This window comes from Phyllostomus discolor, chromosome 2, assembly GCF_004126475.2.
Source record: "Phyllostomus discolor isolate MPI-MPIP mPhyDis1 chromosome 2, mPhyDis1.pri.v3, whole genome shotgun sequence".
NCBI lineage: Eukaryota > Metazoa > Chordata > Mammalia > Chiroptera > Phyllostomidae > Phyllostomus > Phyllostomus discolor.
Genome location: NC_040904.2, coordinates 132,081,267 through 132,225,445, shown reverse-complemented (window position 1 = coordinate 132,225,445; position 144,179 = coordinate 132,081,267). Strand labels below are relative to the sequence as shown.

The 144,179-nt window shown below is 39.8% G+C and overlaps 2 protein-coding genes across 6 annotated transcripts; both read right to left on the bottom strand.

Annotated features, from left to right (window-relative positions):
* Positions 1 to 27,335: 27,335 nt before the first annotated feature.
* POC1B (POC1 centriolar protein B) lies at positions 27,336 to 128,850 on the bottom strand. 5 transcript variants are annotated; one of them, XM_028531590.2, is made up of 12 exons: positions 128,504 to 128,794; positions 127,782 to 127,866; positions 103,401 to 103,572; positions 98,805 to 98,984; positions 81,343 to 81,450; positions 81,121 to 81,236; positions 79,946 to 80,079; positions 77,806 to 77,874; positions 76,968 to 77,120; positions 68,697 to 68,777; positions 32,466 to 32,684; positions 27,336 to 28,883 (listed from the first exon to the last, which is right to left on the bottom strand). In XM_028531590.2, exons 1-12 carry the CDS (start codon positions 128,516 to 128,518, stop codon positions 28,779 to 28,781), a joined length of 1,437 nt encoding a protein of 478 aa, XP_028387391.1. In that variant the 5' UTR covers positions 128,519 to 128,794; the 3' UTR covers positions 27,336 to 28,778. The 5 variants fall into 5 exon arrangements, with proteins under 5 accessions (XP_028387391.1, XP_035874486.1, XP_035874485.1 ...); XM_036018594.1 differs by lacking the exons at positions 27,336 to 28,883; positions 32,466 to 32,684 and adding exons at positions 60,266 to 60,346; positions 65,297 to 65,305 and having other exon boundaries at positions 128,504 to 128,838; XM_036018593.1 differs by lacking the exon at positions 32,466 to 32,684 and having other exon boundaries at positions 128,504 to 128,828.
* Positions 122,359 to 127,536, bottom strand: LOC114512650 (polypeptide N-acetylgalactosaminyltransferase 4). Its single transcript, XM_028531587.2, has one exon. The coding sequence runs from the start codon at positions 127,174 to 127,176 to the stop codon at positions 125,440 to 125,442; it is 1,737 nt and encodes a 578-aa protein (XP_028387388.1). The 5' UTR covers positions 127,177 to 127,536; the 3' UTR covers positions 122,359 to 125,439.
* Positions 128,851 to 144,179: the final 15,329 nt, after the last annotated feature.

The following is a 144,179-nucleotide window of genomic DNA, read 5'->3' as shown; positions in this document are numbered from 1 at the left end:
ATATAAGCTCTTCCAGGGAATCACACTTTCTACTTATTTGACCTTCTTCCCTGTCAGCCTGTTATAGTCCCTAGTGTTTTCCAAAGAGTGTGCCACCGTCCTGGGAAACACTACCAACTCACTGGCTGCCTCCTAGGCACTCTGTCCAGCAGTGCTAACTCTGCTCTGCGGCTGTGGAAAGATGTACCATGTGCTCAGCGGCAAGCTGAGACCCAGGAAGACATGCTCTTACTCAAAGCAGGTATACACTGCCTCAATGGAGGAGCCACCCAACTCATCCAACTTACTTGGAAGCTCCATGGTCCCCATCAAACACCACCTCCTTGCTGTTTCCCATTCTTAACCTTTGTGATGATGACATATTTTACATTCAAAAAGCTCTGCAGTGTTATTTCTATTGAGTTCATTGGACAATAAAAAATGTCACTGAGCAAGTATGGAATGAAGTTCTAATTATCTTACAGAGAGAGAAAATAATCATTTTTTAAAATTAACTCCCTTTGAAAATTTATTTTTAGGGAGAGGGCAAGGGAGGGAGAGAGAGAGGGAGAGAAACATCAATGTGCAAGATCAATCAGTTGCCTCTCCTGCTCCCCCAACTACACTCCCAACTGGGAACCTGGCCTGCAAACCAAGCATGTGCCCTGACCAGGAATTGAACTGGTGACCTTTTGGTTTGTGGGACAGCACCCAACCCACTGAACCACATCAGTCAAAGAAATTAACCCCTTTTTTATTGATGTTGTTGCTACCTCAAACCTTGTAAATGCTGAATACTTGATTCATCTGCTTTTATTTAAAGGTGGAAAGTACTTAGTGAGCAAACAGGCCAGGGTCTTGCAAATGTCTGAGAGCTTTGCTGCGTCCCTCAGACTAGACTGAGGCGAGGGAGGTGTGCACTGTTCCGGCCTCCCGTTGGGCCCCTAGGTAAACAGACCTCCACATTCCACAGCTGCCAAATTGCCATCTTTCATGGATGATTAAATCCTCACCCCTTCTCCCACCGCCTGGGGTCAGGGGTGGTGGAAGGAGAGGTGGAACATCAACAACAGGGTAAACTCATTCCAAAAAAGGAAAAAGGGGGCTAAGCAAGTTTTACAGGCTTTGCTGCTTCAAAGCTGTCATTTCAAGGTTATGGCTTTAGAATAACAAGAGACAGCTGTCCACCTGAACCCCCCTTAATGGAAACAGCAGGATCAAGCTTGCCTCTGGAAAGAAGAAAGAAAAATCCGGGAGCACGGAGCCCGGTGAGGAATTGTGATCACTGAACCCAGAGCTTTGGGAACTACCAAATAATGCATGGAAACCTTTGTTTCTGATAGCCCAGCAGCACAGCCTAAATCATATTTAGTGTGAAAATGAAACTAATGGCCTGTTTTAAATCCCCCAACTAGAGTTTCCAAACCCTGATGATACCCCAATAGTCCAACACTCCATGGATGAAATGGTTAAATAAAAGCCACTTCCGAACCCAAGGCCTATGTCACCAAGGGAGAAGGTGAAAAAATATTTCCTAGTCTGGTTAAACTTCACATTTCTAGATCAAATAATCCAGTTCAAACACATTAGAAGAACTTGCACATGAACACTTTGGAAAAGCAAATAATACTTCCAATAGACTTTTGCTCCAAGCCTCAATGTCCTTCTTAGTATATTAGAGATATTAATGTTGAATTCAAAGGGATAGTTGAAAAGATTTCACAAGATAAACCTTGAGCTGGTTGGAGCATCATCCCATGCGCCAAAAGGTTACAGGTTTGATTCCTGGTCTGGGCACGTACTGGAGGCAACCGATGGATGTTTCTCTCTCACATTCTCTCTCTCTCTCTCTCCCCCCCCCCCTTTATTCCTCCCTCTCCCTAAAATCAATAAACATATCTTGGGATGAGGATTAAAAAAAGAGATTTCACAAGATAAGATTTTCATGTCCCTGCAGAGTAGTCACCTAAAGCTGATTCACTTCCTCCTTTTCTCCCACTATTCTGACTTTATTGTTCTTACCATCTTGAAAGTTGATTATATAACCAACACAAGGTACTTCTTTATTCATGTTTTCTCTCCTGGAAGGATCTGAAAACCCATCGAGGACAGGAACTTGTCTGATACGCTTCCTGCAGAGGAATGCATATAGTAGGCATTCAGTGGATACATGTTTCTATACCTGCAATGGAATGCTTCACTACTGCCCAAGTTTTCCTCCCTCTCAATCACATACATGGGATGGCAGGAATGCATAAAATGCTTTCCAATACTTCTATGGCCTTTCCTTACCTTTAAAGATAACAGGCCAACAGAAATGAAATTAGAAGGAGAAAAGCATTCATTAACAAATGTCGCTCTAATTAGAGGACAATGCCTGTTTTTCCCAATCAGGACAGCATTACTGGAGAAATGACCTTCTAAGTTTCTTAAGAACAGTCCCAGCAAAATGTAAAATTGAAGCAATGATCTGGCCGAGAGGGCAGTTTACAGATAACTTCATAACTTCACTGAATCCAGCTCTCTAACCTGTTGCAAAACACCAGCACCCTTGCAGCTGCCTTACTGATACCACCAGGCAGGGGATGTTGGGACAAGCGTGGGTTTCTAATGATAGATAACATCTATAGAAAGCCACAGAAGGTCATTCAAGATTACAAAGTCTTTCATTTCACAATGAGTATGCTAAAACCAGAGAAGTTATGATTTGCCCAAGATCACAAGACTAGAGGTTGAACTAGATAGAAAAATTCATGAGCAATAATTTCTAGTCCACTTCATTTATTCAAAAAGTGTTTATTAAATGCCTAGTATGTGCTTACTATGTTGGAGAAAAGATGAGCATGACATAGTCCTGATACTCAGGGATCATCTAATCTGAGAGAGGATGAGAAATGAGAGAAACTTCAATTCTGGGACGATGTAGGGTAAAGGATGTAAAGGGGACTAGGAGTGCCAGGCAAGGGCTCAAAATTTAAAGAGACACCAAAAACTCAGCAATCAAGATCAAAAAGGCATCTGTATGACAGATTTTTCTTTTTGGCTCATGTTCCAATATGGTTCAGGAGACACTATTATCAATCCTGTCTTTATTTAACATGTTAATGTTTTGTTTATCCTGGATTTTTTTTCCCATTAATTTTGATTAATTAAAACATTGCATTAAAATACTCTTAATCTTGAACGCTGAGTTGTTTTGGTGCTCCCCTATAAAATTCTGTACCTTGGGCAAGGGTCTTACTGTAGTCTCCAGGGGAATCTCACAGAGGTCCCCTGGGGATGGGAAGAAAAGGATGGTCCTTTGTGTGAGGTACGGGGTGTTCAGATTCTGCCTCCAAAAGACTTATAGTTTCCAGAGAGCCTCATAGAGAGGGGTAGGACCTTTTCAGCTATGGTAGCTCTGCCTCAGTCTGTTTTGCTTGTTAGCATTTTGTGTAAGGGTTTATTGTATTCCCGGTTTGGTGGAAAGGGATTCTCAAGTCTAAATACTATTTGAAAAGTCTTACAGCAATGAGAAAAGATTAGATTCAAATATATAAGGCCTTTCACATGCATCACGGGGCTCAAGTGTAGGGGCTGAGAGACAGAGTAAATAGATGAAGCAGGCAAGGCATCAGGGGCTGAAAGGGATGGGACTGCATGGCTGGGTGACCCGCCAAAGCTGGGTTTCAGAGCTCAGCTGTTGGTGTTCCTTCTAAACTCCCCTCTAGAGCTCCATTAGTACACTCATTCAATGGATATATCTGCTCATTTTACTAGACCAGACAACTTGCATCCCCTTCTTTGTCCACCAGAGAGAGGGTCTAAAAGAATATTTTTTAGAAGTTTGATTTATCATGACAGGAAGTCTTCTTTCCTTAGACAAATGCTCAATAGATGGTGAGGGAGAAGGGCAGAGCGAAAGAAAGAAAACATCTTAAAAGTGATTCCTAAAACTGAATTAAGTGTAACCCAGTCAGATCTTTCCAGGAGAGGTCACACTGCACAACTCCAGGGGGCGACTTGTCATTGTAGTCTAGGTAAGTGTCACCCGCTGGAGTCAGCAAAGCACAGTGAGTTGACTGCACAGGAAAACAACAGTTTGTGACAGTTGTCTAAATATCCACTAGGAGATAATAGCTTGACTGTGCATTTGGCTAATTCACGCATTTTAATTCAAATTATTAGGGTCTCTCGGTTTTAACAATCAGGCTTCTTGAATTCTGAAAATTTTTTCTAGCACGAGCATTCAATATTTTTTTGAGGAGAAGCAATTTTCAATCTCTGGACTCTCTACACTTATTAAGGAAGAAGAAGGCGTGTGTGTGCATTGTGACAAGTGATTAATGTGACAGGAATCTGGGAAGATGCTGAAAGCTAAGAAAGACTTCAAGATTGGAGCCAATATTATTATATTGGTTGGATTATATACAAAACAAATCTGATAAGACCAAATTTTGGAGAGCTGGAGATACAAACTGAACTCTTATACACTCCCAGTAAGGTGTAACTTGGTATTTCTGAAACACTTTGTGTGTGAGGGGGTTATGTGTTTAAAATCTAAATTATATGCATATAAAATATTTTAGAGCAGATTTTAAAGCTATGTCTAGAATGATCCCACCATAATATATATGAATATAGGAAAAAGAATGTGAGATTATACACATATAGTGGTTCTCTGGATACTATGGATATGGATAATATTTTTCCAGCTTCATTGAGATATAATTGGCATTTAACGGTGTGCAGGTTTACAATGTACAATGTTTTCTTTAATACATGTATATATTGCAAAATGATTACCACCACAGCTAGAGATAACACCTGTATCACATCATATAATTATCATTTGTTTTTCTGTGGTGAAAACATTTAAAATGTACTCTCTGAGCAACTTCCAAGTATGTGACCCAGTACTGATAACTAGTCACCATGCTGTGCGTCAGGTGCCCAGAACTTACACCTGCAAGTTTGTGCCCTTTGACCAACATCCCCCAATAATCCTACCCCCACCCTCCAGCCCCTAGTAACCACCAACACATTCCTTTTTCTTTTTTCCTTTAAACTCCTCCTTTAAACTTTTCTTTATGCTCTTATAGTTGTCCCAATTTTTCCCCTTTTATCCGAATCCAACCAGCACCCTCTACTCCCTCAGGCAATCCCCACCACTTTGTTTATGCCCATGGGTATGCGTAGGTTCTTTGGCTACTCCATTTCCAATGCTGTACTTTACATCCCCATGGCTGTTCTGTAACAGCCTATTTGTACTTCTTAATCCCCTCACCTCTTCACCCATTCCCCTCTCCACTCCCATCTGGCAACCTTCAAAATGTTCTCTGTATCCAAGATTCTGTCTCTGGTTTTTTGTGTTTTTTTTTTTTTGTTTTTTGCTTAGTTTGTTTTTAAATTCAATTGTTGATAGATATGTATTTACTGTCATTCTATTGTTCATAGTTTTGATCTTCTTTTTCTTAAATAAGTCCCGTTAAAATTTCATATAATAATGGTTTGGTGATGACGAACTCCTTTAGTTTTTTCTTGTCTGGGAAGCTCTTTATCTGCCTTTTGATTCTAAATGTTATCTTTGCTTCGTAGAGCAATCTTGGCAGTAGGTCCCCACTTTTCATGACTTTGAATATTTCTTGCCAATCCTTTCTAGCCTGCAAAATTTCTTTTAAGAAATCAGCTGACAGTTTTATGGAAAGTCCCCTGTAAGTAACTAACTGTTTTTCTCTTGCTGCTTTTAAAATTCTCTCTTTATCTTTAACCTTTGGCATTTTAATTATGATGTGTCTTGGCATTGGCCTCTGTGCCCCCAGCTTGTTTTGGGCTCTCTGTGCTTCCTGGACTTGCAGTCTATTTCCTTTACCAAATTAGGGAAATTTTCTTTCACTATTTTTTCAAATAGATTTCTAATTTCTTGCTCTTTCTTTTGTCCTTCTGACCCCCCTATGATGCAAGTGCTGGTATGCTTGAAGTTGTCCCAGAGGCTCCTTATACTATCCACGTTTTTTTTTGGGGGGGGGGGGATGGATTTCTTCTTCTTCTTGTTCTGCTTGGTTGTTTTCTGTTTTGTTATATTCCTATCATTGTTTTGATTCTCAGCTCCATCCATTCTACTGTTGATTCCCTGTAAATTGTCCTTATTTCAGTTAGGGTTTCCTACATTTCTGATGGTATCTTTTTTATGCTGTTGAGGTCCTCACTAAGTTCCTTTAGCATCCTTATAACCAGTGTTTTTTTGCCTCTCTTTTTAAAATTATTGTTGTTCAAGTACAGTTGTCTCTATTTTCCCCTCACCAGTCCCCTCTACCCCACCCTTCCTACTTCCCACCCTCAATCCTACCCCAATTTGGCTTTGTCCATGTTTCCTTTATACATGTTTCTTGATGACCCATTATCCCTTCCTCCCTCCCCTCTGGTTTGTTCTTTATTTCAATGTTTCTGGTTATATTTTTGCTTGCTTGTTTGTTCTGTTGATTAGGTTCCACTTATAGGTGACATCATACTTGTCTTTTACCACCTGGCTTATTTCAATTAGCACAATACCCTCTAGGTCTATCCATGCTGACACAAAGGCACGAGGCCTTCTTTCTGCTACATAGTATTCCATCATGTAAATGTACCACAGTTATTTGATACACTCATTTACTGATGAACACTTAGGTTGCTTCCAGCACTTGGCTATTATAAATTGTGCTGCTATGAACATTGGGGTGAATAGGTTCTTTTGAATTGGTGTTTCAGGATTCTTTGGGTATCATACCATCAGTGGAATTGCTGGGTCAAAAGGCAGTTCCAATTTTAGTTTTCTGAGGAAATTCCATACTGTTTTCTACAGTGGCTGCACCAGTCTGCATTCCCACCAACATTGCACTAGGGTTCCCTTTTCTCCATAGCCTCGCCAGCACTTGTTGTTTGTTGATTTGTTTATGATGGCCATTCTGACCTGTGTGAAGTTGTATCTCATTGTGGTTTTAATTTGCATCTCTCTGATGGCTAGTGATGCTGAGCATCCTTTCATATGTCTCTGGGCCCTCTGTATGTTCTCCCTTGAGAAGTGTCTGTTCAGGTCCTTTGCCTATTTTTTCATTGGGTTGTTTGTCTTCCTGGAGTGGAGTTGTATGAATTCTTTATATATTTTGGAGATCAAACCCTTGTCCAAGATATCATTTGCAAATATATTTTCCCATACACCTGGTTTCCTTTTCATTGTGCTGATGTTTTCTTTAGCTGTGCAGAAGATTTTTATTTTCATGTAGTCCCATTTGTTTATTCTTTCCTTTATGTCCCTTGCTCTAGGGATATATCCTTTCAACGTATCAGTGAAAATATTGCTGCAAGGAATATCTGAGATTTTCTTCCCTATGTTCTCCTCAAGGACTTTTTTGGTGTCATGACTTATATTTAAGTCTTTTATCCACCTAGAGTTTATTTTTGTATATGGTATAAGTTGGTGGTCAAGTTTGTTTGTTTTGTTTTGTTTTGTTTTGTTTTGCATGTAGCTGTCCAGATATCCCAAAGCCATTTGATGAACAGGCTATTTTTACTCCATTTTATGCTTCTCCCTGCTTCGTTGAATATCAATAGACCATAGAGACTTGGGTTTATTTCTGGGCTCTCTATTCTGTTCCATTAATCTATATGTCTATTCTTATGTCAATGCTAGACTGTTTTGATTACAGTGTCTTTGTAATATAGCTTGATATCAGATATTGTGATCCCTCCTACTTTGTTATTCCTTCTCAAAATTGCTGCAGCTATTGGGAGTCACTTATGGTTCCATATAAATTTTTGAAATGTTTGGTCTATATCTGTGAAATATGTCATTGGTATTTTAATAGGGACTGCATTGAATCTATAAATTGCTTTGGGTAGTATGAACATTTTGATGATGTTAATTATTATAATCCATGAACGTGGTACATGCTTCCATTTATTTGTGTCTTCTTTAATTTCTTTCTTCAGTGTTATGTAGTTATTTAAATACAGGTCTTTTACCTCCTTGGTTAGGTTTATTACTAGGTACTTTATTTTTCTTGTTGCTATAGCAAATGGGATTTTTTTCCTGATTTCTGTTTCTGATATTTCATTGTTGGTGTACAAAAATGTCTTCAATTTCTGAATATTGCCTTTGTATCCCAGTTTTACCAAATTCACTTATTAGATTGAGTAATTTTTTGTGGCATCTACAGGGTTTTCTATGTACACTATCATCAAAAGCAAGCTAGATGAAGCAGAGAATTGAATCAGCGATTCGATTGTCCTCGTACCTGTAGGACAAGGTAGAAACAAATCCCAGAAAGAGCAAGGAAAGGAAAAAAGACTAAAAAATATGAAAAGGGGTTAAGGGAACTGCAGGACAGTATAAAATATAATAATATCTATATAATAGGGATACCAGAAGAAGAGGAGGAGCAAGGGATAGAAAACCTGTATGAAAAAGTAATGATGGAAAACTTCCCTAATTTGATGAGAGAAAAAGTCCCACAAATCCAGGAAGCACAGAGAGTCCCAATCAAGAGGAACCCAAAGAGACCCATACAAGGGAGCCCCAAAATGGCTAGCAGCTGACTTCTCAATGAAAACATTACAAGCCAGAAGGGAATGGCAAGAAATATTCCAAGTAATGAAAAGCAAAGGCCTGCAACCAAGACTTCTACCCAGCAAGGCTCTCATTTAAAATGAAAGGTGAAATAAGGAGTTTCCCAGACAAAAGAAGGCTGAAAGAATACACCTCCACTAAACCAGCACTGCAAGATATGCTCAAAGGACTGCTTCCAGAAGAGGAAGTAAAAGAGTGAGAGAGTGAGGAACACAGGTACAAAGGGGATAAGATGGCAATGAATAAGTACATATCAATAATAACCTTAAATGTAAATGGATTATGTGCTCTAATCAAAAGACATAGGATAGCTGAATGGATAAGAAAACATTACCTGTACAATATGCTGCCTACCAGAAACCCACCTCAGAACAAAAGCCCTACATAGACTGAAAGTGAAGGGTTGGAAAAAAATCCCAAGCAAATAGGAAAAACAGCTGGTGTAGTTTTATCAGACAAAATAGATTTAAAACAGAGGCCATAAAAAGAGACCCAGAAAGACACTTCATAATACTCAAGGGAAGAATCCATCAAGAAGATATACATCGTAAATACATATGCATCCAACATAGGAGCACCCAAATATATAAGGAAAATGTTGGAGTACTTCAAGAAAGATATTGACAGCAACACAATTATAGTAGAGGATTTTAACACCCCACTGTCAAAAATTAATAGATCTTCCAAACAAAACCTCAACAAGGATATTGTGGTATTAAACAATGCCCTAGATCAAATGGACTTTATATATATATAAATTTATATATATAAACTTTAATATAAACTATATATATATATATATATATATATATAACCTTTCATCCCAAGAAGCAAAATATACATCCTTTTCAAATGCACATGGAACACTTTCAAAGACAGACCACATCACAGGACACAAAACAAAGTTCAACAAATTCAAGAAAACTGAAATCATATCAAGCATTTTCTCAGACCACAAGAGTCTGAAACTAGAAACCAACCTCAAAAAAAAAAACCTCAAAAACACTCAAACTCATGGAGATTGAATAGCATGCTATTAAACAATGAATGGGTTAATAATGAGATCAAGAAAGAATCAAAAAGTTTCTGGAAACAAATGTAAATGAACACACAACAGTCCAAAACTTATATTCAGTGTTTTGAACTCTGCATCTGATAGATTGCTTATCTCCACCTTGTCTAGTCCTTTTTCTGGAGTTTTAATGTATTCTTTCATTTGGGCCATGTTTCTTTGTCTCCTCATTTTAGCAGCCCACTGTGTTTGTTTGTATGTATTAGGAGAGCTGCTATGACTTCCTGTATGAGTAGTGTGGCCTAATGTAGTAGGTGCCCTGTGGGGTCCAGTGGCATAGCTTCCCCTATCACCCAAGCTGGGTACTCCAGGTTTGCCTTTCCTATGGGCCAAGCACACCCTCCTTCTGTAGTTGAGCCTTGATTGCTGTTGGCAGTTTAACAAGAGGGGTTTAGTCAGGTCAGTTAGCTGCAAGGACTGGCTGTGACCACTCACCACCAACCTCTATCCTCCATGGAGGATCAGCTTGCAGGGGCAGGGTGGTTGTGTTTTGATGTGGTCTGAAGATGTCCATTGGCTGCATAGGCTCTGAGATTTTCTGGGTGGTGCAGACAAAGATCAGCTACCACTTGTGTTCCGGGTGACCCCAGGGCCACCCAGCATGAGCTACCAAGCAATCTGCAGATGGCTACTACTTGTGCTAGGCTTGAAGGTTCTCCAGAAAAGCCATACTGAATCCAAAGCTGGCTTTTCCTAGTACTGGGCCTGGGGCCACTTAGCCAGATGTACAGAGGCTGGAGTTTCTCTGAGGCTGGTTTTTGCTTGTTTGAGAGGATTTAGGAAGATATAAAGCCTGAGACCAGCCATTCATATGGAAAAGCTACTGTTAACAGCTTGGGTGGGCCATACATTGAGTGGGGAATCACCAGAGTGGAGCAAAAAGTGTTAGCCGTGTTGATGGAGTCTCAGGTATGGCGCCCACCTGCTGGCTTTCTGGCTCTATATGGGGTGGGCTCAGAGGAGGAATAATGACCTCTGCCCACCTTTCGGTCTAGGAGAAAGCTTTGCCCCAGCTCTCGCCCTGATGCCAGACACTTTCTTTCCTTTCTATATGTCATGTCACTGGTGCCTTTCAAACTTCTACCTCAGTGTTGGAACTCAGAAGGACTGAATCTGAATGAGTCCATGTGCAGGCCCTTTAAAAGGCACTTCTTGGGATTCCACTAGTTCCTTTAACTCACTCAAACCCTGCTGGTTTTTACAGCCAGAAGTTAAGGGAGCTTTATCTTCCTGGCACTGGAATCCTGGGCTGGGGGGCCTGGTATGGGGCTGGGACCCCTCACTCCATAGATATTCCTCCTGATTTTTTACCCACCACACATAGGTATGGGACCAGCCCATTCCAAATCTCCATATCTCCACATCTTCTACCAATCTGGTTGGATGTGATTTCTTCAGTTCTGTAGTTGTTGAACTTCCATTCAACTCAATTTCTTATACTTCTGAGTGATGGTTATTCAGTAGTTTAGCTGTAATTTTGATGTGGTTGTGCAAAGAGGGGAGCTGTATTTTTCTATGCCTCCATCTTTAATGGAAGTGCAAGAGAAGCATTTCTCTCAGTGACCCCACTTCCAGTCTCTACCAAAGGCCTGCTGCCCTCCTGTTTCTATCTGATTTTTAGACACCACACATAAGTGAGGTCACAAAAGTAGATGTGTCTCCTTATCTGATTTACTTGTATGTCACTTAGCACAATGCCCTCAGGTCCATCCAGGTCCTCACCAATGGCAGGATTTCCTCCTTTCTTATGGCTGAATAATATCCCATTTTTTAAAATATGCGAATGATTTTTCCCATTTCTCTCCTTTTACTTGTTTAATTTTTTTTGAAAATATTTATTGACACAGTAACCATTTAGTGAACACCTGCCACATGCTGGGGTTGTTCTAGGTGCAGGGGCACAGGAGTAAATGTGAGGCATTTAGATTCTAATGCTGGGATCTAGGTAATAATGGAAGTGCAGATAATGTATAGGGCCATGGAGAAAAATAAAGTGGAATGCTAGGGGTGGAAAGAGGGGATGATTTTTAAAATGTATCTATAAAGGCCTCAGAAGGTGTTATTTAAGCAGACTAGAAGGAAGTGAGAGAGAGAGCCTTTCTGGTGTTTGTGGAGAAAGAGTTCCACAAAGAACAGTAACACGTGCAAAGGCCCTGAGGGGTGGACAGAGCAAACCAAGGGGGAAGAAACAAGATCTGAGGTTAGAAAGGCAAGGGGACAGATTCTGTGAGACCTGATGATCTTTACAAAAGCTTTGCTGTCACTGAGTGAGATGGAAAGCCACTGTCTGATTTTGAGCAGAAGAGTTCTATTATCTGGCACATTTAGTAGAACTCTGGCTGCACTGGGAACAGTCTCCACAGGAGCAAGGGCAGAACAAGGAGACCAGTCAGGGAACTGCTTCTATAATCCAGACAAGATGTTCTGGTGGTTCATATCTCAGTGACGGTGACAGTCATGTGGTGCTTGATATGTTCCAAAAGTGTGGCCAGCAGCATTTGCTCGAGGTTTGGATGGGTAGTCTAAGAGGCAAAGAGAGCTCAAAGAAGATTCCAAGGTTTGTGGCCCAGTTGGAGTTATCAGTGAGGGAGATAGGGGCATCTGTGGGAGGAATAGATTAGGGAGGGAGAAGACGGGGATGCAGTTTGGGACATACTATTTTTGCATTGTGAAGGAGCAGGGGGATCTGGAGTTCAAGGGCAGGTGGAAGAAGGAGTCTGGGGCTGGGGAATTACATTTGGAAGTTTATAAACGTATCTATGGTATTAAGACCGTATGAGGTCACCAGAAGACTAAGTCTAAACAGTGGAGAGGTATCCAAACCCTGCCTCCTGGAACACTCTGGAGTTAAGAATAGAGAGATGAGGAGAAGTCAGCAAGAGATGCTGAAAGGAAGAACCATTAACTCTTGAGTTTCTGCAGCCTAGTGAAAAAAATCTTTCAGGGAAGACAGATTGATGATCTGTTTTAGCTGCTGCTGATTGGTTAGTTAAGATGACACTGAAAGTTGTCCACAGGCTATAGCAACTTGGAGTTCATTGGTGACCTTGAATAGAGTGAACTTGGTGGAGTGTGCAGACATAAGCCTGATTGTGGTGGGTTTAGGAAAAGAATGAAAATAATTAGAAACAGTGAATGAAGACAACATTTTCAGTTCTGTTACAAAGGGCTGACGAGAAATAGATCTGCAGCTGTAAGTGGAAGTGGGACGAAGAGAAGGGTTTGCTTATTTGGTTTTAAAGTAGAAAGAGTAGTAAGATTCCTTTGTGTTCACAGGAAGGAGAAAGGAAAGTGATGGTGCAAGAAGAAGAAAAGGGACTGGCTGGAGCAGCGCCAATGGATAGGCAAGAGGGACTGCGATCCAGTGCCTGGAGGGAGACCAGAGACCTTGCAAGAGAAGGGAAGGCGGGGCTCATGGCCACAGCCATTGAAAAGCGGCAAGAGTGGTGGTGGGGACCCTGGAGTGATCTTCTGGTGGCACCTATCTTCTCACAAAATAGGGAGCAATCCCATCAGTTGAGAGTGAGGAGCCAGAAAGAGCAGGAAGATGAGTCAACTAAGAAAATGTGATAGGATTACCGGGAAGTATTAAGGAGATGAACAGGTATCACGTCAGGATAAGGAGATCAGGAAAGAAAGAAAACGTAAATAGGCATGAACTTTCACTTGGCAACACCACTTCTGGGAATTTTTCTTAAGGAAATGATTAAGGAATTTTGCCAGGATGTTCTCTTGCAAGACTGGTTGTAAGAGCAAGAAGTTAAAAACAATCTAAGCAGCACAATAGCAATTTGGTTAAATTTAATCACTTTATTAATCAGTGCAGCCATTTGAATGTATACATTGATCCTCAAAGCTATTGACCATGTTTAGGAGAAAAAGAAAGTTCCCATGTTTGTAGAAAAATACATGTATTTCTATAACTTAATTTGTATCAATTTATATGTATCTACATTTTTAAAATTGGTAATCCTTGCCAGACTGGATTATGGACCATCAATTCTTTTTGTTGACTTTATTTTCTGATTTTTCTATAATGAACAGAATGAGAAATTCGTAATGACGAAACAACCTGAGAACCTGCTTGATGCTGCCGTACTGAGTGGTTTATGCTGTGAAGTCCAAGGTGTCCTGGAGCCCCCTTTCCCTGCTGCCTCAGCCTCCTCTGAGTTTCCTTACATTTAAAGCAAACTCAGGTGTGGCCACATTCCTACCTAAAATCTCCATCAACTACACCATTACCACTAAAACTACCCCAACTAAAAAGATGTGAGTGATAATTCATTGTAAAAACTTTAACATAGCTAGTTTGTGTGTATAAACATTAACTCTAAATAACACAATAGGTGATCAGTTAGCATACGAAGTGTCTGAATCAAAACTTACATCTTATAGTTGATTACTTAGCATATGGAGTATACTTATATGAATCAACACTTGAAGGTAGTTAATTAGCATAAAAATGTCAGAAACGATGTTTATGGTGAAATTGTGAGTTCACAGTGGTGAGAAGGAACCTTTGACCTTGTTTGGGCAAGCCCACTCAGGCCCTGTCTCTTAGCCCCGGGTCCCTCCACTCCATAAAGGATGCTCTTGCCTGATCCAACTCAAACATCACCCATACTATCCTGCTGTGAGGATGTCAGCGAGTCCACTCCAGATTATGCCTTTCTTATAAGAAGCCAGTTGACAACACAGGGGCAGAGAGGGAGCTGTGCAAAGCCGTGAGTGCTCCTGCCTGCCTGCTTGCTAAAATGTGTGCATACGTTGGGCCAATTTGTACCCACACTTGTTTGGATTGTGATATAGTAAGGGTTTTGGACCACATAATGCCTCCTGGCCTGTTAGAAGTTACCAAAATTTACTAGGAAGAACCTCATAGTCACCTGTTGGCCAGATTGTTTTAGGCCTTTTGCTACAAATACAAGCCTTCACATTTTTTTGATAGGTATAATGGACATTGTCTCAGTAGTATATTAGGTGAGTGTAAAAGCATATTTAGAGAATATTACTACTTTTAGTGATCTGATGTCTATAATTGAAGTTTAAAGCTGTACTACCTATGACAGCTTTAAGATGACCCTCAGCCATCCCTCTTTCAACCTGATTGTTGCCCCAAGCTCCTGTGATATAGGGGTTCTGGCATCCTCCCTTCCCTCCACATCCCCTGGCCCAGGGGATTCTGAATATTCTTTGAAAGACCATCTGCTTTATTTCCACAATGTGACACTTTAAAATGGCAGCACCAAAATTCATGTTTCCTACCCCAAGTTGGCATTTCTCTGATCCATTTACAACTTATGTACTATTCATATTTGGATTGCATTGGATAACTTTGGGGGTTAAAATTGATTCATGCACATGAATGAACGAGTAAGCAATAGAGACATGACCTAGAATAATCCCCTGGTTTGCTATTGCATAAACATGTTTTATAATCTGAGTAACAGCAAACTTGATACTTCCTGAATGTGTTGACCATAACACTCACTTTTCTGTTAGAAGGGAGAAAAAGAAAAACCATGCATTTCTTCTCATTCATAATCAAAGAAATTATTAAACTGAGAAAATCTTGTTGCTACAAGAAAGTGCTGCAATATACTTTCTTGAGCTTTTCTTTTTTTCCTGTATTCTTTTTTTAGTCTTCTGGTGCAGGGCTGAAGCAAAGGCAACTCTCGTACAATCAAATAGTGGCATTTCAAGTTTATGATTTTTAATACACCTGCTTGACTCTGACCAGAGACGAAAATGAACATTGTAATAATGGGACACACTGATGGTATGTGACCTTTGATATGACACACGGAAAGGAACTGAGCACCATTGTCATGGTATTCCTGGCACAACACCTACACTGATCATAAGGAAACATCACACAAACCCCAAATGAGGGAGATTCTACTAAATAACTGGTGTGAAGTCTTCAAAATTACTGAGGTCATGAAAGACAAGGAAAGACTGAAGAAACATTCCAGACTGAAAAAGATTAGAGACATCAAAAGTAAATGAGACATTTTATCCTGGATTGGATCCAGGAACAGAAGACAAAATTTTTTTCTGTGTAATAGGTGAAATTACATGGTGATCTGTATAAATGTCAACTTCCTGCTTGGGGTGCATGAACTGATGTTTCTGTGGGAGAATGTCCTTGTCTTTTAATAAATACACATTCATATTTCTAGTGGCACTGGGGCATCATGTCTTTAGCTCCCAGTGGCTTCAGGAAAATGGATGAGAGATGGAAATAGAAAGACAGATATATCTATATGTAGAGACACATCAAAAGTGGCAAGATGTTAACAATTGGAGAAGCTGGGTAAAAGGTATATGGCAGATCTTTGTATTATTCTTTCAACTTTCTGTAAGTTTGAAATTATTTCAAAATAAAAGTAAAAAACAGAAAGAAATACTAAGGAGCATCTTAAAGCAAGAGTCATCAGGTTACTGATGGTTAAAATGCGAATGTTCACTATCATCCAAAACAAATTACAAATATCGACATGTATTTTTATGCATGATATGTAGTCTCTGCTTTATATATATGTACGTGTGTATAATTTGCCTGGGATCCTGAAGAGCTGCTGAGTTAGAATACGGGAAAGGTCTCCTAGACGCTCCAGGGGTGATTATAGGACACGCACAGCAGCCTGTCACAGCTCTTCTCGGTTCCAGGAGATCTTGGGTAGGTCTGGGAGGGAAGAAATTCTGCTCCCTGCCTTGGTTTCTCTCCCATTCCAGGTCCAGCACCCACAGTCTTCTTGCTCTTGACACTTCACACACTAAGGTGTAAATACCTGATAATGACTCAGCATAGCTGTGTTCCTTCAAACCCTATGAGGCCTCAGAATACAAATGAAAACAAAAACACCTTCTGTTTCTTGGGTTGAATCTACCATAATGCTTCATACAGGAACTCTGTACTGGACATTTATAATATGTATTAGTTTATAAATGGCTTATAAATGGTGTAATTCAGTATTTCTCAAACATTTTTGGCCATGGGCTTCCCCTCCCACTTTTCACACAATGTCCAGTGATAGAATTTCTCCTGGTTCGCTTTCTCTCTAAGGGCACAGAGTGAATCATTTCAGACAATGAAGGGAGACACACCTAAAGGCAAGGGGCCCTCAGGCACTTTGTTTTTCTTACAGCGCTGCCTTCTTGCCTGAGTCAGCTTTGTCCCCAGGGTTCTGTGAGCAGCAATGGGGTCTACTGCTTCTCCCTTTGCAGCCAGGCAGACAGTGGGCTTTATCCATCCTGCTCAGATTGCCCCCAGCCAGCCCCAGACCAGTCCCCAGACGGATGGAAATGGGGTTGCCCTGTTAGCATGGACCAGCGGGAAGGGGTCTCATTCACACATTGTGCCTACACCGTAGGGAGGGACTGGAGTGGATGTTGAGGGTGGGGGGGAATGTCCTCCACAATGTGGAATTTAAGTCCTTAGTGACTTAAGGGCATCACACTGGCTTGAGTGAGCCTTTCCCTACACAGGCCCTCCCAGACAGTCACTCCTGGGGCTAGTCTGTCCTTGGAGCAGGGAAGGGGCCTCCTATGGGTAGTCCCCTCCCCTCTCGTGGGGTGCAGAGGGCAGTGGCAGAGGCACAGGCAACAACTGAGGGACAGAGAAGAAAACTAGAGTGTAGAGTTGCTTTTAAGGTTTGTTTTCTTTTCTTGTTTATTCCTGTGCTTTCCCACCCCTGGATTTTTCTTTCAGCAGCACACCAGGTTTCTGCGAGTCTTTGTCTCTATGAGCAAGCTTACATTCCAGACACTTCTGAAAAAAATATTGAACACAGATTGGTTCCAGTTCTTCTACTGGACGTTGAACTCCAAAAGTTATTTATTTTCTTTAAGCCTTAATCTCAACCTTTTGCCTCATAATCTTGAAGAAAAATCCTTCTCAAGACAGATCTTCATCAAGTGCTCAGAATTGAGCAACATGTCATTATACTTGCGGCAATTTCCAAATAGCATTGGCAAATTCAAGTGTTTGTAAGTAACTTCACGTGGGTCAGCCAGGCCTCCACTAAGAAGACTCCAAAGCTGGCTTAGCGCTGGGGCTTACCTTCAATGAACAGAAATCAATACAGGTGGGATTTCCCTCTTTTCCTGTGAAATCATTAATGTCATAAGCACAGTGCTTTCATATGACAACAACTGGCTTTAAAGGTGGGCCATCACCTATTTCTTGCCCAGAGTGGATGAGAGACAGGTCTAGAGCTCAGGCCGGCTTGCCGTTGGACACCTTGGAGCACGCTCTGCACCTGTCCCAGAGCAGGTGTCCAATCAGGGGTTGCCTCCCTCCCTCCTTCGCTTCTTGCTTCCCCTAAACACTACCCCAGGGGGAAAAAAACCCAAGAAATTACTGAAAATTAATGTAACAAGTTGCCCCCTGGCAACTAGTCACTCTCCTGTTGCCCTGCTGAAATCAGCAGCCATTAGGTTACTGCCTAATTTATTTGATAAATCACTGTGTGATAAGGCATCTCTCTCTCTCTCTCACACACACACCCCCCTCAAATAGCCATAAGAACTGAGAATCTCAGGCTTTCTCCTCATCATCAAGCACTACTCTCTTACATCATCCGAGGAAAGATGAGTTGGACAGTGTTTAGGGTCGCTCTGGTGCACGAGAGACCCCATAAAGACTGCTACTGGCTGTCACATATATGCCTCATGGGAGAGTCAGAGCCTCATGATTCTGGGAGTTTCTTCAGGCTCAAAATTCCTCCCAAGGCCATCTTAGTCCGTGAGTCTGCTCAGGTCCCAGAACACCTTCTCCCTTACCCATTCAGCAGATATAAACCACAGGATCACAGAATCATAGAGTAGAGGATGGTCTCAAATGTTCTATTCTGTATTTTAAGCTACAAATTCCTGCCAAGTAGTAAGCTAGCCTCCCCAAAACATCTGTAGGAACAAGCTACCCTCTACTTCTAAAAGAAGACCATTTTGCTTTCAGATAGTACTAATTGTTTGAAAGTTTTCATTAGGTCTAGTTAAAGTCTGCCTTTCTACAGTTTCTACCTCCTTCTACTTTTAGAATAACATAAAGAATGTCCAGCGCTCCTATGCAGTAGACTTTCAAATAGCCAGAGTCAGCTAGTTCCTACAGAGAAAACTTATGGTTGAGCAGGTAGACCTGCCATGTCCACCATTCCCAGCTGAGAGGAGCAACATACTTCCTTGAGCCTGAGTGGCCCTGTGACTGCACCATCCTGGTCAACCTGTGGGCTGCTCTGTGACCTGTGAGTGGGCCTTGCACAAATGTTTGTCTGCTAGGGATGATGGTAATTAAATTCATCAGTGAGATCCTTTCAATCAATACTTGCACTAGGAAAATGGGGCAAGGTCAGTTAGTAACATTTACAGAGCAGATATGGCAGGGAGGTTGTGTCACAGATGAAACACCAGGATCAAAGGCCTGCTGCTGGGGGCACGGGACAGCAACCAGGTCGCCGGTAATGTTCATAGAGTCTCTCAATAATTCTAATGATTTCCTGCTCTCGACCTAAATTATAGACCCAGCTAGGCCCAGCCAGACCACGATTCCTCCCTTCCCCAGAGGTTTAACTGTGAGCTCTTTCTGAGCTGTCATAATATCTGACATGTAATTGAGATTCTTGCTTTTTTATTTTCACATATATTCTTCCAAAAATTCCTGCATTGCTTGAAATAAACCAAATGAATCTCTAATTGTTGAAACCACAAACATTTATTTAACTGAGAGTTCTCACGTATTTCAAGTGTGTTTTCCAGGCTACAGATCTCCAAACATTGAAATCAGCATTATGAAATGGCTCCAGTCTCTTCAGCTTCTCTGTCTCCCTCTCTCCCCCACCTCCTCTCTCTAAATCTCTCAGCCTCACCTTTTAACCCCCAATAACCAGCATCCACGTGATGCAGATCAAATGGCAACCCATGCTAAGCACATGCTCTGCGTATTCGGCATAAGCAGAACACTTTTATGAAATCAAACATGTACTTCTTTCCATTTTTTGAATGCTCAGACCAAAGATTTCCCTGCCTGATCAGCCCCAGGAAACCCAAGAATTATGAGAACAAATGTGTGAAAATGAACTAAAGTGGATGATTATCTGGATGCTCTGGAAGCTAATATAGTGTGAAGTCTTCTATTGATCTCCTGACTACCTCCTTGTTCAATGAAATAATTAAAAGTATTGGTTCTCATTTCAGTTTACTAGGTAGTATTAGGAAAATAAATATAAATAAAACTAAACTCCAAATGTGTTTAAGTTGATTATTAGAAAGAACACTTAAATGTTCTCACATGTAGCCATTTTTCTGGAGGCAAGTAAGAGAAAACCTAATTGTGTATAAAACCAGAAGATTATTTAATGAGGTTTTGAAAACTGGGTGTAAGGTCTATGTTTCTTATGGAGTTTTTTTCCACTCAAGGTTAGAATCTGTGATTCTGCCTCCAGAATTTTGCTTGGCATTTTCAGATAAGTATGTTCAAGACGGAAAGTCCTAAAATCTTGAGCCACCAGAAGACTTCCTCTTCTGTCTCCATAGTCAGGATGGAGGCACGTGGCCCAGCTGAGCCACAGAGGAAGGGAGGAAGGGAGTTTCTGGCAAAGGGAAGTGGGATTGTCATGATCAAGCAAAGTGTCTTCTGCAATGTGTTTAGAGTGTTTAAAAATAGGGTTTTATTTTACTATAAAAGTTAATAAATTATTATTTAAGAAAGTTTGGAACATAGAAGAAAAACATTCCCTAGTGCCACTCCCAAAGTCTTTTCTCAATGCACTATTTTAACACTGCTTTAACTATACTATACGTAGTGTGATTTCCTTTTTTTTCCATTTAACCTGTGATTAAGGCTCCAAGATTTTTGAAATAGACTTACCACGTTGAGGTACGATGTAAACTAAAGGATGCAGCACGGAAGGGTGGGAAGAGGGCAGGCTCACGGTGAAGAGACTGTGCTTGTGGCACGGGTTCTGGCACTAACCCATCGCTACATTTTCATTTCCTCAAAATAATGAGGCGTGTTTTCCTTAGTTTTACCATTTCCAAGGCTACAAAGTTATGGGAGCAGTGCCTTTGAGACACACCAGCCACACTGTTCAGACAACGATTCAACACGGCAGGTCCCAGCCACCAAGACAAGCAGACAGGTGAGCCGCCAGCTGCTGCCATGTGAAAAGAACGCCCATTATACAACAAAATAACGTACAATATGTAACAAGTAATAGACGGCAATAACACATACTGGCTCTTTCAATTTTTCAACAGCAGCCAAAAAATCTGGGTTTTTGTGTGAAACTGTTTGATTTTTATATATATAGACACCTAATCTGAAAAGCAAAGTACTGTTGAGGCCAAACAGAACACGGGTGCTGAGTGCCAGTTTGCCTCTCCAGCTAAACCGGCAGCCCGTCGCTCAACTCGGGGCCGGAAGAGCCGTCAGAAAGAGCTGCTGCCCTGGCGGGAGCCGCAGTGGGTTACACCGTCATCAGAGATACACCAAGGCATAGCTGCAGGTTCCTTCCCGGGCAGGGCACATACAAGAATGAAGAAATTTATGCAGAAATACGCGAACCAACAAATTGGTGGTTTTTTCCCCTCTTTTCCCTTCCTCTCTTTCTCAGATCAATAAAATAAAAAAAATAAAAGAGCTGCTTATAAGACATTTTGGCTATAAAGCAACGGGGTTATTACAGTCTAAAACATCAAATGCTTATATTAATGGCGAGTAAATACAGTATAGAATTTTATCATCTCTGGTGGTTTACATTGACAGTATAATTACTTCCCATCAACGGTTCCAAACTGCGCTCCATCTGAGCTGAGCTTTGATGTGCTCTCTTGAGTAAGCGTGTGCTGTATGGGAACCAGCAAAGTCCGGACCCTCCCAGGCCACAGCTCCTTTTATATGTATTTTTTCATGAACCATCTGGTTCAAAGTGAAGTCCTGCATCTTTTGCCTTCATCATGCAGTTTAAGGGAATAATGAAAATGAAAATGATGAAAGTGTTACACAGGTGTTCCGTTGAGTAAGAACTGCTACCTGGACCAGTTTATTTCCCTTCTGGCCCTGAATGTTGCGTCCTTACTCTCTCCTTTTCAGGGAAAGAATCACTGGTCACCGTGGTCTTTGCTCTTGGCAATTCTGACTCTCTAGAGCTGAAAGTGGTGCAAAACGAGAATTTAACAACTTGGGACTTTTAATGTGATTTTTGCCTTTGACACAGTTATTAAGAGTTCTAAGAAGCAACAGCCCCTACAAGAACATCAGGTTTCTAAATGATTCATCTCCTCGCAGACCTTGATATTCAATCCAGGTGTAGGAATAAACAGTATAGCCCTAGGGTTCCATCCTGCGGCCTTGGACGGGCTTCAGTGAAATTCTATAGCAAAAGGCCCGGTGCTTCACCTGACTTTCTCTTTGTTCTGCTAACTTTTTATCTCAGAAAAGCAAAGGGATTTCCTTAGGGGATTATGCAGGGGAAACAACCTGAGGTAGTGATAGTGCTTCATTAGGACTATTAAGGAGCTCAAGAAGAAGCTCCTTTTCTGGATGTTCCAGGCGCCTGTCCAGCAGGGAGCCCCCGGTTCTTGCCCCTCCAAGGCCTCCTTCTTTCCTCTCCTGGCCCCGGGGAAACCTGGGCAAATGGGAGTCAGATGGAGAGGTGATGCAGAAGTGAACCGAAAGGGAAACAGCCCCCCTCCTTCTTTTTCTTTCTATTTTTCATAAATTTTTACAAGTATTATTTTGCCAACACTAAGTCATTTTGAAATAAACATTTCAAAATCAATAGGAGCCAGTCTCATCCTGCCAGATCATGGTTTGGAGTCGCTGAGAGGAACAGGGGCAAAGAACAATACAGATGATGAATTTTCTTAGTGACAGGTCTGTACAAAAAATGAGATGAAAGTGAACCTTCCTGTTCATGGAAGGCTAGTGTGCTACTTAGTCTACAAATCTGTCCTAGTCAGACTTTTTATTCCACACCGGAGTCTACAGAAGGACTAGGGTACGAGAAGGATTTGTGTCAAGCAGCTATAGCAATGCTCACCTGTCCACACAGGGCTGGATAAAAAAGGACTGCTTAGGAGCTAGTCAAGAGCCACTAAAAAAAATCTTGAAATGAACAAGGACATAAATCACATTTCTATTACATTTGTTTCTCAAATGTTTACGTTCTGATTTGTGGCTGGGATTTACTTTAAAGATATTCAGTGGTAACCCAAATGACTGAATTCTATGTTAAGCAGGTTTTTTATTAATTACTCCTGAAGTAAAACAAGGGTTTTTTTTTTAATTTGATTAAATGTTAGCTTTAAAATTTTTGCCCTGGCCAGCAAGCTCAGTTGGTTGGAGCATCATCCTGAACGCCAAGATTGTGAGTTTGATCTCCAGTCAGGGCACATACAAGAAGCAACCAAAGAATGCAACAAATCTGATTCTCTCTCTCTCTTCCTTTATAAAATTAATATTGTAAAATTTAAAAAATAATTTTCGAGGAGGAAATATTTTTCATGTTTCTTTTTAAAAATATTTTATTTATTTATTTTTAGAGAGGGAAGGGGGTAGAGAGAGAGACAGACAGACAGACACATCAATGTGCGGTTGCTGGGGGTCATGGCCTGCAACCCAGGTATGTACCCTGACTGGGAATCGAACCTGTGACACTTTGGTTCGCAGCCTGCGCTCAGTCCACTGAGCTATGCCAGCCAGGGCTTTCATGTTTCTTTTTTTTTTTTTTTTTAATTTTTAGAGAGGGAAGGGAGAGAGATAGAGAGACAGAGAAACATCAATGTGCGGTTGCTGGGGGTTATGGCCTGCAACCCAGGCATATACCCTGGCTGGGAATCGAACCTGGGACACTTTGGTTCCCAGCCCGCGCTCAATCCACTGAGCTACGCCAGCCAGGGCTCAGCTTTCATATTTCTTATTTTAACTTTGCTGTCATTTTCTTTCCTTTATTGTTACCACACTTAATATTTTAAGGAAGATGCTTGGTTTGTACTGTCATTGTTTTGGCCGTATCCCATTTAATTTGATACAGTCCATTTCTCTTTGTATTCAAATATGCTCTTCCCTACATTTTGAGGGCTTGTCTCTGGCCCAAATATCATTTAGTAGATTTTAAGTTTTCTTTTCCATGTTTTCTATGTGATTGAGCATTTAATTTTGTTATTTCTAATTTTATTATTTACTCTCTGTACATAGGGAGTATAGACTTATGACATATCGTGTGGTCCAGAACATGGTAAATTTTTGTTTAAAATACACTTGGGCAAAAAAAGCATATTTGCTCATACATATGTTAAATCTGTTTTACTAATTTTGTGTACTTTTACATCATATGGATTAACTGAATTCTACTTCTAAATTTCTGATATTCCCAATTGTGTGTTGCATTTGTCAATTTTTTTCTATTCAGGTACTTCGCTTTATAAACTTCAAAGTTTTAGATAATCAAGTTATTTCTCCTACTGCTTTTGTTGTGAAATCTACTTTAATATGAGAAAAATCTCAAATCATAGTCTTTATTTTTAACAGAATTAAGTTTGAGACTGGACCCAAAAGAAAATGCAACTGATGTACCATGCAGGGAAAACAGTAGTTGTGTGCACCTTCCCTTCCCCCATTAACCTTTGCTCTTGGCAAGCCATTGACCTATTTTACTAGTGAGTCCAGGCTGCCGTTGTGTGACTTGGCTGAGTCACAGTTGGGGCTTATAGAGGACATCCTGGCAATTACACTGTGTTCCTAGATTCAATGTACATTCATAAATCCTCTGGTGAACAACATTAAAACCTCGTGACTTGCTAAGGCAAAACATTGTAGAAACCATCAGGAGAAATGAAGCATGTAATGTATTGATGGTATAATTCCACTTGAATATTATGGATAGGCCCATCTGTTTTTATAATTAAATTTGTTATTGAGTTGAGCATGATTATTTGTCAATACTTCCAAATATTATAATTTTTTTTGCTCTAAGCTAACCTGGACAGATTGTTTTTCTCAATCCTTTCAGATGCATAGAATTCACCTTGGGAATAATAAACTTCCAAGTTTGTTCTAAACATGAATGAAGAGTTAAGTGAGGATCTGGACTGCCTTGTTAGACCACACAGGAAACAAGACAGACCCGTTCTCTGCGTGGTCAAAGAAGGATAGTATGAGTTCTAGGTTGGCTCACATTCCAGGCCCTTCTCCCACTTCCTGTTTTTGTCTCATATGTATTTGGATAATGATGGCAACCTCATTCTCAGGCTGAGTTCCCCTGGAGTCGCTCAATGGCCGGCATTTGGCCTGAACCTTGAGGTTTTCTGTGTATGAAAATATAATCTCCTAAATATATTTCTTAGTATTGTTGAACTTTTAAAATATACGTTAACTTTGGATTAAATGTCACACTTTCATCTGTTACTACTGGTCGAGGTAAGAACTTTCCAAACTGGTAGAGAATTTTTATGAGTTTGAGTCAAAAGTGATGACATGCCACAGAGCAAGGTCTCAAATGCTCTGCAGAGTAAGTTTTGCCGTTTCTTTGATGTATCTGAAATTAAGGAGGGAATGTAAGGAAGATTACATGAAGGTGGGAGAAAGCAAGACCAGCACTGGATTACAAGAGTGTTAAGCTCTTGAGGGTGGGCACCTATTGGAAGGTGAGGTCTGAAAGGGGGCACTTCAATGCTGTGTTAACCTAGATGCACAGAAGCTAGGGACAGGGCTTAAGGCGAAAATAAACTTTGTTTTTTCAATTTTTATTTATTTTGAGAGCGTGAGACAGACAGACATCAATTTGTTGTTCCATTTATTTCTGCATTCCAAGTGCCCTGACTGACCCACAACCTTGGTGAAATGGGATGACACTCTAACCAACTGAGCTGCTCGGCCAGGGCCAAGCAAAGAAGTTATGTGACTGTGGTGTGGCTACCCACCAAGACCTCCCAGTCCAGAACTTATGACTGGATCACCCTGCGAAGTTACTTTCCATAGGAACCCCCCTCTTTTTTTTGTCCATCCCATGTAAGATTAGTTTAGTTCCTTTTCCATAATAGTATCTCTTCCATAATAGTTATAGTTGAAGTCATATTACTCAGAAATGCAGTTTACATAAAATCATTAAGAGTAATGGCTACATTTATTGAGTATTTAACTGTTCTAGATATTGTATTAATCATTTCACGAACATAATTCACATTACTATTTTCACCTTTTATAGTTAAGGAAGCTTCAGCTTTGTGAGTACCTTTCCTAAGTCACACCACTAGAGAAAAGCAAAGCCAGAATTTGTGCCCAAGTCTTTCTGGCTTTAAAGACTGTGCATATAACTACTGATCTGCACAACAAATAGCAGATCAGAGCAATGCATATTCAGTCCCAGATATCAAGCATCTAAAATTTATGTCTAAATTTAGATCTAAAGCATCTAAAATAGAAATGTTATTTCTTCTAGTCCATTCAATCTAGTTTTTCCTCCTTTTGTCTCTAAGTGAAGTGAATGGCAATGCTTTAAAGCCCCTTGAGTAGATGAAGATTTTCATTTACTGAACATCTGTTTAGCTCCTATGAATGGGGCAAGGTGCTAGGTGGGGAATCCACTGATGACAGTTCTTGCTTTTTTGAGAAGCCAGATCACAGTGGAAGAGGCAGAAATGCAACTGTACTGCACTCTGTGTTATATCAGACATGTAGGGAGTGGAAGGAGAGTTACTATTTCATACAGAGCCATTAAGGCGAGCCCTCCTGAAAAGGCAGCAGCATGTGAGCAGGGCTGGAATGTTATGAGGGATAGCTGGGGATAGAGCGTTCCAGGCAAAGGGCATGTCAAGTACGAATGTCCTCAGGTGGGAGCCTATTCCCTTTGCTCCTTCAAAGGGAAGCAAAGAGGCTGCTGAGGCCAGAGGTCAGTGAGTGAGGGTGACTCAAGGGGAAGGGGTGCCAGGTCTAAGAAGGGTGGGAAGGTGAGCACCCACAGTGGGTGATGTAGGTGGTCAGAAGTGATGGGGGTTACTTCACATGTTCAGACAAGATTTGCTGAAGGAATGGAATGTGGGGTGTGAGAGGAGAGAGTCAAGGATGACACTGAGGTCTTCAGCCTGAGCACTTGGAAGGGGAGTGGCTGTTTATTGATGGGAAGACTAGGGGAGGAACTGGTAGTGGCAGTGCTGCCAAGTTTAATTTTGGACGTACTCAGAGATGCCCCCTAGTTTCCCAGTTGGAGATGTTGATTGGGCAGTTGAATATACAAGTTAGGAAAGATGAGAAGCTGGAATCTGGTAAACACCAAGAAGAAGCTGCAAAAGCTTAAAAAAATGGTGGGGGAGTGGGGGAAATTAAATGACTCTCTTAAAAAAGTTTAAATGCATTTTAATTTATATCATCACTTATAAAGGTTTGTGATGCCTAAAAATATGCAGCAACATCAACTGTAAGCAGTGGTTAAAGCTAGACCAATGGTTTCTAAAGTGTGGGCCTCAGGCAACAAACATCAACCCCATCAGTGAGCTTCTTAGAGATGCAAGCTGTTGGGCCCCATCAACCTAGTGAATCATAAACTCTGGGAATGGGTCCCAGGAAACCGTTTTGACAAGTTTTCCAGGAGGTTGTTATGCACATAAAAATTGAGTCAGCTAGATAATAACAAGTTTAGTATTTCCAGGTTTCTATCATTAAAAAAGAAAGAAAGAAAGAAAGAAAAGAAACAACCTTTTTAAATAGGTAAAATGTCTTTATTGTTTGAAGCATAAAAAGACGTAAACAAAATAGTATGACATTTAATTTCTTATTTAGTCTTCTCAGTGAGGTTATAAAAATACAATGCCACTTATAAACTCTTGAAAATGTCTAGAAGTTCATAATATAAGAAGGCACTTGAAACACAAAGAAATATAAAAAACAACCTCATGTATACAAAGCAATTTTTGAAACTGCTTTGAGAAAAATTTCTAGACTCCTACAGAAACAGGACTTCATCTTCCCTTTGCCCGTGTCACCTACAGATGTCACAGGTGTCCCCGTCTTCTCACACCCACACCTGCCTCGTCCTTGATGTAGGATGGCAGAAAGAAAGCTAAAATTAATGTTTGTCTTTAACTTAATCTCTTATTTTTCTTAAGATAAAACAAAATTCTTAACTCATAACTAAGATTTTTAGTATTCCTGGCTCATTTTCATTTAGTTTCAAATCAAAACTCTATTAAAAAAATAGGAAGACAGTGATGTCAATGTTTTTCTTTAAGTGCCTATTATTCAGCTGCCAAAATCACCCTAAGCAGCATTTCTGAAGCATGTGAACACACACGTGTGTATATTTAGAAATACTGTTGCCGCATCATTCTGACTTTGAGCATAATGAACTTAGAGTTAACGTCATCTTTGTGAACTGGGACAACAGGTTAGAGTACAACTCAAATCATTCAGCAGGTTCATCAATGAAACAAAAGATGCATGCTTCATGTATTCTTCATTTTCTTTCAGGTTGGTCACAGGGTAAACAGCATGCACCGTATGTTAAATGAAAACCCACTGTCCTACGTCATACCTGTAATGTTGCTAATTAAAATAAGTATTCTGGCTGTGGAAGTTGTGTTTTGGGAATTTTTGTTAGGTCATCTTTTCAAGGCATTGGTAAGAAAGGATAAATGTTTTCTTTGAACTGAAAGAAATACAAGACAGATCAGTAACTCATTCTCTGCATATGTGATGCTATTTTAGAGGTAAGTGAATTATTTCACCCCAAGGGTGTTCACTAAAAAAATTCATTAATTGCTTTAAGAAATTGCATGAACATGGTTAATTTGAAATGATTTAATAATGAAATCCAGAGATTCGGTCACTTTCCTGGTAGAATTTAGACTATAAATGAAAACTGACATTAAAATAATATGGGGAAATTATAGAGCCATTTGAATGTTTATCACTTTATTACTGCAATCATAAATGATAATGATTTGAATTAGTTCTTGACATCGATTTGTGTGTTTAAATTCATCCTTAATTATGCTTTTTTCTGCCTTTTATTCTGTTGGTCATCCTTTTAAGAAATGCTATGATAACTGACATGTGGTTGTGTTACAGGCAGCCTCATCCCCTACCTTCCTCTGTATATGCGTATGTGCTCATTTATCACGCCTCTGCTCACACTCTTCTATTTAACTTTTCTGTTGGATGGCATTGCAAAGCTTTTGCTGATTTTCAAGGCAGTCTTTCAGTTTATCCTCTGTCAAAGTCAGTCGCTGCTCCAAGATCGAAACAGTCTGTAAAAAGGAGGACAAAATAATCAGTGGTTGGTGACCTGGTGGTGAGGATGATGATAATCTCTGCAGAGGAGATCCTTTTTACATTTGGAATGTCTTCCGCTTTGCCAGGAAGTTGGCTCAAAAATGAGCCCCAGAACTTGCTCCACTTCTGGGCCCTACCACAGGGCAAAACACTGTAAAGCAGTTTGACAAAAAGGAAAAAAAAGAAAAACCCAAACTGATGCATTTGAGGAGAAACAGAATAAAATAACAGACCTCTGCAGATAATTCTTATGTCTCACCTTTGGAAACATCAACGCCAGGAAAGAGGCCATGGGCAGCAATGTTAAGTGGGGGTGCCACAAGCCACGTGGGCGTGTGGGGAGAGGGGGAGAGGGGAGAATGTCATATGCCCAGCCCTGGCGCTACGTTAATGTCATCACTGGTCATTCTATCACAATCAGCCTATGACAGATCATACCTATAGTACCCCAGACAGCTGAATACTAGCTTACTTGTAAAATGTAAAAACTGCTTCCAGTTCTCACACCCAAAAGAGGATAATAGCACTTCTAAGGGTTGTTGGGAAGACTGGATGAAACGATGCATGGACAATGCTCCAGTTAGCTGGCACACAGGATACGATGAGTCTTAGCTAGTTCAACTCCTTCAGCTAATAAATGAGTACATGGCTACACAGATACACACATGGCTACCCTTAAATTTGGGAAATCTAATTTTATTTCTGACATTGGCTTCATCTTCCATCTTTTATATCTTAAAAAAAAAACTTTTATTACAAAATAAAACAAATTCAAGAAGTTGCATAAAACATGTGCCACAATGAATTCTCATGAAAGACACACTCTTACGATCGGTACCCAGGTCGAGAACGAGCACTCTGCCAGCCACTGCACAGTGCCTTTCCAGCTGTCGGTCAGAGTCGCCACTCCTGCCCTCCCCCATCATAGTGACTGTCCTGACCATTTCTTGTGTTTATTATTTTACCTTTCAGGTGACATCCCTAGACACTATAATTTTGTCCTATCCATTTTCAAGATTTGATGTACCATTTAAAGTCATTTTTTAATAGGCTCCTATCCCTTCCCTTTCTTTTCTTTACAAATTGTCTGCTGTCAGGCCCTGGCCATCTGAGTGCAGAGTCTGCACCGGTGTGGACCTGAGGAACGGCACACGCAGGGTGCGGCGCAGTCTGCTCTTCTGCCCTCCTTGTTCTCTGCCAGGGGGCAGCTGGATTCAGGCTAATGAGATTTAGGTTAGAGCCCTTGGTAGGACTGTAAGTGGTGGTCTATTCTTCCATTAGAAGACACATTAATAAGGTTTGGTTGTTCTCTTTTCATGATGTTAGAAACTACTCAATGCCAAGATCTGTTGATTCTTGGGGGCTGTAAACGATGATATTCTAGTTCCATCATTAAAAATATGTTAATTAGTATAATTTATAAATAAGAGTCATTTCTCTCATCTACTATTTGCTTACCCAGTGGAAGAGTTCATAGGGGAAAGGCTAAATAAATGTCTGGCTATTTTAGTCAGCAAGTTTCAAGATAATGCCCTATCAGCCTTGGAAGGAAACCAATTTTTTAAAACTGTCATTATTTAATAGCTTTTGCTTTCATATTTGATACTATAGATCATGACAATTTAAAAGTAAAGGTAATACTGGCAATATATTCTGCCATTTCTTTCTCTTTTTTGTTAATAACACATATTTTATTTATTTAATTTTAGACAGAGGGGAAGAGAGAGAGAGAGAAACATCAATGTGTGGTTGCTTCTTGTGCACCCCCTACTCGGGACCTGGTCTGCAACCTAGGCATGTGCCCTGACTGGGAATTGAACTGGTGGCCCTTTGGTTCATAGACCGGTGCTCAATCTACTGAGCCACACCAGCCAGGGCTATTCTACCATTTCTGGAGCACCTGCTATGCACCAAGCACTTTGCCAAATACTTCACATACATTATCACAATTCTACGTGCTAAAGCTGTTAAGAATATTATCAATACCTTTAACACTGGTAGACTCTGTTTATCTACCATCTAAAACATAATTTCACTTTAATTTATTTCTAATTATAGTTCAGTAAAGAGTTATAAACATCACCACTGAATTAGAGGTTCAGCCATCTGTAGTTAAAGTGAATCAGAGCATGTTCATCCTACTTGGTACTTGCCCACAGATTCGCTGTTCCCATTTTGCAAGTGTGCTGTGCGTGCTTTTAACCACTTTCATACGTAAAAGCCAGTTGGCTACTCAAAATTAATGAGAAAAGATCAGACACTCAGTAAAGCTTGCAGTGATTTATTTATCCACAACTTAGGTAAAAATAAGAGGAAATGGGTCATGAAGCTGAAAGTGTGAAGAATGGAAAGATTCACATGGGAGAGGTCCTCATGAGGACCCGCCATCGCAGGCAGTAGGTGAGCTGAGGAACTAATGGCAAGATAGGAAACAAGCCAACCCAAACTGAATGTGGCACGAAGCTGGACATTTCACCCTGTATTCAGTGGCTGCAAACCCTGGCTATCACACCGAATCATGTGGGGTGACTGGAAGACTGATGCTGGACCGATGTAAATGAATTCTCTGGGGATGAGAATGGGGCATCTGCATGCTTTGAACTGTTCAGGTGATAATGTACAGCCAGGGGTGAGAACAGAATTAGATGATTTTTATGCAAGAGCTATTTCAAATTGAAATATTTAACTTGGAAAAGTAATCAATGCCTCTCTAGATCACACTATAGCCTCTCTTTCTGTGTAACTGTGACATGTCTGCTCTGACGAATACTGGTGTTCTCAGTCTATATATCAAAGAGGAACAACAGAAAACTTCAAAAGAAACACAGAATCAGCAAAGCTGGAAGAGAACCTTTGGTGTACCAATTTCAACTCACCACTTCCCCTAAATGCCATCTATCTCTCCTGACCAAGAGTTGGAAGACATCCATGGTATTCCTTCTTTGCAAAGGTAAACTGGCATGAAAAGTCGAAGTAAGACTCAAAAAGTGCAAATGCAAAATCCATCACTTTCAGAAGAACCCAGCATCAATGTAAGCAGCTTTGGCATGAGGGAAGTTACGTATCAGATAGTGAGAATATCTTCAGAATGAAGAATGGTAAACACTGTCATTCTAACCAGAAACAGTTAATCCCAGTACATTTGCTTTATGGTGCTAAATGTGCTGTTGATAACATCCTAATCTGGACACATTAAAAATTCTTAGGGCAAAACTTGACTGCCCAGAATCACACACATTCACTGCACGGAGAGCTGAGACCACTACTCTTCACAGTCTCTACCGCTCCCTCTGGCCCCTGGATGCACGACAGAGCACTGTGCCTGTGGGGGGGGGGGGGGGGGGGGCAGGGGGCGGGGGCATGGAGGGGCCGTGACCCTATTTCCACAAGATCTTCCTGGACCAGCTCAGCAGAGCAGGCCTTGCTATACTGATTGCCTACCTTGAGCTCGCCTTTCTAAGAAAGAACAATTCCCCCTGCTCTGCTAGTTTTGCAGCCTGCTGTAACCAGGACTGCTCTGTGCGCCCTCCCTCCCAGGGCACAGTGAGCCAGCTCACCTGTGTCAGAACGTTGAGCTGTTCCATGATATGCTCCAAGGCATCAGTCACGGCGAGTGGTATGCTTCTCTGACTCTCAGAAGGGAGATCGCTCATGTCTTCTGCTTTCTTTTTCAAGGTTGTTGGTGGACATTCTGATGACATTAGAGAAGGATTCAAGAAATATCTGTCCATCTCTTCACCCTTGTGTGGGAGGGTTCTAACAATAGTTTCCGTTGTCTTCAACATCATAGAAAAGATAGAAAGCATTATATTTTCCAAACTTTAAAATAATATATATAAAAGTTTTCAATGTTCTCCTTCTAAAAGCCCAGCTTTTCTTTGTTTATCCTCAACTATGACAAAGTATGGGAATTACAAGTATAACAAGAAAATAAAGCTAACAAAAAATACAGAAAATCCACAGTTTTCTTGACTTATTTTTTTTCTATGAACTATACTTTGCATGTATCTGTCTGAGGGAGTAGCTGTTTGACCATGAAAAAGATTGTTAGATACACTTTTTTCCTTCTTCATCTAAAAACAGCATCACACCCATTAAGGTGACTATTAATTTTAAAAAGTGGAAAATACCAAGTATTGGTGAGGATGTGGAGAAACTGAAACCCACATACATTGCTGGTAGGAGTATAAAATGCTGCAGCTTCTGTAGAAGGTTTCACTGCTCCTCAAGCTAAACATAGAATGGCCATGTGATCGTGCAATCCCATTCCTCAGTGTACAGCTAAAACAACTGAAAGCAGGGACGTGAACAGATACTTGTACAGCAATGTTAATAGCAACATTATTCAAAACAGCCAAAAGCTGGGAACAACCCAGGATCCACTGACAGATAAATATATAAACCAAATGTATAAACAATGGACTATTACTTAGCCATAAAAATAAGTAGAATTCTGATACATGCTACACATGGATGAACCTTGAAAACATTACACTAAGTGAAATAAGCCAAAAGAAAATACTGTATAATTTTCCATATACATGGTACCTAAAATGGGCAAATTCAGAGGCAGAAAGTGGAGCAGAGGTTACTGTGACCTGGGAGGAGGGGAACACAGAGTGTACCTATTGCTTAATGGGTACAGAGTTTCTATTTGGAATGATGAAAAAGTTCTTAAAATAGATACTGGGAATGGTTACACAGCATTGTGTATAGTTACATAATGCCAGTGAACTGTACACTTAATAATAATTAAAATGCTAAGTTTTATATTATATATATTTTACCATAATAAGATAAAAATCAAACAAAAATCTCCAAATATATGTCAGTGAGCACTCTGAAAATAAAATTAAGAGATAATTCTACTTACAACAGCATCAAAAAGTTTTATATTATATATATTTTACCATAATAAAATAAAAATCAAACAAAAACCTCCAAATATATGTCAGTGAGCACTCTGAAAATAAAATTAAGAGATAATTCTACTTATAACAGCATCAAAAAGAATAAAATACTTAGAAATAAATTTAATAGCCCTGGCTGGCGTAGCTCAGTGGATTGAGCTTGGGCTGGGAACCAAAGTGTCCCAGGTTCGATTCCCAGCCAGGGTACATTCCTGGGTTGCAGGCCAGAACCCCCAGCAACCGCACATTGATGTTTCTCTCTCTTTCTCTCCCTCCTCCCTCTCTCTCTCTCTCCCTTCCCTCTCTAAAAATAAATAAATAAAATCTTAAAAAAAAAAGAAATAAATTTAACAAAAGAAGTGCAAGACTTGTACCCTGAAAACTACAAACCACCATTGAAAGAAACTGAAGAAGATCTAAATAACTGAAGAAGATGGGATATGGAACGACTTCCTATATCCCATACTCATGAACCACAAGACTACACACTGTTAAGATAGCGATACTCCACAAATTAATATGTACGGTTCAATCCCCCCCTATCAAAATACCAGCTGTCTTTTTCAAAGAAATTGACAAGCCAATCTAAAAATTCACATGAAAATACCAGGAACCCAGACAAGCCAAAATAGTCCTGAAGAACAAAGCTGGAGAGCTCATACTTCCTAATTTCAAAACTTACCAAACTCAAGTAGTCAAGACAGTGTGGCCCTGGCATAAAGAAAGACATACAGGCCAATGAACAGAGTTCAGAGTCTAGAAATAAACCCTTCCACTTACAGTAGTATGATTTTGACAAAGTTGCCAAGACAATTTAATAGGAAAAGCACTGTCTTTTCAACAAATGGTGTTGGGAAAACTGGATACCTTAAATCAAAACAATGGATTTGGGCCCCTACCTCACATCACATACAAAATTAACTCAAAAGGGATCACAGACTTATGTAAGAAAACTGTAACAATCTGCCCTGGCTGGTATGGCTCAGTGGATTGAGTGCTGGCCTGCGAACCAAAGGGTTGCCAGTTCGATTGCCAGTCAGGGCACATGCCTGGGTTGTGGGCCAGGTCCCCAATAGGGGGTACATGAAAAGCAACCATACATTGATGTTTCTCCCTATTTCTTTCTCCCTCCCTTCCTGTTTCTCTAAAAATAAAAATAATGATAAATAAATAATCTTAAAAAAAAGAAAACTGTAAAAATCTTAAAAGAAAACACAAAAGTAAATTTTCCAGATCCTGGATTAGACAGAGGCTTCTTCTATCTAACACCAAAGCACACAAGGCAAAAATAAATAAACAAACAAACAAATAATTAATTTGGACTTTATCAAAATTAAAAACTTTCGTGCTTCAAAATATACCAACAAGAAAATTGGGAAAATATCTACAGAATGGGAGAAAATATTTGCAAAATCATATACTTGATTAGAGACTTGCATGAAGAACATATAAAGAACACAATTCAAAGATAAAAAGATAAATAACCCAATTAAAAAATGGTCAAATTATTTGAATAGACACTTCCCCCAAAAAGTTACACAAATGGCCAACAGCACATAAAAAGATGCTCATCATCATTAGGATAATGCAAACCAAACTTAGGATGACTAAAATAAAAAGAACAGAATAGTAAAGATGTAGAGAAATTGCAACACTAATACACTGCTGGTGGGACTATAATGGTGCAGTTTGGTAGTTCCTCAAAATGTTAAAAATAGAATTACCAGATGATCTTGCAATTCCAAGCCTTGGTGTATGCCCAAGAGAAATGAAAACATACACCCATGCAGAACTTGTACATAAATGTCACAGCAGCATTATTCCTAATAGCCCAGAAAATAGAAACAACCACGCGCATCCCAATGCTGTGATAATTAATGGATAAGCAAAATGTGGTGTTTGTACAATGGACATTAGTGACTCACAAAGAGGACTGAAGTACGGATACACGCTACCATGTAGATGAATCTTGAAAACAGGCTGAGTTACAGAAGCCATACACAAAGGCCACATGTGGTGTGAGTCTATGCACATGAAATGGTCAGAACAGACATGTATAGGAAGACAGATTGAGATGAGCAATTATAGGGGCTGGGAGAGGGAAGAATGGAGAGAGGTTGGTAATAGGTATGGGGGTGATGAAAGTGCTCTAAAATTCTTTTTGGAGTGATGAAATACTCGAAAGTTAGACAGTGGTGATGGTTACACAGTTTTGTGAATGTACTAAAAACTATTGAATTGTATACTTTAAAAGGGTCAATTTTATATTATGTGATATTATATCACATAATAGAAAAAATTTATATTATATCTCACTAAAGCTATTAAGAAAATCAACAAAAATCCAACTATATGCATTACAGAAGTTTGTTTTTTTAAATTTGTAATCAACTTGTCATTTCTGGAAAGGCCAGAACCTAATTAACAAATCAGTCATTGAACTTGGGGGGCTTGAAGGCCAGGTGGTTAGTGAAGAAAGGGCCATCAGGCAGAGAAAAGATTTAAGACCATAGTCTAAGTTTCAATACACCATAGTGAGGGTTTTCTTGTCGTGACCAGCAACAGGTACAATGCCATGTGGAGATGTAAAAAGGGGAAAGGTAGAGGCAGAGAGAGGAAAAAGCGCTAGATCTCCATCCCATAACATTAGCCGACTGACATATCTGTCCTTCTGTCTCTCAAAGGTTTTGGAATCCAGATAAAGGAGATTCCTTCTCACCAACCAGCCCTGCCTTTGCATCCTGTTTGTACAGGGAAAGAGTGAGATGCAGAACTTGGGGAAGTTTCAATGCACTCATTTATAAAAAAACAACAACACAAAATGACTGAGAAGGGAAAAATATATTTAAGATTCTGGGCTATTATTAGGAATCTAGCAAATGTGGCTTCAGTACCTCCTGTTCCCAGTTCAGTGAGGTCTTCTCCTATTTCAAAGTTGCTAATATTCATTTTGGGGTGAATGCTTACTGAATATCAACATCATATGAAGCATTTACCAGCATTAAATGTGAACAAGACATGATGCCTGCTCTGGAGGATTCCCTGAGCAAGGCTGAGATCCCTGGCAGTGCCTGGCATGCTGAATGAACTGCTGAATGAACAAGAAACACAAGCAGACAAATGACTGAGAGACTGTGGAAAAAAACAAATGCTTCAGGAGTCCATAAAAGGAGGAAATCACACCACGCTCCCTTATCCGTTACTTTTATTGCTGACACGTGAAGAGCAGTGGGGTAACAGTAATTCATTCACTGATTTATTTATCAAAGGCAGGCATTAAAGCTACAGCAAAGAACAAGTCAAATGCGGTAGTTTCCTTCATGAAACTTAAGAGTTCCCAGGGACCTACTTCTTCCAAAAGGGTGGCAAGGCAGTCACCACCCCTCAGTTCTTCTTAAGTAAGCCCATGGTTGACATCTCAAAGATGGAAAGTGCAGCTTCCCCAAATGCAGGAATGAATCTAAGGTTACAAAGCTTCATTTTTCAACTGAACATATAAAATAGTATAAAAATACAGAGTTGACTGATGCAAACAACTCTGATGATCCTGAGAGCTAGGTATAAAACCTGTCATATTCTGTGGACAAATGACTCTTGACAAGTTTTTTAAATGCCATGGTTAATTTTAATGTATAGTTTTTCATATGTCACTTACATTAGAGAATAAATTCTTTTAATGCACCATGAGAAAGTGAAAATTGCCCTGGCTAGTGTAGCTCAGTGGATTGAGCACTGACCTGTGAACCAAAGGGTCACTGGTTCAATTCCCAGTTGGGCACATGCCTGGTTGCGAGCCAAGTTCTCTGGTGTGGTGTGTGCAATGTGCGAGAGTCAACCAAACATTGATGTTTCTCTCCCTCCCTTCTCCCTCCTTTCCCCTCTGTCTAAAAATAAATAATTTTTTAAAAAAGATAATTCCTTTAAAAACAAAAAGGAAGTGAAAATGTGGCATTTGAAAGCACATTTTTATTAGGACATTAACCATCCAACAATGTAATCAAGGTCCACACATGTAAACTATTACTATTTATATAATTAACAATGGACCATTCAAAATACTGTGGTGCTCAATTACATGTGAGTTCATAAATTACATTTATTTTCTTTCTTCCTGTCCTCTCCTCCTACTCCCCTTCCCACCCTCCCACTGTCTGGGCTGGCGTGTCAGAACTAATCACTGTTACCACTTCCCTCTCTGAAGTCTTTGTTCGTGCCACCGGTACAGCATTTGTAACTCCTTGTTATATTTGTGCTTACATGTCTATATTCCCTATTAGATTATACGGTCCACTCTCTTATCTTACAGGGCATGAGCCAAAGCACTCAACGTTTGTTGAACTGAATTCAACTCACTGTTCTACATCAGCTGAACCATTCACAAAAATATAAATATTAGTAATTTGGCAGTATTTGGAGAGAAGTATAAACCCACGGTGAAACCAGTATCATTTTCTATTAAAAATTACTATCTTAAATGCCTCCACAGAGGTGCAATGGGGAAGCAATGAAAGGTTTATCACTGGCAGTCACTTCTTGGTTTTCACCCCCTAAAAGCATACTTGATGGTTTCTGACGGAAGAATGTAAGGATTTTCTGACACATGTAAATGCAAAAGTAGGCATTTCACATGTAAAGATAATCAGTGACTTAAGTTTCTGACATATCTTTAATAAATGGGTTTAAATAAGTCAGTGTTGGCTTATAACTAATATTTCTAGTTTTGGTTTATTTCTGTAAGTGGGGAACAAAACAGACAAAAGTCAGAAAAGTCTATCCAGAAGTGGTCTTGACCCCTCCAGCTAGAGTGACTTTCCCAGCATCGAATGCTCTAAAATAGACTTGGGATAGTCACTTGTCAGGGATATTGTGAGAAATACACAAACATTAGATCAAGAAATTCAACAGAATGCCCTTTAAAGTCCTTTCCATTCCTGACATTCTGAGATTTCTAAGTCACTACACACACAGACTTATAAACTGCCTGTCTGAAGTAGACTAGCATAACAAAAAATATTTTTTGCTTAGACAAAAATAAAAGCAAACATCATTTTTCAAAGGAAAAATGGATCATTTATTTTTAATAACATTTAAAAGGGATTAGAAACTTCAATAATCTCTACATGGAATTTAAAATAATGAAGGCATAGCACTCTTCAAACAATAAGCATCCACATGCCAGAAAAAGTCTAGATGCCCAAGACACTGTAGTGTATAAGTTTCCTACTTCTACAAATCTAATGGCTCCAAACACCACAAATGTATTATCTTGAAGTTCTGAAGGTCAGAAATCCAAAATAGGTTTTATGGCTAAAATTAAGCTGCTGACAGAGCTGTACTCCTTCTGGAGGCTCTAGGAGAAATTTTTTTCCTCACTTTTTCAGCTTTTAGAGGCTACCCTCACTCCTATGGCTCATGGCTGTATCACTTCAATCTCAGCTTCCTTGTCCTAGCTCCTCTACTTCCTACACCTCCCTATTTCCCCTATGAGGACACTTGTAATTGCACTGGGTCTACCTGGATAATCCAGGATAACCTTCCCAGCTCAAGGCCCTTGACTTTATTACATGTGCAAAGTCCCTTTTGCCATATAAGGAAGCATGCAGAGATTCTGGGTGATGATGACATGGACATCTTTACGGGACTGTTATTCTGCCTACTACGAGGAATGAATAAACAAAGAGATCCTGCTGATATAAGGTTATACTCCAGTGAATGAGTAGAAAAATAAATATATAAATATGTGATGTAATGTTGTGTAGTGACAAAGGTTATAAAGAAAACTAAATCTGGATAAGGTATTACATTAAGATATAGGTCCATTGAAGATGGTTTTTTTAATGGGAGACAGAGAATAAGTTTTGGGCACGTTAAATCTGAGACGCCTATTTAGCCTTTAAGGGGCAAAGTCATGAGTGCATTTGGAAATACATGATTTGAGATTTCAGTGGTGAGGTTGTGGAGTTATTAGAATATATGCATTAGGTTTTACAAAAGATACAAATGAATAATGAGATGAAGAGGTACATAGGGCAAGGTCTGGAAAGGTCCCAAGTACAAGAGCTGCTGTTCTGTTGGAGTTGGGGTGCTCAGCATATAAACATTTACAGCCATGGGTCTATGTCAGACAAGAGAAGAGCTGTGAACACTTTAGAAGGCAGGAAGAGAAGGAGCAGGAAAAGTGGCTAGTGCTTGTAAGACAGGAGGGGAAGTAGCCCAAGAGCCACATGAGAAAAGAGTTTCAGGAAGAGGGAGTAATTACCAGGCCCAAGTACTACAGAAAGGCTGATTTAGATGAATCACTGGAACCTTAGCATGAGTAGAATAGTGGGGACAAGAGCTTAATTGAAGTTAATTAGAAAAGTGGAAACAATAAATGAGGACTGAATATAGGCATCTCTGTGGGGGGTTTGGCTATAAAGGGGAGCAGAGCATCAGAGGAGCTAGAAAGGGATGAGGGCTCAAATGAAGCTTCCCTTTTTAAGGATGGGAAATACATTACGGATGTGTGCTTATGGGAAAGAGAGAGCAGAAGAAGAGCACTGATGTCACAAGACAGTGAGGCGATGATTGCTACTGCAATAGGTAAATGGAATGGCTAGGCAGTGCTGAGTGCCCTGAAGCATTATGTAAATAAATGTAAGATGACATCAGTCAGTGTGGCTGTGTAGTCAAATTCAGTCATTTGGGCGTAGGCATAGACTAGGCAGAGAAACAGATTTACCAGACTGAAGTTTTAGAACAGCAGAAGAAAGGGCAAAGAATGGCTATACTAATGAACTACAGAATCTAAGCCACAGAAAGGAGAGAGACACAAAGGAGGTGGGCAGTGAAATGGCAGGAAGCTCAATGAATTGCAAGCCTTTCTGGGTTGATGAATTACAAAAATTGGAGGACTAGAGGAAGTGGTGGCCAAAGAGTGGGAGGCTTTACACCGAGTTTACCATCAGCGCGAAGGATTCAGACAGTCACCGAGTTCATCTGAAAATTTTGACAGAGGAAGGATGTCTGTCTTTCAGAAGTGACTCAGAGCCTTGCTCTATCTTTGGGTCTTTCCTTGAGATCAAAAGCCAGTGTTAACCAGGACGTGGATGGATCAATCAGGGAAACAGAAAAAAGAGCTATAGAGTCACCCATATCAGGCTGTCACAGGCCCACAACACAGGATTAATCTCCAGTTCTAAAATGGCTGTAGATCCTGAAGGAGAGAATCATATCTCTCCTATTTTGTATATCGCCGCATTGTAAGAACATACTCATCTGATGCGATTGATTTAAAAGTTTCCTAGGATAAAATCTGAGAATGTCATGTGAAATTTGCGTCTCTCAAACTAAGTCTGCTGAACCAAGAAAGCCTTCTGTTTGTCCCTTGGGAGAAAACATGCATCTTTTTTTCACAGAGAGAGCCTTCAGGCTTCAGGAGTAAGGTTTTACAGAAAGCTTTGATTATTCTTCTTCAAACTAACAGGAAATTTCATTTTTGTCAGAGACTGAAAAACACACTCCTATGCAGCTATCAACAAGAATACCTAAATGATTAATTCGGTCCCCTTGGAAAAAGACGGGAGGTCACAAATCTACTGTCTATCTTTGTCTTTAATCTTTATTCTTATCTTTCAGAAGCTTATTAATTTCAAAGCCATGAATGGGTAGGATACAACAAGGACAAATAAAAACTGTAAAAAAATGCCTCTCTGTGTTTCACTTATTATTCAATTAAGCAAACATCAACTATAAATTCCTTAAAAGGAGATCTGTCTCCTAATGCCCTATGCTGAGTCTACAACAGCGTACTGCATTGGACAAATCTTAATTAGTGATAAAGTTCTGACCAAAATCACTGGGGGCTGAGTGGTAGAGTAGGCAATCAGTAAGATAGAATTAGTGTTCTCTCTTTTGCATTAATATTAAACTAAAGATGTTACAGATATATGTTATTCCCCATAGTCTAGACAAATATAACAAAATGTTCTGTAAATTCAAAAGGAAAAATGAGCAGTCATTACTTCTTTTGTGAATCCGTTGTTACACTTCAACGAGCTATAGAATAAAGGATTCATTCTTATTATCTTTCATGTAGAATGCATCAAGGATAATTTATGCAACATGCTGAAATGACTAGGGTGGAAATAAACCACTATTTATAGTTATACTTCACTCTGTTCAAAAAAGGTGTGTGTGTGTCTAAATTCTGAGGCAGGTAATAATTTATATTATATACTGATGTATTTTTAAAATAATATTTGTATTCAACTAAGTATTATATCATGGGAAAAAATGAAAGTTTGGCTAGGAAGGCCACATTTGGTTTGCTTTCAGCCACACGTGTCTCCACAGGGCCGCCCATGTCCCTCTCAGAAAGCTGCCCCTTCTTTGCACCCACAACAGCAACCAAGTGAGATTAGTAACACGAGTGAATGAGAAAAGCAACCTCACTCCAACACTTACCATTTTGAATGGATCAGTAACCCTTTTTTTAAAATATAATAACAACTGATTTAAGTTTCAACTATACTTTTAGAAATTCAGTGAAAAGGTATAAAGCATAATAAAGCAACCTGCTCTCCCGCCCTGAGATATAAAGTGTACCCTTTTCTGATCGATCTTCTATTCTTCCCCTTGTACAGGATACCACCATCTTAAACACGGTGCCTTCCACCACCATCTGTGTCCCTTTACTTTCATCATACAAGTAGCTACCCCTAAACAGAAGTATTGTTTTTACATGCTTTACAACTTCACATAGAACAGTATTATATTAGATCCTTTGGGGTTTTTTTTTTGTTAATCAACAGTTTTATACTTGTCTATAGTGATGCAGGTTATTCTAGTTCGTTTATTTTCACTGCCAAATAGTATTCCATTGACTGACTATTCCACAACTTATGTGTCCTTTCTGTTAAGTACTACTGAACGCTATTGTAAGCATTCTTGTGTATCATCCCATCTACAGGTATGCGAGTTTCCCTAGAGTGGAACAGTTGTTAAGTCACAGTTATAGTAGATAGTATACAATATGATAGAATCAACTTGTTCTTCTATAAGTAGAAGAAAACCTCCCTTTTTTAAAAAGTCAACAACATTTGATTGTTAGACATTTTACATTTTAACAAAATTATGGACAGGAAATGACATCTCATGGTTTTAATTTCATTGTACATTTCCTTGATTTCTGGTAGCTCGAGCATATTTTATGTAAATATTGATAATTCTGTAAATCACCTGTTTAAATCTTTTGTCCACTTTTTAATTGGTCTACTTCCCTTTTTCTCTAATGTATATTAAGAATTGTTTACATATTCTGGATACCATTACTTCGTAATAACATCTCCTATTCTATGGTTTGTCTCCATTTCTATTTTATTTTTCATTACCCTAAGTTTTTGTTTTAAAGGTAGTCAAATTTGTAAACTTTTTCTTTATTATTTATACATTTCACATTTTGTTTAAGCAATCTTTGCTTATCAGAAAACATAAATATGTTCTTTCAGAACTTTAAAAGTATTGTTTTTCTTATTTAAGTTTTTAACCCATCTGGTATTGATTTTACTTGGGAGTAAAAGCAAGAACATAATTTTGTTTTTTTCCACAGAACTGGCATGTTGTCCCAGCAACAGTTTCTGAACAGTTCATTCAGTGGCTCACACCCTGTGGGTCTGCGAAGCCAGGCCTCTCCCACCCCGCCCATCTGCATCCGCGTGGGCCTGCCCGCGTGCGCTCCGTCCCTCGAGGGCTCCTCGTGCATCCCTGTACGGCTCTCACATTCCGAGTTTAAGGAGTCCTCAACCTTCAAATTTCTTAAAAATTGTCCTGGCTATTTTTGGCCCTTTGCTCTTCCATATAAGCTTTAGAATTAACTTTTTCATTTTGATTAAAATTCATTCTGGGATGTTAGTGGAAATGTCTTGAATCTGTAGATTTATTTGGGGAAAACAAATATCTTTACAACAATGAACTTCCCTATATACAAACAGGGAACCCAAAACCATGAAATATTTTATAAATTTCATGTTTTCCTCACATGGAGGCCCCTCTAGTATTCTCTGTGCCATTCAAATTTTAGTATATTTTAGTATAGTAAATTTTAGTTTGCTTCCAAAGCAAACACACCACCACTACTTCAGTATCATAGCCATGTATATAAACAGAGAATCAATCAAATCAACTAATCAAATTATGTCTTCAAATAACTATCCTTGCTCTTTTTATGAAACAAAAAATTATCACAGAATCAGAAGTACTATAGTTAACATTTCTGAAAAAGTATTTCCTGGGCTTGCTTATTCTCTGAGATAAATAATACCATTCTTTGGCCTTTCTTACAGACCCTATTTTCTGTTGCTCAAAACTCTTCAAATGCCAAATTCAAATGAAGTAAGCTGAATGTTAAAAGTCATGACATAATTCTTTTAAATTACACACACAAGTAAATCATGCTTTGCTTACATGAATAAGATTTTAGCTTCCTTAATTGCATTTGCTTTAATGATATGAAGAAGCTATTTTAAGGCAAAAATTCAATCAATCATTTAACAAAGCTACATTCAGAAAACTAGCATACTTTATGAAACACCTTTTAGAGGGCATATATATTTATTGTTCTAGTCACCATCTGGAATAATGTGAATATTCTAGTAAGATTAATGATAACTGTGATTATAACAGTAATGTCTATTCATAGCTGCATACTGAGAACCACCCTTCTGTCTATTTATTATTCATTAAATCATTCATAAAACAGAGAGTGAAAGTTTTTTATTTGAACTCGGTATACACAGTGTGCGCATTATATTGACTTTAATTTGCATTTTCAAAATAATGAAGTCTTTTTCCATCTTCCCCAAGTACATGTAATTTGCCACATTTATATCTGTTTAAAAATTCAATTTTGTTTCTTAAGGCAATTATCAATTTTTCATTGCATTTCTGCTATTCATGATATCATATATTTATGCCACCATATAATATGGTGGTATTATGAAAGACACACCAAGTCACACGACATGAGTTTAATTCTATTTCTTGCTTGTATTAACTGTGTGCCTTGGACAAATTACTTGCCTCTCTAAGTTTAATTTCCTCATCTATAAAATGAAGAAAATAATTCTAAGCTACATTATAAGGTTGTTATAAGAATGTAGGTAAAGTGTTCAATCTATAGTTGTATTCAATTACCCGTCATCATCAGTATCATCATATTGTGTCCTACTCCGAGGCCACCAAAATATAAATTGCATCTTTCTAGAATGCAGAAGCCAAAGCTCACCTTCTTTCGGACAGTTGACAACATGCTGAGCAACTCCTATGTGTTAAGGCACTCAAAGTAATTAATAAAATATGTTGAGTTAGATATTTCTCTATTCATAATATTCTAAGAATTTATTTATTTATTTTTTATAGATTTTATTTATTTATTTTTAGAGAGGGAAGGCAGGGAGAAAGAGAGAGAGAGAGAGAGAGATCAACATCAATGTGCGGTTGCTGGGGGCCATGGCCTGCAACCCAGGCATGTGCCCTGGCTGGGAACTGAACCTACAATGCTTTGGTTCACAGCCTGCGCTCAAACCACTGAGCTATGCCAGCCAGGGTGATATTCTAAGAATTTAAAAAAATTTCCCCACCTATATCTGATTTCTCAAATTAAATAATAAGCTATTTAAGGGCAAGTGGCAGCTCAATAAATAAATAAACCAGCCATATTAAATAAATGTTAACTAGTACACGAATATATATATGCTGACTATACATTTAAAATAAAAATAACTGTTGAACACATCCAAAACAGGTTCCTGTTTTCAGGCAACTGACTGAGAAATGTATATAGTACTTTTTAAAAGTACTTAATAGACAAAAGCCTAACATCTATGTAAAAATTCTGGTTCTATCATTTTAATGGATGAAAAATGGTATTCTAATAATCATATAGGATGCCAATCTAATATCAAGCACTTAAATCTATGAATCTCATCTAAATTATTCAACCCCTTGATAAAGATTATATAACTGGACATTTGAAAAATTACAGCATAGAATCTCCAGAAAGAATAGCTTATAAGTAGAAAATCAGTAACAGATTTAATTATAAGTAACTGAAAATAAGATACTAAGACAATAGTATACTATTTGATAGTGACTCTATATTTTCCTTTCCTACATTTTTGTGTGCAAAAAATGTAGATTTTTCCTCATTATTTTGCTGATTAAAGAAACTCAGAAACCAAAGACAATAAAAATAATGACTGTGTTTATAAAGATTGTTTTTTTTAAACCAATTACCAGGTGGAAAAATGGTCCAGGAGAATTAAATTCAAATGCTATCATAAAATTCAACAGATACTGTGAGTCAAAGAGAATGAGAACTAGATTAATAGTTTTAAAAAGAGTGATTAAGAATCATGGTAATTTATCTAAACACACATGCAAGTAAGCAGGAAGTTCTTAAAGAAGCATAACACAGTGTCTGCTATGTACAGACATTAATGTAACCACTTAAAAATGTTTTTTAATCCTCACAGGACATTTTTTCATTGCTATTAGAGAGGGAGGCAGGCAAAGACCAGAGAAACATCCATTGGTTGTCTCCACAGATGCCCCAAATGGGGACTGAACACACAACCTTTCGGTTTATGGGGCAGTGCTCCAACCTACTGAGTCACACCATCTAGGGCTAAATGTAACCATTTTTATTTGCTTCATATTTCAATCACAGTATTAACCAAGTACCCAGCATTATTCAAATAAACAATCTTCTAAACCTGATGAAAGAGATGAGATTAATGTTTATCTGTTTATCATAATCATTACTACATTTACAATAAGCTGCAGTTTAGAGGTTATCTCATGAAAACCCATGGCTTGACTGATCAATTAAAGATTCTCAAATCTTCATTTCTGGACTGGATGTTCCATACCCAAAGCCCCACGTCTTTCATATATAGGTAAACAGTGCCATTATCTACTCAGAAGCCCTAAATTTGAGAGATATTTTGGACTTCTCTCTCTCCTCCCATGTCCAATCAGTAAACAGAACTTTTTACACTTTCTCTTCAGCATCTCATGGACTGGCCTCCTCTGCATTTCCTATGCTACTGCTACTCTAGGCCAGGCACTCCTCACTTCCATCTGGATCACTACTGCAGCTGCCTCCTGATTTTCCATGCCTCCAGTCTCACCTCCCTCTAGCCCTGCACCCCTCATCACATATCCAGAGTAACTGCTCTGAAACTCAAATTTGCTCTTGTCACTCTCATGTCTAAAATCCCTCACTGTTTCTCCTAAAATTCTCAAGGTGAATCCAAACACCTTCAAACAGCATTCAAAGTCATTTATGATCCATCGTCATCTCTTCCCTCCTGCCTCATCTCTTGCGATCCCTCAATCCCACTTAATGCTGCAGCCAACCAGAAATGTCCGGGGCCCCCTGAACTCCCATCCCCTCTCAAGCTTTCTTGCCTTTGCCCATGCTAAGCTCTGTCATGGTTCTGTACATTATCAGGCATATTCTTAAAGAAGCAGCTTAAAGCTGTCCCTACTAGGCAGCTACTTCTGATCAAATTTCCTATACTCTGCCCTAGTTTTCTCACATACACATACATGCACACACACGTACACTCCTTATTTAACTACTCCACTGATGTACTCCCATAGCAACTTATGCATATATCACTATTACTGGGCTTCATCTTCATCTGTATACATTATAATTGCTTGGCATATAAAGATACTCAGCAAATGTACTGAATAAAAGAAATAATAACCTATTTTAGCACCTCTCCCCTTCTACTCATGGTTCAACCCATTTCATATTGGCGTACACCTGCATTAGTCCATCAAAAAAACTTTTAACAGGTAACCAAAAATCTTTGCTAAATTCATCATTTTCCCACCTTTCTCTTGGCTCTCAGTAATGTTGACTATTCCCATCCTCCCATCCTCTTGAAACACTCCTTTCTTGGTTGCTATAATGCCATATTCTCTCCTCACCCAAATCCCTGGGCTCCAGACCTTTTCTGGGTCCCTAGCGCAAACCCTGGAAGACACAGTCTTTGCACACCCGCTCGCTCTGCCTAGGACCCTGCAGCACTCCTCATTCTCTCCCCTCAACTCCTACTGAGACTTTAGGTCAGCACTTCCCAAACTTCAGTGTGCACACAAGTTCCCTGGTGAACTCATTAAAATGCAGAGTCTGACTCAATAGGTCTGGGGTAGCACCAGAGACTCTGCATCTCTAATAAGCTCTCAGGTGATGCCCAAATAAACCATTCTCGGACCACATTTTGAAGAGCAAGGTTTTAGATCTCAGCTCAAATGTTTTCTTTTTCAGAAAAACATTTTCTCTAATTGGACTTCACCCACACTCCCAATTTAGTCAAATGCCCCCAATTCACTCTTACTGTACCATGTAAATCTCCACAACGGCTTTGGTTTACCATTATAAACTATACACATACTTCCCCTCAACCTCCTGCTTCTACCTAGGGCTTGGCACGTTTGCATTTGAGAAATAAATGAACCATGTCTGTTGAGCCAGCCCCTGACTTAGGCTGAATCACTTCCTTCCATGCTATAGCACAAGGTTCACCACCCTGTCCTCAGCTTCTATAGAAATCGAGTTCATCTGTGGTTAGCAAGCCCTCTGAGAGATTTTTCTATTCCTGCCAGGATTCACTCATTTGGGGTCTGTAGAATCACGGTCAGAGAAAAACTGATTCCATATGCTCTGGCCTTTCTGCTTTTAACAAGCTGGCTGGCCAGAGTCTCCATGTCCCGCCCACCAGCAGTGCAGCTCCTCCTGTGGCAGGTAGATAAGAAGGAGAGGGGAAAGGACAAATCCTAGCAATCAGATCCAAGTCTCCCACCCTGTTGTGAGAAATGGCACCAGGAGGGGTATAGGCAGGAGGAAAAGACTAGGACTTTCAGTATATTCTGATATTTTTCCATTTCAAATTCATTGCCAGAATTCTTGTAAAGTACATACTTCTATGTTTAGGAGAAGAATTTTGACTAACATACTGTAGGAAAAATTATATAAGTTAAGGACTGGATACCACAGCTAAAACATTTGCAAGAAATAAGCTGTGCTGCGGAATATAATGGAAGAAATCATTTGCTAAAACACCCCACGTCGCAGGCAGAAGCAGCACCACTGCTGCCAAGAGCACTGTCTGAAACGAGAGCCAAAGCAAAAACTAAAACTAAACAAACACAAATCCATGAATGTCATTTTCCTTAACTAATAAATACATAAAAATAGTCATAGCACATAGTAGCAGAACTAAAACTTAACACTTGACTAAAATACTAGTAACATAATATCTTGGAGAAAACTGTAACAAGGAAAATGGGGACAGACTCATAGATGGAAAGCAGGATGGCAGCTATGGGGCTGCTAAGGGGTGGCAGGATAGAGCAAAGAGGAAAAAGGACTCCAGGACATGGACCACAGTGTGGTGACTGTAGGGGGAGGGGGTATAAGGAGGATACGTGGTAATGGAAAAAAACACAATAAGATTTAAAAAAAGAACACAGAATCTTCTAAAAGTACAAATCTGGAAGAGAACATTTTTAGTTAAACTGAACTTTTCAACAGATTTTCCAAGGCACACAACTGTCTTCACTTTATTGTAATAATATATCTCCAGTTCTATTTAAAATAATTATTTTAATTTTTACATCCTGAAATGTCATTAAATCATTATTATCCCCAACATGCATATTTCTGAATTTAGGATAACATATACTCAGCATGGTACTTTGCCTAATGCTATAGTCATTTAAAATGAATTTATTTTACACATAATGTCAGCCTTAGAGAATGAGGGCACAGACTCATTTTACTAAACATGAAGCTTCAAAGAGAATAAACTGTCCAAGCGAACCATGAAGATTCTCTGGAAGTCCCACCAAGGGGCCAAGGTGTAACACTGGAACAGCACTGTTGACATAATCACTCCTGAAGAGCCGGGACCTGAGTCTGGGGGCTGTGAACACGGAAGGACTGGATCCCCTGGGACTGTGGGTAGTTGTGATTTGAGGAATAATAATATCAAGAGACAAAGAAAGGTTGGAGGAGGTAGCTTTGGTTTCTGCAAATAGGCACATAGCCATAAAATGACCTCAAATCACCAGAACCCCCCCCCTAAATATTATGGGTTTGTTTTTGAACCTTTCCTACAAGATTTATAGCCCAATAAATTGAGGATATCTACCAATAAATTTATCCTCAATAAATTGAGGATATCTACCCCCAAAAGAAGGAAAAAAACCAGATAGCTCAGTTTAAAAATGAAAGCCAATGGAAAATAGAACTCACTTTATAAAAATCACGTGGTAACCAAATCTGATGGAAACTGATGTTATCATCTATTCCACAAAGAAAATAATGCCTGCACACACCAGAACTCATAGCTATACCACCACCAAAGAAAACCTATGAACACACATTTCCCACCACAAAGCATATCCTTTCTTAAAAACAAAAAACAAACAATGAAAGTGACAGGGTAAGGCTGGAGGTCTGGGGCAGGGGGAGTAAGAGAAAAGTAATAACAAAGCCCTGCCAAGGTGGTAGATCCACTACATCATTATGAAACAGATGTACAGATATGACAGATCACATAACTATTTGTACCAGGAAGCCACAATTAGGCTTGAATAACCTATGACAAATGTACCATATGGCGCACCTTCTGGACAACCAGTAAGAGACAAGTGTGTCTTAAACACAATTCTTTTGTGATAAGGATCCTAATACTAAGTGCCTAATACTGGAGTGGTGAACACACAATATAACATACAGTTGATGTATGAAATTGTGCACCTGAAACCTATACAATTTTATTAACCAGTGATACCCCAATAAATTCAATTAAACAAGTGAATTAAAAAAAAAAGAATTTGTGCTTGCAGAAATCTAGTACATGCCAAAGATCTGAGTACTTGGCAAGTGGAAACAGGCAATATATAAAATGTTAAAGCAGCTTCTACAACTGATTGCAAGCACTGACTCTAGGGCCTATGTCCCCACAGGCTCCCAAACTGGAACTGGCTAGAGCTGGAGGTCCTCAAAACATTCCTTTTTCTCTTTAAAGCAGAGATACTGATTGAGCCTTTTTGGTTACTATTATTATAATATGGTGAAGAAATATTCACTTAGGCTAAGCCATGCTGATAACAAGGAGGCTAAAAAATAGCATTCAAAGTGACAAGGCATGTGATGTGGGTATCCTAAGTATTTGGGGAGCAGTATGGTGCAGCGGCACACAGTTTGGGCTCCGAACTTAGTCCAATCTGGGCCCTAACTTGCCTCTATCACTTTCTACCTGGTGTGACTCTGGACAAGTTACCTTACCTCTTTAAGGCTACTTTGTGGAGAGAATGTATGTGCATCCATAGTAAGGGGATAAAACTCTTAGTAGCATATAAAAGATGGTGGCTATTTTATAGGCATGCTCCTAAATTTGATTCAGTGAAGCTTTAAAAGCAAATGCAAGATAGTAAAGTGGAAATTCTCTTCAGATGATTTTATAAATCTAATGCAATGCCAATTAACATTCCAATGTTTTTATAAAAGTGAAAAAATAATTCTGAAGTTCATGTGGTTAAATAATAGGCCAAGATAACCAAGAAACTTTTGAAGGAAAAATTATGTACTATATTTAAAAAATATTTTAGAGCTACAATAATTAACAAGGTATGATAATGGATCAAGAACAAACAGATCAATAAGACAGAAGAGAAAGTCTCTGACACATATATAAGGACATAGAATTTAATGTTTTCTGAAGGTAAATAAGACAAAAAAACAACACAAATTGAGACACTTTGTTAACCATAATCTGTAACATAACTAAAATTAGTTAATACAAAATTTAAGATTTAACTGTCAAAAATAAAACCTTAGGAAGAGTATCTGGAGATACATTTGGAGAGTAAAGAGAGACTTTTTTTGCATAGACTCCAATGAAGTCATCAAATTAAAGTAATTATATTTTTTCAAGAAAGGAATGCAGCTAAACTGATCAACAATCAGAAATAATTCAAGGGGAAATGACAAACAAGAAAAATATATTTGTAGCACATGGCAAAGTGTGTCAACTGTCTAAATTATAATTACAATTTAAAATAAAAAAATAGAAAAATTAGCAGGGTATACAAATAGGCAATTCATAGAAATATAAATAAACAGTAATCATAAGATAAAGTCAATGCTCCCAAGTCACTGTAACAATAGGTAATAAATATGTTAATTAGTTGGATTGTGGTATATATACACACATTACTTTGTACAACTTAAATAGATTCAATTTTTATTTGTCAAAAAGTTTAAAGCTCACAAGTCCTAAAAAATAGAAATTAACTTAATATTTCTTGCTTATTACATTTTTGAAGGCTATTTAAAAATTAAATAATTTAATAAATCTAACAGTATATACGTTGTAATGTAGAAAATAGGCATGCTCATATATTACCAGTAGGAATCCAAACTTGTATACATATTCTAGAGTGAATTTGCCTTAGAAAGCCTTTTTTTTTTTTAAAATTCCTATCCTTTAATTCAATAATTCCTCTTACAGAATGTCTCTTGATTCTATCTCCACCTTCAAAGGCCTGCTCTGTAAAAATGAGACCAGGGCTCTGCACACTGCAGTTTTCTCGTGTCAGCTGGTTCTGTCCGTAGATGGCACAGAGAGGAGACCGAAGACCAGAGGCACAGAAGAGGCTTGCTCCAAATTCGCTTGCTGTTCCTGTCAGCTGCTTCCCAGAGACAGCTTTGAACCTCCTTAGATGCACTGGAACCAGCGGCTGGTGCCACGCCTGGTTAGGGTGCAGCTCCATGAGGTCTGCTCTCTGAGGTCCAGGGGATAGAGGGCAGGGCCTCTTCTCTTAGGTTACAGGTTCTAATACCTGCAACCTCGTCCTGGGAGACTATACTTTAGCATGTTAACAATGGTTTTCTCCTCATTAATTTTTCTACTGATCCAGTGTTGTTAGTGGAAGTTATGTTCTTCCACAGACTCACAAGGAAAGCATCCACACACAGGAGACTATGGTATGGCATGGTTTACTTGTGTGAAAACAGAAACTACAATCTGAGTTTCCACTGTCCCATTTTGTACAAATTGGGATCTGACCACATGGCACTCTTATACATGATGTAGTAATTTATGTTGAGGGAAACAGGTGTTTGTTTATTAATGAGGTTCTAACCTTGGGGGTGCTGAGAGCACTCCTGATCTGAGCACTTCTCTCCCATGAGACCCAGAACTTCCCTTACTCTCCAAAAGACTACAAGCCAAAACCATGCCCAGAAGTTCCCCATATCCTTATCTGTCCATCAGCTGGCCATGCAAAAAGATCTCTACCCTCTCTGGCATGTGCACTCCTGGGTTTCAGAATTGCCCTCCTCTCACAGCAGCTCTCTGTTTCAGCATCTGCAGTGCGCTCTTCTCAGTCTCCAAGTAGTGGTCCAGGAACTGTGTGCTGTACATAGTGTCTCAGAGACTGGAGCCCAGGGAGGCACATGTCCCAGCATCGAACCCTGCCTCCAGGAGTGGGCTCCCATCACCTGCGGGTCTAAGCCCCTAGTGGGCTGGGCATCTGCCTGGTCCCACGAGTGCTCTTGCCCATGTGTGGAGTGGGGCCAGAGGCCCAAAACATATAAATGCCAAAAGCTCAGAGAGAGAGAGAAAGCTTGCATCAAGCCCCAAAGCAAAAGAGTGACTTCTTCATACCTAGTGTGCGAGCAAGCAAGAGAGCCAGCGAGAGCAAGCCTTTCTGCCATTAAGTCCTGTCCCCTTTACAAACGCCCAAACAGGAGTGGACTTGCCTCCCTCTGACCAAGCCAGACCAGTTTCAGAATATGCCACTCAAAGTATTGTCCTGTAGAAACACAAGTCTGTAGCTCAGCATTCCCAGTCACAGTTCAGCTCCAAGCAGCTCCAACAAGTCCGTGAGCAACCTGCCTGAGTCTTCACAGTGCCCATTTCTCCCCTCCAGAGCTGCCTTTACTCCAGCCATCAGCTTATCAGTGTGTGCTTGGCCAAGCAGGTCCCCCTAGTGCCACCAGCCATCTTCTGTGTGGGAGGGACACTGACGACATGTCTAAACAACGAGGTCTGTGGGAACATACCTAGTTTCTGGACTTAAGGTTCCCTGTGACTGACTGGGCTAGCTAGGGCGGGGGCAAAAAGCCCACATACCCCCAGAGCTCTAGACCTCATGTTTCTCTGCACTCTGCAATTTAAAGGTTTGGCTCAAAAATTCCTGTCTGACATTTTTGTCAGCTCCCCAGTGTTTTTGACCCTCTTTTGGCTGCCATTTTTAGTAAGGGCAAAAGTTTCCCAGCCAGCTCAGTTGCACAAACATTTGTTAGTCCAGGGTAGGGCATTTGGCCCCTGCAGCTCATGCAGGTGCTGTATTTGCTCCCCCCACCAACCCAAGCTGTGCCATGAGTGACTCTGCCAGCCCAGGTTCTCACAGTCAGGTTGTCTTTGTTTATAGTTTGCCCCTGGCAGCAGCCTCCTTCCCAGCCCCTCCTTTCCTGAAGGGCTGTTTCAATCTGCCTTTGTTATGCAAATATGCCCTAAGCTCTGTGTCTTCTGCTCCATGGGCACCCTTTTCCACCCCCTGCCTTTCTGCTTTTCTGGGGGGAGGGGGGTCCAATGTTTTCCAGGGACTTCTGCTCCGACCTACCCCATTACAATTTCTGTTCATTCTGCTACAGGAAGAGTCAATCATGTCTTCAGCAAGGCCAAAACAGAAACCAATGTCCAGCGTTTCTGCTTCATATTAAAGCTTAGTCCTTTTGGAGCCCACAAGCATCTGCTAAGCAATCTCAGGCTCAATCCAGGCTGCTTTGAGGCAGGAGATAATGAGGAAGAAGGATACTCAGGAGGTGCCCCAGGGCTAAGATAGAGGATACAATACAGGACAGAGACCCTGTTCTAAGACAGGTTGTCCCCGCTTCTGGAAAAGCATTGAATCATGGTGAATCACGAATGCACCTGCACAGAAGATGTTACATGACTCCTGCTTCATTATAATAACATTATAATAAATTAACATTGTGGGACCTGTTCCCCGGTGGCCAATCAAGAAAAATCATGGGAGACTGCATGCACAGTAGATTTAAAGTAACATAACTACTTGTACAGGTGCAATAAAAGCCCGCCAAAAAGCCAGGAAATATCCATCCTGTAAGAACAGAATCCTTCAGCCCCTAAAGTCAATCTCTGCTCAGAGTTAGCCTGCTCCCATTTTCTGTGGAGTGTACTATTGCTTAATAAATCTGCTCTCTCTCTTTCTGCTATAAACCCTCTGTGTGTCTGGTTCAATTCTTTGTCTGTGATCACCAAGAACCTGGTTAGCTGTGACCACCTGTGACAGTTTAGCTTGTTTTTGGCTGCTCCAGTGGTACAGTCCACGTGGCTGCCAGCAATGCAGCTGCTTTGGCCACATGGCTATGGAGAAAGAATGTGCACCACACGGGGTGAGTACATTACCAGGTGGGCAAGAGAGTTTAGTCATTTTGGAGCCCATACCACCAGCTGCCAGCCCTGCAGCTGCTAGATGCACCTGGTTGTGTGTTCCTGGGTGAGAGAGTGACAGAGAGAGAGTGAGAGGGAGCGAGGGAGCTTCTTTGTTCCCCAGATTATATTAGCCTGGGTTTGGGATGGACAAGGTGCTTTTTCAAAAGAACCAATCAACTTTCCAAACTTTTGCAGGCTTTGCATTGCCCCACCCTCTAGTTAGACAGGTCCCTGTAGTCCAGTGCTTCCTCCTGCACCCCACAACCCCAACAATCTGGTACTAGAGGGGTGAAGGGAGGAGTATTAACCCCCTTGGCAGAGCAATACTGTAATGGAATATTCATAATATTCCATGTACTCATATACTATACTTTTGATTAAATTCTCTGTCTTAAAGGACATTTGATTCATGTCCATTTTTTTGTTATTGTAAATGATGCTAGAATAAATATCCTTGAATAGAAGTCTTTGTCCATACGTCTTATTTCTTTAGAATAATTTAGAATCTTTAGGATGATCATTCAGTATCCAGCAGGAAAACTGAAACCATTTAACAGTTATTTTAACAAAGAATTTATGTAGGAAACTGGTTAAATGGGCTTAAAAGTTTGTAAAGAAAGCTTGTAAAGCTAAAAGGGAGGTTGGAGGTGCAAACTGTAAATTCACGAAGGAACTACCTCTTTAGGTCTAGGGAAACAAAGAGATTGTATTATTAAAAACTAGACAGAGGCTCCTCACTGAGTTAAGATGGTTTGTTCATAGGAGGGGAAAGGAATGTTCATTAAAAAGACATTCTGAAAAGGAAGAGGAAATGCCTGGCATTCTTTCTTCAAGTCCCCTTCAGCTAAAAACAAACAACAAGTAATTCTTATGTGTTTTGGTAAAATAACCCAAACAAAAAGAATTTTGCCACCATAAACATTGAAACCTACCAAAATTCTGCAGAGATTTGGAAAGCAATTTAAAACGCACATGTGATATAGAAACTGGGCTTTGAAGTGGCCATGATTATCTCAAGCAAAGGAAAAAGAAAATATTGTAGGAATTAGGAAAAAATAAGACGTCAAATTATACCGGAACATTCATTAATTGTAAAAGTCAATTCAAGTTCATCTGAATTTTTAAATGATGGGGTTGGTGGAATTTAAGCAACAGAGCTTCATGTATTCTTGAGCATGTATGACTGTGTACACAGTATGCTAGTTTCTACTGATGCCCAACTATCTTAGAAAGTAAAAGCAAAGAAGTTGAAAACTACATAAAGAACTAGGCAAAGACCAACAGGAGGCCTTAATAGCCAGCTCACTCAGCTGATAAGGTTTTTAATCTCTCTGAAGTTTTAATATATTTTACATAACCTGACTTCATGAAGTACAAAGAACTGACTGAAAAATTCACTTTGGCAGACTTGCTGCCTACTTCCACCAAATCATTAGCTGACAAGTAGTGAAATAAGGCATAGGTAACTTAGCTCCACTGTATAAGCAGCACCAAATAACTCTAAATCATATGGGCAGAGATGTATAGAACAACTGAAAGCTAAGTTCACTATTTTCCACAAAAATCCAAAAAAAAAAAAAAAAAAAAAAAGACCCACAAATGGCATTTAGCTCCACAGTTAACTGGCCTGTAGGTCAGCAGGAAGCTTGTTATGAGCTGACTGTCCAGGAGACAGCAGTTTTCAGAGTGCTCCCGAAGTAATTTCCTGTGTGAAAAACTCACTGCTGTTCTTGCATTCCTCAGGGTGCATTTCTTATCATCCCAGAGGATGTTGCTCTTCCCCAGGAAGAGGAAGGAACCAGTTGTTACTGGATGTGTGGGCTGAGAGCTGTCAGGCATTTTCGGCATGCCTCTGTCTCAGCTGTGGGATCTCGGGATACAGCTTAGATTCCCCGTCCTGGGACCGTCAACAGATATTACTGCAGCAGTTGGGGGTTACTGTTGAGAAATACAGTATCTCAGGAAGTTGGAAGGCAGAAGTAATACCTGGAGCTTCAACACCTCCAGTATCCAGAAATGTGCTAATTTTCTAAAGGAAATTCTAAAATGTATTTACTCTGTTGGGCTCCCAGATAGCATGTTTTATAAAATCCTTTTGTAGAGTCCTAGTCTTTCTCTCTCTCTCTCCCCCCTGCACATACATACACGTACACATACAATTATCTACCTACCTACCTACCTACCTACTCATTTATATACACACATATATACATTTCACACAGAAAAGTTTAAGTGGAGGGTGAGCAAAGTTTTGCAGGTTATTAAGAAACAAAAGACTAAGAACTTTTGACCTTCCCCCTTACCTGCATAAAGGAATTCAGAAAGAAAAACCTGCTTAAAGGAAGGAAACATTACACACCTCAGCATCATAATATAAACTGAATGTGCCAGGCAGGGAGAAACTCAGCAGAGCTTGTTTGCTGAACTTCCCACTCTGCTCCACTGTCTCTTGCCCAGCAAGAGTTTGCCGACCACATGTTTGCCCTTCTCCTCTACCTGTGAGTTACCCGCTTTCTCTTTAAAACCCAGGCCCTGCTTCCTTCTCCTTTTCCTAGAATGGCATATAAACCCCAACCGCCCAATGCATCCTTGGGTCTCAGGGTCTTATAGCACCCCTACATGTACATCTACAATAAACTTTGGACATTTTCTCCTGTTACTCTGTCTCATGTTAATTTGATTATTAACCCAGCTAGAGGCACTTAGAAGGTGGGAGGAAAATTATTTTTTGTGCCCCCACAAGTCCTAAATCATTTTTGTCAACAGCAATAAGGACCAGTTTTACTACATAAAGTATTATTTAACTAGGGTTATCTTAAAAGCTTTAATTAGTTTAAATTTTTTAGTAAAAGAAATTAATGTAAGCTTTCTTTCCCTGTGATCTTGAAATTAGAAGGAATGAAGCTCAAATTAGTAAAATTTTCAGTTTGGCTAAATCAAACATGGAACTTCCTGACTATTATCATTTTTATTAAAAAGTGCATTTTATTTGGAGGAAGTAAGAAAGCCTCTAACTCACACTATTAATCTCTTTTTACTATCTCAGTACATTTTATAGATTTCCAGATCTTTATTTCTAAACAAAACAAAAAAACCCAGAACCAAAACAAACCAAAAATATCCTATATTCTTTTAACAGACTAAAAAGTTTTAGTTTTTTAAAACTAAAAAAAAAAAAAAAAAACCAACACAAAAAAACCTTACAACCCTAAAGCATTTTTTTTTTAAGTCAGCTATCACATTCACAACTGTTGGGACTTTTTATAATGTATAGCTCCTGATGTACTTCAAAAGCAAGGATACAACTCATTTGGAAATAGTCCCTTCCCATCTCTAGCATTAATACTTTCTCTCTTATCTCTAAAATAACATATCTAAATACATATGTGTTATATTTTCTATTTTTTAAGTGGTAAGAAATCTGTGAAAAATGTGTTTTTCATCCTTTACTTCTGTTAATTATCAGGTATGTCTTATTTTTAAAATATCTGACAATTTAATTCCCTTGTTTCTTACAATTTTAAAGGGCAATGGTGTGTTAAACTCAGAAACTTAGTCACAGTCACCATGGCCAAAGGCCTTTTTAAAAGAAAGGGTTTATTAAGCCATGAAGGAACAGGTCCTGGGACCTGAGATCTACACCAGCAGCAGCAGCGCTGGGTAGAAAGGCTGCCGCTGGGTGGCCGCCGCCCTGGAGTTGAGGAGCGCTTTTTGACAACATCACGTTTTGGGGATGGAAGATATGAGTTGTTTCGAAAGAATTTATATTGGCTACAGATAAAGGGATGGGATAAAGTGAGGCGGGTGGTGCAGGGATAGGTGCAGAGTCCATGAGGAAGAAGCGTTGCTTCTTCGGACTGGTTATTTGTAGGCAAGAGTCCGGGAAGTTCATGTGGAAGGAAGAAGCTGAGGCTCCTGGAGTCTGGCTGTGTCTGTCTGTTTTTTTTTTTTTGATAATTGTAGAAATAGCCACCTGGAAGTTAATGAAGAATTCCAACATAAACTCAGGGATAGGAGCAGTACCTATCAGCTGGCCCCAGGTATAAAAGGCACACTGCCTAACTGCTCTGTCTCTTTCTCTTCATGCTCTGGTTGCCATAATTTAGAACATCTCAGAATTTTTTTCTTGTCAGTTTTAAAATTATTTCCCAACTCTGATAAGAATTCTTTTTACTGCTACTAAGCATTTTAGAGGGACACTTAACTTTTTGGGTCACTGGATAAGAAAATTACTGTATCTGATCACTTGACAAAAAAGTCTTTAAATAAAAGGAGGATAAATCGTGGAATGCACTAGCCAGTGAGTTCAGAGACAGATTTTGCAAATGCCTATGTTCATTTCCTTTCACATGCTTAGAGCAAGGGTGGGAGGCAGCTCTGAACCCATGCTTACAGATGAAATGTTTCCCAAAGCTTAGTAAACAACAAAGCTACACACAAACATACCTTCCTTCCGAAATCATGTGCGCTAAACTTACAAATCAAATGCCACCTTAAACTGTTGCAAAGTTTAGAAATTTAAAAGACAACCTCACCTATCTCCAAATTTAGAGGCTGTTATATGCAAACCAAGGAATATTAGCCTATAATAAGTAATAAAGGCAGAAGTTTTGTACAACATGATTTTTATTAATTTTCCTAGAAAGGGAAATGGAAATCTGGGGACAATAAATTGCATATTGCCATCTTATATTCTCAAAGTTATAAATTTTAGTTTTAAGACATTTAGGTTAGCATACACTATGTTCTTTCAAGTAACTCTTTCCAAATCTTTGCTTACATAAGCAGTTAGGAACTGGACTAACTGAACTAGTTACGCAATGTTGTTTAGCAACCAGGACAAACGGTTGCCACAACAGCCATGGAGATATTCTCTCTTTATGTGCAAGTTTACTCTTTATATGTCCATATATTTTGTCAATATATTAGTATTTTTCACATAGCATATTCCATATGACAACCTCCATGAAAGTACATAACCATTTTCTTCCTAAAAATAGTCTCATGCAAAAACCTTTCCAGAAGCAAAACGAATACACTTTGCTGAAAAATACCAATCTAAATGACATCTAAGGAGTGTGCTTTATCACTGCACTTCCCAAAGTCACAGCAACAGCAGAGGATCTCTTGCATTGGTTCAGTTGATCACTTTACTGATCCTAGAGAAGGTGACAGAAAACACCACAATTCTTTTTCTTTCAGCAACCCCACTGGCAAAACAATTTGAAGCCAGGAGATTAGGCCATCCTGAGATTACCCAGGGCTACACTTTACTGCCCGTCCCTGGGGAAAGGACAGAGGGAAAACCACAGCTGACAGCCTGTCTATCAGGAAATCCTCTTGGCTCTGCCTTCAAAATACATCCAGAATCCCACTGCTTATCATCACCTCCTCTGCTAGCAATGCAGGTCAAGCAACCATCCTCTCCTGTTGGATTATTTCACTACCTTTCTAATTCATCTCCTGGTTCCCCTTTCCACCACCCTCCCCTACCCACCCAATTCTCAACACAGTAAGCAGCTGAAGCCAGCCTGTTAGAACAGGTAAGATCATGTCCCTCCTCTGAAGGAAACTCTCCGTGACTCCTGCCTCACTCTCCATCTGGCCTTCTAGCATTGCTCCCATTGCCTGCTCTTTCCAGATACTCACATGACTTGTTCCCTTCATTCCTTCAGTTCTTTACTCAAATGTCACCAGTAATGTGATTCTGGTCAGGGCCATCCTATGTAAATTACACCCTCTTCCTATCTGCCTGCAGTGCTTTTTCACCTTTGCATTTTTTTGTTTACTATACTATATAGACTATTTTTTGAATTTGTGAATTGCTTGCCTCCCCTACTACAATGTAGAATGTAGACTTCTCTGGAACAGGTGTTTTTGTTTTGTTTACTTTTTCTAATGTCAACAGTAAGTGGCACAGAACAGTTATTTAAAAATACTGAGAGCAAAAAATGTGAGTGGCTGTGTTCCCTGCCTTCTACATCTGCTATCTATTGAGTTAATCAACTTAAAGATCTCAAACTTGACTGATGGGCTTTTATTGCCGTGGTATGTATTGTATTTTCAATTACTTCTGAGGGATCTACTTATACCTTGCTGTCCCCACTGGAATGTCCCTATCAAAATTCTATCCATCTGTGGTCAGGCCAAGAACTGGCCAAAGATTTTCTTCTAGAGGAGTCCTCTAGACCATTAGTGATCCTTTCTGAATGCTCCCATTAACCACCTTCCATTTAGCACCATGCACACTGACATCAGGTGTACCAAAACTGCCACCTGTTTCTTACACTGTTATTTCTGCCTAGCTAGGCTGTAAGTCTCTTGAGGTAAGGTGGCCAGCTTGACACCTCCCCTCAGCTTCTAATGTAACATTTTCATGTAGTGTTGCTTAACTATTTTGATTGATGAGCAGCAAAAAACTATAGACACTGATATTTTTCTATGATGTGATTGCAACTTCTCAGCTTATTGTAAAGAATTAAGTTGACCTGAAATACTGTCCCATACTCTAAAGAAATGTACACATTACTTTCATGTTCTCTGCACAGCTGACAGAGTGAAGATGAGATACTGCTTCAGTTCCCTGAGAAGAGTGCAGTTTTCTGACACTCAGGAAAACACTGGCTCCATTATCAACTTCATTTTCTTCATTTGTAGGACAAATAACAAAATTAATACTTCAAAACAGAAATATGTTTATATATAAATAAAAAATTGTAATAATCCCCGATTATTATAAATATATTTTGTTTAGTCAGTAGTTTTTATTTATTTATGAGTTTAAATATTTTTAGATTTTATTTATTTATTTTTACAGAGGAGAAGGGAGGGAGAAAGAAAGGGAGAGAAACATCAATGTGTGGTTGTCTTTTGCACGCCCCCTACTGGGGACCTGGCCCGAAACCCAGGCATGTGCCCTGACTGGGAATTGAACTGGCAACCCTTTGGTTCGCAGGCTGGTGCTCAATCCTCTGAGCTACACCAACCAGGGATATAATCAGTATTAAAAAACAAAAAAACATTTTATATTAGGATACAGAAGAGAAATTCCTGTCTTGCTGCTAGCCTTTTGAGTGGGGTAGGGGAACTGGAACATCTTATGTGGCTATATCACATCAATGAAAATGTTAAATGCCTTTATACAAATTTGATGACAAAACCCTGGTCTCATTGAAACTGAATAAATGAAAACATTACAAGATTCAATGGAATCTTGACCTGAATGATTTTTTTATGAAATCAGTATATAATAAGTGACAACATAATGAGAATAAAGATTCAAAAATTTGAGATCAATATTATTAAATATGTCTATAAGACAGACAGTATATGCCTTTACAAAAACACTATTTTACAACAACCTTTTAAAAATATATATTGGTGACACCTTATTTTAATCCCAAAGTATTGTATCAGGTTTCCTGCCTGGTGTTAGAGACACAAGTGCAAGCCACAAAGACACTGACTGTTATACTGAATGAGATAATTTCTGCTGTGTAGTAAGAAGGCATCGGAGCAGGGATATTAGAAACCCTCCTGCACATACAGTAACTCAAGCCAAAGTTGAAATAGAAGCCAGCTATTTCCTACACCATAACAAACCTGCTTTTATCCTACGGAATTTGACAAATTAAGGTTTAAAGAGTAATCTTTTTATGCCTCATCTTGATGAAATAAATTTCTAAGGAAATTTTCTTCCCGTTTACAAAAACCAAACAAATAAATCCCCAAATAATCGGTAACCACAATAACAAAAACCAAACTCATCTTTAAATATTGCTTTTACTGAATTCCAGTATTTCTCTGGATTTTTAAATTATAATCACAGGCAAAGTTCACAGTACATATTTAAAGCAATGGTGCTTCATGTTAGACTAGAAACAAATCTCCTTCACAACTATGTCTCATTCGTTGTGCAGAAGCAAAAGGAAAACAGCCAAGGTATAGAGAAGACCACAGATTTAGAATTACCAGCTGGTTAATGGGAAGACAAATCGATAAAAGTGATTTCACTTTTGTTTTCTAATGAATTATCTATCAATGAACTAAAGAGATTATGTATACACACTAAAGATACAACCTACTGAATGAGAGAAGGTATCTGCAAACAGCCCTGGCTGGTGTAGCTTAATGGATTGAGTGCCTGCCTGTGAATCAAAGGGTTGCTGGTTCGAGTCAATCAAAGGGTTGCTGGTTCGAGTCCGAGTCAGGGCGCATGCCTGGGTTGCGGGCCAGGTCCCCAATAGGGGACACAGGAGAGGTAACCACACATTGATGTTTCTCTCCTTTTTTCCAACCCTTTCCCTCTGTCTAAAAGTAAATAAATAAAATGTTTTCAAAAATATTTGCAAATGATATATTCAATAAGGGATTAATATAAAAAATATATAAAGAACTCATACAACTTAACACCAATAGATAATAAGTAAGTAAATAAATAAATCCAATTTTAAAATGGACAGAGGACCTGAAAAACATTTCTCCCAAGAGGAGATACAGATGAACAATTGACATGAAGAGACGCTCAACGTTACTAATCATTAGGGAAATGCAAATTAAAGACACAATGAAATATCACCCCATACATGTCATAATGGCTAATATCACTAAATCAACAAATAGCAAGTGCTGGTAAGGATGTGGAGAAAAGGGAAACCTGTGGGATTGGAAATTAGTGTGGCCACTGTAGAAAACAGTATGGAGGTTCCCAAAAATACTAAAAGTAGAGCTGCCATATGATTCAGCAGTTTTACATCTGGGTATTTATCCAAAGGAAACAAAAACTCTAATGTACCTTTATGTTTACTCTAGCATTACTAGTAACAGCCAAAACATAAAAGCAACGCAGATGTCTATGAATGAATAAATTAATAAGTAAGATTTGGTATATATATACACACACACACAAATATTATTCAGCAATGAAAAAGAATAAAATCTTGCCATTGTGACAACATGGATGGACCGAGAGGGTATTATGCTAAGTGAAATAAGTGAAGAAAGACAGATACTCTTCATAGTATCACCTGTATGTGGAATCTAAAGGACACAAAATAAATGAATAAACAAAACGAAACAGAAACCTACCCACAGATATAGAGAACAACCTAATGGTTGCCAAAGGGGAGAAGGTGGGAGGGATGGAAAAGAAAAAAGAAAAAAAAGTTTCAAGAAATAAAAGAAAAAACTCTTAAAAGCACTCAAAATCTATTCTTTTCTATTTAAGATTTTATTTATTTTTAGAGAGAGAGGAAGTTAGGGAGAAAGAGACAGTGACATTATGTGACAGAGAAACATCAATAAGTTGCCTCTTACATGCACCCTGACCAGGGACACAACCCAAAACCTGGGGACTGAACCCACAACCCTGGCATGTGTCCTGACTGGGAACAGAACTGGCAACCTTTTGTTTTGCAAGAGATTCCAACTAACTGAGCCATACTGGTCAGAGCTAAAGACATTTATTTTCTTTTCTTTTAAAGATTTTATTTATTTATTTTTAGAGAGGGAAGGGAGGGAGAAAGAGAGAGATAGAGAGAGAGAAACATCAATGTGCGGCTGCTGGAGGTCATGGCCTGCAACCCATGCATGTACCCTGACTGGGAATCGAACCTGCGACACTTTGGTTCGCAGCCCGCGCTCAATCCACTGAGCTACGCCAGCCAGGCCTGACATTTCTTTTTTAAAGAAATTATATTTTATTACAGTTATCCCGATTTTCCCCCTTTGCCCCCTGACTCAGCGCCCCACTCCCCCTCAGGCAATTCCCACAATATTGTTCATGTCCATGGGTCATTAGTACAAGTTCTTTGGCTACTCCATTTCCTATACTGTACTTTACATCCCCATGGCTATTCTGTAATGACCTATCTGTACTTCTTACAAATCCCCTCACCTCTTCACCCACTCGACCCCTCTCCCCTCCCATCTGGCAACCTTTCAGTAACTAACTTCTTTTCTCTTGCTTTTAAGAGTCTCTCTTTATCTTTAATCTTTGGCCTTTTAATAATGACATGTTTTGGAGTGGGCCTCTTGTACCCATCATAATTGGGACTCTCTGCACTTCCTGGACTTGTATGTCTATTTTCTTCCAAATTAGGCAAGTTTTCTCTCACTGTTTTTCCAGATAGATTTCAAATCTCTTGCTCTTTCTCTTCTCCTTCTGGCACCCCTATGATGTAAATGTTGGACCTCTTAAAGTTGTCCTAGAGGCTGTTTATACTATCTTCATTTTTTTGGATTCTTTTTTCTTCTTGTTTGGCATGATTGTTTTTTGTTTCCTTATGTTCCATGTCATTGGTTTGATTCTCAGCTTCATCTACTCTACTGTTGTTTCCATGTAAGTTGTTCTTTATTTTAATTAGTGTATCCTTCATTTCTGACTGGGTCTTTTTTATGCTGCTGAGATCCTCCCTAAGTTCCTTGAGCATCCTTATAAATAGTGTTTTGAACTCTGAATCTGACAGATTGCTTATCCCCATTTCATTTAGCTCTTTACCTGGAGTTTTGATGTGTTCTTTCATTTGGGCCATGTTTCTTTGTCTCTTCATTTTGGCATCCTCCCTGTGTTTGTTTGTATGTATTAGGAGAGCTGCTATGACTTCCTATATGGGTAACATGGCCTAATGTAGTAGGTGTCCTGTAGTATATATAGTACATCACCCAAGCTGGGCACTTGAAACATGCCCTTTGTGTAGGCTGAATACACCTTCCTCTTGTAGTTGAGCCTTGGTTGCTGTTGGCAGGTCAATGGGACGGATTTACCCAGGCCAGTAAGTTGCAAAGATTGGCTGTGACCACTTACCACCAGCTTCCACCTTCTGTGGAGAATCAGCTGTGCAGGGGAAGGGTGGTGGTGCTGAAGTTTCCTGGGTGTTGCAGGCCAAGGTCAGCCCCCACCAGTGTTCTACCTAGGGCCACACTGCATGAACTATAAAGCAATCTGAGACGGCTGCTACTTGTATTGGGCTTGGAGGTTCCCAGGTGAAAACAAGCTGTGAACTTAAGCTGGCTGCTTTTAGTGCCAGGCTTTGGGCCACTTAGCAAGAGGTACAAGGGTTGGGGGGTTCACTGAGGCAGCTGTTGCTTATTTGAGAGAATTGAGAAAGACGTGAAGCATGAGCCAGGACCAGCCATTCATATAAAAAAGCCATTGTTAACAACTTGGGTTGATCTGTAAGCTGGGTGGGATGGAGCCTTAGGTGATCTCCAAGGCTGAGCAAACATTTTTAGCCAGGTTGATGGAGTCTCAGATATGGTACCTGCCTGCCAATTCTGTGGCTCTGTGGGAGGAGGGTTCAGAAAAGGGACAATGGCCTCTGCCTGCTTTTCTGTCTGGGAGAGAGCTGCCCCCCCATTTCTCTCCTTGATGCCAGACACTTCAGTTCTTCCTGTATGACACTGGTGACTTTCAAGCTGCTACCCTGGTGCTGGAGCTCAGAGGCAGTGAGTCTGAGTAAATCTGTGTGTGGGTTTTTTAAAAGAAACTGCTTGGGACTCCAGAAGTTTCTTCTACTGACTCAATCCCAGCTGGTTTTTGCAGCAAAAAGTTATGGGAACTTTTCATCCTGGCACTGGAACCCTGGGCTGGGGGGCCTGGTGTTGGGCTGACTCCTCATTCCGAAGATATCCCTCCCAAATTTTTATCATGGATGTGGGACCAGCCAGTTCTGCATCTCTGTCCCTCCTACCAGTCTGGATGGATGTGGTCTCTCTAATTCTGTCAGACTTCCATTCAACTTGATTTCTGACTGTTCTAAGTGACGGCTGTCTTATAGTTTAGTTGTAGTTTCAATGTGGTTGTGCGAGGAGGTGAGCTGTGTTTACCTATGCCTCCATCTTGACTGGAATTCTAAAGAGAATCTTTATGAAAGTCTAAATGCTTTATGAGCATCTACTCCTTCAGAAAATGCCCCAGTAAAATATCTAAAACCAAGAGTCTTCATACCTTGTCTGGAGGCAGTGATCTTCCAGGTTATAAAAGAATCTACCTAGATAGGACTTCATAAGCCTAATCTCAAACTAGTTTATAGAAAACAAGTTTTTGTCTTCCTGTGCTTTCCTGTTTTGTTTTGTTTTTTATGTAGATCAAGCACACAATTCTATGTAACAGTGAAGTCTTCCTTTTAATGCTTATGTACTGGGTTGAACCATGGGAAATCCTGATATTAGACCATTTTACCTACAAAATGGCAATTTTATAAAATTTAACTTAATATTATCCTTATATGGATAATAATTATGCTCTTCAGTCTTATTCTGTTTCGTATCACAACTGCAAACCTGTCATGAGTTTATTATACAGAATTGTCCTCTAGAAGTCGCACATACACTATATTCCTGAGTTAGCTTGCTATAACATAGACTAGCTGACTCTGGCACCTCTGGATTACCATCTAAGGCTGGACACCCTGCTATCAATGGCTAGGTGACAGTTAGCAACCTCCACAGCAAACAGCTTGTCGAGAACATCTGGACTCCTCGGGTCATGAGGCCTTGCAAAGCTTGAAGGTGCTGGGCAGGAAGAGTGAGTCTCAAAGTGTGGACCCAAGGTGTCTGAAGATGTGTGGTATCTCCAAGGTCAGGAACACCCAATTTTAACCTACCTCCTAAGAAGGCAGCACATCTCAAAACCACCTAGTTTTTGCTCCTCTCACTAGAAGGGCCAAACCTGACTCTCCACAATTTGTGAACTTAAGCAGCATGCCTTTCTGTAGTGACAACGTCATAGCAGTGTCACCGCAGACCATGCATTCCTCTCATTTGTCCTAGGACTGACTAGCAGGACAGAGGGCAACAATAACCTGTCTTGCAAAGGTTAATGAATTCAAATTGAAAGGCTGAGTGCTCTCAATTTTTGAAGATACTGGATATGCTGAGTAAATAAATTACCTGTATGGAATTTGTACAAACAAAATTGCAAGTATTAGAAATATTTCTGAATGCCTGCATAATCCACCAGGAGGAATTAACAAAGGGAAACAACTGCTTTTAAGGAGAAGACCACAAGTACATTTAACACCTCTAACAGGCAATGAACAGGCAATGAAGAAGAAAATGTGTTCTGTGACAGCAAGTGAGATGTCACCTGGGTGGCACTGAGAGGAGAAGAAACAGTGAGCGTGGATTAGACTGAGCTCCAGGTCCTCAAAGTGAAGGCTTTTCTGGAAATTGTGCTGCTCCCCCTTGCGACTAGTTAGCCACATTGTAAATATGACCTTGTATAAGGTTTTTTCTACGCAAAAATGTTAGGCTATTTAGCCTACTTTTGACCTCATGTCCCACACACTTTTTAAGAAAAATGGATTGTGAATGAAAATTAAATGGAACTTAAATGTCAAAGAAAACTTACTGTGGTAGAATCAAAAGAAAGGACGTCCACAACAGGGGGCGTAGAGGTCTGCAGGTCCATTACCTCCAGTTTTGGATTAATCTGTATATATACATGAGGAAAATTAGTATTAGATCTTCATACCATAAGAAGCTGGATGCCATTTGTAAAACTTAGAGGATATTTTCTAATATATTCTAAAGTTAAAATATATTGGTATATTAACATGAATGTAAAAGTTTTAAACAAAATTAGCCTACCAAATCTATCAAAGTATAAGACCAAGTTAAATTTATTTTGGAAATAAAAAGTTTTACAATAGCAAATCAATATAATTCACCTATAAGGGGAGTTTAAAAACAAAATAAAATGACCCACCTCAAAAGATGCAGGAAAAAGTCCTAGCCAGTTATTAACACAGGAAAAAAAAGGTATTAATATGTAAGGATTGGAACAAAAGAAATGAAATTGTAATTACATATAAGGTAACTTTCTACAGAGAAACCCTCAAAGTATCCAGTGCTACATCATTGGAGCTAGCTAATAAGAGTTTATAAGTTGAAACTCAAAATACAAAATCAGTTGAATATGTCTGTACTTCAAGACAGTTAGAAATGTAAATTTAAAAAACCTATCATTTACAATACCATAAAAAACTTAAATGCCTCAGAATACAAGAATGGGTAGGACCTGTACAGGACAAAATAGTAAAAGTCATGTAAAGACACTAAATAAAAACCTGTAACATAAGGAGCTTAGATGCAGAGCCCTGTATGTGTGGGAAATAAATATAAAGGGAAAATAGTACCTCAAATGAAGGAAAAGTAAAGATGGTTTATTCATAGTTGAGAAAACTGGACCACTCTATGGATCCCTGACTAATATTCTGTATTCAAAGGTGGAGAGCAGACAAACTAAAAACCTAAATATTAAGTAAAAATTATAAAGTTAATAAAGATAAATGTATAAAAACATCTTTGTGACCAAGGTTTGAGGACATCTTAAACAAAAGCTTCAAAAGCAAAACCATAAGGAAACATGCATTTGATTGTATCAAAATAAGAATTTCTACTTAACAATGAACACCACAAAGTTAATGATCAGATAATGGAATAGAAGGAGGAAGTGTGATATCTAAAACTAAAAAAGGAGGACAGATATCTAAACGTATAAGAAAACCCTACAAATCAATGTGAAAAAGAAATCCCAAGAAAAAAGTTGTAGAGAACCTGGTAGTTAATCAGCATGTAAAGAGATTTTCAAAACATTAGTAATTAGAAAAGATTAGAGCAAAATACCACTTCATACATATTAAATTGCAAAAACTAGGAAGCTCAATGATGCCAACACTGTTTATATCAGCATTGTTTGTAATGGCTAAATAAATAAATAAAACTCACAACCAGAACTCCTCAAATATTTATCAACAGTAGGGTGGATACATACATCATAGGAGTTACTGCTGTGGTAAATTCAACAGTGAAAAGAGTGAAATACAACTCTGTGCAACAACATATGAATGCATGATTTCAGAGTGCATATATATGAATCTCAGGACTTTAATGTTAAATGAAAAGGCCAGTTACAGAAAGATATATTCAGTATGATTTCATTTATATACAATTTAAAGCCATCAAAAACTAAATAATAGCTAATTATAGATTCAAACATATATAGTAAAATTTTTAAAAGATTTTATTTATTTATTTTTAGAGAGAGAGGAAGGAGGGAAAAAGGGGGAATGAAACATCAATGTGTGGTTGCTTCCTGCACACCCCCTACTGGGGGTCTGGCCAGCAACCCAAGCATGTGCCCTACCTGGGAATCAAACCAAGAACACTTTAGTTCGCAGGCCAGTGTTCAACCCACTGAGCCACACCAGTCAGGGCCATATATAGTAAATTTTTTTTTTAAAAGGCAGAGGAATAATTAACTAGAATGGCAACTACTTCTGGGAGGCTATTTCTGAATTCAAGAAGACAAAAAGAATAAACCACATCATCACCAAATATTTACTAAACACTGTGAATACAAAGAAGTGAGCAAAGGGCAAAAAGACAGCAGAACTTGTATGAAATGAATGACACCAACAGTAAGTGCACTGAAGAACCGCAAGGAAGAAAATGTTGACCAAGTATCTAGGGACAAAGGCTTCCTGTGGAGGAAACAGAACTTAAGATGGCTTTTAAAGAAGGTTTCAAAAACAAACAAAAGCAAGACTTGGAGATGAGGTAAAAAGCATTCTGAGCAGAGAGGTGAATGCCGACACAACTTGCATGGGGTAGCAAAAGGGAGGTTGGCAAGGGTCAAACTGTGAAGTGTAATGGGATTTGGGAAGGCACAGAAAAACTGGAGGCTAACACGTGTTTTCGACAGATGATCAGGCAGAGAGGACAGAGACAAGTAGAGTATCAAGAATAAAGCAGGGATAACACTGAGAGCAGGACTATATCAGCCCTGGGCTGTAGGGATAAAGGCTGAGCCTGTCGTTAGGGGAGTGGAATGATTTTGAAAGCACCTATTGAGCCCTGGCTGGCGTAGCTCAGTGGATTGAGCGCAGGCTGGGAACCAAAGTGTCTCAGGTTCAATTCCCAGCCAGGGTACATGCCTGGGTTGCAGGCCATGGCCCCCAGCAACCACACATTGATGTTTCTGTTTCTCTCTCTCTCTCTCTCTCTCTCTCTCTCTCTCTCTCTCTCTCTCTCTCTCTCTCTCTCCCTCCCTCTCTCCCTCCCTTCCCTCTCTAAAATGAATAAATACAAACTTTTTTTAAAAAAAAAGCACCTATCATGCTTGATGGGCATAGCTGTAGTTGTGGAAATAATAAGAAGCTTTTATAATTATCCAGCCAAACTGTGTTAGGGGCAGAAGTATACGTGCCCAGGCTACAGTAAAGAGATTAGAACCTGCAGGGTGAAAAGGGGAGGGGGGCGCTATCCTCTCAGCCTGTCAACACCTGTGTTCCTTTCTGGCTGTTCCACTGAGTGGAACACACAGCCCCATCTATGAGCTGTGAGGCCAGAGACAAAGCAAAGAATCCTGAGGATTACAACTTTCCTTTCAATCTCAGACTAGCTGCCCAAAGAGGTCGCTTGCAAACATTTTATTCTCTTTTATCTACTGCCACCTAGTGTAGATATGAAACTGTTTACCTGTGAAAAATACCATCTGGTTTTACCACCTGAAATTGGAACTGCTCAAAAATCTAAGTAACATGGAAATAAATGCTCAGCATCTCTCACTGAAAAATTTTTGAGCTTCTATAACTTGGGAAACTGTTGCTATAACAGTACTTTTTAAAATATATATATTTTGTTGATTATGCTATTACAGTTGTCCCATTTTTTCTTCCTTTTATTCCCCTCTGCCCTGTACCCCCTCCCACCTACATTCTCCTACCTTAGTTCATATCCATGCATTGTACATATAACTTCTTTGGCTTCTCCATTTCCCATACTATTCTTAACCTCCCCCACCCCGAGTCTATTTTCTACCTACCAATTATGCTTCTTATTCTCTGTACCTTTCCCCCCTCTCTCCTCCTTCCCCCTTCCCACTGATGACCCTCCATGTGATCTCTATTTCTATGAATCTGTTCCTGTTCTACTTGTTCGCTTAGGTTTTTTTTTTTTAAGTTTGGTTGTTGATAGTTGTGAGTTTGTTGTCATTTTACTGTTCATATTTTTTATCTTTTTTAAAGATTTTATTTATTAGTTTTAGAGAGAAGGAAAGGGTGGGAGAAAGCAAGGGTGAGAAACACTGATGTGAGACAGAAACATTTGTCAGTTGCCTCTTGTATGCGCCCCAACCTGGGACAGAACCCACAACTCTAGTATGTGTTTTGAAACAAGATGCTCTTACATACATTAAAGAGAGCAGGACATTCTTACCAAATAAAAGTTTACAGCTTCTCCATAAAGAAAATATGCTGGGGATGGGGGGCAGGAGTGACATAGTTAAGTTCTTCGCTGGCTAACTTCCAGAAATACTAATAGTACCTGCTAGCTTCCCGTTCTTATTAAAGGAAAGAAACCTTTAATAATTAGTTGCCTCAAAATGAAGTAGGCTGCCTTAGGAGAGGCTGAGTTCTCCGTCCCTGAAGAGGGCGTATAATCGAGGGATTCACGCATGAGGGAGAGGTTAGTCTGTACGACCTCACAGGAACCACCCTGCTCTGAGGTTCTTTGTATCCATCACATCTAGGAGTCCATGAACACAAACATTGTTACTAACAAATTCTGAAGGGCAAGGAATGTGCCCATTTTGTTCTGTTACATACCCTAAAGCGAGTGCAATGTCCAGCACTTAGGTACTTAATATGGTAACAGGATGAAATTTAATTTTGATTACACTGAGGTATTACATCAAAATGGTTAAAAGTACAGAATAGAACCAGAGTCCTGGGATGAAATTCTGCTGTTCCCACTTATTAGCTTTATGATTTAACAGTAGGTGACTCAGTTTCTCATGGGATAAACATGGTACTACCTCACAGAGTTTTTAGAAAGATCAAATGACTTTATGTAAAGTAATTAGAATAATGTTGTATGTGTTAGACAGTATTATTAGTACTATTATCACCATGTAAACTCTGAAGAACAAATACTGAGGCCCAAAATAGTACAGTTATATACCACAGCCAGAACTAAAATACAAAACTGGTAGATAAGTGGTCATTTTTTATCATAAACTATAATGTTTTCAATCTTTATAGAAGATTGAGATAAAACCCAATCTCAGACTTGAAGACTTATATTGATCACTTATAGTTTTCAATGAATCATGGCCAGATTATTATACAAATATTTGGTTAAGTTAAAAGAAATTTTCCTTCTTAGTAAATATCATACAGAATTTCCTATCCAATTTATAGGTTAAAATGATCCTAAATAGCCATTTTAAAATTAAAAGCCATTAGAGCAATTATTTTATTATTGAATTCTTTTAAACTAATTAACCATGATCCCGTCCTACAATGTTCATCTATTCCCCTGAAATAACTAACTACTTTGATGCCTTGCTGTCACCAAGATCTAGCACCATCCCCCAGAACGACTCTATTGTCCTCCTATCAAAACACACACGAGTGGGGGGCTGCTCAGGATAAAGTGCCCCGTACTCACAATCAAGCCTCTTCTCCAAGACGGAGGTTTGCTTTTGTTTGGGGCAGGGCAGTGCAGTTCAGCTCACAAAAGTCTGAAGGTAAAGTCAGCGTGACCTAATGATGTGCCACAGCACATTGTGGGGAAGGCCAAGAATATTATTTAGAAATTATGCTTCTTTCCCACCAAAAAAAAAAAAAAAAAGAGAGAGAAAGAAGTTGTTCTGATGTTTTTAGTGAAGATGGCATACGGAGGCCAGGAGTGCCACAGGGATCTGCAGTTACATCGATCAAAAGGACACAGAAGGGGTCTCTTTCACATAGCTGGGGAAGGATTTTCTGCTTAGTACCTTTTTCCTCGAGACTTCCTTCTGTCATCTGTTGTGAAAACAACCTGCTGTCACCCTGTCTGCCCATGTGGGAAGGAGTCATTTACACATTTAGTCAGCTGGTGCCCCAGGTCTAAGGCTCTGCAGGATCTCCCACCTTCAAACAAGTGAAGCACTTAAGGCTTTTGCAAAAAGGCCAATCTCACCCAGAAGACTGAAATTACACAATTTGAATGAGCTTCACAGAAAACACAATAAAATGCAAATCACAGAAATGCTATGTTGCTTCCAACTCAGAAATGAAACACTCATGGTTACTACAAAAAGAGAAAGTTAGTAAAATTAACTAGGTCACAGATACCATTTATTCCACATCCTCTCATAATACATTTCTGTCCTTTTAATCATGAATTCCAACTTCAAAATACTTTTTTGGTAATTTTCAAACATTTCCAAAGTAACATATGTAAGGTGATTTTGCCTAAAGCTTTGAAAAATAATTCGATTTACAAAATTTAGTATTTCAAAGTAAAATTTACTTAATCTAAATGAATACACAGTACATGATTTAATCTGACTTATAATATTATATTCTGGGTGATATTTGAAGTTTTAAAAAATAATTTGATAGTTAATAATTATTTACAATAATATCAAATATGTTCTTTGTCCAGAAAACTTACTTTATTATGAGAAATTGTTAAGAAAAATAAATTAAAAATTGTTCATATGCAGAATCCTACCACTTCTCTGGAATTTTATATTAAAGGATATGAAGGTATTTTACAAATGTGCCACACTGTGTACTTATTTTAAGCAACCAGGAGTGCTTACAGGTAATTTAAACTAGGTACACTCAGGATGACTTTCTTAAGGCCACAAACTTAATGCAGTCACAATGCTCAACATTCTGAGCAGTGTAATTGAACTCTAATTCCAAGACGAAAAGTCCGTTTTTAACAGGTTTTTTTAAGGATATGTGGGAAAATACAGTTGTGAATGCACTTCGCATGGCCTGGGTCACCCTGACACAGCCACACAAAGTAGCTCCAGCTCACTGCTTTCTGGCTGCAGTCAGAACAGAGCTACTTGGACAACTTGTTGATGTTTTAAAGAAAGTTCAGCACTCTTAAATGGGCTGGGGCTGACAGAAAGCCACAGAGAAAACGGCCTGAACTGCAGCTCAGCCTCCTGTCCCTGTGGGAAGGTGGCTGAGAGGACAGCGGGGCAGCAACAGCACTGATGGTTAAGCTTGGCCACCCCACAGTAACGCTAGAATGAAAAACACCGAGAGGGTTGGTAAAACCAGCTTGGGGCTCAACAAGGAAAGGAAACTCAAAATGTAGTTCACATATATGTGATCAAAAAGTACACCTATCATTGTATAAAATGAAACATATGTCATGAACCACAAACAAATTACATTACATTCTTTATTTTTTCAAAGAAATAAGCAGGGGGTGGAAATGATATAAGGAGAATGAAGGAAGTAGTAAAGCATAATGGTAAATGCTTTATTGAGAAGAACTGGAAAGATGGTCAAAGTTCTAAAGAACCAAATTTATGGCAAAGAACTGAAAATAAACATTACCAAAGAAAAACTAGACTAGAAATCCCAAAATGTGGCTAGATTAAACAAAATATATGAAATAGTCCAACAAAACTTAAAAGTTTTAAAAACTTAAACTTACACACACACACACACACACACACACACACACACACAACCTGAGACTAACAGAAACGGCTGAGATCACAGAAAGACTGAGTCTGAGGAAACCGACATCATAGAAACGACCACGCTGGGGTCGGCGTGGGGCCACACAGAGACGGCGGAAGGGGCATGGGAGCATAGCTGCGCGCTGCCACTCAGGAATAAGTCTTAGGGACTCAAAATACCTCCTCTACAAGGAAAGAAAGGCTCTGTCCATGGTTAAAAATACTCAGATGAGCCTGGAGGAAATAATTTCACATTAACTCTTGAAAGAAGAGAGGGATTAAGGAGAGTCATGTAAAATGCAAAGTATATGGCAAAGTTTTTTTTTTTTTTTTGAAGAGAGTAGAACATTTAAATCTACAGGACCTAAAGAAACTTATCAACAAAAGCCTACAGTTAAACAGATAATTATATACTTCAAAATATATGTAAGCAAAAGGTAAAATGATCTCTTACTAGGTTTAATGCCCAAATCTCTTCTTTTTGTTGTCCATAAGATTTTCTTCTTTGCTATTAAAGGATTCCAAAACCCTTACTTCAGGAACTTATAAAAGTGCTTTCCCTTCAGCCCTGGTTCCATGACAGCCATCACATGAACTCACAGCATTTTTCAAACTATAAGACACACCCCACCAAATTTGGGAGGAAAAAGGGGGGTGCATCTTATAGTCCGAATGTAGCTTACTTGGCTCCCTGTGAAGGGGAGAGGACGCAGCAGCCTATGTTATTTGTTATTAAATATTTTACCACACTTTTTGCTTCAAAAATTTTTTTTTCCTATTTTCCTCCTCTAAAACCTCGGTGCATTTTACAGTCTGAAAAATTCAGTACTTCCTAAACACATCAGAGTCTGAGGCTTGCTCAGACTTCACAGTCACCAAAGACCTTAAATCTTTCCTCAATTCCATTACTATTAACACAATTTTTTTCTAAGCCTTCAAGAAGCAAATATGATAGGCTTTATAACTATAACACACTACCATAGTTAAAGTTTCATTAGTGAAAATAATTATTTCTCAAAGTGCTACTGTTTTAAGGCAGAACTAGGTTTTATATAATTAAGAATAATTTCAATCATCTAGTTGACCAGTAGCCCCAAAATGTACACTTACAAATAGTAGGACAGCTATGTACAAAGTACTCACTTCAACAGTCTCAATTTTTTCCTCATGGGAATGTGGTATTCTTGGATGGATGTCTAAAAGATGTGGTGGTGAATCAAGATGTAATCTTTTGAGATTTCTTTTAATAACATCTTTGCAATTCAGTTCATCAAAGTTGGTCCTCCATAACAAAACCTGTTAAAAATTAATCACATTGACAATTACTGACTTGCATATACAAACAACAGAACTGACTTTTTAAAAATGAATATACAGAATTGTCCCTCAAAATAGGAAGACTAGATATATATTTCAACATTACTATGCCTCAATACTTTTGTAAGGGTTGAAAGGAGAGATTTAGTCTTTTGAATTGCCTTCATGTCCAGTTTAGAAGTCATATTAAGAAAATAACTTATTACCTTAAAATCCCCTTTTCCCCCCAAAGCCCAAAACCATGTTTTCTACCTGGAATAAATCTGGTTATGAATGACTTTTGGCTATTTCAAGTAAATGAAAAATTGCTGCATAAACAGTTCACATTTACCATCCTTGGGAACCTTAACATTTGAAACATAAGACATAAAAAATATTAGGCAACAATTCAAGTGAAAGTGCCACACCAATGCTGGACATACAGTAAGTGTCAGTTACATGTATATTTAAGTGTAAAGATGAACAAAGGAAGTAACTGCTGTTTGAGTTCCAAAACTTATCAGAACTGGCACAATTCCGGTAGGAAATAACAGACTTCCTGGCATTAAGTTAAAATATAAACTCATTAAGACTCATCTTAACAGATACAAACTACCTGGTTGCAAAACTCTCTGCTGAGGTCTTGAATTCCTTCCCCTAAATGAATCAGAGGGAACTTACAAACCTGTGCATCTGCACCTCCTGATGAAAACAGCTCTCCACCTTTTGAAAATGAAACAGTAAAAACAGGACCCTAGGAAATAAATGAAGACAAAAGAAAAAGTACTTGGTGATGTTTTCTCATGGCCAAGGGTACTGAGAATATAATTTTTCTCTTCCTAATTTATGTAGACTGTACAGCATGTCTGAGAGAACATATCCAATTGCTAGCAGCTAATGTAGGCAGAGTACACATAAAGCTAATCAAAGAACCAACCCAATTATATTAAATTCATATAAATGATATTAAAAGAAAAAGAAATTTGAATAAAATTTTTTAAATACACTTTTTTCTCCTTTAAAGAAAAGTTTGTACATGTGTGAATCAATAAGAATTTCTGTTAAGATTTTCTGGCTTTAGACTCCTCATTCAACAAATCACAAGCAGAAACTGAATGGTAACTCAGAATGATGAGAATAAAGCTACATGAACAAAGGCCATTTTCTGACTACAATGCCCTTCATGTGGCAACAGTGAGCCACTAATAATTTTAAAAGCAGGAGATAGGAAGAGAGCTGTGGTGAAAATTGGTGTCATAAACAGTTTGTAAAGTATATGACTATCTAAACTCTATGCTGTACACCTGAAACTAATACAAAATAATATTGAATAAAGATTGATGTCACAATTGTGAGAATGATGACTTGAAGTAAGAATGAATAGTTGGAGGCCAGCTAGGAGGTTACTATAATCATCTGGGTGAGAGGTAATGAGAACTTGAAATTGAGCAATGACTGCAAAGTTGAATAAGACTACATTACACTTGGCACAGTTACAACTGGCATAGCCTCTAGGTCAATTTTTCAATCCAGATAAGAGTAATTACTTCTCATTTCAAAAATATCATTATATTCTGTTTTGTTAATATGTCCTTAATCTATACAAGAAAACTTCTGGGGGAAAATACCTTATATTTTTTAAATAGACCATCCACAGATTTAGGTTACTGTAACCTCATAAACATCTCCTCCACACTGTGAAAAATTCCATCTCTGTGTATAAATTTTTCTCCTAAATTTACCTTTCTTTTCTATTAGTCTATTTCCATGGATATGTTAATCCTTGGCTACTTTTATTGGCTATTTATTCAGCTTCACTCTAACACAGCTGCAGAACAAATGACAAAGCAAAGCAGGAAGCCAGGCAGGATACATGAAGGTAGAAAAAGCACCTTCTCCCCAGACCACAAAGCCCATTCTATTCTGGGCATAAACTGCTTATGCTTGGTAAAAAGGAAGTATCTCGTAGTTAAGAAAAGAGGATACATTCTAAAAAATTTGGCGAAGTTTGAATATTTACCTTGAAAGGAAGAATAGTCTACATACTTTAAATAAAGTTTTCCTTTAGCATGTTATATGCCAGGATGTGTGTGTGTGTATATGATTGAACAGGCTTAATAGATAGGACCTCTCTTCCCCACTGAGTTCTAAACCAACTGAGAAATAAGACAAATAAATAAGGCATATGAGAGCCAAAATATCATCTTTCTTACTGATAGAGGCTTGTAAAGAAAGAATGTGGCTTTATCTGTGGGCAAATGGGCTTTTTAGAACTGAATCCCAGAATGAGTCAGATTCGAGGGCCTAGTCACAGGCAAGACTGGAGAGGGCGGGCCTCCCCACCAGCAGTTTCAAAGGAAAAGTGAAGGCAGGTTCACTTCCAAGAGTAGAAGGCATTGGACTCTACTTGTTAAATTTCTCCTTTGAATTGCACCAGACTAGTGAAAGAAGTACCTGAGGGGTGTGAGAGGCTAAGAGTGTCAGAATTAGTGGGTCAGCCTCCACATGAGAAGAAAGGTGAGAAGAGAAAAATTTATCTACCACCACTTAAGCAATTAAACCTAAACTACATCCTGATGAAGATAGTAATGAAGGATTAATTTAATAGCTAATAAAAGATACACATTGATATTGATAAAACTACAATAAATAATACTTCTAAGAGTTGCTTGCAGGGGACAAAAACATTGCCTTGGAAGCAAAAATATTTCTTATGATAGCAGTAATGTGTCCTACACTTGGAAACATAATAAAGGCATATAACAAAATGGATCACAACCTTAAATATATATAATTATAAAAAACAAAAATCTTAGTGCTGGTACCGTATGTCCTTGGAGTGTATATATGAGCCTTCCTTCTAGTAGGTCCAGAATCTTAAGTGTAGCATCTGAAGAAGCAGTGATGAGATAGTTACCCGAAGGATGGAATGATACACAATTAACTCCACAGCTGTGAACTGATTTGTAGAAAATAAAGCAAAAATTTTAGAGAACAATTCTTAATTCTAAAGATACCACTCTGCCCTATTAGCAATACTAAGTTGAAAATAACAATCAGTTAGAGGTAATGTTTCCACAACACCAAAACAAATAAATAGTTGGGTACCACACAGCTAATGAAAGAGAATAGCTTTCAAAGTGAGAATGTGTCATGGAAATATGATCTTGTTCACCATATAACTAAAAAGTCTTCGGATACATTACCAATATAGCCAATAGTTGATTACCACCGACTCACATAAAGTATACAACCTAGCTTAAGCTAAGTTTAATAATCAATCAGTGGCTTGGTGCTAAGGGGTGAAGAGTGTGAATATGTATTTGGAGGATACAGTCTTGCCAGTTTGAGAATTCATTTCTGGACACCATCCTACCAATAGGAGGCAGTATAACACAGTGATGGAAAGTTTGTAAACAGACCCAAGACAGTTCTGTCAATTCTTTTTAGCAAGTCACTTATCTTCTTTAAGCCTCAAATTCCTTATCTTTAAAATGGGGGTAATAATAATGCCACCTCTTAGAGCTTTTGTGAGGATTCAGCAGTGTCAGCTACATGGTTAATATTACAGTTACTAAGAGAAAGGTGGATTTAACATAAATCCAATATAAACCAAGAAATTGATTCATTTCTCTTAACTTCAAAGTATAAGCACAGTAGGGTGTTGTTTTCTACCAGTACTAACAAGTATTTGTGCCAATTTCTATCCCAAAGAACCAGAGTTTAAAAATCTCACAGTAATTACTTTTCTTTGTTTTTCTTTCATTTTTTATAGTCCTGGCATCATTTTTAAGGTCTTCCCACCTTCCTCTCCATTCTAGCTTCTACCCCAGCTTCTCAGACCATGTTGTTGATAGAAGCTAACTGTTCTTTAGTCAGTTCAAAGGTAGCCCATGACTCTTATTAAGAGGGCCAAACCATACTGAGGACAGTCTATCAGTTTAAGAGTTTCCTGGAGGAGTCTGCTCTACAACTGAATCCTTCTGTTATGAAGTTGTACCTTGATAATGCTGGAGTAATTTGTTCACTCTTATATCCCAGATTTTCACAGTATGATCGGAACCTGCTGAAGCTATGCAAGTACCATTAGGGTTAAAATCCACAAAATTTGCAAACCTAGGAGGAAAGATTAAGATGGTCTCATATTTTGATTTAAACTGTAATAATTAAATGTATCCTTAGCAAACTACCTCATACAAATGCACAAATAGAATGGACTTACCCTACCGAATCTGTGAAGTTACTCACACACTGCTTACTTGTGGTATCCCAAATTTTAATAGTTTTATCCTCACTACATGATACAATCAGTCTTCCATCAGGTGAAAATCTGGAAATCACAAGAAAGACTGTTTTTGTGAAAGGTTCCTGATAATCATAATAATAGTCCCCCAACACAAGTCAGGACATGCATTTGAGTACCAGAGACCACTGCTACCACACCATGCAGCGAAGTCACAGATTGCAACCAACATCTTTTCAACTAAAAATAAGCACAACAAATGACATTGACAGGCTATCAAAAGATCAAAATATACTATGTACATTAACTGTCTTCTTCCTTTTATTCTTTTATTTAAATAACTTAGTTTTATGGTATCTGTTTTAGGTCTTTGATGCATCTCTGCACTTCTTCCAAGCCAAGTACCTTGCTTTTTTTTTCAGTATTTTTTATTGATTATGCTATTACAGTTGTCCCATTTCTTCCTTCCCTTTATCCCCCTCCACCTAGTACCCCCATTTCCTCCAGCATTCCTCCCTTTAGTTCATGTCCATGGGTTGTACATTTAAGCCCTTTGGCTTATACATTTCCTGTGCAATTCTTACCCTCCCTCTGTTTATTTTGTACCAACTATTCATGCTTCTTATTCCTTGTACCTTTCCCCCAATTCTCCTCCCTCCCCCTCTCCGCTAATTACCCTCCATATGATCTCCATTTCTGTGATTCTGTTCCTGTTCTGATTGTTTGCTTAGTTTGCTTTTGTTTTTTAGGTTCAGTTGTTGATAGTTGTGAGTTTGTTGTCATTTTACTGTTCATAGTTGTGCTCTTCTTTTTCTTACATAAGTCCCTTTAACATTTCATATAATAAGGGCTGGGTGATGATGAACTCTTTCAACTTGACCTTATCTGGGAAGCACTTCAGCTGCCTTTCCATTCTAAATGAGAGCTTTGCCAGATAGAATAATCTTGGATGTAGGTCCTTGCCTTTCATGACTTTGAATACTTCTTTCCAGCCCCTTCTTGCCTGTAAGGCTTCTTTTGAGAAATCAGCTGATAGTCTTATGAGAACTCCTTTGTAGGTAACTTTCTTCTTTTCTCTTGCTGCTTTTAAGATTCTCTCCTTATCTTTAATCTTTGGCAATTTAATTATGATGTCTTGGTGTGTTCCTCTTTGGGTCCAACTTATTTGGGATTCTCTGAGCTTCCTGGACTTGTGTGTCTATTTCCTTCACCAGCTTTTTAAAAAGTACTCTTTATTATCTTAATTTAAATAAGCCAGTCAGAGAAAGACAAATGTCATATGATCTTACTCTCACTCATCTAACGGAATCTAATAAACAACTAACAAAATAGAAACAGAGGCATGGATACAGGGAACAGGCAGACAGATCTCAGAGGGGTGGGGGATGGGGGAGTGACTGATGAAAGAAGGTGAAGGGAACCAAGGAACATTATGCATGGCCCATGGACACAGACAGTAGTGTGGTAAAGGCCAGGGGAAAAGAGCAGGGTAGAAGCAGGCAAAGAAGGGTAAATGGGGGACATCTGTAATAGTGTCAACAATAAAATTAAAAAAATAAACAAGAAAGAAAAATGTACTCTTTATTTCTTTCTTCTACACCTGTCATTTTCCAGTGTTATTACCCATATGATCCAAAGCCTTTGTTATTCATAACAACCATATATTTAGCTTTTTGTAAAAAAAAAAAAATGACTTGTGTATTTAGAATTAAAATGAAATGGCATCACCAACATAAGAACCAACTCCCAAACCTGGAAGTTCCTGGGCATGGGGAGGCCAGAGAGCTCCAATGGACTGAAAGTAAGTCAAGTCATTCCCACAGAACAGAAGTTCCTCCATGGACACACCCATCATCCACATGCCCCATTAAAAAACAAATGACAAAATTCTCAGACAACTTGTCTACTGTTTTTATGATCTCTTTTCATTTTAAGATCCTGTCTAAGGTTCTTTTTCCCCCTAAAGTGCCTTTTTAGGACAGAAAAGCAGAAGGTAAAAAGAAGAAAAGAAAAATTTTAGACTACTAGGAAACTATGAATAGTATTTCTGTTATTAATATTTTAGTGATAACAAAACCCCCCAAAAAAGACAAAATTAGGTCATAGACTTATTATGCTTAAATTTTATTTGTATTTCCCTCTACACACAGATTACTATAAAAGTCATCAATTATGTGTGCATAGTATAATTGAAGGCTTTTATTTTTATTCTCTTATTTTCTCCTCTCTTCCCTCTCTGTTCTTAACACTAACCTAAAAATAATTCTTCCTGACAGAAACTTTGAATATGGCATTTATGGATTCACCATATTAAAAAAAAGAAGGGACAGAGAAGCACAATTAAGTTATACATAAACTAATCTAAAAATTCAAGAAAATAACCTTGCAAGAAAATCTCTTTCATGATGATAGTTCAGTGTGATTTTATAATAACATACCTCTTTCACCAGAAAATGTGATGAAGATTCAAATATGAAGAACAGTATTATAGAAATGCTCCAAATACAAGAAATTTATTTTACACAGATCCTGGGGATTAAAAACCTACTCAGTGTCCCCATGAAAATAAACTTTACACAATAATGGAAACAACTACTGCAATGAATCAAATTGTATCTCTTACTAAGCTACTATATTTTGCCATGTATAATGAGCACTTTTTTGCCTAAATTTTTGAGGGGGAACTAAGAATGCACATTATACATGGGTATAATGACTACATACCATGGGTAGAATAATCCCATGTATAATGCGCACAAAAGCATGGGTGTGCATTATACACAACAAAATACAGTACCTTTTTAAAAATTTATTAAATGCGAATATCTCAAATGGTAAGTATATTTCTAAGAGATGACTAGATTCTTATATTTTAAGAAAGCAATAATGAAAAAATAATAAAATAGAATGATCAGATTAAAAACAAAATACAAAAATACTCACCCTACACCATTATCGATGAAATCCTACCCACCACCATCATTACCACTATCCAGCTAACTCTAGAGAAATTCATTTAATCCTTAAGCAACCCTATAATACAGGTGCTACTGCTAGCCTCCATGAACAGATGCATAAACTGGGACACATAAAAGATCGTTAACTGCTTGAGCCATACAACCAGGGAGATTTGAACCAGACACTTGGCTCTGTAATAGCTAAATCCCTCAGTCACTCAGCTAAGTCTCCTCCTCTACTGGACAAAGTACTTAGAGCACAGAAGGTTCTGTGTGGCTTCTGAGTAACCACAGCAAATTCTAAAGCAGAGAACCACAGGCAGTACTCTTCAGATGCTAGGAGACGGGGCTCTGACTGACAGGCTAACCACCAGACTATCATTTAACGAAAATCTGCAGGCACTACCATACACTGTCAGTGTTCTAGAGGAGTTTATAAGAAAGATATTCATTCATTTATTTGTTCATTCATTCATTCATTCATTCATTCATATATTCATTGAGCACCTGCCAGAACCAGGCACTGGGCACTGTCCTGGGTAACAGGAATATAGTAGCAAATGAGACTAAGATCCCTGTCCTCATGAGGCTTTTGGTTTACAGAGGAGGAAGGAGGTGAGGGCACACAAATAATAGAGTTTTAGGCAATGATAAGACAAAAGGTATCAATTTATCATTAGACACTCCATAGAAGAAACATGATTTTAAAGAAACTTCTGAATAAGGAAAAGGAAGCATATTGGCCAGATGGAATTCACACTGAGCAGGAGGGGCTATAGAATAAGAGAAATCTTTCATGCTAGAAATTTATCTTGAACAGGAGGGGTTTAGTCTGAGAGAAGCTTCCCCATGGTAAAGAAAGGAAGGGAATGGAAACATCAGATAAATAGAGAATGGAGGACATGGCCAGGAAGAAGCTGGTACCAGAGAAGAGGTGGTTTCTACCTCTAACTCCACGTGACCAAAGAGGAATTCAGGGTAAGTGGACTCTACATTATAGTCCCAGCATATGCGCGCGCGCTCTCTCTCTCTCTCTCTCCACACACACACACACACACACACACACACACATAAACACATATTTTTGTCTTTGGAAGGGTTGAAAATGAAGACAGTGGTTTGTATCTTCTTGTCTCCCTTTTATTTTTAACTACATAGAGCAAAAATAATTAGCACCAATAAAACAGGCTTTTCTTTGTCCTGACTTTGATCAGGAGAGAAAAGTTCTTTTTTTGTCAGGGCTCACATAACATTTAACTGTGTTATTAATTTTAAGAATGTTGAGAAATACAATTTCTACAGACACAATAATAAATTCCTAATTCTCTAATTCAGTACCACTAACCAGCTTTTTAAATCTCTAGAGACTGTGTCACCAAGATGGACATTACATTAGTCCTCAGTGACTAATGGATCAGCAGATGTGAACTGTCTATGAGGCATATGGGAAGTTAACTGAACTACCACTCAATCTTTCAAAATGTATTGGTATTCATTTAAGAGAATGAGGAAATATTTGAACACTTCCCAGAAAACCTGGTTCACATATCTTTGAAAGTGGCCCAAGAGTTATATATAATAGGAGTCCTTTAACTTGGAACCTATGGAGTTCTTAAAATTGTATGTACAATTTTATGTCTATATGCATAGAAATATTTATTTATTAGAGAGCCAAAGGAGTCCATGAACCATGAGAAGTTTTAAAGTGCTTTCATAAGAAATACAAATTTTCATTGCGATATTTCTTATCATTAGAATAAATATTCTACAAAAACAATCTGCTAGACCTCAGGGCTCTGAGACCAGAGTGGGCACTGTCCATGGCCTTTAAGAACAAATCATTACTAAGAGGTACTCTGAAGCCCGCAGTATTCAATGTGGGGAGAAGGGGAGCAGAGAAAGCAGTGAAAATAAGACTACGTACTCCGTACAGAGACCTAAATTGTACGGTCAACTTTGCAATTGCCCAACTCTGTAACCTTGTGAAAATCATAAACCCCCTGGCCACCATTTTTTGTTTTGATAATGTGAGAGCTTAGATTGCATTCAGACCTAAAACTTTCACAGACTCATTTAAAAGAAGAAGAAAAAAGCAGTCTCAGTATTTACTTTGATGGGATTGTGTTTACATACTGAAGGTGAAATTCAAGACAATAAGCAAAACATTTATGTTATTTTAAGTGTTGGTCAGCATTGGAAGAGAAACCATCTGTTGGCTGCAGTAACAGGATTCATTCCTGCAACTACTGAGACAAAAAGCAGATGAAAGAGGTATAAAAGATTTAAGTATGATAATTATTTCTTGGGTCATCTACCATTTTTGTGCCCAGACTTCTCTCCTGGGATCTCCATCCTTCACGACAATTGTCTAGGGGGTGTCTCCTCTTGGACAGTCTGTAGGCACCTCTCACTCTGAACTTGTCCAAATTGGAATTCACCTTCTTCCTCAAACAGCTCTTTCTCTAGTGTTCCTTTTCTCGGTACGTGGTTTCTAAAGTCAGAAACCTAGTGGTCATGTCCGGTTCCTTTCTCCTCCACCCCCGACATTCCAATCCCCCACCCACAACCCCATAATGGGCCCTGCCATCTTCCATTCTCCACACGCAACACAAGTGCTCTTTAAATTGTACATCAAATTTTTCAGATTAAAACCCTTTGGTGTTTTCATACTTCCCTTGGGAAAAAGTCAGACAATCTTACCACTGCCTACCAGGTCCTCCAGAATCCACCCTCCTGTGTCTTCATTTTCATCAGTCTCCTCTTTCTGACACCATACCCCTCTTCTCTCAGGTCCTTGCTCCTGCCTCAGGTGTTTCCTCACAAGTTTGTTCCCTGTGCCTCAAACACTGTCCCCTCCTCTTTACCTAGTTTAAGTTACCAAAAGAATCTTACTCATCCTTCAGATTTCTGCTCTCCTACTTCAGGAAAAGCCTTTCTGAACTTCCCTGTCCTGCAGGTTAGCTCCCCAGGAGGAGTCTTCACATAGCTCATATTCACACACGGCCCTGACAACCATGTGTTCTGTTTGCCTCCCTAATGGAAAGCAAGCTCCGAGAAGAGAGAAACCACATCTGCCTTAGTCACACTTCCGTCCCCACAGTGCCCGCCCGGTACTGAGCAGGTCCTTAGGAAACATTCAGGTCATAAGGAAAAAAACTTTTTAGGGGGATTGGGACTAACAATATTATAGACAATAAGAGCTATGCTTAAAATCTTTGCAATTTGTCACTCAACACGAACACATTTAATGACAATGACCTATATAGTTAAAGTGGTCAATTTTATATTATATATATTTTACCACAATAACAAAAATCTTACAATATAAATGGTCAAAGATCTCATGTAACACTACCAACAACTACAAATTAAAGGCCGCCCTAGCTGGTGTGGCTCAGTGGATTGAGCACTGGCCTGAGAACCAAAGGGTCACCGGATCAGTTCCCAGTCAGGGCACATGCCTGGGTTGCAAGCCAGGTCCGCCATAAGGAGCGCGTAAAAAGCAACCACACATTGATGTTTGTCTCCCTCTTGTTCTCCTTCCCTTCTCCTCTAAAAATAAATAAATAAAATCTTTAAAAAAATTAAGGGCAGATATTCCCCCTAAAAATTGATGCTTAACAATAATATTGGCAAAGTTGTCTCATTAGCCTCTCGTTATTTTTGACTAAGGATGCCATAAAGGAACAGAAGTTATCTCAAAGTATACATTATTTTTAAAAACACAGGGCTACAATAATTCCAACTTTCAGAAGAATTCTTTTGCCACTAAAATAGATATTTCTCACCTACAAATATGTATTTCAAATGATAAATGTTTTCTTCATTACTCATTAGAGAAAAATTACTTGTATAAAAAAACTAGGAAATACAGCAAGTTAAAAAATTCATAGACCCACCACCCAAACAAAATCACACCTAATATTTTTGGTGTAATGGGTACTTTATATTTTGTTCTCATATAGACATTTTTGTTATAATCATGAGTTCTGAATTTCGTCCTCCCTCTCCTCAACATAAACATGTTTTCACATAATTACTTGCATATATTCCCCTTTTAATGGCTACATAATCATCTAACTTTCCTTAACTGGTTTTCTTTATTTAGAAAAACTGCTTGTTTCCAAAGTTTCACCATTATAAATTATACTGAAAACAGTATCTTGGAGTATAAAACTTTTTTCCTTTGAACACAAAAGGATATTTATTAAGAATAAATTTTCAGTTATGCACATTGATTTCTAATAGACTACACTAGTTCATATTTTAAAAGCATTAATGTATTTCCCAGTAGCTGGCATATCTTAAAAATATTTCTATAAATCAAGATGCATAGTCATAAACAATGGTTAGTCCAGAGAACATAACAATTCATCTTCTTTTATACTAATGGGGACCATCTTTGTGCCCCATGGAGGAAATCTGGGCTTCAGGAATAAGCTCATAAGTACTGGGCACAGAGAAAGATATGGCATATATTTAAAATTCAAAGACTAAAGGAAGAAACAATTATTCACTGAGCCTCTATATTCACTGAAATATACTATCCATACATTTGGAGAAAGAACTTGGACTATTTTTAATATTAAGTTGTTGAATTCATCTACAGTATTTATAAATGTATGCTGTACAATAAATATCCAACTTTATATTTTTCCAAGTAGGAATTCAATTGTCTTAACTAGATTATTAAATAGTCTATCCGCTTCCCCATCAGTTGGAAATGCCATTTTTATCATAAAATATACATGGGTCTGCTTCTGACCTTTCTATAACCTATTTTCCTAATCCTGTACCATTTACCACAATATTTTAATTTCTATCGTCTTATACTGTGTTCTGAGAGCTAGCTGGACAAGTTCCTTTTAATTTTTTTCTTGTCATTTTTTCCCTTGGCTATTCTTGTACAATTAACTCATCCATATGAATTTTGAATTAGCTTTCCACTAAATTCTTCTGGCAAAATTTCCAGTTCTGGACAGGGGGAGTAATCGTGTCCCACATATCCCTACCACAGACAATCATACAATGGGGAAAAATATATAAATCTACTGTTTTTAGACACTGTACAAAAACAGCACAGGATTATGAATCCTGACAGAAGGAAACAAACGAGATGAGCACCAAATCCAAACCAATTTCTACCTGGGAGCAGTTTTCAGACCATGGTGCAAGGACATAATGCCCAAGGAGACAGTAGCTATAGTTCTGGGCAATGGAATCAGAAATTAGAATTCAAAACTGGTAAGAGGCTAGAATTTTGAGGGTATGGAGTAAGAGAGAAAGTATGAAAACAGAATCCCCCTCGAAAATCTACCTGTGAGTCCCATTGAGTCTTTGGTCAAATAAAAAAAAACAAACTGCTTATATACAGGAAACAAGGTTTGACAGAGAACACTTACAGGAGACTGTGAGCTGAACTAAGATTACAGAGGTTGCACAGTACTGAGAGGTGTTCACATTCTGAGCAGACTTTGCTAAACACCCCAGGCATCTGGCTGAGAGCCTAGAAAGGCCACTGTTACCATAGCCTAAGAGTAAAGGCTGCTCTAGATCCACCCTGTAAAGACTAATCTAAGCCCCAACAGACTCTAGCTGGGACAGCAGTAAGTTAATTGCTTACCAGAACAAAATTCAACTCTTTTTAGAAGATGACAGAGTAATTAATAATCTCACTTAGCAATGATTGGGCATACAATAAAAAAAATGAGACATATAAAGAAGCAAAAATAAATTGATCCAGATATGACACAGATGTTGGAATTAGCAGATACAGCAGATAAGACTTTAAAGCAGTTACAGAAAATATGCCCAAGGAAATGATGGGCATAATGAGCAAACAAATGGGCAACCTCATCAGAGAAATGGATAAGCTTACAGTAGACTGGACGCTGAAGGAAATGGACAACACTGGTAAACTACAGAACAGGTCAACAGAAACTAGGCACATTGAAGCACACAGAGAAACAAAGATTTGAGAGAATAAATAAAGCCTTAATAAACTGTACAACAATATCGAGTGGTCAAACCTATGTAAATTTGGAGTCCCAGAAAGAGATGGGAGAAAAATTAGGGTAGAAAAATATATGAAGAAATGACAAAATTTTTCCAAAAATCATGAAAATATGAACCTATCTATAGATCATACTGTTCAGTGAACCTCAAGAAAAATATATGAAACTATACCCAGGCTCATCATAATCAAATCCCTAAAAACAAAAGATTAAGAAAACAAATCTTAGAGCAGCAGGGGGAAAAAAGGAACATTATATATAGGGAAATAAAAATGAAAATGATCACTGCCTTCACATTAAAAATGCAAACCAGAAGACAGTGTAATGACATCTTTAAAGTGCTAAAAGGAAAATTATCCACTGAACTAGAATTCAACATCTCAGCAAAAATATTCTTGTAAAAGGCTAAATAAAAAGGTGAGAGAATTTATCACCAAACCTGCACTACAAGAAATAGTAAATGAAGTTTTTTAGGCTGAAGGGAGATGGTACCAGATGGAAACGTGGATCTACACAAAAGAATAAAGAGTGCTAGAAGAAGAAAATAGGGGGTAAATACTGTGACAGACTTTGTTTCTTATTTTCTTTAAAAGAAAATGGTTGCTTAATGTTTTGTAGGCTTATATAATGTGTATATAAAAGAGGTGGGTAAATGGAGATATATTTTTGTAAATTCCAACATTATAACCTTTAGAAGTTCTGACATTATATATAAAATGACAAATTTAAGAGTAGACTGGGATACGTTCAAGATGCATATTGCAGTCTCTAGAGATTGCCAACAAACAAAAACACAAAGAGTAAAGCCAAAGCCCCATTTTCATGATGATTCTATGAGGAAGGTCCCTTTTTGTACACATTTTACAAAGGTGCAAAGGCCCAGAGAGGTTACGTCATGTTCCCAGGATCACATGCTAGTGAGCCCAGGCTCTCACCCTGTGCTGCCTCTCTGCTGAAACTAATCAACAACACTGTATTACCTAAAAGAAACTGTGTCAACAGATAGGACGTGCCCAGCAACCACAGCCGGCAAGAGCAGAGGCGGTCCTGGTGTCTCCTGCCTGGCCCAGGTAGACAGTCCCTGACCAGCAGGACTGACCATGCAGATTCCTTGGCAGGTGTGTGTATGTGGCAAAGACAGGGCCATCTCACTATCCTAACCTGAGAAAACTACCCATCAAAATTCTTTTCAACCAACTCTCTTTAGTTCTAGGGCCCACTGACGTCTCACTGTGACTTCCTTGGCAAAGGAAGAAGACCCTGACTAAGGCACATGAATCTTCCAGGCCAAATGAAAGCCAGTGTCATCATTGTAAATAAGTACCTTGGTATTTGGTTTATGTTTCAAACTCTTCTAAATTTCCTAAGTGTGATTCAGTTCCCTCTGAGCACTCTTACCTCCGCGTAAAGAGTAGAAACAGAACGCTGGTCCTTCAGACCTAGTCCAGGAAGAAAGTCTTGGACTAGGATGACCCCATCAAGAATGCGTTTTTACAGGGAGTTGTACAAACAGACTGAGAGGCTAAGCCTGAGTGGTTCATTGGGCCCTCTCAATTCTCTTGGTCTCTAGCTATAGCAAGTTGAGCCAAGAAAAAATGATTATAGTAAATGCATGAGAAGAAGCTCTAAACATATTGTAGAACACAGTTATGCAAAGTTACCAAGAAGAATGAAATCTTTATTCATTAAATTTAACCCAATTATTTATCTAAGAACATTATTCCAGAGACCTCTGCAGGATTTCATATGAATCCCTCCTTTCAAACAGTAAGAAAGCAAATGATTTAAAAAAAAATCCCCTGAGAACAACAAGGTACCGGCCAGATAAAGGCATTCCATTAAGACCAGTTGTGCTGAGCATAAAAATTATCAATCTGAACAGAGGTAGACCAAAACAAAAAAGAAAGTACCGAAGCCACGTAAACATTCTCCATGCAAGATGCTCCTGAATTTGACAAAAAGAATCCACAGAAATGACTCCTGCCTGAAGGGAGGAAAACTTTCAGCAAACCTACTTGTATATTAGGGGTCATCTGTAGGAGACCACTCTGGGTGGCATGGGCCTAGCTTCCACTCGGAGATGCACAGGACCCACACCCACAGATAGGTTCTCCTGTCGGGAATCAGGCCTGCAATATACCTAGACTGCTATGTGACTTGCTTTTGCTAAAACTCCCTCACCCTGAATTGAGACAGCAAGTGCTTACTGTAACTTCCTAAAATCCATGCTAAAATTCCTCAGTATGGAGTGTAACCAGTTCAACCACTTTTCCCTTTGCATTTGCAAACATCCTTCTTCTGTGATGTGATTAGCAGCATCATCTCCTTTGTTTTCTGTAAAAGGTAACCACCTAAAGCAAACCTGTGTATAGTAAATAAGGATCCTCGTGTAATGTGCTCAAAAAAAGAAATAAAGGCCTGTCACAGAGAGGACTTCGGCTTTTGCTCCCCTTGAGAGGAAAGCCATGCTCGCCCTTTTCCTCCATAGGACTCGGTAGTCCGTGTGAATGTCTCATATCTCATCCACAATGTGGCGGACCCTGGGTCATTCAACCCACATTTCTGTACAACTCTGAGCCTTCCTCAGTCTATAACTAACACTCTACAGTGCTTCTCACGCTGTATCTGACTATCTTGAACACTCTTCCTGATACCTGGCTTACTAGCTCCCTCACTTCAGTCAATGTCCCTATCACTCTCTACCTTATCACCCTACAGTAGTTTTCTGCAGGGCACATATCACCAATAATTTGTTTACTGTCTGTCTCCCTTTGGTAGAAGGAGCTCCATGAGCACAGGAATTTTGTCTGTTTTGTATCCTGTGGTATCTATAAAATTTAGAACAGTGACTGACAAGAGAATACAACATGAATAAAATACCTGCAATTTAGTCTAAAAGAGGAGAGAGGCCTAAACTGACAGACCTCATAAATGGAGCAATGTGGCAGCAAAGTGGAATCGACAAGTTCAGATTGGGAAAGTCCAAAAACAATTCTTGGAGGAAGAGATGCAGAGCAGGATGGTGAAGGGAGGGTGGCCAGCAGCATTTGGAAAGGCACAGATCATAACAGAGCTCACACGTGTAGGTGGCTGTAACAAGGTGAATGGTGAGAGGGACAAAAGATTAGGTCATACTAGAGCAACTTGTACAGCAACTTGCCAGACCAGGAGTCACTGAGTGCTTTAACCCGAGGGGCAGCAGGATCAGAATTGCATTTCAGGAAGGTCTCTTTGGAGGCAGAAGAGCAGTGGGGACAAAGGATGAATGAAGGCATATCCATAGAGAGAACATTTAGGAGGTTATTGCAGAATTCTCTACAAGGACCAGTGCTGCTAAAAATTAAGGCAGTGATTTTGGGAGGGAGATAAAGCAGGTGTCTTGAGTGCTTATGATTGCGTGTGAGGATAACTCCCACTTTTACAAAACTCTGCTCCACTATCACTTCTTATGGAAAATGCCTTAAAAAAAAGCAAAAAGAAATTTTTTAAAGCTCATGTCTCTCCCCCACTCCTCACTCCCATACCTCCACATACGCATGTGCTAATAATTTCAGGTATAGCTGTATCCAGAAACTACGCCATGTAATTAGACAGCAGTTCATTTTGTGGTTACCTCACAGCTCTGCTCTCCTTCGAGTCAGTATCATTCTCGGGTCAGTTCTTTCCCCTCCATGGTGTCCCTCAGCAGCTAATGGGTTAAATAAGTCTAAGGGGAGCACTTTCCACAGAGGAAAGTGCTACAGTTCCAACAAGACTCACTAATTCCTGGAAAAGGAGATGCTCTGTTCCTGGTGGCAAGCCTGAGCCGAACGCCTGCTGCTGGGACTGGAGACAGGGCCACCCCAGCACATGTACGGCACATGAAAAGGCTGTGGGGGAGGGCTGGTTCCTCAGGGAAAGCTCAGGCACCACTGCCATAGAATGGAGAATGGGCACTAGGCAGATGGCAGACGGATGTGCAGAGTTCCACCGTTGCTTTCTTCTTGTGAACTGATAGGGAGACCAACATTCACAGTGGCTCCTGCCCTTTCCCGAGCTTCTCCCTAATGGTGCCCAGCTGAAAGAGTGGCAGGCAGACTTCCCGCATCGCTCAGTCCCAAACACAGTCAACCTGTATTTCTCATCCTCACAACAGTCCACTTGGAGAAGCCTCACTTTCCACAAAGGCAGAGAGCCATCAACTCTCTTGCCCAATGGTAATGAGGTAGTGCAGGTAGGCATGCAAACCCTGGCAAGCACCGTCTCATGCCAACCCTCTACCCGGAAAGTCATGCAGTTAAAAAGAAGAGCTCAGAAATTACCATGTTTCTTTCTAATTCCAAACCTTCCAGTGCCTTCATATTACCTGTAGGATGAAGTCTAAAATCTTTTCACATCACCTAGTGACCCTGAGCCTTCCCTGCCTTCTCCCCAACCTTGTCCCACTTTACCTCCTGTGTCTGGCCACAGCTAAATAATAAATGTTCCTAGAGCACAGGCTACTGTGCCTATTCCTGCTGATTCACTCCATGGAATGGTTTCCCAACTCTTCCCATCTGATAATACACTGCTGCTGCCTCTTCCCCACCCCTTTCTCCAGTTCTGGGCCTGCAGTGTCTTCCTTGACATTTCCTCACACAGATAGTTCACTGTCCTACTCAGATACTCCCTTATTGTTTTGTGTATCATTTTCTCATAGGACACATCAATTTATAATTATTTGATTTTTTTCCCTTTGAACTATAAAAGCTCTTTGAGGCTAATACTTTTAGCTCTTCACCTGCTAGTAACCACCCTGCCTAGTTTCAGAAGCTGTAACCCCCCCCATGGCTAAGGCTGAGTGACAGAACTTGGGACCATAAGGCACTAAGGAGACAAAGCTTATCTCCCTGGCAGGGGTGCTACCTCTGCTCCCTTTACTTTACCCTGCTTGGCCCTGGGCGGATGACCAGTTAGCTAATGATGGGTAAGATTCCTCAAGGGAGGAATGACCTAAGACAGGCATGGTCATAAAGGGGCCCTCAGGGAAGGACTTGGGGGGCTATAAAAAAAGGGGGTGATGGACCCTCACTCCTTGGCTTTGACATAGCCTGAGTCCTCATTCTGTCTGCGAGAAGCCTCCTAATCTCTTGGCTGCCTTACTTCCCCTGCTGGAGTTAAGCCTGAAACACTGCGGGGAAGTGGGTGTGGCCCTGTGCTGGAAAGGGCAGGTTCCCTGGGGCAATCAGGCCTAAGAAAGAATACAAAAAAATCCTGTGAAACCTGCTTTGCTAAGAATGCCCTCAATTTTCTGATAAGGGTCTAAGCACAAACAAGTTTTTTTCCCTAAGTTTTATAGCCCTTTAGCTAACTGACCCTGACTCAGAATAAGCCCTCATAGTTCTTTGTATGTTATTTATTGTTTGATCCTTGCTGCCTGACAATGATTGAGCTTTACCTATATTCCTGTACAAACTGAACCCAATAAAAGCCCATTGAGGAAAAGGCTCCTGGCCCTTCTCCTTTGAGAGATTGGCCACCTTTCCTCCCCAGGCAGATCACGTCTTGGTAGACTTATTCTCATCCATGGCACCCAGGTCGGGGCGGGGGGGGGGGCCTGCAGGCAGAGCCCCCACACCCACATTCACCTAACACAGGTAGATGGTAAAGAGGGACTATGCTTACTGAAGGAATACTTAGAAGACTAAAATTTTACTTCATTGGTGACCTTTCAACCTTTCAAAAATTCTTCTGTTTTTATTGTTATCTTTTCTTTACATTTATATTATATACAGATGATTCAATATAAGAGCAAGGAATAAAGTGCCTTCTAAAATTTACACCAGGAAAAATTTTCTCTTATCTGAACAACTTGATAGGATTCCTTTTTGTTAAAAAATGAAAACACATCAGTCACTATCATTCCATTAACACCACAGCTGCAGGAAACAGGTTAAACATATGCCCAGTTTGTGCTAACCAAGGTGACATGGCTCCAGGTGAGACTGATATATACACAGGGATGACAATTATAAACCACCTTAAATTCTTCCTGGAAAGATATAGAGGCGGGTAAGACAAACTGGATAAATAGCAGCTATTTACATATTATTAGTCAGAGTGTTCAGGAAACATTCTGTCTTGATTAGTTAAACCAACATGCAATGTTTTTGTTTATGTTGAACTCTCTGATGAAGATAATAAAAATCAGTCTCTTTTCCAAACATACTCACAACTGACATACTCTTCCCAGTACATGGCCCTGCCACCCATCTGTTCTCAGGGCCTGATCTACTAGATGATAGAGCTCTGCCTCCTCTTCTTACTACTGATACATAAATAACAATGTATTTATTATTATAAAACAAATAACTGATTTGACCAGCCTCTCGGGACGTCCTTAGGTGGGAAACAAACTAGCAACTCAAATAACAAAGTGTCTTAAAAAATAAATAAAAATATGTCCAATGATGCCGAGGAAGAGGATGGTTAGGATTGAACTAGTGATTACTATGTATGTGCTCTTTATATATTATTCATTTAATTAACTACCACGACAACCTATGTGGCAGGTAACTGTTATCATCATTCTAACTTTACAGGTAAGAAAACTGAAACACTGGACTAGGATTTTTACCTACATATCTAGGTTCCAGGTCCATGTTCTTTACCCCACTGCTCTGTGGCATATATAGAAAAAGTAATGAGATGACCAAAGCCAAAAGAGGCTGAAATCTTTAGAAGAAAAAAACTTCTGTCTAAAAGTACGGCCTTCTGTTTATCTTTTTTAGTTTTCTCAGACCCATTACCGTAGACTATAATCAACAACCCCTAAGCCATAATGCTCCACTAAGGGAGCATAAGAAGGGTTAAGAGTGTGAGTTACAAGGCAAGACAGGCAGAGCTGGGCTCACACTCCCCTTCTATCACATCTCAGCTGCAGCCAACTCGCATGTAGTTTCATACAGGGGGCACAAAACCAAGAGACTACAGGGCTCAGGTTTGTTTTTGCCCAGTGACCATGTCTGTACCAGCCCATTTCTAGTGAGAACTGTCCTCTCCCTCCACCACCAGAACCTGTGATTGGTATGACCCTGCCTCCTTGGCCAGGTTAACTGGTCTTGGTCAGGTGTCTCACTGCCTGGCAAAGAGAGGGGCATAGGGTCATCCTGAGCTGAGAGTCATCCCCTTGTACATTGTGTTCTAACTGGAGCTAGGAAAAGCTAAGAGAAGTCTGGTCATAAAGCTGTGAGGACTTCGGCATAGGGCTGATAGTGACCTCAGTACCAGAGTGTTTGAAAGAATGGAGCCAGCATGTAGAGAGGCCTAGTGAGAGACCTGAGAGTGCTGGAGTCCCTGGTGCTAGTTCTTTCCCTTCCCACTCCAAACTTATTAAACAGTCAGCCAAGTGACCACCTTGAGAGGAGAACAAGTGTTTCTTTCTGATTCTGTTACTTCATTTGCACAAGTTTAACTCGAACTCTGAATCTCAGTCTCCTCATCTGCACAGTGAAGACAATAAAACAACAGCCCTACCAGGGCAGTGCTGAGGAGGAATGAGATACGCACTGGCAGCATGTTGGTAGCGTGTCTTGGGAATAAAAAGGGCACTATGGCTGTTAGCTGGCAGTTGTTAACACCTATGAAGCAGCACTTTTCCCAGCAGAATGTTACCAGTGTTGTGGAGTCATTCTTGGTTCCTCTCTGTCACACCCAACGTGACAGCAAGTACTGTCAGGTGTAACTTCAAACTACTACATGTAGAATCCAGCCACTTCTCAAAATCTCCAGTGCCCCCACCCAGGGCAGTCCAAGCCAGGATGGGAACTCCTGCAGCAGACTCCCAACACCTCCCTGCTTCATTCCTGACTTCTGACAGTCTTGTCTTCATGCAGCACTCCAAGTGATCCCATCAGAGTGTAAGTTAGAAAAGGCACGTGGTCCAGTGTACATCAGAGCTGCTCCTGACCTGGCCCGACCTCCCTGTGGGTGTCCCCTCTTCCCTCCCTGAGCTCTGTCCCCCACCAGCCTCCTCACTTTCCTTGATCAGCCACCAGGCTCTAGCCTCGGGGCTTTCACACTTGCTTCCTCTACGGAACTCCCTTCCCAAGTATCTTCAAGCCTCACTCCTTCCCTTTAGGCCTCTGCTCAAAGGCCACCCTCTTTGTAAAGCTTGCTTAACAAACTATTTAAAATTGCAGCTCCCTTCTTATCTAGCTGTTTTTTTTCCTGAAAACTTCCCACCCTCTGACCTACCATATCCATTTTCCTATTTGTTTATTGACTTACTCCCTTCTCTAGAATGTAAGCTTCACAAGAGCAGGGATTTTGACTATTTTGTTTACCACTGTTCTCATCAAAGTTATGTTCCCAGGCACACAGTAAATGTTTGCTGAATGAATGAATGAATGAATGAAAAGATGAACAAAGTCCTTTTCTGAGAGTTGGAGGACAAATAGACTACAGCAGGGGAAAAATGTAAAACTCCCATTATGAAACTCTTTGTACTTACTTGGCACAGCGTACCCAGTGTGTATGTCGGTACAAGGAATATAAGAAGCGCTGGCGATACATGTTCCATATTTTGATGGATTTGTCTTCAGAAGCTGTAGCTAGAAACTGGCCATCAGCTGAAAAGTCCACACTTCGAACTGGAGCTGTATGAGCTCTAAATTCAGAGGATTTTCCTCTCCTGGAAATAAACATTTATTATTTATAACATTTATTATTTATAACATTGTAATGTTTGTAACATTTGATTTAACAGCTAATCAGCATACAGGCTCTGAAACATATAAAACAGATTAACTTGCCCTGGCTGTTATGGCTCAGTGGACTGAGTGCTGGCCTGAGAACCTAAGGGTCATTGGTTTGATTTCTAGTCAGGGCACATGCCTGGGTTGTGGGCCAGGTTATCATTAGGGGGTGTGTGAGAGGCAACCACACATTGATGTTTCTCTTCCTTTCTCTCTCACTTTCCCTGTCTAAAAATAGTAAATAAAATCTTTAAAAAAAAGAATAAAAAACAGCTTAACTCTTGTAAAACTAACAAAAGTGTGAAAACATTGTGTTGTATTGTACTCTTCATCAATACTGCTTCAAGCTGGTTTCATCAAAGTCACAACTGATACTTAATAAGACCCTGGTAGTCCTCACCGTGAAATTCATTTGCTGTTTATGTTCTAATTGGAAGCTAGGGAAATAATACTTCAAACACATCTCTACTGTGCATTTTAAGTTCCTGTTGCTCTGCTAGAAATAGCAATGTATAGTTTAAAGAACCTGCAACCTAGAAAAGCTAAGATTGATTAAATGAATAGTTCCAAGGCAATGTTTTCAAACTGGGGTCACATGCAAGTTGTACAGACTGGAAGTCTGGGTTGGGACGGAGAAAATGTCCCCTGAGCCATTTGCCTCTGTACAGAATGTCTCTAGGTGATCTTGACTTTCCTATTTCCACCTGTAAGTAGTGAGAACTGAGACCCCCAGGCTACAGTAAGGCTCTGCTCACTAGGCCCAATCTTACACTCACAAGCAAAACAAAGGATAAATGGCAACAACACAGTACTTTAGTTCTCAACACCTTGAAATTTCAGATGAAATGCTTTCGTGGCTAGAATGAGAGAAAGAATAGAAAAAACAGATGGGGAAAATAATATGTGGCATCTAAAGAGAAGCTGTCGAAAAAAGTGTTAAATAATTAGGGGCAGGCTAGTAGATACAGCTGGAGTTAAAAGGTGACACTTGGGAAACACTACTTTGGGTCGGCATTCCCGAGTTCCCAAGGCACTCTCTCTATACTATGGCCACACTTAGCAATTTTTCCACTCAGAAAGTCATATCTATACAGGTGATATCTTACAAGGAAAATCGATATAACTGTTTGAAAAAAGATCAGGCAACAGAATTTGCACAATTCTGGAAGTCACACTCAGCCACTCCTCCTGCCTCTCTTCCCACTGAATAGGTCAACACACCTACTGAGTGACGGTGATATCGCTATCACTTCTTTCTAACCCAGCTACACTTGCATTAAGGTAGATATCCTCAATACCCTTCACCTAGATTATTGCAAAAGCCTCTTAGCTGGTCTCCCTGCTCTAATCTTTTATCCCCTTCTAGTCACCTACATACTGTGCTTAATGCCTTGTTAGATGTGTAACCAAAGCATGTAGAGCCCAGTGTAAACGTGTCACTGGATGTCCTCCAACAGATGGAACCACAAACATGCTCTGCCGCAGGGCGTCCTGCCACTTACGCTGAACTATGTACTCTGAGAACACTCAGGGTGCTTCAGATACATCTCTGGCTTTATACTGACTTTCTCAGTCTGAACTACTTCCCCCAGGCCCAGACCTCCTTCACCAGCCTAGACAGGCTGAACTGCTCCCTGTCTACTACATCTATTTTGCTTATTTTGTTACGCAATACTTAAAAAAAAATGACCTGTTTCTCTCCTATTAAAGAGTAACTTTTTTGAGGACAGTAATGATGATTTATTTATTGCTGTAAGACCAGAATCTAGCAAAATGTCAGCCATATAAAATGAACTCAATGCATTTGGTTGAATGCTACTGGGAAGAGGTAATACTTAAAGGTTCTTAGATCCATCCTAGCTTACCCTTTCAGTGGCCTAGAGAAGGCTAAGGTGATTGTCATAAATGTCCATCACCCATCATCACCTGATGTATGATATTACACCAAAAATAACTAAAATCAATATTTAAAAAAATAGGAGGGCGCATTCGGGGACTAGTTCTGTGAGGTTTCAAGGGAAAGTCCTGAGTAGAGGTCAGAGTAGAGTTTGTCCTGAATTCTGGTATACGGCTTAGAGAAAGCAAAGAAAAGCATTGGTGTCTGCTATCACCAGGAAGCCAAGAGACAGTCAGTATCATCAAAATCTGCCCTGCTCTTCAGTTCTACACTACGCACTCCAGCAGGCTGTCCAGCTGGCCTTCCTGCTAAAAGGCCCTCCTCTGAGCTGGTGGCTGGCCTACCCACTGGATCCGGTCTCAACAGGAAGCATGTGTAAAAAACCCACATACACAGAGGGAAAAAAAACAGCATAGGAGTTCCTAGTGTTTGCTGTGTCAGTGTTTAACTGGCGCCTAGTTCCTTACCCCGCCCTAATGTAGGCTCTGCCCCTGACGTGTTTACCTGTCCTTTCTGCTCGAATCCTCTTGACTAACCCCCATGACACAATCCCTGCCAGACCTGCTTCCACTGTTCTTTCTTAGCCTTCCAGCCACCTGCTGAGGTGTCTGTCAGAAAATCTAACTGCCCACAGTTCCTCTCATCCCTGTACACACAATGCCACTCCTTCCCCTAGGAGGTGGAATCTGCCAATTTTTCCTCCCTTGAATCTGGGCCGCTGGTGTGAATTACTTTGACCCACAGAATGGGAGCAGAAGTGACACTGTGCAAGTTTCAAGCCTAGCCCTTAAAATGTCCAGCAGCTTCTGCTTTTACTATCCCAGAACCCGCTGCCATGCTGTACAGAAGTCCCTGTCCTGCTGGAGGGATGGCACATAGAGTACCAAGCTGCCCCAGCTGACAGCCAGCACCAAAGCCCTCAGCATATGAAATAGGTTTTAGACCCATCAGCCTTGCTGTCAGCTTAAGGAAGTTGCGTCAGTGATAGCCAACACCAAATGGGGCAGAAGAATCAGCCAAATAATGCACAAAATTGTGAGAAATGGTAGTTACTGTATCGTTACTCTGTTTCAAAGATTGTTACACAGCCAACAGCCTGTGTACAGGATACATGAGTTTCCTTCCCATTGCCATGATCCACTATTGCCCTGGCCCTACTATATGATTTAAAAAGAGGAACAAGAGACATCTACACAAGCTTAATTGCTGTATTTAGATTAGCTGGTGCAGGTTAATGATGCAGTGTGCTTTTAGCGCAGGTACCCCTGTACAGTTTGTTCACTGAGGTTTTCTTGAATTAGAAATGGGTGACTGAGGCTGTGAAGTGCTGGTCCTAAAGTCCCAAAATTAAGGATTTTAGAAAATGCTTTCCCTTTTAAACTTGACACTAGTCTCTCTCCCTTACAATTCCCCTCTATATTATCATCCACAGGATCATTATGACACATCACTTCAATACTCTGTGCTACCATCAGGGTCATACTCAGATTTCTCAGCATGGAGTTTCCCTTGGGTGGTGGCGGGGAAATGCCCGGTGAACTTCCCTTCACTGGGAGCTCCTGTTCAGTCACACGATACCAATCAAATCCTGCCACAACAGAGTCATAGAAAACACTCAAATTCTTATTATCTGAAGTATTTACAGGGGGAAATGATATAATGTGTGGGGCTTGTTCTAAAAATACTACAGCGAAAAAGAAGGGGGATAGATGAAACAAGGCTGATAAGAGTGCTGATAACTACTGAGTCTGTTCAGTGCACGTGGGGTGGGGGAATCTTTGTGCCATTCATTCTCTTTTCAAGTATGTTTTAAAAACTACACGATTAAGAGTTTAAAAACTTCAAATAAATTCACAGCTCAATAATTGCTTAAGATAGATGGACTATCAACTAGGGTTTGAAAAGCGTCTGAAAGAAAGATCTGTTATAATGGAATAGGACCTTTCAACAAATACAACAATTCACACTTTTGTCAGAAATTTTCTTTAACAAAATGTTCTGGGGCCTAATAATGAATGATATGCATCAAAGAATAGTTCTGGCACGGGGGTTTTTAATGGGGACCCAAAGGTCCCTGAAGATCCATGAATGGGCTTTAGGAGATTAATGAACTGTACAACTTTTGGTTACACATGTCAATGTATATCTCACTGGGTAGACAGTCTAAAGCTTACATTGGATTTACTATGGGATTGATAACTATCACTCCTGCCTAATAACTTAAAACATGTTAAGCGTGTTTCCATGGTTAGAAATAAAAGACATAATTATGAGTTACAGATGAGAAAAAAGTGCTTTAAAATAGTTGACTTGACACCTGGTAAGTGACTCAAACTACATGTAGTTCAGGTAACTGGGGCGTCTGGGTCTTCCTGAGAAGTACATCAGGAGCAACCAGAGTCCCATTTTCCTCCACATTTCTAAATCCAGAGCATACCAGGAATTTGTTTCTTACTTATCAGGAGTCCAGAGTCTAACAGTTCTGTCTCGTGAAGCAGATGCCAGTAAGTTTCCAAGTGGAGAAAACTGCACGCTGGTTACAACATCCTTGTGACCCACGTATCTGAAAGCTCTAGTTTGTGGCCTGAAATTCCATAGCATAAGAAATGTATCCCAAGAAGCAGTAGCTATCAAGAAATGGGAAAAAAAAAACACAGTTTGTTAAAACATGTAGAGATGTCTTGTTTTAATGAATAGGGTATGTAATAACAAGATGTCCATGTAATAGCGGCACTGAAGGTTGTACGACTGACCAGTAATGGCAAAAATATTTTTAAAAGAAACACAAAGCTACATCATGAATATGAAAACTTGGCTGTGTCCTATGTAAGCAAGCAGTGGGATCACGGCCCCTGTGTTGGGCTAGAACCCAACGACCGTCAGCTAGAAGGAGGCAGCGCAGTGCCACAGAGCACACAGGAGCAGGAGTCAGCTCTGTGTCTAACTCTCAGGGTGACTAGGGAAAGTTACTCTGTCATGAGGACTGAAGGGTTTTCCTGAGAGGGCTGGCTGAGACAATTTAAAAATAATGTTTTTGTGTAAATAATTTCACATTTATAAAAAAGCTACAGGAATAATATGAAGGACATTAAAACACACATTACCAGATCCACCTGTTGTTAAAACTTTGCCCCATGTGCCCTGGCTGATGTGGCTCAGTGGATTGAGCACCAGCCTGCAAACCCATGTATAAGTTTGAAACTTATAAAAGCGCTTTAACTGTTTTACATGGAAACAATGCATAGGCTAAGTAAGCCCAAATGAATTTTATCTAGGGCTAAAGAATTTACACATTTTTCAGTGACATTATATATCTCATCTATCTAGCAGTAATATTGATTGCATTTAAATTTTTAAAGTTACATTTTTTTCTAAGCATTCTACAGTCAACGATTCTCATTGACCTGGTTCCTATTATTTGGAGCTATTTTGGGGGCTACATTAGATTGGGGGCTATGTTAAAACATGTTAAGTATTAACATGGGGGCTGGGTTGTGGTTTGATTCCCAGTCAGGGCACATGCCTGGGTTGCAGGCCCCTACACATGCTTGCTCTTTTTTTCTGTGCGTGTGTATGCACACACACAGGGTTTTTCCTGAACCATTTGGGAGTAAGTAAAATCATCACTATGGCACTTTGATTCCTAAATACTTCAGTGTATTTTTCTAAGAACAAGGATATTCTCTTACATAGCATGGTTATCAATTTCAGGAAATGTGTCATTGACAATGCTTTAGCCTATCAACTGTATTCCAATTTTGTCAATTAACCCACTAAATCTATTTTATTGCTAGGCAAGGTACTCTTTAAAAAAAAGATTTTATTTATTTTTAGAGAGGGAAGGGAGGGAGAAAGAGAGAGAGAGAGAGAGAGAGAGAGAAACATCAATGTGCGGTTGCTGGGGGCCATGGCCTGCAACCCAGGCATGTGCCCTGACTGGGAATTGAACCAGCGACACTTTGTTCGCAACCCGTGCTCAATCCACTGAGCTATGCCAGCCAGGGCACAAGGTAATCTTAAAAAGTCTCTTTCTGCTCTGTTTACGACACTCTACAATTAATAAAAGAATTATGTATGTCAGACATTAGCTTAAAGCTTTAGGAAAAGGAAAACAAATGTAATCAATAAGGGAATTAAATGCTTTGGATGAAGAATGAACAAATAAATGAAAGCTTGGTCTAGCTCTTGCCTCCAAATCCAAATTTACATATGCATGTAGCCCCCCAAATAGCTCCAAATAATAGGAACCAGGTCAATGTGAATCATTGACTGTAGAATGCTTAGAAAAAAAATGTAACTTTAAAAATGAAATGCACTCAGTGTTACTGCTAGATGAGATATGTAATACCCTGAAAAATGTGCAAACTCTTTAGCCCTAGATAAAATTCATTTGGGCTTACTTAGCCTATGCATTGTTTCCATGTAAAACAGTTAAAGCACATTTGTAAGTTTCAAACTATAATGCTGTATACTACTCTCTTTTTTAAAAGTACAAAGAGTTGATGTTCCACCACAGCTTATCAAATCATTAAATATTTATATCAGGATATGAATTATCTGTGGCAAATGTAGACAAAATAGGGAAAATAATGAATTATCATATGCTTTATACTTAGGGCCTGATTTGTATTCTAATGTATTATGTTGCAAATAAGATCTAAGAAAGGAAAATAGGACACAATCCTTTACCTGAGGGAATCACAATACCATAGGGGAGAAAGATCATTAGTAATGTCATACATGTTCAAAGGACTTTTACATATTATTAATTCTTAATGTTATATGGAGTGTGTAGTAGTACTTCCAAAGGTCATTTCAGTAGACATTTGAGTAACATGAAGAGTGATGCAGGCTGAGATACGCAGAATGAGCACTCTGGGCAGAAGAAACCCCACAAGCAGGGGCCTGACACAATAAAGTACTTGATGACCAAGGGACAGTAAGGAGGCCATGGTGTCCACAGTGGAAAGGAGAAAGGGGACAGTGAGATGGAAGCAGAGAAACAAGCAGATGCCAGCCAAGGAGCCATGGTAATAGGTGTATATTTATTCTAAAAGCAATGGGAAACCACTGAAGGATTTTAAGCAGGTGAATCTCAGGCTGATTTAAGAAAACTGCCTCTCTGACAATGAGATAAAGATGGTCTTTTCAAAAACTGATGTCAGGTCAGCTGGATATTCATTTAAAACCTATTTGAAGAAATAATGGCTGAAAACTGCCCTAATCTGGTGAAGGAAAAAGACACACAAGTCCAGGAAGCTCAGAGTCCCAAACAAGTTTGACCCAAAGAGGCCTATACAGAGACACATCGTAATTAAAATGACAAGGCTTAAAGACAAGGAGAGAATCCTAAAAGCTGCAAAAGAAAAGCAGATAGTTACATACAAGGGAACATAAATTAGATTGTCACAGAAATATTTCAGGCCAGAAGGGAGTGGTGTGAAATATTCAAGGTGATGAAAGTCAAGGACCTACAACCAATGCTACTTTACCAAGCAAAACTGGGTAAAATCATTTCAAGTCAAAGGAGAAATAAGGTGCTTCTAAGACAAGAAATAGCTAAAGGAGTTTATTAAAACCAAACAAGTGCTGCAACAAATGTAAAAAGGCTTGCTTTAAAGAGAAGAAAAATAGAAAGAAAAAAAGAGAAAATAGTCTAACAATTAAATGACATTAAATATGTGTCTATCAATAATCACCTTAAGTGTAAATGGCATAAATACTACAACCAAAAGATATAGGGTAGCTGAATGGATAAGAAAACAAGATATATATATATCTTGTCCATCTTGTGTGTGTGTGTGTGTATATATATATATATATATATATATATACTGCCTCCAAGAGACCCATCTCAGATTGAAAGTTATATACAGACTAAAAGTAAAAAGATAGAAAAGGGCATTTCACGCAAATGGAAAGGGGAAAAAAAGCTGGGATAGCAGTACTTATATCCAACAAGATAGACTTCAAAACCAAGGCTGTAGTAAGAGATGAAGAAGGACACTACACAATGTTAAAGGGAACAACCTAATAAGAGGATACAACCCTAGTAAACATTTACGCACCCAACATAGGAGCACCTAAATATGTGAAGCAAATCTTGATGAACATAAAGGGAGAGACTGACAGAAATACAGTAATAGTTGGGGATTTTAATATCCCATTGACTTCAATGGGTGGATCTTCCAGACAGAAAGTCAACAAGGAGACAGCAGCATTAAACAACACACGAGATCAAACAGATTTAATTGCTATATTCAGAGCATTTCACCCCAAAACAGCAGAATATACTTTGCAAGTGGACATCGAACATTTTCTAAGATAGCCCACATGTTAGGACACAAAACACATCTCAAGAAATTTAAGAAGACTGAAATCATATCAAGTATCTTCTCTGACCACAATGTAATGAACTAGAAATTAATCACAAGAAGAACACTGACAAACACATAATGACATGAAGGGTAAATAATATGTTATTCAGCAATGATTGGATCAACAACAAGATCAAGGAAGAAATCAAAAGATCCCTTGAAACAAGTGAAAATGAGGACCTAACTGTCCCAAATCTGTGGGACAATGAGAAAGCAATCTTAAGAGGGAAATTCATGGCCTTACAGGCCTATCTCAAAAAACAAGAAAAGGCTCAAAAACAATCTAATTTTACATGTAAAGGAACTTGAAAAAGAACAACAAAGTCCAAAGTAAGTAGTAGGAAGGAAATAATAAAGATCAGAGAATAAACAAACAAAATAGAGTCTAAAAAATGATAAAAAAGAGCAATGACACCATCCACAAGCTCGTTCTTGGAAAAGATACACAAGATTGACAAACATTTAACCAGACTCATCAAGATAAAGAAGAGAAAGGACCCAATTAAATAAAATCAGAAATGAAATAGGAGAAATAACAGCTGACACCAAAGAAATACAAAGGATTGTAAGAGAATATTACAAACAGTTATATGCCAACAAACTGTACAACCTGGACGAAATGAATAAATTCCTAGAAACATACAATCTTCCAAAACTAAATCAGGAAGAATCGGAGAGTCTGAATAGACAGATTACATCCAGTGAAACTGAAGCTGTGATAAAAAAAAAAACTCCCGACAAACAAAAGCCCTGGACCGAATGGCTTCACAGGTGAATTTTACCACATTCCAAGAACTAACACCTCTTCTTCACAAACTATTTCATAAAATTCAAGAGGAGGAAAGGCTCCCAAACTCATTTTACAAGGCCAGCATAATCCTAATTACGAAACCAGATAAAGACACTGCAAAAAGAGAAAATTATAGGCCAGTACCCCTGTTGAACATTGACACTAAAATCTTGAACAAAATATTGGCAAACTAAATACAGCAATGCATTAAAAAGATCATACAGCATGATCAAGTGGAATTTATTCCAGTAATGCAATGTTGGTACAATATTCATACATCTATAAATATGATTCACCACATAAACAAAATAAAGGATTAAAAAACCCATGATCATATCAATATATGCAAAAAAGCATATGATAAAATCCAGCACCCCGTTATGATAAAAACTCTCAGCAAAGTGTGATGAGAACATACCTAAACATAATAAAGGCCATACACAACAAACTCACTGCCAGCATCATATTCAATGGGCAAAAATTACAAGTGTTCTCCTTATGATCAGGAACAAGATAGGGATGTCCACTTTCACTTCCCTTATACTGAAAGTCCTAGCCACAGCATTTACACAAGAGGAAGAAATAAAAGGCTTCCAAACTGGAAAGGAAGAAGTAAAATTGGCATTATTTGCAGATGACATTATATTGTACATAGGAAACCCCAAGATTCCACTAAGAAACTATTAGAAGTGATAAATACATTCAGCAAAGTAGCAGGATACAAAATTAATATCAGGGAAATCTGTTGAATTTTTATATGTCAATAATGAACTATCAGAAAGGGAAATTAAGAAAATAATACCATTCATACTTGCTACAAAAGAAATAAAACACCTAGGAATAAACCTAACCAAGGATGTAAAGGACCTGTACTTACAAAATTATAAGACACTGAAGAAAGAAACTGAAGAAAGTACAACTAAGAGGAAGCACATACCGTGTTCATAGATAGGAAGAATTAACATCATTAAAATGCAATATACCCATATACCCAATGCAATCTATAAATTCAATACAATTCCAATCAAGATTCCAATGATGTACTTCAAAGAACTAGAACAAATATTTCAAAAGTTTATGTGGAACCACAAAAGGCGCCACATAACAACAGTGATTCTGAGAAAGAACAAAAAGTTGGAGGAATCATGCTACTAATATGAAACTATACTATAAGGCCATAGTAATCAAAAGAGCATGGTACTGGCATAAAAACAGACACACAGATAAATGGAACAGAATAGAGAGACCAGAAATAAATACAGACCATAGTAGTCAATTAATATTCAACAGAGGAAGCAAGCATATGCAATGGGCTAAAGACATTTTATTTAATAAGTGGTACTGGGAAAATTGGACAGATATGTGCAGAAAAATGAAACTACTAGACCACCTTCTTATACAGAGCAGAAAAAAGAAATTCCTACCTTTTGCAACAGCATGGACAGAACTGGAGACTATTATGCTAAGTGAAATAAGCTAGCTGGTGAAAAACAAGCACCCTGTGATCTCACTTATACGTGGAATCTAATGAACAAAATTAACTAATGAGCAAAATGGAACCAGGGACATGGAAACATAGAAGAGACTGACAGCTCTAAGAAAGGAGGAGGGTGGAGGGAAATAGTGGAAGGAAGGGAAAAAAGGATTATCCAAAGGACAAGCAGGAATGACACCTGGCCGTGGACAATGGAGTGGGGACTGACTGAGGAACTGAGGGGTGGGTTGAGTGTAGGAGGGCAAAGGTGCAAAAAATTGGAACAACTGTAAAAAACAAATAAAAGAAAAAAAGAAAGGAAAAACTTTAAAAAAGTAACTCGACTCTTACATTTTATGCTATACACACATACAAAGTTCCATATGGATTGTAGGTCTAAATATGACAGGTAAAACAATAAGCTTTTAGGTGAGAACATAGAAGAATATCTTCATGCCATAGGGATAGGCAAAGATTCCTTAAATGACATGAACATTACTAAACTACTAAAGTAAACAAGTAATAATTCTTACTACACTAAACTAACAAATTTTGCTCATAGAAGAAAACTGCTAAGTAACTGAAAAGGCAAGCCAAAGCATGGAAAAAGATACATACATCCAACATATAACAAAGAATCTATAAAGATTCCTATGAATCAATTAGGAAGGGCAGGAAACTAGGCAAAGTGCTTAAATAGGCACTTCATTAAACAGGATATCCAAATGACCCATAAACATGAAAAGGTACTCAATTCCGTTAGTAACCAGAAAAATGCAAATTAAAACCATAGTGAGATATTACTAAACACTCACCAAAAAGGCTATAATTTAAAAGAGAAACCATACCAAATCTTGGTGAGGATGTGAACAACTGGAACTCTCAAATAATGCTGGTGGTTATAGCCACTTAGAAAAATTGTTTTTGAAATGTCTACTAAAGCTGAATATACACTTGCCATCTGATTCAGCAATTCCACTCCTAGATACATACCTGACAGAAATTCTTATGTATGTTTAGCAAAATGTGTACAATAATGTTTGTGGCGGTACTATTAAAACAGACTGAAAATAGAAACCCAAATATCCATCAAAGTAAAATGGGTATTTAAATTGTGGCATACTGATACTATATCAGTATGAAGTAGTATCTTCATACTGATACTTCAGTATGATACTGAAGTTCATTTATATGAAGTGCAAGTAGTGAGCTCATTTATGGAGTCAGAAGTTGGCACAAAGAGGATCTGAGTGGCAGGGAGGGAGGACAGCAGCGGGAAGGGAGCACCAAGGGGGTACTGGTAACATTGTGTCTCTTGCTCTGGGCGTTGGTTATGCTGGACATATCGCGCTAAGATTCACCAAGTTGTCCAATTTTGGTATATATCTTATACTTCAATAAAGCATTTAGAAAAAAATATAATTCTGGCTGTTGTGTGGAGAAAGGTGTTGGGAAGAGGGGGCAAAATTGAAAAAGGAAATCCATGAGGAGGCTATTGCCACAAAGTAGTCAGGGGAAAGTGGTGGTCTGGACTAGCCTAGAGGCTGAGGAAGGGCAAGGTGTGTGGTAAAGGTGAAGCCTTGGGGGTGTGCTGATGGATTACACCTGAGGGAGAGAAGCGAGGAGGCAAAGCTGCTGGCTTTTGGCCTGGGCACCCAGGTGAATTTCAGCACCATTCAATGAAATTGGAAAGACCATAAGAGAAGAAGGGTACGAGTGAGGTAGAATGGGGTGGGAATTCAAGAGTCTTTTTAGAATATACAAGAGTCTTTTTAGAATATACAGTTTAAGATGTCCATTTGACATACAAGTTAAAATGCCAAGCAGGGTGCTGGACATACTCACCTGGAGCTCAGGAAGCAGTTTTAACTGTATGGTATAGTGGTTTACAAAGCAAAGTATAGAATTCAACTTCCTGATTGAAATCCTGGCTTGCCAGTTGTGTGCTCCTGGGTAAGTTACCCACCCTCTCTATGACTGGGGCTCCATCTGCATAATGAGGTATTTAAAGTAATAAGTGAAATTATACTTGTAATTCATGTCTGGCACATAGAAAACACTCCCATGTCACCATTATTGCTAGAGTTTCTGTTACTGTTAGCAGCAGCAGCAGTCTAGAAAATATATTAAAGGCTGGGAGCAATTGTGAACACTCAGGAAGTAAGCACTCACCCTGGAGAGAAGAGCAAAGGAAGGAGCCATAAATGAAGTAGGAGAGGGTGAGGAGACTGTGGCGTCCAGAAGTTCAGGAAGTACTCCAACAGGGTGATGAGCTGTGTCAAATGCTTCGACTAGATTTAGTAAGATCAGGCCTGACCAGGACCCTCTATATAATGTGTGGGGCCTTAGGTAAAATGCAAATGTGGGGGTCCTTTGTCAGAAGAGGAAAAGGGCACTGGACCTAGAGTGGATGTTCAGAACATAACTTTAGAATTGATCCATACCCACATTAAAGCAATACTTGCTATTACCAGCATGAGGCCTGCTGAGGAGAAGTGAGAGAGAGCAGGATGAAGGACCTAGACGGCCTCACCTGAGGGTCAGGTGGCATTTCAGAGGCCTACTAGTGATGAAACACCAGAAGCAGAGATGTCCCAATCAGAACTGTGCAGCCCAGGGTACACTCTACATTTTCTTGCAAATTTCAGGAAAAAAGACCAACAATCTATAAAAACTCCATGAATGTATTTTTATTAAAACTGTTAAAACCAACAGTGAATTTTCCTCCTTACTTTCTTAGCCTCTGCCCATCAAACTCCAATGCCACAATGATGAAAGGTATTCGACTGTCGCTGTCAGTGCTGTACAGTGTCAACTTGGAATTTGCTTTCATACATGCCCATTGAACCACACCTTCTATAAACACTGCTTCATAACTTAAAATGTCAAAGCCACACCATTGGTCATCTGACTGGTCTATTTTGAGATAAAATGTCATGGGGGAGGAGGGAAGTTAAGAGAAAAGATTAAGTGGTATATTTACCCATTTAAAAAACCATTTATTTTCTATAACAAATAATTCATTGTTTCCAGAAATCCACATTAGGACAAAAGAAAAGAACAGAGCCCATGCTCACCTGGAACAGTGCTTTGTCTCTGAAGGTAACACAGGGATATACTAATGGAAAGCATGTTTACTCTCCACAACGGCCAAAAGGCCAGCAGTTACAATGTTGCCCTAAGTAGCAATAATGTTCTTTAGTCAACCTGAGCTCTCTCGTTAATTTAACCAAGATCAACTACCTACCTAGAGGTCTGCTCTGCCAGGAATACCTTTAATCTGGGGAAAAAAATGGTACTGCCTCCAGTTTTTGCAATTGTTGTTAAATTAACTTTTCAAATGTTAATGTACAGGATATAGATTTCTGATATTACTAAAGAGTATTTACCAAAATCTCATTCCAGCCCTGGCTCCTGATCCCTTCCCTAGAGGCAACCAGTGTTAACCATTTTCTTGCAAATCCTCCTGTGTGCTTAAACAAGTGTGTCAATTGACTTGTATATTTTATACAAACAGTGACATGCTACTCCCACCATTCTGGGTTTTGCAGCTCCATCCTCCTATTGCCCAGTCCACTTAGCATATAATAGATTGCAAATCATGCTTTATTAGTGCATAGAGCTGCCTTATTTCCCCCCTAATTTTGATAAATTTTTATTCTGACAATACAATTGTCAGAATACAGTACAATTTACAATGTAGTACAAGAAATTTATATAATTTATTGACCAATGTATCCCAATAATAAAAAATGCCCTTATATTCTCTACTTTAGATTTTGCTCTTGTTGACATTTTGTCCATTTGTTTTATCATTCTCTCTCTATATAAACAGTTTACATATGTATATCTTTTCTTATCTAATTGAAACAACATTAGAAACATGTCTTTTAACTACCAAATACTTCAGTATGTATTTACCAAGGATATTCACTGACATAAACCATAGTAAAGTTAACGAAGTCAGGAAATTAAGTACTATTTAATATATTCTTATTATCTACAGTTCATACACGGGTTTTGTCAATTACAGCTATTTTCCCCAGTCCATGAGAAGAGCCAGAATATGCATTGCACTAATTGCTATGTATGTGTAATCTCCTGTGAACTAGAAAGATCTCCTAGGTTATTCTTTCTCTTTACTGACCTTGATATTTTTGAAGATTGCTGGTCTGTTATTTCTGTAGTATGTGTAACAATCCCCCTTCCCCCTCATATTACCTTGGGTGTTAGATTCAGGGTATAATTTTATAAGGAATACATCAAATTTATGTTGTGTTCCTATCAGTGCATCATATTAGGATGCATGTCTGTCCCAGTATTGGTGAGATTCACTTTGATCACTTGGTTTAGGTGGGTTTTGCCTTGTAAAGTTTGTCTATTTCCCCTTTGTAATTAGTAAGTAGTTTGTGGGGAGATGCTTTAAGACTATATCAATATCCTTTTCCTTAAGAAACTATCACACACTAATTTTTAGCATCCTCTAATGATTTTCCAACTCATCATTATTTCTATAATTTACTAATTAGAAATTACATTAATTAGTAATTAAATTATTTAATGAACTAACATTAAATTTCTTTTTTTTTAAAGATTTTATTTATTTATTTTTAGACAGAGGGGAATGGAAGGAGAAAGAGAGGGAGAGAAACATCAATGTGTGGTTGCCTCCTGTACACCCCCTCTACTGGGGACCTGGCCCACAACCCAGGCATGTGTACTGATTGGGAATTGAACTGGTGACCCTTTGGTTTACAGCCCGAGCTCAATCCATTGAGCTACACCAGCCAGGACAAATTTCTTAATTTATTATTATAAAATAAAACTTTCCCTTTTCCTCCATTTATCTTTTATTCATTTACTTATTTATATCAGTGTGGACTCAGATTATTTTACTCGGGTTGTAATCCAGTTACCATTATTTATTTTTACTCATATAGTTCCATATTTGCCTAGGAAGAGCTCTTAAAACTGACCTTCTGATATGTGTCCATCGTTCTTTGAGTACTTTCTTACTTCTGGAATTAAAAAATGTTCCAAGATGTATTTCCCCTGCCTCAGCCCTGGAACTGGCCTCTCCCCGAAAGAATCTCTGATTTCTGTTAGTGGGGAATGGCATTCAGAAACCAAGATCTGGGGACTATGCTCATTGCTACTGGTGCATCAGAGAACAGAACTAATAAATAAGATATAAACAGAAATTTCAGTGCACAGAACTAAGAAATTAGATATAAATAGAAGGCTGTTATATAGATATATAGACAAAGATATAAAGATATGAAAAACCATGAGTTCATTCTGATAACTCAAAGTCCACTCTAACACTATAGAATACATATAAGCTCTGCCTCTTTTCATGTTTATACCTCTCCCTCCATGCAAAAACTTGGCTCCCATTATGCTTGATATATTCTTGTTCAAACCTAGAATATACAAATAGTAGAACTGTACGGTGATAATCATTAACCCACACCTCTGCAAACAGCAATCCTACTAACCAGAGTTCAGGATTCAGTTTGGCTCCCTTGCCAGACTTGGTTTTATTCTTAACTTATTTTTGAAATTAGGTTAGGGCATGCCCTTTATACCAGGTGTGGCCCTGACTCCTAAAGCCTGGCCTTCCTGGTGTCTCGACTGCATGCCTGTGGTGCTCGGCCAGATTTCCCCATTCTGTCTCAGAGAGACACAGGGACATCTGGCCCTGTACAGTTGCTGGGATCACCATTCTGCTTCCAGCCCAGGATTAAGCTATCTCTGCTAGACTTCACAGAATCTCAAAGTGCATATGTGTCACTGGTCTCTTCGTCAAAATTACAACCCCCTACAGACTTCGGTGGCTGGTTACCCCACTCAGCAAAAGCTTCTCAGGAATCCTGCCATGCAAACTGCCACCCCATAACTGCCAGAACTAGGACCTCGGAGGCCTCAGTGCAGCCAGGCTGTCGCTCTGTTAGGCTCCACTTTTCTGCTGTGGAGCAGGTCCAGTGCCCCTAGGAAGAAAGCCCAGGTGAGGAGGGCTCGCCTTGTGTTTCCCTTCTTGAAATGATCACAGCTTTGCACTCTCTGTTGACTGGTACCTGAAAGCTACTATCTCATATATTCTGTTTTGTTTTCCAGTTGATTTAGCTGGAAGGCAAGTTTGGTTATCAATTACTGTTATGACTGGAGGCAAGTCTGCCTTATTCTTTTTAGTAGCTACATGTACTCTATTGTGTACCTTAATTTACTGAACCAGTCTACCCAGTCTACCCTACTTAGATTGTATACAGAGCTTTTACAAAGGGTGCTGTAATGTACGTGTCATTTCTGACATGTACAAATATATCACTATGATACATTCCCAAAAGAATTACTGATGAATCAGAGAGTACACATTTTAGAATTTACTAAAAAGGTCTGTGTTCACAATATGGTATTTTTCACAACTTTATAAATTTGGATTATATCTCTCTCAAGCTTTTTTATTCCATATTCAAGAGAGTCCTAATAATTCAATCAACTTCATATAGAAATTCTTGAATTTTTCAATCATTTCAGAAGTCCCTCTCTATATTTCCCACCCTCACGATGCCCTACTGTAGAAGCCACCAACCAGGAGTAATCTCAGCTGTCTAGTTTGACGGCACCACGATTCCGTACTGTCTGTTCCATTTCCAGGCTCAGGCTAGTCTTTGGGTCACAAAAGAAAACACTGCCTGCCTTCTTCAGGGAAAAATAAACAAGGCAATCTGCTAAGGAAATCTATGAGGAGTTCTTTATAAATATTTTTAAAATGAAAAAATAAAATGTAATCTCCAGGCATACACATCTATAAGCCAAGACAGAAGAGGGTTACACAATAAAAAATATTCTAATCACAACTAGATAAATTTTAATACCCTACCTAATATTTCGACAATTAGTTTATACTGTCCTAGCATGGTATAACAGTATAATTAAGTGATAGCACAAACTTAAAATTTCTTTGCCCTGAATGAGGGAATAATTAAGCATGTTTTCCTACTAGCTGGGCACTAATCAGCTTGCTAGCTTAAGTGTGGTCTAAAACAAGCTGTAGGAGCTTTAAAAATAATCTTCGGTAATGACAATCTGGAGAAATTTAATTTAACTCATTCAAATTCCACATCCCTGTGAAGACTGATAATGGTAACATCACAAACCTTTACTGAGTTGTGGGCCAAGTACCTTTCAGCATTCTTTTATTTAATCCTCACAACAAGGCAGGTGGATGTCATTATCCTTTTTACAAATGAGAAAACCAGTCTTAGTGAGGTTAAGTAAATTGCCCAAGGTCACACAGATGGAAAGTAGTAGAGCTCTATTTTAAACCAAGTTCTATCAGACTCCAAAGGTTGGTCACTTATCTATAACCCAGTGCTTCTCAGAAAGGATTTATGGATTTATGGGGATTTATGGATTGTCTCCACTAAAACTACTGGGGGGCTTAAAATGCATATTTCTAGTAGGTTACATTCTTTGGAGTGAGACCCAGGGATCTGAATTTTTCATCACTTTCTTAGTTAAATCTCATATATGTAGAAATGTGAGAATTATTGCACTCTGCTACTCCTCTCAATGGGTACTGAGTACTACATTACTTTAGCACTTGGGAGCAGGTTTTAAAACTGTAACAGTAGGAGAAACTTCAACAAAAGCTACTACACAGGTTGCCATCAAGAACCATATTGGGAAAAGAATTTCTGGAGAACTTTTAGTATGGTTTCACTGTGAGGAAATAACTTAAAAACTCCCATTTTAATTCTCCTCTATTTAGTTAGAGAAAGGAAAAATTAACTTGCTTTTTACAATCATGTATTCTACAAACACCCACACACATTAAATGGGGACTGAGTCAATGACAGGGTAAACTTTGTGGGGGGAAAAAAAAGAACTTCAATGTTAAAATTTTATAATTTTAAATGGAAACTTCTAAATTGCAGCTCAGGTTCTATGTGAAAATACTTCTAAGCTCTTCTAATGTTCTGTATAAGCTTGAGTGTGGCCCTCTGGGAAAGAGACTGATGAATCTAATGAAGAAGACAATGGCTCGAGAGTCCGACTCCAAACCAGGCGTAGCCAGGCGCTGCTGCTCATTTGCTGTATGGCTTCAGGAGAGTTACTGAACTTTCAGTTTCTGCACCCACAAAAAGGGACGACAACAATTCACAAGTTATTGTTTTTTCCCATCATCTCTCCTCTCTCCTCTGATCACCTCTCAACCTGCCCTGTGAAACCCAAGAGCCCACCACCTTCCAAGAGGCTATAAAGAATAAATTCATCATGTAAAGTACAGTATAGGGATTACAGTCAATTAATACTGTAATACTATGTATGGTGTCAGGTGGGCACTAGATGTATGCGAGTGATCACTTTGTAAGGTACATAAATGTCCAATCACTATGTTGTATACCTGAAACTAACATAATATTGTATATGAGCCCTAGTTGTTTTTGTTTTAAGATTTTATTTATTTATTTTTAGGGAGGGAAGGAAGGGGGAGATAGAGAGAGAGAGAGAGAGAGAAACATCAATGTGCGGTTGCTGGGGGTTATGGCCTGCAACCCAGGAATGTACCCTGGCTGGGAATTGAACCTGGGACATTTTGGTTCCCAGCCCATGCTCAATCCACTGAGCTACGCCAGCCAGGGCGAGCCCTAGTTTTTTTTAAAAAAAGTTAAAAAAATAAAGCCATCAAGCTTCATGTTGTTTTTCCTCTAATCATGACTGGATGCTTAGCCTGAGCCCCTCTGGTCGCCAATCATCATGTACTCTCACTCCTATGATGCCCTAGAGAGCCCCTTAGCTGAACCTGACACCCATGCCCTCTCTTCTCCCCAACAGTTACCACTCGGCCAGAGGAGCACCCACCAGACGATCTTACTTATATCCACATCTTCCTCTGGAAGTCCCTCCTTGTCCTTAACTACTTAAACCTTGATCCTGCTTGGGGACACCAAGATTCTGAAACCCTTTCAAGAAACAATCATTTTCTCTTTCACACTTCACCTACTTCAGGACAGACTTTCTCTCCATTCCCACTCCTGGTATTAGTTCATTCAACAGATACCTCACTTGCTGGATTGGTAAACCCTTGTGGGTGGGGCAGGGGAAGTACTAAGTAACAAAGTAGGCAAAATCTCTAAATGGGAGCTTATACTCAAGTGGAGAAAAGGGAAACAAGCACCACATGAAAGATAAAGCAGGAAGTCATAATGAGAATTTTGTGTGGGGGCAGAATATTTCAAATGGAGTGACCAGAAGCATTTTTAAGGGGAGGCATGAAGGACAAGAAAGAGCCAGACAAGCAAAGAGTGAGGTGAAGAACATTTCAGATCAAGGGGAACAAGACCCCTCTCAGTACTTTTCTCCCATGCTTCCTCTGCAGCCCATTCTGTGGTCACACCCTGGGTATCACCAACAGAACCTGAGCATTTCCCACATCACTAAATAAAACTCACCATCCTCTGGCAACTTGCTTCCTTAGTGCTTGCTTGTTCAGTGGCTTCCACTGCATCCAGAAGTCAAATCCTCTGACCTATGACCCCTTAAGGCTCTTTTCACCAACTTCTTTTAACTATTCAATTTATAATTCCCCTCCTACACGTATATACAATCCCTTGACTCTCCTTCCTTCCTTCAGGCTAGCCTGGCAAAATCCCAATCATTCTGCTTTTTCTGAGACTATCTCTGTGCCAGTGAGAATTGTCAAACACAATCCCCAGAGTGGGAACACTGTAAATTCATGATCACTCATTTCACATGGATCTCCCACGCTGCCCAGCAGCGCTCAGTTCAGTAATAGTTCCCTCCACCACTGTCTCTAATGACTATTTGATATCTTCTCCTCTCTTCAATATTTTTACCCTACTCTAGGCTGTGGCTTTTGTGATACCCTACTATAATGGCTTTCCTTCTTATCTTTCTGACTATTCCCTCTTCATTTCTCTTGGTATTTCCTCTTCTGATTTAAAGGTTGGATATCTTTAGGACTCAGACATAGGCTATCTGCCCTCATTGTTCTAAGTTCTTCCCAGGTGATCTATTCCCATGACTTTAAATACCATCCTATGTTAGTAACGCCCAAATTTCTCTCTGTCCCAGACACTTCCTAACTTTAAAGATCACCATCCTAGTCTGAACCACCATCACCTCCTGCAGATATTACTGTAATATTTCTTGATTTCTCTACTGATAGTTTTATCTCCCATGGTAGCCACAGTAATCTTTTTGAGGTATAAATAAGACCATGTCATTCCCTTATTTAAAACCCTTCAGCAACTTCCCATACCTTTCAGAAAAAAAATCCTAAAATATGGCCTCTTAGTTTCCAATGGCTGCCATAACAAATTACCAAAAACTTGGAGACTTAAAACAGAAATTTACTCTCTGACAGTTCTAGAGACTGGAAGTCTAAAATCAGGGTGTTGGCAGTGCCACACTCCCTCTAAAGGCTCTAGAAGAGATTTCATTCCTTGCCTCTTCCAGCTTCTGGTGCCTTCAGGAGCTCCTTGGCTTGTGCCCAGATCACTCCAATTCTCTGCCTCCAGCTTCACATTGCTTTCTCTTATCTACTTTGTGTATATCTTATAAGAACACCCATCATTAAATTTATCACCCAGATAATCCTAGACGATTTATTCTCAAGATCCTTAATTACATCTGCAAAGATCTGTATTTACAAATACTGTCACACTTACACGTTCAGGGGATTAGGACATGGGCATATCTTTTGGAGGGTCACCATTTAACCCACTATAACCTCCTTACCTCCAAGGCCTTCCCCAAGCTGACTCTGCTTCCCCCTGCAATTTCATCTCCCGAAGTTCTCTTTCTGCATGTACATGCTCTACCCATCCTGGCTGCCTTTTACTTCCTTGCTTGAGGATGGGCTCTTTCCCATCCTTTTTACATATGCTATTCTCTACATATACTATTCTCTCTCTAGTCTTTGTCTACCTAACTCCTCCTTCAAGTCTTGAATTAAATCCAACTTCCACAAAGAAGTGTTCTTTGACCCCATAAACTTAAGTGTGTTGGCACAGTTATCATTCCTCAAAGCGCCTTGTTTCTTATCTTCACAGCATTCAATTATTTTCCTGTTTCAAGTTGTACCTACGTAAAATGTGTGTGTTCTTGTCATTATCTGTCTCTAGCAATGGTCTGTGAATTCTTCATACCATCTCTGGCACACCTGTTTTGTTAAGTTCCGTTTGTACACACAAGCATCTGGCACACATTAGCAGTAACTAAATAAAGGAGTACTGAATAAAAAGAGTACTTCCCATTCCCTTTCTGAATAGGATTAGGCTAAGTGCAAATGAAAGGGTTTGGAGGGTAACCGGACCGCAGAGCACACTGCAGGCCTGCAGCAGACATCTCTCCCAAGCCAGCCTGAGAAAGTGGCCAAAGTGGATGTAAAATGGAAAGTAGTACCTGATTATTAGTAAGTCGTATGGACTTCTCTACTCTTCAGTTCTGCCATGAACAAACTATATACCTCAGGAACTCATTCACCTTTTATAATAATCTCTACCTCCTGTTGGAAAAGATTAATTGAAGTTTTTCTGAATTGCAGGGAAAACTCCCAATACCAACTGATTTCCACTGGCAGCCTAATACTAAGCTGGGAGATTCACATTATATCTGACTTTCTTATTCTACTGAATTACACAATGACTCAAATACTAATAATAAATATTGCTGGCCTGTTTTGAAGTCTAGTATGCACACATGGACATAGAAAAGAAAATCTTTTCTAAGACACATGGAATTCTCCAGCTTCCTTCTTATCCTGAAGTTTTTTTTAATTGAAATATAGTTCACATACTATAAATTCCCCCTTCTCAAGTTTACTATTCAGTGTTTTGTCCGATTTGTATCATCACTGTTGCTAAAATGTCACTAATTCCAGAACATTCTCATCACCACCACACCTCCACCCAAAAAAAAACCCATTCTTGTTAGCAGTCATGTACTGTTCCTCCTTTCCTCAGGCTCTGGAAGCCACTCATGTACTGTCTCTATAGATTTTACCTGTTTTTTTTTATATTCATTAAACTAACAGAGACATGAAATGATTTGTACAAGGTTGCAGTAACCAGTAAGAAAGACTTTAACACACATTCATAGCAACTTTTTAAATTGTTAAGAAAAACAAGATCAGTGAAAATATGTTTAGCTCAAGTATACATAGTATACATATCTTAAATGTGGCTATAAGACATCTGACGTATAAAACAGAGTCCTCACACTAGTAATTCTCAGGCAGTGTGTCAGGCTGGGGGAAGGCAGGTGTGCAGGGTGTTAGGCAGGAATCATTAAAGAGGAATAGAGATGCTACTGGTGAACAGGAATTGCACTGAGGGTCAGTGATGCAGACAGGTTGAAAGAGTGTGAGGCTACAGGGTTTATAGGACAGACATTTTTTTTTCAGCCCAGGATTGTGAAATTAGTGCTAACGTGTCCAGGTGCCCCCTTGCTTTCTTTTATAGTGCTCTCAATGGGTCCCAGAGATCCCTTATTCATCTTGGGGATCTGAGATTTGTTTGAGTAGTTAACGCAAAACAGTGCTAACACCACTTCAGAATACTGCTGGTTAATGACACCTTGCAAAATAATATAGAAAACTTGACTTTTCTATACTCTACTGTCTGCATTCTCCAATAAGTTAAAGAATTAAAAGCTTAATTTACTTCTGCTACTACCAATAAATGTATACACAGGAAAAGTGATCCTATAGACTAAAATAATCAGAATCCGATTGCAAAAATAATTAGGCACACATTTTATTTTTTTGTCTTAATTAGTATTGCAAATACCATTAACAAAAGAAAAACATGATGGAAATCGCTCATCACATGGAAGAAAATTCATCAGTCAAAAGAGATTAATCCAAACCTCAACATTCTTTGTGCTTATTTAAAAATATTATTAAAACAGCAATTCAAAAAGACAAGTCAAAACTAACCATTTTATCATTTCAAACTGAGATCATAAATCAACTAGGACTATACAACTTAAAAATAAACTTTTGTTTTCAACCTAGAAAAGTCTGATTTGCCAACATATAATGAATACAAATTTTCTTTTACAAAACAAATTATTTTGAGTTATAGAGATCCTGCAGATGACTAGCTTATTTTTTTTTTACAGAAATGACTTTTAAAAATGCCTATTTAGCTAGTCAAACTATTCATAGCCTTGGATACTAGACAATACAGTGACTGATGATTTTAAGTTGAAATGTCTTTTTTACCAAATATTTTACTAAAACTGTTATTGATCATGTAAATTAACTTAAAAGGTTAACTTTTAATTGTCCACCACAAAAGAGAGCTTTGGTGGCAATAAATTAGAAGTAAGGCATCTAAATGTATTTAGCTTGCAGTTTTATAGTGTGTTTTCGGAATTAAATTGGAAATGCCTATGAATGAAAACATTAAGGTCTAATTCATCTCTTACCTACAGTATTGTGAGGAATGAACAGCCTAATTGTTCCAAATTATTGATATAAATAAAGCACTAGCCTAAAATTTATTCCAAAAAGATTAATGGGTCACACCCTGAAATTCAGAATAAAAGTAAATACTTACTAGAATTAAGTACTACTTTACTTTTCAATGCTCCCTTTCCCTCTGGACATGAGTAGCAAGGTACTAGAATAAAAATAATTCCAGTAAGTACTTTAAGAATATGTCACTTTTAGTTCTCCCATTTTATAGAGGGCTAAGTAGAACAAAAAAAATAATAAATTAAAAAAGAGCTAATGTAATAATTTAAAAAAGGCACACTGAGCTAGGGGAGAGGGTGGCTTTAGGTAAATATCCGTTGTTAGTCATCCCTTTAGCAAAATTCAGACACTGTTATAAACCTTCCTTCAATTACAGCCAGGGTCGTGCACCTTGCACATGGAATCTGGACAATGCTTTAATAAACTGAAAGGTTGCCAGATAAGTTATAGAAAGTTAATAACACATTTTCATTTTAAGAAACAAACAAAAAAACTATTCAAGATACTGTGCAATTTTACGTTTTGAAATGGCCATCCCAGAGCCACTACTTTTTAGGTCATTAAGAAGACACTGAAAACAACTTTTCATGAGTACTGTGAACCAATTCTTGGTGGAGCATGCGTTTTTCATAAACTTAGACCCAAGTGAACTAATTGAGATTTAATTCTAAATTTAGCTTGTGATTTCTGGCTATAACATTGGAATATAACCAGTAATAACACTTTTGTGTTTAAGTATGTTTACTTTTCAAATTATTTAGTTTGGGAAATATTTATATCCTTAGCCCAAATGACTACTTACAGTTTGAAAGATTAAAGATAAAAATAAAAATTGGTTCAACAACTGCCAAATGAAATGAATACAAACACTGACCACAACAACTTTACACTCAATCCAAAATAAACCACTGCAGGGTGAGCTCAGCTCACTTAAGTATTAAAACCATTTCTCTTTTCCAGCTTCATAACTGGACCAAATGTTGCTCGACAACATTACCTACGTTAAGAGTGAAGAGATAAAAAGTGTTGTAAAGACTGCACAATAACTGAATTTGAGATGGGTGTAATGTATAATCATAACATTACAGAACTGGACGGGAACTGCAAGAGCTAATCAGGCACCCATATGTTACAGATGAGGACACTGAGGCCCAGACTGAGTCATCTGATCTAAGGAGTTGACGGAAGTCACATTCCTGGGCTGAACCATTCATTCATTCAGTCCTTCTCCTACTTCCTGAAAGCTGCCTAAGTGCTAGGCTCAGTGGTGGGTGCTGAAAACAGGCTGAGAGGCAGCATTCACCAATGCAGCGACAGGCCTTTTTCCTAGTCTTCTTAATGCCTCCTGAAATGCCCTAATCACCAAGAACTCACAGAAGAGTTCCTCTGCCTTTGCAAAACCAGGCCCACTTTCAGTTTCACACATTTCAGTAAACAAAGTTGGTTTAACTTCAGAGAGACCTCAATTGTATTTACTTTAAGTGATTAAGCATTAACAACGGGAAGGAAATGCAGTATCCAGAACGAATCCTTTTCTAATACATTCATAACTCAAGGAAGTGCAATGAGAAAATGCTCTAACACACAGAAAGCTTCACAGACAGGACAAGTTATGAAATAAACTCGATTAGAGGTATCAGTATAGATCATTAAGTCCAACAGTTCAAGTTTACAAAGCGTGGAATGTAAAGAACACCCCATTGTATTCAGATGGGAGTATATATTTTTAAGATGTCTAAATGTTAACGAGACCTCCAAATTCACAAACTGATGCCCTCTTCTAATTAGACACATATCCAAACCAGGACTTTCTCCTTAAAATTCACTTTCTTTGATTTCCATTTGATTTTTTAAAAAATTAGAATAAAAAATAAAACCTAAAATTTAATGTGCTGGCTAAAGAAATTCAAATTCTATGTACAATCAAAAGAGTTACAGCTCAAACTGCACATTTATGAGTTTTGTTAAACAATGAGATGTGCAGTGAACTTACCCACCAACATGAATTATCTTATTTTACTTGGACTTTTACATTCTTTAATATCAAGTCTGGCACTTAAATATTTTATGTGTATCTCAATTCACAGTCAACTTCTTTAAGAAGAAGAAACCATATTGACAGAGCTCTGAAATAAAACAACCCATAAGTAAGGCACTTTGAATTGTTGGACAGCAGCTCTCTGTGTGTCAGTTTCAGTGTTCTACACCAAAACGAACCACAGGTCACGCAGAGCCCTCGCAGATGAACACTGGGTGATTTCTGATAAAACACAATCTTCGCTGAGGCTCTTTGACTTTCCTGAATGTATCGTCAGCTCGGGACCAAAGTGCTGTTGTGCTCTTTTAGTTCTCAAACTTCCAGATTTGATTTTTATCTACAGCATTGCAAGTTCTCATTTGAACATCAGGTCGGCCCTCAGGTGTCCTATAAGCACTAAGACACAGTCCTGAGAACGGATGAAAAATGGTTCCATCTTCTTTAAAATGCCAAATAATGTTTGTTGGCACAGGGAACCCATCTTTCGGACAATTTTGCATTCCTATGTGATTTTTTTGCTCAGGAACCTCTGCACATAACTCTGTCACAGAATTAAACCTGATTTCTTTGTTTGAAGTATATTCAAAGAACTGATTGCCTCCTTGACCATGGCATCCAAATAGTGAAAGGTTAGCACCTGTAGGGTTGTTGTCAGGAGAATTATAATCTAAACATTCAGAAGAGATGCCCATACTACGAATAGCTCCATGCCAGCCTGGCCTATCCTCTGGAACATGTAAATTTGAAAACACATTTTTCAAATACCAGTCAAAGCTCTTGCAATTCAGCCGTTCTCGAAGTAATTTTCTTTCAGAGATATCACCATAAGCTTCTTTCCTTGCTGGAGGGTTTCGATTGTAAAAATGCTCTTTGTACTCATCCATCCACACTTCTGCTGCCCGAGCAGTGTTCTGCAGGAAATTGGGCCGAGCATAGGGAGCCCGCTTAGGGAATACGTGGCCCACGTGGGAACACGGGTGGATCTCCAGTTTACCTCCACATTGCCACACCCTGAAAGACAGTTCCAGGTTTTCACCTCCCCACACTTCCATTCCAGTGTCGTATGTTCCAAGGTACTCAAAATATTTCTTGCTGACAGCAAACAGTCCTCCAGCCATGGTGGGTGATCTGATTGGGTCAATTCTCGATTTCCGCCTATCCCTTTCATGCTTGGGAACAGAGTGCCACTGGAACGTTAAACGCCAGTCAAACCCGCCAATCATGGGTTCCCCAGTCTGCATATAAAATTCAAAAGTATTCCAATCTATGGTATCTATAACAGGACAAATAATTACTGTTTCATCCTCACCAATTCTTTCCAAAAGTGGTTCCAACCAACCAGAATTACACTCACAGTGACAATCCAGGAAAGTGAGAACATCCCCAGTAGCAAACGTGGCCCCAATCAGGCGGGCCCTAACCAGTCCCTCCCGCTTATTTGTTCTAATCAAGCGGACTCTATCCAGATTGCTGACATACGTTTCAAGTTGTGTCTTCAAATAAACTCTGTCACTCAAGTCATCAACCAAGATGATCTCCTTCAGAAGGACTGCAGGAGAAGTCTCTAAAACACTGTGGATGGTGCGGAGCAAAGTCGACCACGCTTCATTATAGAAAGCAATGATAACAGAGGTGGTGGGAAGTCGCCTATAGTTAAACGTCTTGGATTTACACTCGTACATTCTTTTATCCTCTATGTGGCGGTGCAGGGAAATTTTGTCACTGAGGTAAATATTAATAGCATATCTCTCAATGAGTTCTTCTTGCTGCTTCAGTTCAGCCTCGTTGAGCTGGAGTCTGCTGGCTTTCCCCCACTCCCCGAGTGCATGAGAATTTGCAGGGGGCTTCTCATACAGCGGTCTGGACAAATCCTCTGCCTTTTTCTGGAGATCTGGGAGCTGCCCTGGCCCCCGCTCCCAGGCAAGGCCAGTTCCAGAGGAGGCATGGAAAGTAGAGACTGAGAGTTCCACCAAGACATAGGCCACAGTTAAAAGCGCCAGCAGCAGGCAGCTTTTGCCTGCCCAGGTCCACCTCACGGCCATTCGGATCCTCACAGCTAGGGCGCAGACGCGGCCACCAGAGTCACCACGCGGGGGAAGAACTGCGGGATCAGACACTTGAGTCCCCGACTCAGGTAGGCGCGAACTTCCCAGCCGGTCCCTCCTTTTCTGCAGGCCCTCGACTCCTTTCCCGCCACAGAGGTTTCCCGGGGGTCACCTTAGACCTCTCTGCCATCCGCCTCCGGCGCAGCCCCAGCTCTTCTCTCCCCACTTCCTCCTGCACGTCTCTCAACTTTTCACAAACTCTCTCACCGACACCCCACCCTCCCGGCCGAAGACAAAGCCCTCCCCTTCCCACTCGCTCCTCCTGGTGGTTAGTTCGTGAAACTCTCCAGCCAGGCCCCAGCCTACAGGCGACTGTGCGGGGTGGATGGACTGGGTACCGTACTGACCGGGGGCCAGGCTCCTGCCCGCTCGGGCTCAGACCAAACCACCGCTCGGGGCTCCGCGAGTCCCCGGGCGCCCCCCCCCCCCCCCCCCCACAAGTCCTCAGTGGTTCTCCCGGCGGCCCAGCGTGAACAGAGACAAGGTTACCGACTGGCTGAGCGTTTGCCCCATCACAAAAAGAGAAAAAGAATAAAACTTACCAAGTTGTTTGCCGTTGGGACTAAAATCCACGGAGGTTATTGCAGCTTTATGGCCCTTAAAGTAACGCTCCAGAACAGGATCCTCCTGGGAAGGAAAGTTACCAGGTTTTGAAAGCAGGTGCAGACCTCGAATCCGGGGGGTCGGGGACACACGCTGTCCCTTCCTACGGGGTGCGGCCTGGGAACGGCCACAGACGTGGTGGGTCTGCTGGCAGGACGCCCCGCATGAGCGCACGCGGGCAGCCCCACAGGGAGGCGCAGGGCGCCCGCTTCCCCTGCACAGCCCGCCAAATCCTCGGTTCGCCCTTCCAAGAATCCAGCGCCCTGGAGAAACCACCAGGGGCGGCTCTTTGAAATGCAGGTTCCCAGGCCCCGCCCGTCGGCTGGCAGTCAGTGGCCAGACTCGAGCACTTTTTAAAAACCTCCCAGGTGATTCTGACGCAGACGCTCTACGGAAACCTTCCGAGAATTCTGGGGGCCATGCGACTGCAGGGGCTTGGTCTCCAACTCCCAGATGCGGGGAGCAGCGCCCGGGAGCCGGGCCAGGGCTGGGCGCCCCCGACACCCCAGTGAGACGCGGGAGCCCGGGGCGAGGGGCGCAGAGGTAGGGGTTCTGGACCGGGCAGCAGACACTTGTCTCCACTTTTCTCCAGATGTGGGCGCCGCCTGGACCTGGGCCCGCGGCACCGGCTCTGGGGAGTCGCTCCCCAGCCCGTCCTTACCGGGGCGGAGGCCATGGGGGGAGCGGTGAGAGCCCGGTTCCTGCCGGTGGGGGAAACCGGGGAAAGGAAGGGGATGGGGTGGGATGGGGGACCGTGCGGCGCCCGGAACCGTCTGCCCGCAGCCGTGGCGCCTCCCGGTCACTACAACAACGGCGGCCCAGTCAAACCCCGCGCTCCAGGCATGGCCAGCGGAGCCCCGAGGCTCAGCCGGCGCCGGGGAAAGCCCGGAGTCCTCCAGCCCGCCGGCTGGGTGACCTTGCCTCGGGTGCGACCACCCACTGAGGGAGAAGTTTATTAGCACTCGCGCTCCTCTCGGCTAGAAGCCCAGAAGGAGAGTAGTCACCGGGGCAAGGATGAGACCGACGGGAGGGCAAGGGTAGTGAGTCTGTGATCGATGCAATGAGAGCTCCATTACTCGTTAAAGAGACAGTGCCTGGGATTTTCGAGCGGGTGCCGCAGAGCTTATTGAGACCGGGGAGGCAGATTTGCTGTGAAGTGGGGCAGCTTGCTAGATATTAATGTACGTAGAGGAACTAAACCTCTGGATAACAGATTTGAATTTATTTAAGTACTATTTTTCACACATACTGAGTGATATAAATATAGATAGTGGGTAAATGGAATGAATGAATGTTGGGCATCCACTTAATGTTTTTCTGTTTCTATTCTAATCTGCTCTTTGTATGTTTTAGAACAGCCAATTTATGCAGCAGCCTGTCTAAAGTCTTTAGGAATACTTAGAAATAAACATTTTATTTGTTTTATCCGAACTACTAAGCTACATAGTAACTACAGCCATCTCTACAGCAGCCTTTCTTAACACGTAATGTCACTTGAGTTCAGCAACACTATAAAGGTGATAGAGTTACCAACGTTTACAAATTATAAACTTGATTATTAGATATTTTATATGAAATTGTCGAAGATCACACAGAGACAGCTCTTCCAAGTCCATATCCTTTTGTACCCTGCCTTAAAGCATGAAGGACTCAGTTGAAAATTACGTATAGAATAAGAATTCTTGCCTGTGTAAGATGGCATAATAGATCACAGCTGGTGAAATACATGTTCTGTGCAAAAGTGAAAGGTATACTACACACCTTAGTTAGTTTCTCTAACTGTTGTCCAGTGGTAGAATTTAGTTTTAGAGAACACTGTTGTTAGTGATTAGGCAGATAGGAAATAGCTTTAGATTGCAGTATTAGTTTAATTCGAGTATATGTTTGTTGAATACTTGCCCTCTGGCTCTGAGGGATACAAAGGTGACAGATATTTTGTCTGCCCTTAAGAACTCAACAATCTGGGTTTCTGTTTGAGGTGATAAAGTTCTGGAAATAGGTAATGGTGGTGATTGCAAAACATTGTGAATGTACCTAATGGCAGTGAACTGTACACTTAAAAAGTTAAAATGGTAAAGTTTGTTATATGTTTTTGACTACAATAAAGATAATTGTAGAAACTGAGAAATAACCAAGACCTCCAAGTTTCTCACAGCCAAGATATGTCTAATATTGGGTACAATAGAGTAACAGGAAAAAAGAACAGTTGGAGATGTAGCTCAAAAGAAAGCAAAATATTATGTACAGATTGTTCTATGACTTTCAGTAAAAAAATTGAAACTTCCAATCATCAGAAAACATAGAGTTTTTAATTAAACAGGAAAAAAATCACCCATTGTCCCATCACCTAAAAGTTGACTTTTTAAAAATTTATAATCTAACTTATGCTCACTACATGCTAGGTACTCTTCTAAGTACCTTACAAATTCTGACATTTAATCCTCATAAGAATCTTATTAGAGAGATGCTGTTATTGCCATTTTCATTTTACAGGTATGGAAATTGATATTCAGAGACATTAAGTTACTTTGCCGGGTACACAGCTGGGAAGTGGCAGAGCTTGAGATTTCAGTGGGTGCCTCCAGACTCCACTGACTTGATCACTAAGTCATGATGCCTTTTGCATGATTGCAAGCAGATTTTAAAGATGTAAAATACTGTATCCTAGTGTAACCATAAATTTTACAAAAATAAAAGTGACCCTTGATTTGTTTCCATTCCACTGTCCTCATTTATTACTCCGAACTGCCCTTCCTAGGGTTCTTTTCCATATTTGATGTTATTCCTTTTGTTACTCCTCACCTTTGCAAACAACAAAAGCTCAGGTGGACATTTGGAAATATGGCCAAAGTTTGGGATATTTTTCCTAACCTCATGTCTTTTTGAGTTCATGTTATTTTATTTGCTGCAGTAAATATTCCGGACCTCCCCTAACCTGGATGGGATCCACAATATTTCGCAATATTTGAAAATCTATGCGGTATCATTGAAAGCTAAGTACTAGGTAGGACAAACTGACCCTTTAGTTATCCCTCCTTTCACAGAACCCCCTCAAGTCAGAAACTGAACTTATCTACTTGAGCACTATAAAGGGTTGTTTCTATTTTAGCTCCAATCATTCCTAGGTTATTTCACTTCAAAAGTTCAAAATTCGAGCAGAGCACAAAAGCGCCATCTGCTGTCCGCGTTCCTGCGTGGCACTGCAGCGAAAATATTTTGTAGCCTCTTTCTGGCAGTGCAACTCGCAGACACAGCTGCTCCAAAGTATGGGGAGTATATAGAAAGGAAAGTCCCAGATATGTTTGATCATTAAAGCATCAACCTTGTTTTTGAAGACTGTCAATGATTTATTTCAATCAACATTCATTCTCCACATTCTATCAATTATATGCTCACAATTGATTTTATCTTCCCATTTTTCTGTGCCTGTGGCTCCTGGCTCTTGGAATGCGGTCTTCCTCCACCTCCTAGAGCAGGGCGTCTGACCTTTTGGTGTTTCTGGGCCACACTGGAAGAAGCATTGTCTTGGGCCACACATTAAATACACAAACACTAGCGAAAGCTGATGAGCGAAAAAAGGGTCCATGCATAATTTTCATGATATCGGCCACCACAGATAAGCAAAAAAGTCCTCAGATAATAACCCTAATTATGTAGCAGCCCTTTCAATAATCTTTTAAAATCATGGAGCAGGCTCCTAGTTTGTGATCACTAATATAGCAAATGTACATATCTAAGTAATAAAACTTAGTAATAAAACTATGTAATGTTTTAAGTAAACTTAAGATTTTGTGTTGGGCCGCATTCATAGCCATCCTGGGTCACAGGTTAGACATCCCTGTCCTTTAAGTAACCCCTAACTTTCTGACCTGATGACTCACCTCTGTCTTTCTATCCTGCACGTGCCAAGAAATACACCAGAGTAGCTTGCTCAAAGTGCTGATTATTGGGCCCCACCCCAGAGATTTGATTTAGACCATCTGGTGTGGATACTAGGAATCTGCGTGTTCTCAAACAAGGTTTCCGACTGATTGTAATGTGCATCAATATTTGGAAGTCATTGGGAAATCATACCAGGCCTTCTTTAAAATGCACTTTGTCACTTTATGGCCTGAGCCTTAAACTCCTATTTCAGGCTGATACTTAAGCCTTTACATTCACATATTGGAGCCTTTTCTGGAACTATTCCTCCCAGCTCCAATTTCTATGCAAAGAAACCTATCTCAGGACCTGGGAAAATACCATAATTTTGTGAAATTGCCTTTCTCAGAAACTATTGCCTCTGTCCTTATAAAAATATACCATTTCTCCTGTGGTCCCTTGCAGGGTGCTACTTAGAGCTCTACTTTGCACTATTTTATGTTGCTACATTTTACTTATGTTTATGTGTCTCACAGTTCTCATTGTAGTGAAAGGCCTGTAAAACAAGGACTGTGATGTAATTCACCTTGGTATTCCGTGGCCACCACAATCCCTAACACAGAGCAGAGACTCAGTAAATGTTTTCTGTATTGGTTGCAGACCTATAGTCTGGTTGGCCCGCTCCATATTCACTTAAAAGGCCAACTGAAGAAAAATAACATTCTCATTGTCCTCAAACAGTTTAAAATCTAATTGAGGAGATAAGACTTCCCGCATGAAACAATTAGTAAGACCAGTAAAAAAAAAAACTGTTATGTGAGGCAGTAAGTCCCTAATGACCATAAATAAGAATGCTACAAAATATCTGTGTTGTGCCCCTAATGATTGTATTTTTATAGTGCCAAATAATACATGTGAGAGGTATTTGGAGATGATGTTTTTGTATCAGGAAAGGTTATAGGAAAAGATGTGCAATATTATAGGGAAAGATGGGCATTTTTAAAAATGGTCAGTTTAGGCTAAATTGGTGATTTTCAAAGTTTAGTGGGCATTAAACTCAGCTGAAGGGCTTGTTAAAGTGAAGGGAGCTGGGTCCCTCCCAGCGTTTCTGTTTCAGGGGCCCCAGAATTTGCATTTATAAAACGTTCCTAGGTGTGATGTTCATGCTATCAACAAACCATTCTATGGCAATTGTGAGATTAAAGAAAAAGTAGGAGGACGAGAGAGGAGGGAAGCACCATGGTGTTGGCCAGGGGCTGTCGGGCAGGGGACATGGGGGGATGCTGGTCAATGGTAAAGACGTTCAGTCCCAAGCCCTGGGGACCTGACGTGCAGCACAGGGCTGCAGTTAACAGTGCTGTGCTGCGTACTTGAGGGTTGCTCCAAGAGTAAAGCTTTAGTGTTCTCTCCACCACCACTGCTGCCACCATCACCGCAGAGTGGTAATTACGTGAGAAAAAGGATGCGTTAATCTTCTTGTGGTAAACATTTTGCTGTATATCCATATATCGACCATCACAATGTACCCTTTACACTTACATAGTGCTATATGTCAATTATATCTCAGTAAAGCTGGACACAAACAGATGGATAATAACGAGTGTTGATAAGAACGTGGAGAAAGTGAAACTCTCACAAGTGTGTGGTGACAATGTAAAATGATGCAGCTACTTTATACATAGAAGTGGATCCTCCTCAAAAAGTTAAACACACAGTTAGCACATCACCCAGAAATTCCACTCAGTTATCACGTACCCATGAGAATTGAAAACATATATCCACACAAAAACAAACACAAATGTTCACAGCAGCAGTACTCACAATAGCCAAAAGTAGAAACCCAAATGTCCATCAGCTGATTAATGGGTAAACAAAATGTGATACATCCATACAATGAAATATTACCCAGCAATAAAAACAAATGAAGTACTAATTCATGCTACAACATGGGAGAAACTTGAAAATATTATGCAAGTGAAAGAAGCCAAATATTTTGTTCCATCCAAACAAAATGTTCAGAATAAACAAATCCATGGAGACAGAAAGTGGACTAGTGGGTGGCAGGGGCGGGGGAACGGGGAAGGAATGCGGAGTGACTTCTAATGAGAAAGGGGTCTCTGAGAGGTAACGGAAATGTTCTGGTATTAAACAGTTTCACCACTTGAGGAATATACTAAAAACCACTGCTTTTTATACTTAAAAATAAAGTAGTTTTTTCTCTAAACAAATGCAAATAACCACCCTGTTTTACCAGAAGGTAAACTCTGTGTCAGTCATCCTCGTGGGATCGGAGTGGAAACCTTCCAAGACAAAATTGATTAGTAAAGGACTCAACTACATTTACACGGGTGAAAAGTCAAGTACCAGTGCATTTTAAACTCAAGATGAGTAAGTAATTTGGAAAAGAAGAGTGACCTGGAAATTCCCATTCGCTTACATAAAATAAATGAGTCATTCATTTTGGAATTTAGCAACACAGAGGTAATACAGGTATTAGTACCATCTGCTGCCTGGCAAATAGTAAGTGTTTCATAGGAACTGTATTGTTATCCCCCTGTCTCCTGACCCTCCTAATGTTTGAGTAAACACTATCTTATCAGAGAAGGGAGAAGGGTTGTGGGTCAGCGGGCAGTGCTGTGGGCAGTCCCTAGCCCCGTGGACTCAGTCTGTGACTCTTGGAGAGAGGGGACCGGGGAAGAAGCAAAAGAAGCTGGTTTCCAATGGAGTGGGCTGAGACACTGGCACAGACTGCACTTGGGTGCCCTGGAGGCTAAGAGGAAACCAGAGTGATGAACGAGGAGGCTCCCTCCCAAGTCTGCATAGACCGCAGCATGGACTTGGCACCGTGAAGACTGCAGAGACACTACCTTGCTGGGTTGTTGTGAATTATTCAATTCAGTTGGGTAATTTAAGTCTGTGGTTCTTCACCGGGACAGTTTTTCCCCCCTGGGGACATTCAGCAATGTCTACGGACGTTTATGGCTGTCACAACCCAGAGTGTTGGTGCTACTGGTGTCTGGTGGGTGGAGATCAGGGATGGTGCTAACACCCTACAGTGCACAGGACAGCCCCGCACAACCACTCTGCAGCCCCCCATGGCAACCAGTGCCAAGGTGGAAAACGCTTCGTGTAAATAAGAGCCCTTAGCACAGTGCCTGGCACTTGCAGATGCTCAATGAACATTGACCCACCCCTGCGCACTGATCTCCTGCTGGTGCTCATAGCATTTCAAATAATCAGCAATCCTCAGAACTCCCCAAGTATGCTAAAGTCTTTTTGTTATAGGGCATACTTTCAAAAAAAACCACCGTTGTTTTTTGAATTGGCATGACATACAATTTACATGTATTTCCACTAAGTAACTGTTACTGAATCATGGTGGGTGTCTGTTAATGGTATCCTAAACTTTTGCAAAAGTATACTGTATACACTTCTAAGGTTCTAGCCTTCTAATTCCTGCATTAAATTAGGAGTTTTTTAAGTAGACTGGGGTCATTAAAAAAGTAACCTAGCTCATTTTTATCATGAATTCCAGTCATTAGAGTTTTCTCCTTCTTCTGCTGATGAGAAATGCTGTTGTCAAATTCTGCAGGATCTAATCTTTTTCTGTGATGAATGTGCAGAGCAGCAAGGAAACCCAAAACACCAATTTGGAAGAGGTCCTGAAGAGCAAGTTCTTCAATTCCTTCCCTTTAGAGACAGGGAAGCAGGGGCCCAGCGAGGCCCAGCGGCATTCAGCCCGACAGTGACAGCCTCCCGCCCGCAAGGCGATGCTCTTGATTCCAGTTCAGGGCTGTCCCTCAAATAAGCACAGATGTGTACATTACTCAAAATGAGCTCAGCAAAAGGTTACAAATTTTTATTAATTTTGTGTGACTTAGTGGCACTTACTAATGGACATAATTTTGGTTCTCGCGCTATTTTGTTATATTTATTCCACAAACATTATTGAGCACACTAGTAGGAGCCAGGAAGTGTGTTAGGTACTAGACATATAAAAATTAAAAAAAATGGGTACAAGGGTAGAAAACTCACCTTCTAGGCCCCAGCAGGCAACAAAAATGAGTGAGGCAGTAGAAGAATATGAAAACACTAATTTGAAAGGATATATGCACCCCAGGTTCACTGTAGCATTATTTACAATAGCCAAGATATGGGGGCAGCCTAGCTGTCCATGGATAACCGAATGGATAAAGAAGCTGTGATACATATACTCAATGGAATGTTTACTCGGCAATAAAAAAGAACCAAATCTTACCACTTGTGACAACATAGATGGACCTAGAGGATATTATGCTAAATGAAATGAACTGGTCAGAGAAAGACAAATTCATATGATTTTACTTATATGTGGAATCTAAAGAAGAACACAAAACATAAACAGACTCATAGATACTGAGAACAAACTGCTGGTTGCCAAAGAGGAGGAGAAGTTGGGGGACTGGGTGAAAAGGTGATAGGGGAATAAGAGGTACAAACTTCCAGCTATAAAATGAGTAATCCATGGGGGTGCAGTGTACAGCACAGGGAATATAGTCAATAATACAATAACTGTGCATGTTGATAGATGGCTACTTAACTTACTGTGGTGATCACATCATAAAGTATGTAAATGTCAAGTCACTATGTTGTGCACATGAAACTAATATCGCACGTCAACTATCCTTAAATAAAAAAATGAGTGAGGCAGGCTAGACTGAAAGGTTGCCAGCTGCAAAGCATAAGGTGCCCTAACTGAATGGTGTGAATTGCTTTGGGACACACTTATGCATGCCAAACCACTGAAGTTACCATGATAAGCTGTAAATCCAGAATTCTAGTTAAAATCTCTCTAATTTTAAAAGTTCTAAACTGATTTGAAAAATTTTGAAGCCTATGTAGGCCATAAAACAAAAATCATGTCTGTGGCTTCTGATGATGTCTAAGGAAGCCCTAAAACAAGTCCTCTCTTTCCCACCCCAATGGAGAAGCAGTTGAGCCCCCCACATTTCAGACAGACAAAGGTGGAACGTCAAGCTTGATACCAGTGATATAACACTAAGGACTTGACTCAACTGTACAACAAAACAGGCTTGCGAGCGGGCCATGGAACTGAACTAAACCTCCTCTCCCCTAATCCAGCCCTTTACCCCAGCAAAGCAGAGATCGTGCCACAGCCAAGAGAGCAAACCAGAACACTCCCTCTTTTCAGACAGAGCACATGAAGAGAGGGGAGAGTGGCAGAGGCTGAGCTGAGTGTGCTGCCCCTTCTTCCCAACTCCCTGCCACCCCTCCCCGCCCTCCTGTCCCCCCCTCCCCTGCCAGGACAAGAGAGCAAAAGGGAGGAGACCAACGTGTTCCTCCAGGCCAGTGCCTCCCTATGGAAACAAAAGCTGCAGAATAAGCTCCCTCAGCCCTCAACCAGGTGGATTTGGCCCAGGAGTCTCCAGTTTTACTCACCCAACTTTCAAAGTTTATATAGTTCAGTAGAGAGCTAATACAATTAGGTGCACCAGGGTGCTCCCAGTACTTTAATGAACATCTCCTCTACAGGATCCATGCCCACAGCAGTGAATTCTGCCTGTGGTACGGTGTATATGTGGGTTAGGATGTTACAAGGGCATACTTCCTGCCCTTTCTGTCTCAATTTCTGCTGAGGCTTCAGGACAATAGGCCGTAAGCTTTCCACATTCTAATGGGCAGGGCTGGACTACCTATGCAGGACTTGTAAGGAGGGGGCAAAAAACCAGATTGTATTTCCAAACTCAATTTCTCAAGGTTGAGTTTGGAAATAAGAATTTTTTTGAGAGTGTGTCAGTGTGTTTATGTCTCAGTCCCCCTGCCACGCCCATGGGGCAAAAGGAGGGGCAGACTTCCTCTCCCCTCAAGTCTGCTAAGAGATTAGACTGTCTCTCAGATACGAATCTCTGGGTGTTCACTGAGCACGGTGGCTGTGATGTGACTCACGCCTATGAAATCAAGAAGATGTGGTTGGCTGGCTGCTCTGAGGGCAGAGAGAGCAGAAACCGGACTGCACTGGGAGCAGACTGCTTCCCAATGCAGGCTGGGGCAAGGATGCAGGACTGTCTCTCCAGGACCATGTAGGAGGGGCATGGGGAGAGAGAGCGGGCCTGCGGCCTGAAAGAGCCCAAAGGGATGCCATAATCCCATAGGGGAAGAAATAAGAGTGGCATGCAAAGACAAATGCATTGTCCACATCCCATCTTCAATGCTGGTGAATCCACTGGTTACATTAAACTGGAAGTCAGTGGGCAAGTGGGCAAGGGAGCTCACGGAGCCCAGAGCAGAGTGGGTGGAGTGGGGCATAGATCCAGAGGGATACACAGAAAACACCCACCACAGAAAAAGGGACACACACCTGGGGGAACAAATAGAAAATAACAGAAAACATCCTGCTGATCCTGAGTCCTTGAAGCTTTCAAAGTTATGAGCACCGCTGGCCTCTAGAGAGAGCTCAAGGATTTCTCTCCTTTCACTCACTCCAAGGAGAACATCCGTGGAGGTCACAGATCCAGTAGACCCCAAGCAAAGAGCCTTCTGCTAGGGGATGGAACTAGGAGGTAGGTGTAGAGGGATTGTTCCTGGGTGGGACTTTGTACTTAGATTTACTATATTTAGATCGATTTTTAATACAAGCATTTCATATCGTATCTGCCAAGTAATTACCATTGTAATTCCCAGTTTATAGATTAGGACCAATAGAGCCTGGATCTGAATGCACATCACACTAGACCACTCTTTGTTCTTTTTCCCTTTGTTTTAGTCAAGTGGGTCAAAGGTTGCCTTTTCTTAGCAGGCCCAACAAAACCAGGGCAGGGTCTAGGGAAAAGGAGACGTGAAAAGAGAGTGAACTTTCTATGTTGGGCTTTATCTTCATTTAACAATCTTAAGCACATATTTAATGACTGAGGACTGGCCACCTGTCAAACTCTGAGCCAGGTGCCAGGGATACTGGGTGGGCTTGGTGAGTGACACTGCACTGCAACACCTAAGAGATTTCAGAGCGTGAGTGGATTTGAGGACCCAGACTCAGGGTCACTCCCTTAAGTCTCTTAACCCTCTGTTTCCCCTCACCTAAAGTACAAGTAATAAATAAGTATAAAGCACTTAGAACAATAACAGGCATGTTCATAATGTTAGAAAGACATGAGCTGCTACTCTCAAAACTCCCCAAAACCTCTGAAGCTTGCAGAGAAGAGGAAGAGAAACAAAGAGACAAGATCAGGTTCTTGTCTCAATGTTCTTGGCCAAGTGCAAAGGAACTGAAAAGGCCATACTGCCTGCTACTTTGGCAAGACCCAAGGTTATATGGGCAAAAGGAGTTCTGGGGGCTCTGTTTGGTCTACCTCAGCTTTTGCATTTAGGGTCAAAGCTATAATTCAGAAGAGACAAATAAGTTCTTGTCTGGAATTCTGATCAGTTATACTGGCTGCCTGAACCACTGAGTTAGGAGAGATTCTCTGGCTACATGTAGAATTACTGAGAAAGAAAGCCATGAGAGATAAATGATGGTGGTCGCTGACAGAGGGTTGAGAGGAGCCACACATGGTTCTTGAACAGTGTTCTTTTGCCTGGGACATTCACTTCAGCAGGGGCAACTGGGCAGGACTCAGAGGTCCTAATTAGTCACAGGTTAAGATAACCATTAGCACTGAACTGCATCCCAGAAAAACCCTCAGTCTTGAGCACAACCCAGTTAGCTTCTACCTGACAACACCTTTTCAGAAAAGAATAATACATAAACTATGAACTCTGGCCAGTAGAGATTATTATTTTTGTCTTGGCCAATTTCATCCTGTGAAAATGCATTGTATTCTCACCGGTTGTAATACGCCAGCCTTCTACCCTCAAATTTCCCCCCACCTGACCATAGCTGACCACGACGCTCTCTCCTTCGTCAGCACTTTCCCCTGCGACATCCACAGTAGTCTTAGCAGGAAACAGATGGCCACCTCAAAAGGGTTTAACAGAAAAGCATCACGGGGGATTATTTACAGAGGCCTAGGCAGGGTTAATGGAACCAACAAGGTCTGGGGAGACGCCCAGAGATTAACCGTCTGGAGGGACGCCAGAGGGACAAGGAGGGGGAATGCTCTTCCCAGCCAGGAGTGGGAGTTGAGCTAGAGCAGAGCTGGGGCTTGAGCTGGGGCTTGTGCTGGGAAGAGGGAGGACAAAGTACAAACCCCTGACCTCTCCTCCTGCACTCTGGCCTCCTGCCAGTGCCTGCTTGCCAAACGCCAAGGAAAAGCAAGGGAAATGACAAGTTTAGTGAAACAACAGGTTTAGTGGCAGTCAGCCCCCCAGGCCACAACCCACAGCAGGAAAAGCCAGAGTAGAGGTCTAAGAATAGCAGCCCAAACCACCCTGTTGTCACTCAGCCCCCATTCTACTTCTTTGCTTAGCCCAAGAAACTCAGGTCCCCAACACAGGGAAAGCACAACATCTCAGCAGTGAGGGGTGACAGAGTTATCATACTCCTTCCTGGAACCTAAACAATCGTGACAGCCACCACCAGGCTGTGAGGCAATAAGGAAAGAAGAAAAAAAAAAAAAAAGAATCACAATGAAATGCAGCTGCTACAGTCCCATGTCTGAGCAAATCTAATCTGGCGATCTGGACTTCCTTCTTGGATCCCTCCTGTGATTCCCTGCTCTCACCTAGCACCTTGGCAGGGAAGCCATTCTTACCAAACCTTCATTTCCACAGGGCCCAGGTGCTTAGTGGTTCTGTCTTTGTTGAGTTGCTGCTGTTTCCCACTGACTAATACTATTGGATATGGGAGTGTAATGAATCCCATGGGCTCCAGACATAGTATTGTGGCAACAATCCAACTTCTCGTTGATAAGCAGAATCAGTCACACCGGCTCATACAAGCACCCAGTTCTCTGTGTTTCAGGGACAGGAAGAAAATATTCTTGAAGTGTGCTGTCAGGTGTAATAATGAGATAAGCCACTTCCCCCTCCACTCCTCTGTCCCCAAAGTTGTGTATTCTATACCCGGTATTGACCACTGACCCTATACTTGAGGAGCAGCACCTTGAGCTCACACGGTGTGGTTGCTATGCTGGCTGCAAAACTGAGCCCTCAATAGGTCATGCCATCGTTCTATCAAACCGAGAGCTTCTAGGTGATGTAAGAACAACCAGTTTCATGATATGGGCCCCAAAGCACAGTTGTTTCGCTGTAAATGAGTTCCTCAGTCAACGACAATGATGTGTGTGATGCCGTGGGGGTGTCTAAGGCAGTCTTTCAACCACAAATAATAGTGCTAACAGAAACTTCATGGGCAAGAAAGGCAAATTACTACCCCTCCCCTAATGCAGTGGTCCAAGATAACCAACCTGGTTGGCTGGTGCCCCAGGAAACAGTGCCAAGTAAGGGCTCAGGGCTGGCTTCTGGTTTAGAAAATTGGGCACTCAGCAGCAGCAGCAGCCAGATCAAACATGGTGACAGAAGTGTCTGTTTCTGTTCCCAGGTGTTACCTCTGTTCCTGTTCCCAGGCCCCCTTGGCAGATGGGCCATTTCAGTGAGCACAGATGGCCAGGCAAGGAGGCTCGCTGACAGTGAAGGCCTAGGTCATCTTGGCCACCCCCTCAGTTAGCTTCCCGCACAGGGGGCATCTTCTGGGGCCATTTGCCTAGGGTTCAAACCGCTTTTAAAACTGTAGCAATTTTTATAGGTCCGTCATATAATTTCCCTTCAGATGACCCTGGCACCAATCTGCCAGTCATGGTAAAAAACATCACCAAGTCCCTCCTAAGTTGACCAGCCCATTAGCTACCATCCATGAGTCAGCACATTCCAGGAAAAGTCAGGTTATCTCTTCTTTAGTGTCAAGTGGCCAACCAGATGCAGCGCCCAGAGCTCTGCCCACCCATAGACTTGTCTCGGGCAGGTAGAGCCTCTACATATAAACACTTCCTTAGAACAGGTCGGGGTCCCCCTGTCTTCTCAATAATGTGTCACAGGGAATTCCCCATGAGGCCAGAGGTACAGTTGGAGGGGAACTCTGAGTCATCTGCTTTTATAAGGAAGAGAAGTGCTGAAAATAGAAGTGGGGGTGTGTGGGGATGACGGATAACAGCTCACCCACGTTTGTGCAAGTTCTTTACCTTTACCTGTAAATGGAATGATTCTTCAGCAAGCTTCCTCTTGCTGTATGTTCAAAAAATCCTTACAGATACAACAGCATCAATGTCACAAGCCAATTAGGCAATAAAGGAATATCTTAGCATTTGACACATACGTGCATATTTCTAACAACATATTTCACAGTTCTTCTTAAATGCATGTGAGGTAAAGAAAAACGCGTCCAAAATCTATGTTTAATTGACTTTTGCCAGAAAGTTATCCTGAAATGTACACTTTTGATAAACTCCTTTTGTGCGTTTTTTTACACAAGTTCCATTTTTTTAATGTTTTCTGTCAGTGCGGAGTAAAATCAAATTACTTCTATAAGATCAGTTTAATACAAGCATATAGAAACTGTGGAAATCCAAAGATGAAGTTTTTAAAACAAAGTTGTGCTTAAACTAACTTAGGATATTAAAAGTGAGGAAGGGAAGCTCGAGGGGACATCTGGCGGATGCTCGTGTTAAGGGTCTCCTCTGGGTCCTGGTTATCTAGAAGACTTCATTTCCTGAATTACCACACGCTGTGCACTTGTAACAGATGTACTATTCTATATGTATGTGTGTTATAGATATCTTAATGAGAAGAAAAAAATGCAATGTACTTTATACAATATAAAGATAAAACTGTTTTCAGAAGTTTTTATGAACTGGAAACTAGATTAGAAAATCTTATGAACAGCTAAATTGTCAGCCGATCCAAACAGTTTATTAAAGACCTACTATGCAAGGAATTGCATTAGTATAAACTACAAGGAGGAACCCCCCAAAACTCAGAATTTATTTGTTAAAATGTTGTGTATTTTTTCTTATGTTTAAACTTCAGTCATCATCAAAGTGCTCTCCATTTGATGCAATACACCTGCCAAGACATTTTTTCAGTGCTCAAAACAGTTTTTGAACTCCTAGATTTTGATGCCTTTCAGTGCTTCTGCCTTTTTTTTCCCTTCTGCATTGGCAAGACATTTTCCTTTGAGGACTTTATTTTTAACCAGGGAAACAAAGAAAAGTTGCTGAGGGTGAGATCAGGTGAATAGGGAGGGTGAGTTACAGAGGTCGTGCCATTTTTGGTCAAAAACTGCTGAACGTTCAGGGTGGTATGGGCAGGTGCACTTGTAAATCACCCATCATGAAATGGGCAAACATGTTGAAACAGTCTTCAAAAACAATTAACTGACATTGAATGAAGCCTCTCACAATAACACTAGCTGGCACACTGATACAGATGGGTTCCTAGAACACTCACCTAGTGGAGCAAGCCTGTACTACAAGGGGCCTGCCCTCCAGAGGATAATTCTGTTTTTGGGGGGGAGGGAGGGGAGCCCTTTGTATAGTCTTGTGCAAAGGGGAATATTTCTACATACACAAAACAAATATTTATTGAGCACCTACTATATATCATACACTAGTCTAGGTACCTGTTTTGCTGATATGAGTGAGCAAAACAGGCAGAACTCCTGTCCTTGTGGAACTGATGCTCGTTGAGAGGAGACAGTCACCCAATTCACAACAAACAATACATAAATTCCATTATATGTTAGAAGGTAATAAGGGCAACTCACAAAAACAGAGCAGCATAAGGGAGATAGGGAGTGCTGTGGGGGGAAGTTTGCAACTTAAATGGAATGTTCAGGTAGGCATCACTAAGAAATTGATACTTAAGTAAAGATATGATGGAGAAGATACTAGCTCTGGGTATACCTGGGGGAGAGGATCCAGCAGAGGGAAGAGTGAGGCAGGACAGAACCTGACAAATTCAAGGCAAAGAAGCCAGTGTGATTAGGATGAGGTGAGCAAAAGGGAGAGGAGCAGATGAGAGGTCAGGGTGTTAGTGAGGGGAAAGGTAATTGAAGACTGTTGCAAGATTTCAGGTTTTACTTTCAATGAAATGGGCACCATGCAGGAACTTGAGTCAGGGAGTGGCATCAGCTGACTTACATTTTGAAAGCATTTGCCCCCAGTTTAGAGGAGGAAGAGTAGTAGCAGGGAGATTGGTCAGGAGGACATTGCAATAATCCAGATGAAAAATGAAAGTATCTGGGACCAGGCTGGTAGAAGTAGACATGTAAATAATGGTCAGAGTTTGGGTATGTCTTGAAGATAGAGCCAACAGACTTTGTTCAAGAATTGGATGATGACATTTAAAAAAAGAAGAAGGGTAAAGCATGATTTTGAGGTTTGGGACCTGAACAAAGGTAAAGCTGCCATCGACTCAGACAAGGACGGCTGTGCATGGAGCAGGACTAGGGAGGAGGGTTAGAAGTTCAGGGTCACACACATTAGGTTTGATGCCCATTAGACATCCTTACGGAGAGGTTAAGTAGGCAGTTAAGTATGTATGAGCGT

Bases quoted from the DNA above. Each gene is read 5' to 3' on its own strand.
- POC1B (XM_028531590.2), bottom strand. The intron at 77,875-79,945 runs GTACCAGCACTA...TTTATTTCCTAG, and splicing joins ATACACTCCAAGGACATACG to GGTCCTGTTTTTACTGTTTC. The intron at 77,121-77,805 runs GTTTGTAAGTTC...AATTTTTAACAG, and splicing joins CAGGAGGTGCAGATGCACAG to GTTTTGTTATGGAGGACCAA.
- LOC114512650 (XM_028531587.2), bottom strand. From the start codon at position 127,176: ATGGCCGTGAGGTGGACCTGGGCAGGCAAAAGCTGCCTGCTGCTGGCG.